This window comes from Aulostomus chinensis, chromosome 20, assembly GCF_037954235.1.
Source record: "Aulostomus chinensis isolate RoL2024-O1b breed Wild chromosome 20, RoL_Achi_v1.0, whole genome shotgun sequence".
Classification (NCBI taxonomy): domain Eukaryota; kingdom Metazoa; phylum Chordata; class Actinopteri; order Syngnathiformes; family Aulostomidae; genus Aulostomus; species Aulostomus chinensis.
In genome coordinates, this window is record NC_141339.1 from 1,317,501 (window position 1) to 1,447,500 (window position 130,000).

At 47.1% G+C, this 130,000-nt stretch overlaps 10 protein-coding genes and 1 non-coding gene across 23 annotated transcripts in view; 7 read left to right on the top strand and 4 right to left on the bottom strand.

The window, feature by feature from the left end:
- Window positions 1–7,231, bottom strand: part of tmem214 (transmembrane protein 214) — a 13,060-nt gene extending 5,829 nt beyond the window's left edge. The window contains exons 1-9 of the mRNA XM_086190239.1: window positions 6,940–7,231; window positions 3,753–3,946; window positions 2,876–3,026; window positions 2,613–2,747; window positions 1,342–1,424; window positions 1,155–1,260; window positions 662–743; window positions 483–584; window positions 67–208 (exon numbers count right to left, since the gene is read on the bottom strand). Of these exons, the coding sequence (XP_086046365.1) occupies window positions 67–208; window positions 483–584; window positions 662–743; window positions 1,155–1,260; window positions 1,342–1,424; window positions 2,613–2,747; window positions 2,876–3,026; window positions 3,753–3,946; window positions 6,940–7,096 (1,152 nt within the window). The 5' untranslated portion in view covers window positions 7,097–7,231. The remainder of the gene's footprint in view (window positions 1–66; window positions 209–482; window positions 585–661; window positions 744–1,154; window positions 1,261–1,341; window positions 1,425–2,612; window positions 2,748–2,875; window positions 3,027–3,752; window positions 3,947–6,939) is intronic.
- A 7,717-nt stretch (window positions 7,232–14,948) lies between these two features.
- LOC147242158 (C-type isolectin Sp-CL4-like) lies at window positions 14,949–20,189 on the top strand. Of its 3 annotated transcripts, none has more exons than XM_086189963.1 (6): window positions 14,949–15,053; window positions 16,899–17,007; window positions 17,080–17,213; window positions 17,853–17,981; window positions 18,091–18,202; window positions 20,009–20,189. In XM_086189963.1, the coding sequence occupies exons 2-6, from the start codon at window positions 16,938–16,940 to the stop codon at window positions 20,074–20,076; spliced, it is 513 nt and encodes a 170-aa protein (XP_086046089.1). In that variant the 5' UTR covers window positions 14,949–15,053; window positions 16,899–16,937; the 3' UTR covers window positions 20,077–20,189. The 3 variants fall into 3 exon arrangements, with proteins under 3 accessions (XP_086046089.1, XP_086046088.1, XP_086046087.1); XM_086189962.1 differs by lacking the exon at window positions 14,949–15,053 and adding an exon at window positions 15,105–15,238; XM_086189961.1 differs by lacking the exon at window positions 14,949–15,053 and adding an exon at window positions 16,732–16,759 and having other exon boundaries at window positions 20,009–20,188.
- Window positions 20,190–33,005: 12,816 nt separating this feature from the next.
- Window positions 33,006–37,084, bottom strand: LOC147242159 (uncharacterized). Of its 2 annotated transcripts, XM_086189389.1 has the most exons (6): window positions 36,980–37,083; window positions 36,749–36,889; window positions 36,558–36,638; window positions 36,338–36,468; window positions 36,001–36,250; window positions 33,006–35,822 (listed from the first exon to the last, which is right to left on the bottom strand). In XM_086189389.1, the coding sequence occupies exons 1-6, from the start codon at window positions 37,061–37,063 to the stop codon at window positions 34,560–34,562; spliced, it is 1,950 nt and encodes a 649-aa protein (XP_086045515.1). In that variant the 5' UTR covers window positions 37,064–37,083; the 3' UTR covers window positions 33,006–34,559. The 2 variants fall into 2 exon arrangements, with proteins under 2 accessions (XP_086045515.1, XP_086045514.1); XM_086189388.1 differs by having other exon boundaries at window positions 36,749–37,084.
- Window positions 37,085–47,992: 10,908 nt separating this feature from the next.
- LOC147242160 (tudor domain-containing 6-like) lies at window positions 47,993–73,721 on the top strand. Of its 7 annotated transcripts, none has more exons than XM_086188693.1 (23): window positions 47,993–48,494; window positions 52,643–58,473; window positions 58,612–58,691; window positions 59,370–59,450; window positions 59,963–60,017; window positions 61,276–61,355; window positions 61,447–61,522; window positions 61,727–61,797; window positions 61,886–61,937; window positions 62,068–62,147; window positions 64,641–64,689; window positions 65,134–65,207; window positions 65,362–65,416; window positions 65,684–65,766; window positions 65,908–65,979; window positions 66,076–66,130; window positions 67,430–67,509; window positions 67,617–67,671; window positions 72,031–72,077; window positions 72,150–72,213; window positions 72,338–72,405; window positions 72,691–72,742; window positions 73,309–73,721. In XM_086188693.1, exons 2-23 carry the CDS (start codon window positions 52,716–52,718, stop codon window positions 73,398–73,400), a joined length of 7,179 nt encoding a protein of 2,392 aa, XP_086044819.1. In that variant the 5' UTR covers window positions 47,993–48,494; window positions 52,643–52,715; the 3' UTR covers window positions 73,401–73,721. The 7 variants fall into 7 exon arrangements, with proteins under 7 accessions (XP_086044819.1, XP_086044817.1, XP_086044820.1 ...); XM_086188691.1 differs by having other exon boundaries at window positions 61,730–61,797; window positions 61,886–61,982; XM_086188694.1 differs by having other exon boundaries at window positions 61,730–61,797.
- Window positions 73,722–73,790: 69 nt separating this feature from the next.
- pla2g7 (phospholipase A2, group VII (platelet-activating factor acetylhydrolase, plasma)) lies at window positions 73,791–81,667 on the bottom strand. The gene is made up of 11 exons (XM_086188696.1): window positions 81,169–81,667; window positions 80,662–80,789; window positions 80,415–80,565; window positions 78,021–78,114; window positions 77,861–77,929; window positions 76,597–76,741; window positions 76,260–76,373; window positions 75,561–75,652; window positions 75,244–75,414; window positions 75,012–75,160; window positions 73,791–74,921 (listed from the first exon to the last, which is right to left on the bottom strand). Exons 1-11 carry the CDS (start codon window positions 81,230–81,232, stop codon window positions 74,821–74,823), a joined length of 1,278 nt encoding a protein of 425 aa, XP_086044822.1. The 5' UTR covers window positions 81,233–81,667; the 3' UTR covers window positions 73,791–74,820.
- A 1,767-nt stretch (window positions 81,668–83,434) lies between these two features.
- ints9 (integrator complex subunit 9) lies at window positions 83,435–89,846 on the top strand. Its single transcript, XM_086190221.1, has 17 exons — window positions 83,435–83,543; window positions 83,825–83,952; window positions 84,065–84,125; window positions 84,865–84,927; window positions 85,354–85,493; window positions 85,620–85,706; window positions 85,927–86,047; window positions 86,297–86,431; window positions 87,253–87,364; window positions 87,444–87,624; window positions 88,003–88,063; window positions 88,222–88,393; window positions 88,477–88,601; window positions 88,796–88,963; window positions 89,109–89,207; window positions 89,282–89,419; window positions 89,542–89,846. The coding sequence occupies exons 1-17, from the start codon at window positions 83,535–83,537 to the stop codon at window positions 89,716–89,718; spliced, it is 1,977 nt and encodes a 658-aa protein (XP_086046347.1). The 5' UTR covers window positions 83,435–83,534; the 3' UTR covers window positions 89,719–89,846.
- Window positions 89,847–90,163: 317 nt separating this feature from the next.
- Window positions 90,164–92,749, bottom strand: glrx5 (glutaredoxin 5 homolog (S. cerevisiae)). The gene is made up of 2 exons (XM_086190225.1): window positions 92,337–92,749; window positions 90,164–91,246 (listed from the first exon to the last, which is right to left on the bottom strand). The coding sequence occupies exons 1-2, from the start codon at window positions 92,623–92,625 to the stop codon at window positions 91,074–91,076; spliced, it is 462 nt and encodes a 153-aa protein (XP_086046351.1). The 5' UTR covers window positions 92,626–92,749; the 3' UTR covers window positions 90,164–91,073.
- Window positions 91,978–94,220, top strand: prkrip1 (PRKR interacting protein 1). The gene is made up of 2 exons (XM_086190224.1): window positions 91,978–92,989; window positions 93,138–94,220. Exon 2 carries the CDS (start codon window positions 93,464–93,466, stop codon window positions 94,031–94,033), a length of 570 nt encoding a protein of 189 aa, XP_086046350.1. The 5' UTR covers window positions 91,978–92,989; window positions 93,138–93,463; the 3' UTR covers window positions 94,034–94,220.
- Window positions 94,221–94,295: 75 nt separating this feature from the next.
- LOC147242165 (small Cajal body-specific RNA 13) lies at window positions 94,296–94,567 on the top strand. Its single transcript, XR_015110775.1, has one exon.
- clmnb (calmin b) lies at window positions 94,307–108,621 on the top strand. Of its 3 annotated transcripts, XR_015110699.1 has the most exons (11): window positions 94,307–96,789; window positions 96,939–97,096; window positions 97,475–97,570; window positions 97,664–97,747; window positions 97,826–97,918; window positions 103,367–103,593; window positions 103,692–103,885; window positions 104,018–104,103; window positions 104,751–105,985; window positions 107,946–108,109; window positions 108,479–108,619. XR_015110699.1 is itself a non-coding variant. In XM_086190220.1 (10 exons), exons 1-10 carry the CDS (start codon window positions 96,726–96,728, stop codon window positions 108,606–108,608), a joined length of 2,271 nt encoding a protein of 756 aa, XP_086046346.1. In that variant the 5' UTR covers window positions 94,307–96,725; the 3' UTR covers window positions 108,609–108,621. The 3 variants fall into 3 exon arrangements, 2 of the variants coding, with proteins under 2 accessions (XP_086046346.1, XP_086046345.1); XM_086190220.1 differs by lacking the exon at window positions 107,946–108,109 and having other exon boundaries at window positions 97,035–97,096; window positions 108,479–108,621; XM_086190219.1 differs by lacking the exon at window positions 107,946–108,109 and having other exon boundaries at window positions 94,309–96,789; window positions 108,479–108,621.
- A 363-nt stretch (window positions 108,622–108,984) lies between these two features.
- On the top strand, window positions 108,985–119,009 carry LOC147242167 (alpha-1-antitrypsin homolog). 2 transcript variants are annotated; one of them, XM_086190223.1, is made up of 5 exons: window positions 108,985–109,122; window positions 117,034–117,643; window positions 117,928–118,198; window positions 118,342–118,489; window positions 118,568–119,009. In XM_086190223.1, the coding sequence occupies exons 2-5, from the start codon at window positions 117,043–117,045 to the stop codon at window positions 118,757–118,759; spliced, it is 1,212 nt and encodes a 403-aa protein (XP_086046349.1). In that variant the 5' UTR covers window positions 108,985–109,122; window positions 117,034–117,042; the 3' UTR covers window positions 118,760–119,009. The 2 variants fall into 2 exon arrangements, with proteins under 2 accessions (XP_086046349.1, XP_086046348.1); XM_086190222.1 differs by lacking the exon at window positions 108,985–109,122 and adding an exon at window positions 115,869–116,020.
- The last annotated feature ends 10,991 nt before the right edge of the window (window positions 119,010–130,000 follow it).

Here is a 130,000-nt window from a genome sequence, read left to right on the forward strand (position 1 = left end):
GGTAATGCCACGGGGGTTCCTGCCATAGGCTAACAGATTGAGGTTCGCGGCGGGTGCAGGTTGTACCTCTCTCTTCATGTCGTCTGGACAGTGCGGCGTGGCCCGGGACAGGAACGATGGCAGGTATGTGTGTAATGTGCACTCAGGTTTGGCTCCAAATGCCAGGGCTTTGAGTCGAGGGTACAGACGCCTCAGCTGCTCCTGCAGACTGCGCCGGAACACACGCGCGCACACACACACACACGCATTAGCATGGGAAGCTGAGAGAAAACACACTGACAGTAGGGGTGGGACAAAATATTATGACTGCAATATATTGTAATACGTCTTCTCTTGTGTTAGAGTATTAATACACCATGCCAAATATCAATATATGACATTGTTTTCATATTCTTTAAAACAACACCACTATGCAGGACACAGATTGTTACTTTGAAGATGGGGCCCAAGCTAGCGGGAGCGTTAGCATGAGTCGCAATTACCTGGAGGACAGGGCATTCTTAGGCATGAAGGCAAAATCCAGCAAAGGAAAGAACTCTTTAGGGCCCATGATGCCAAATCCCTTCGTCAAGTTAGCATGAAGTCTGGGAGAAGAAAGCGAACAGACATTATTCAGGATAGAGAGAACCAGAATCATCAGGGTGATGATGGACACACTTACAGCAGAAGTCTCTCCAGATAGGCGATGGCATAAGAAGACAAGGACTTGACTCCGAGCACAGGGAGCATGATGCCCAGCCACACTGCAACACACAAAGACCTCCTGTCAGCTGCAGACCTCAGTCAGACTCCTCAACTTTGCTTCTGAGCTCAGATCTGCCGTTACCCGTGAAAAATGGCATCTGCCTCGCGAGCACATGAAAACAACCATCCTGCCCCTCTGCTCACGGTTACACTGTCACAGTCACTTAGGCCTCTGTGGCCTTACTGGCTGTGTCAGAATAAAGGAAGTCGGTGCCCACCTCTCCATACACCAGGCACACACTCGCCCTGCCAGCAGCTCTGATTTGCAATGTTGCGCCACTGACCTTTGACCCATGATTTTTGTTTCGACATATTAGGAAAGTTGGAGCATGGGGACACAGCACGAGTGAGGCTGGCTGTCTCATGTGTGTATGTGTGTGTGTGTGTGTGTGTGTGTGTGTGTGTGTCACCTCTGAGTCCTTGGCTGAGGTCATAGAATCCAGCTTGACCCAGAGCCCACATGATAGTCAAACACTTGACTGGACGATTCTGAACCGACCGCAACAACTCCAAGTACTAGAGAGGAAGGACCGACCAGCTGTTACCACATGTTTTGGGTCTTGGCATGTTGACAGACAGACAGACAGACACACCCACCTCTGGCAGGTTCTGAGTGGCTATTCTGGGTTTGTCCTGGAGGACTGCTTGAATACAAATTCGGTACCCATGAAGTGGCTCTCCTGGAACCCAGAGGACAAAGTTGTTAGATGCAAACATGAAACAATCACATAAATTAATCTTGATTGCCACATCTGTCCAATTGTCCACAGCTGATGTCTTTATGATGGATCTAACGATCATCAGCCAAACTTCTACTATTTTCTGCATCCAACTGGAAATCTGAATATTGGATTGTTGGTCAGACAAAACAGGACACTTCGCAGGACTTTTAGGGAATCTTCATTTTATAGTACATGTGACTAAATGACAAAATAATCTGCAGGTTAATGGATGATGAAAGTGAACATTTATTTTTTTAAGACTTTGTGTTTGTCTGCTCAGGATGTCGGTGTGTCCAGCAGTAATCAAGTAAAAGTACAAGCAGTTAAAGTTTGGGGACAAGTTGATGTCATGACTTGATGGGGCTGTCACTCCCATCCTCAAATCCCAACCCATTCAGAATTGAGTTCCAGATCTCACTCCTCACCCATCAATGCACCCATGGAAACGCCCCCTCCTACCTCAAAGACCTCCCTGCCCCCAAAACCAGCACTCACACCCTCCGCTCTTCAAATGCCAACTTCCTCCAAGAACCCAAATGGAAATTAATAACCGTGGGGAAGCGGGCCTTCTCCTCCGCTGCCCCCAGACTATGGAACGCCCTCCCTGACCACCTCAGAGCACCACAACCTGCACCGACCTTCAAAGAACAACTGAAAACACATCTATTTACAAAAGCTTTCAGCGAACCCTTCCACCGTTTCCATGCATCCATAACGCTTTTGACCACTTCTACGAATTCCGACTACGATTTGATTAACGAGTGACTGCACCTTTGCCACCGCCATTGTGTTTGTTTTTTTTCATGTGTTGTGCATTATTGATGCATTGTTTTTCTTATTGTTGTTTTTATAGCACTTTGAGATTTCTCTGAGATGTAAAGTGCACTTACAAATAAAATGTATTATTATTAGTAGCAGTATTATTATTATTATGCTAATGCTTCCCACCCACTACCATTTATTGTGCTAAGCTAACTATCAGTTGGCCAGTCTCTGAAGGTCTCCATCTGGGACCGTGGGATAAAAATGTCCTTCTAAAGTCAACTGACTGTATCGTTTGAAACAGCTGATTGCCTGAGGAAGCAGCAGTGAAGACAGAACAACATGGATGATGTCCAGAGCGCCGCCAGTGTGTCCTGCTGCTACCTGACTGTCTGTCCAGCTCCCTGAGCATCGTGTACACACAGTGGTTGAAGAAATCTGGCAGGATGTCACTGCAGCGTGTAATCAGGCCTTTAATGACGCCCCTCAGTTCCTTCCCTGTGAGGCAGTATGGGAAGTCTGGAGGGACAAAACACAGGGGATACGAACACAATTATATCAGCAACAATAGCGCTCAAATGAGCAACTGCAGATACATACGTTATTTTCTACATATCAAAGATTGGATAAATGTCAGTTGGCCAGACCATGAGTGTAGCTGCTGAGGGTGGGCTCAGTCTCCGGCACCATCAGGTTGATGTTGAGGTACCCTGCCAGGTCTTTGACCCACACTGATGGGTTTTCTGGGAAAAGAGTCTGACTGTGAGCCAACTGCTGTTTCAGGTCCCCGATATCCAGCTGAAGACAGAACAAGCCAGAGGACACGTCAAACCTCCACGCAAACACACAGGGTCATTATGCTGAGACGAGGCTGTGGTCCAGCATGTGATCGCTGGCTCGGAGGACGCCACAGGCCAGGACGGCCTCTTTATAGCAACACGCCGCCCCCAGAGCCTCACTCTCATTCGTCAGACCACTCCTCTCAAAGGCCAACCAAGTTTTGTTTTTCTTTTTCCAAACAGAAATTTCTAGAGAAACACAAGGCAAGGGAGAGCTAAAAATATCAGCAGCATGACACCGTTTGTCTTCATTTAAACAGCTCGAGACGAGAAAACCTTATGTTTTTTCCCATTTTGATACTGGGACTCCAACAAAGTAAAGTCACATGGTTCACCGCCATGCCATGGGTGTTACCCATTCAAACCTGATGTATTTGGAATGTTTTTAGTAGTCGTATTAGTAAGTTTTAGTAAAAGACAGTCAGAGTTTATCATTAAGTGCGTGTGAATCTGGCGACAGCCGTGAGGAAGCTGGAGCTGCTGCTCACGTTCCAACTTCATTTCCTGTTGGGAACAACTGTTTGCTTGACCATGTTCCGGCAGTGTTCCTGTATTTCTAGGGCAAGCTGAGCCATCAGGTGACCACATCAGACGAGCTCATGTCAGTCTGGAAATTAATATCGCACACAATAGATCCTCTTTGACTATGCTATGGTTGAGCAAGAGCAACATCCTCACTACTCACAGCTTTGAGGGCTTCCTCCAGGGTCTTATGAGCGCTCGGGGTCAGCTGGCTGCTGGAGGACGACTTCTTGGTGGTTTTACTTGATGACGACTTCTTGTTTTGAGAGTCAGCTGCTGGCGGAACCTGCTCCTTGTTCTGTTTCTTCCCCATCTTCTCAAAGCCCTCATACAGGTTGTCGGACATCTTCAGGGGTGCTGAAGGAGACAGAGCCATGGTCACTGGACACACCTCTGTTCAAAGAGGGCCGCCTGTTCTGTGTCTGCTCACTCACTTCCTCATCTGGCCTCCCTTTACCCTGAAAATCAACTTAATTCATGAAACCAAGGCCCATCCCGCCCCTTCTGCCTTCTGGTCCACCCTCCCTCTATGGCTTGCATAACTGACTATTATCAAACAATAAAATATTCATGCAGCACAAAGTCCAGTCAGTAAAGGCTTAAGCAGCAACAACATTCCTAGAACTCCCCAGAGGGGAACCTGTTAAGACCCTCAGTCTACATCCAGTTCAGCCAAGTCAAACCACACTTGACATGGTTTCCAGAGGCCACGACCACCATCGGAGCTCTCAGGTTGCCATGACTGGATGTTTTAGGCCCTTAAGCTCATCTCAACTGCCTCTCAAACCTTGAAGCCTAAACCATGTAGCCCACATACAAGTAGAGCACTGAGCTCTAATATGATCCTGGGACTCCACTCAGACCCGCCCACACTCTTGAGTCACTGCTGACAGAGGTCACAGGTCACCAGTTATTGGTTGCTTATTCAGCTTGTCATGTTGCTGAGAACCTCTTATCTATATAAGGTGGTATTGGGGATTTAGGCCTTCAGCGTCTTGATGAAAAGATGGTGTCTAATGCTTCAACAGTGAGCGCCAACTTCCCTGTTCACGGCAACTAGCCGGGCTGACTCTTCACTTCCTTCCAGTCATCTGCTGAACATGCAGCTGTCAATCAATCCTAATGAATCATCAGAAACTGAAGAATAAGGAAAGCTGAGAATATTGTGATGTAACCAGGTGGTCGTTTCTATTCATACACACCATGACAGAAGAAGACATCCGTCATCGTGAGGTACAGAAGCACCACCACACCGCTCGTCACAGGAAAGACTGGGGGACTCGCTAGCTGCAGCTGGACGTACTAACTGAATACTCAATTCTACAACATCCGCTATTTGCCCTGATGGTTAAACATAAATCATCTCTGTGCTTTTAAAGTGATATTTAAACCAAAAACTGCATTTTGGCTCACCGATAGGTGTCTGGAGCTCATCAAGATGCTGCCCCCAAACATTTCTTTGCGACTTCAGAGTCCAGAACTAGACACCCATGTTTAAAGGTCATCAATTAGCATCCCTGTCAGTGTCGGCATACGCACATCAGAGCTCGTGGTGCCACTGACATGGAAGTGAAGGCGGATCTTTGAGAGAGACTATAGGAATGTTCAGTCTCTTGGGGGGGGTGTAATTTGAGGAGGTACCTTGTGAAGTCCCCATGCTGTCCCTCTACCAGGGTGGACCAGAATGGATTCTCACACCAGCATATTGAGAGCTGGTGGGATTCTTCACATACACCACCCAACGACACACTGCTACAGCTGCAGCCGGCGTGAATGTAGCACTCCAGCCTGGAGGTTAATGCTTGACCACTGCTGGACAGCAGAGACGATCACAGCGCAGGCAGGACTTTGCTGTGATCAACACCCTCATCGGACCAGTATTAAACAAGAGGGGGTCAGCTGTCTTATATACCACCTTCTCGATGACCAGATGAAGTCATACCTACACAACAAAGATGGAGCTCTTAAGTTATTTATCAGAAGCTCAGAGAAACACTCCTGGGCTACATGTGGACTCTGAGTGTGTGGTCACCGACAAATATTTCATCTGGTCTTTTAAATCAGCAGAAATACGCTGAAGCCCTCCCCAACCTCCCCTGGTAAGACTTTGGCCGGCCTGATTTACTGATAAAACCAGCGCATAAACAAATTGCAGAAATCTTCCAGCCCTGTAATGTTGTTATCTATGCTGCCGTATGGGGGGAGGAGGGCGGGTCCAGCAGATCAGCTCTTTACTGAATATTAAGTTCATCTTCCACATGGCTGGTCTGCTCCTGTGAAAACAGGCTTTCCAGGACCAGATTCACCAACGAGTACACTTCCTCTGTACTCCTAAGTCCACCAGGCCAGACCTGAGAGCAGGTGTGGGAGGTGACGGAATGTCAGGGGATTAATCTCTCAAACAACTGAAGTGAATGGAGACCAACTTTGTAAAAACCATTACCGACAATGTGTTTGTAGCCTCCCAGCCATGACGCCATGTTTCAGCAGGGCTAAGAACATGGTGTTGTGGATGTTTCTCTGGGCAACTTGGCCTGCCAGGGCAGCTGTACCCATCTGGTCTGCCTGCTCCCAATGCATCCCAGGACTGCTAGAGAGCCACAGCTGCACAGCTGCTGGTTTGTCAATTGAGTGAAACCTCAGAAAATTGAATGAAGATGCAGATCCCTGCAATGGAGAAACTAGAGTTGAACAGCATTTCTTTCATTAAAGAATTACAGAGGTACAAGGACCACCTCTCAGGACAGGTTAAACAGCATTACTACCCCCAGAGTGGCTGTCAGGGTAATGTGACATCTGCCTGGGGAGGACCTGCTCCTGGTGGGTGATGCTAACAGGATCAGTGGGGTCCGTAGCTGCAGAACCACGAATGACTGATGCATTCTACTGTACAACGGCAGCATTGACAGCCTAGAAAAAGACGTAAAGGTCACTAAGCCTCAACACATGCTCCTCAGTGATGACGTAGCCTTTGTTGACACACGGCGGCTAACAAGCTAACCCCGGATGCTACTGAAGCAGCAGCTCTTGTTAGCTGATTCAAACTGGACCCCCGACCCGGCGGAGTAGGTGGACATTAGCTACTGGCAGGCAAGTTTAATGAAACTAATGTAGAAAATCTATATTTCAACGTAAATGCGAAGTGGGAAGTACTGAGCGGTGCTAAGCTAGCTAGCTTGCCGGCTAACTAGCTAGACCAAGTGACAGGAAGGAGCCATATTCGTTGGTAACCGACCACCAGAAGCTTCAGCCAGTGTGAGCTGGTTTTCAACCCAGGGAGGAGCTCAAGTTCCGGCTAAGAGTGAGCTAACAGGAAGCTAACAGTGAGCTATCGGGCCGCGTTCACTCACGTCTGGACGGCTGGTTGGCTTCACCCAGCGCCTTCCTTCCTCCTCCGCCGGCGCCCAGCTTCTTGTCAGCCGCGGCTCTACCTCCTCCGGAGCTGTTACTCTTCTTCCCCTTCTTCACCACCTCCCATTTGCCGGCAGAACCATGATTTGAGGCCATGTCTGTGGTCTGTGCGGGGTGTTAGTCGTCTCTTGCGGGATCCTTCCTCCTCCCACTGCCGCTCGATGAATGAAGCACCGGGGCTTTCAGATCATTCAACCGTAGACGTGCCACGTCCTCCGGTGCGCCTCCGACGCCGTGACGTCAGAGTGCACCAGGAGGGACGAGTCCGCTCGTGTGCGCGTCCACGATGATGTGTGAGATAAGTGAGTCCTCCGAGAGTTTGATGGATCAACACGAATCAGGAGAACTGGCTCTAACCAGTCCTCCTGTCAATGAGGTGGAGGTCTGTGTTTGAGGCTCCTGCAGGGGTCAAGCCCTGAGGGGGTCCCAGGGCCGTCCTCCTGGGTCACTGTGCTCAGGCTTGAGCTTCGTCTCTCTCCCGTGAACCCAGGTTCTGATGGCCACACTCACCAGATGTGTGTGTGATGTTTGCTGGAGTATGAACTGGTTTGTATTTACAGCTGTGCTCTCACCTTTATGTACCCTTGGCCATTGTTCAGAGAATCTGAATGATAAAACAAAACGTGTCTCTGGTGGTTGGCGGTTTGGTGAAGCCAGTAATGATCAAACAACTTTTTGCTCTTTTTAAACCATAATGACAACAGAAACTGTCCCATTGATGCTGGTCTAAAGTTCAGCGACCCCAGCTCTTCAACCGTGCGTGGACGGTTTCGCTGTCATGGCAGCTTCAGGTCCTCTGTGGGATTTGTGGATGAGGCTCTATGGTCTCAGGTAGTAAAGCTGCCCGGTCTTAGCAAAAAGCCTCCAGATCCTGTGATTCTTGGGTTGCCTTGCATGAACTGCATGTCTGGGGTCTCCCCTGAGCAGCTCAGGTCAGGAGGGTGAGATGGCCGCTCCAGAACCTTCACTTTAATGCAGCCAATGACAGGTGGACTTGGCCTTGTGTTTTGGATCGTTGTCACGTCGGAACGTCCCGTGCGCAGCTTCTGGGCTGATGAGTGCAAATTTTTCTGCAAATTTGTGGATTTTCCTTTGCATCCCAAACAATTTTCCTGGCGGTTGTGGCTGACACTTTGATAATAAGTGGCTTTGCCCAACCACCAACCACGAGAGGAAAAGGTTTTCTCTTAATTTAATTTAATGTCATGCTGCTCAGTTGTACCGCACTTTAATTGGCCCTCGGGGATAAATAAAGTCATCTGAATCTGAATCTGAATCTTATCATTCGTATTCTCTGAAAAATCCATCCCTCCATCCATCCATCCCTCCATCCATCCATCATCCATCCTTCCATCCCTCCATGTTCCCCCTCTCCTCCTGTTGAGGGTGGTGGGGGTGGAGCCTATCCCAGCAGCCTTCCCCCTGGACAGGTCACCAGTCCATGGCAGGGCCAACACATAGAGACAGACAACCATTGGCTCTCCCAGCCACGCCTACGGTCAATTTAGAGTCTGGATTAACCTGGTCCCTCTTGATGTCTTTGGACTGTGGAGGAAGCTGGAGTACCAGAGAGAACCCAGCAGGAACAGGGAGAACATGGAGACTCACCCAGAAAGACCCTGTGCTGCAGCCGGGGCTCCACCCACAACCTTCTTGCTGGGGGCCACGGTGAGGACCACTGTTTCACCCACAACCTTCTTGGTGGGGTCCACGGTGAGGACCACTGCTCCACCCACAACCTTCTTGCTGGGGGACCACAGGGAGGACCACTGCTCCACCGGGCTGGCCTTTCTCTGAAAAATGGCCAAGAAATCACAAATTCTACCAGGGTATGTAAACACAACGGTACAATGAGATCATAAAAAGACAACAATGCTGCAAGAACATGGCAAATAAAAAAACTTAGCCAAAGTGTAACCCACAACAGGTTACAGAGTTCACTGTGAAAGTGTAATTCCCGGCCTAGCCAGCAGGTGGCGTACGTCCTCAGCATGTTTTAACTGGAAATGAGACGTTATTCGAGCGCGCGACACCTTGCTGAGCCCTCGGGAAGAGGAACTCTGAGAGAGGCGTACGATCCTGAGTAGAGCCGTGAGAGAAGGAGTGCAGCTGAGCTGATCCTTTCCGTTCTGAAAAAAACTGTTCTTTAAAAAAAAACAATCGGAGTTCTGATATTTGATGTTTTATTATATATGGAGACAAAATCAGGTTGTTTCATGTGTTTGAAAATGTTTTTAAAAACTAAATGTTCATGTTAAAAGGTGTGTTGCTTCAGCTCCGCTGCTGGCTCAGTCAGCCACTGTCAGTTGTAGCAGCTGGTAGTTCACCTCCTTAGGGGGCCCTTTTTCAGTTTTGAGGTACCAATTAATCCACTGACGGAGCACTTGCATTGTGCATTGGTCAGCTATGATTGACTTGGTGAAATTATCAAAGGTTATATTTTAAATACAGTTAAAAAAACATGATTGATGGATTGATTTTTCAGTGGCGCTCACCTGTCCTCTGAGGTGTGATGTGTATCTGCTCATGTGCACCGTGATGAGAGCGGAGTATTCACGTCCTTGACTGCTGCTTGTGCTTGATTTGACAGTTGAATGCAGAGAAAGGGATGAGATTTTGACTGAATGAGAGAGTAGGAACTGATAGATGGTAGTTCAATAACCAGTTTTGAGAGACAAACATTCACACGCTGTTCTGAAATCATTTGTGTTGTTGTTTTTATTTATTTCTTTATTTCATATTTGCAACTTTACACTGAGGGAATATAAATGTTGATCATTTTTGTCTTGTCAAATACATGTATATTTCCAAACTACTTTGTGTTGTCTCCTGTCTGCTGACCTTCCATAATTCTGGGCTCTGTAGTCCCGATCCAAAACGAATGACTTTGGTCCCGTAAACTGAGTTAGTTGTCAAACACTCGAACTCAGAGGGAAAAAAACGGTTAAAAAGGTTTTTGTTTATCCATTTTTCCAGTGCTTTAGAACTTTATTTCACTGCAGGAGTACAGATGATGTCAGGTTCTCGTATGGTTACCATGGCAACAAAGGAAGCGGAGGACTTCCTATTGCGTTCTCTCCATCTGCCTGGTTGTCAATCACCATAAACCACACCCACAGTGGAATTTAAATTCTCTGCAACAGAAACAGCAGTTAAACTGTTTCCCTCCATTGACACAGACATCAATAATCTAGTGGGTTTGTAGGAGAACGTTTGGAACCTTGGTTCTCTGATTCATGAGTGGAACCTCGACACCTCTGACTTGGCGTTTGAGGATTCAATGCAGACAAAAACAACGAACCTCTCTCAAATGAAAGCATCGTTCATCTGTTCACTCGTTTCACTCCATTTCGTGCCACACCTGCGGTTCCATCGTCAGTCACGTTTCCCCACACAGACCCGCGTGCTGCCAGGAGGAGGATCAAGCTGATAAAAACACCAACCTGCGTGGGTGGTGCGTCCCACAGGAGCAGAGCCTCGGGGAGCTCAGCCCCCTGCTGGAGGCGCAGAAAGGGTTAATATCATCTAACTAATGAGAGATACAGATTGTGATGCTGAGACAAGGGGCAAAGAACCCCCCCCCCCCCCCGAGAAAGGACTTGGGTCACAAATTGGAATGCTGGTGCACGTGCGTGAGGCCACTTTGAACTCCAAACTTTCTCAAGTTGTGGGTGGCGCAGGCCCGCATTCCCGCAGGACGTTTACCGCACACCACCTTTCACTAGCCTCCGCCTGGTTACACTTCTTCCGTGTGTCCGTCCTCGCACTTCAGCCTGGTCGGAGGACGTCTGCTGGAGGCGAGGGTGAGACACCCCTGCCGCGGCTGCCTGACACCACCCTGCGGCGCTGAGGGCTGACGCGCCACATCGACCTGCTCGGCGCTGCCCGCCGTCCAGGTGGCCTCACTCTTTTTCGGTTGCATCCTTGACGAACTGCGTCTGGTGGTGGGTTCTTTGGTCATTGGACACATGAGCTGCAGGTGCATTAAGCCACCACTAGGGGGCGAAAAAGACACACTGAACTGAGACAAAACCCCGGTATGAGGCGGCTGCTGCCCTTTGCTGTAATGTAACGCTGTCCATCACACAGGTGTCAGTGGGCGGAGCTAATGCGCCATCCACGCGCACACTGTGCAGGTAGCAGATACACAACCTGATGTTCCTTTTTATCGCTGTCAAAACACGACAAATAGTTCTCATTCGAAAGGAAGCTGGGGTTGTGGAGTGGACAGCTCATGCATGTTGTAGAGGACATACATGTTGTAGAGGACATGCATGTTGTAGAGGACATCCGTGTCTTAGAGGACATGCATGTTGTAGAGGACATACATGTTGTAGAGGACATCCGTGTCTTAGAGGACATCCATGTCTTAGAGGACATGCATGTTGTAGAGGACATCCATGTCTTAGAGGACATGCATGTTGTAGAGGACATACATGTTGTAGAGGACATCCATGTCTTAGAGGACATGCATGTTGTAGAGGACATACATGTCTTAGAGGACATCCGTGTCTTAGAGGACATGCATGTTGTAGAGGACATACATGTTGTAGAGGACATGCATGTTGTAGAGGACATCCGTGTCTTAGAGGACATCCGTGTCTTAGAGGACATGCATGTTGTAGAGGACATCCATGTCTTAGAGGACATGCATGTTGTAGAGGACATCCATGTCTTAGAGGACATGCATGTTGTAGAAGACATCCATGTTGGTCCTTCAGACTTTAAAGGTCAGAATGAATCCGCTGGACTGACAGTCGTCCAGGTTTTACTGAGACATTGTTTAATGATGTCCAGGCAAGTTTGATCTTTTGGATTGAAACGTCCTCCCTTCATCTCCTGCGAGGCTGCTGGACAACGACGTGAGGTAAGAATGAGCAGGTGGATTGTAGAGTCAAGGCCACACAAAGTTTTTGACATCACGGCGACCTTGACCTTTGACCTTCAAGAGTTTATCAGTTTATCCGCGAATCCAAGTCAAGCTAAACGTGAAGAAACTCGCTGGAGGAGCTCACGAGAGTGGAGGCATTTCCCTGCATGTGCAGCGCTCAGCACAGCCGCGACCTCGCCGAGGGCTGTCCTGCTCTTCTCTGTCCTGGCAGACGAGTTCTGATGAGAGCTGAACTTTGGACACATTGATTGATCAACAAAGTTTGGAGTCAGCGGTAATGTGTCTTCTATTGTAAGCTAAATGAGGGTGTGATTATCCCAGAATTTAGTTTGCAAAGAATAAAAGTTTGTTTGCAACATAGAAACCTTTGCTTGCAGGGAGTGAGAGCCTCAAAGCCTGTCGTGATTTAACTGGCATTTCACTCGGCTGAAGTTACTGACGATGTTTGTTGCTGCTCGGTGGTGAACCCCGGAGACGGTCCCTGCTCTCTGGTCTCAGCCGGCTGCATGGGGGCAGAGCTACCCCCCAGGCTGGTGGATGCTGTCTCTATGAAAATGAAATTCTAAAATGTTTATTTGCAGGAAAGTAAAATAGGCTGGACTCCCACTGAGGACTGATGTTCTGACCAATGAAAGGCCTTCGCTGTGTTACTGCGGTGGGAGAGACGCATCGTTTGTTTTAAAGCACTGTTTTTGGTTATCAGTTATGACCCTGGAAGTTCTAATTTACCGGAATCTTCCCAACTTTACTGAAGTGCAGGTGAGGAGAGAAGCCAGCAGCCACAGGCGGACAAATTTGGTGTATTTAGACAATTAGAACATCTCATTTTGTTTAACAAAACTTTCAGGTACTCACACTTTTATTTTACTTTCTATTGAAAATATGATTGCAGAGAATAAAGTTTTGCGTAGGAATTTATATTGTGATTGCAACTTGCAAGTTTTGTTCTCAAATCTATGTGTTGTTTGCAGTGTTGAAAGAATTTCTCGTACGAGCATTTTTTTGAGAGCCGCTCTGGCTGCTTGGTGGGGACATCTGATCAGCATGGGAACGGGATGTTTGTCTCCCAACCCAACAGCTCCACCCATCCTCATGGCCTCAAGAGACTCTCCTCACAGAATACACTCATCTAGTAAAACTAGTCAAACACCTCAGTTAGATTACAAAATACTGAGTGATGAAATGACTTGCGAGCGTATTTACGAGGTGCACAGAGAGCAGCCCAGCTGTGACTGTGAGCTGCGAGCAGATACTGATTCAACTCACTCTGATTATTTTGGCTTGACCTTAAACCACGAGATGACACAGACGAATATGAACTCTTGTGCAGCTTTCCTGAACTACTTTCCCTTCAGATTCAGAAACCAATCAATAATGGAATCAATAATGGAATGACAGAGGGAAAAAATATATTTTAATTATGTTTCATATTTCATACAAAAGCCTTTGTTGATGATAGCAGCTTCAAGACGCCTCCTGTATGGAGAAACTAGTTGCTTGCACTGCTCAGGGGGCTTTTGGCCCGTTCTTCCACACGAACAGTCCTCCAGCCTTGAAGGTTCCGTGGGCCTCTTCTAGGAACTTGGATCTTTAGTTCTTCCATAGATTTTTCCACATAAAGTTTCTGATCTATTGAAATTTGTTGTGTTTGCAGATGATCCAAATATGGTGTGTTCCGGGGAGGACTTGCTCCTGGAGGTGGTCAAAAATGAAATGCAGGGATGAAAACATTGGTTTTATATAAACAAGCTGTCATGAAACTTGAACAAACCAAAGTTCATGATATTTGGAAATCATAAATGAAGCACAGAAGTGAAGGTGGAAACTGAAAATGTTGAAGTTGAAAGGGTTTATGACATGAAGGTTCTGGGTGTCTTAATAGACGCCAAGCTCTGCTGGAAGCCTCGTGAACAAATATTGGTGCTCCAAGACCGCTAGAAGCATTGGAATATTGTCTAAACCAGAGACATCCTGAACCAGAACACATTACACACTCTGTACTGTGCACTTCTTGTTCCGTATCTATCTTGTTGTGTTGAGGTCTGGGGGAACACTGATAAAAGCACCTGACATGCTGGGTCTCGAGACCGTACGGTACCAAGATCTTGTTTTTAAAGCCTTGAAATTCATGAACTTGGTGAAATTCAAAACTGCCCAATTTATGCTCAAAGCCTGTAATAATCTATTACCAGGAAATATTCAAAAGAGGTTCATGGACAGAGGAGGTAGTTATGATTTAAGAGGGGAACGAAATCCAAAGCACCCTTCTACTAGCCTGAGAGGCAGGTGTGTCTCCGTCTGTGGGGTACCCCTCTGGAACGGCCGACATGTGGAAACCCAAAAAAACCAACAACACGAATGAATTCAAATGCAGCCACAAGCGCTCGCCCATGGACGTACGCCGGGCTTGAAAGATGAAACTGTGCAGAAGATGTGATTTCTTTTGTTATCCATGGTAATTTATCAATGCGAGGTTTGCGAGAAAATTGATATGTTAAGATAAAATGTGAAAATGCATTTTGAGAAAAAGGATGTGGAAAATGTATGTTGGAAAAGACATGTAGGCACACACTCACACACACACACTCACACATACACACTCACACATACACACTCACACAAGTTGTTTAAAGATGATTTAAATTGTAAAGAAGGGGCAGGACGAGATCAACTCTGGCCTCCTCCTGCCCCTTCTCCCAGGTATCCATGGTACTTGGTACTAAGGTGGTATCCTTTTGTTTAGAGTCTTTTAGTTTATTTTCATGTTTTTATATGTTTTGATTGTTTGAGATGAATAAAAATCAAATGGAATCAAATCAAATTTACGCTTCCTTTCAGCACTTTCCTGCCTGTTCTACCTTTTTCAGCTCCAGCTTTTAAGTTAGTTTTAACATTTCTACCATTTCATCACTGACTTTGCTTTTTTTTTGGAGCGAAAAGCATTCACTTTGTATTTTCTGTGGGAACTGGTTTTCCTAGTTCCCACACCATTGGTGGAAAACTACTGAGTACAAAGGGCTGAGGCTCCCCAGAGACCAGCAAAGGTCCTGCTGGCACCAGAGTGATACGTGAGAACATGACCTGCCGTGAACTGCTGGCTTGTTATGTGCTAACAGCCTGAAGGACAATGCTGTTTAAATATTTGACAGCGGCATGGCCCAGGTAAAACAAATAGAATGTACTTTCTTACTTGAACATCTTTTTTTTACTATGGGTTCCAGTTTGTATGAAACACTTTATATTTTATTTCCAATATCCTGATGCTGATTTAGTGCCATCAAAAGCGGGATATTTGACACGGTATTGTTTATGATTCCTTTGACCACAGTTGGGGCAGATTGGCAAAGGTAAGATAGTAAACCCTCTGTGCTCCTTTCCAAAGAGCGTTTTAATCTCCAGGAAGTTCCATAACGTGGCCTTGGACCGGCTGATCGAGATCATTGGGACCCACCTACTCTTCATTTCTGTCCTGATCCTGGTTCCCAAATGGGTCCACTTGGCAAACGCAGACGTGCTCAACTTCATCCACTTTCACAGGAAGATCAAAGCGGCTCAAGAACAGTACAATGTTCCTGAAATTGCACTTGCTGTTATCATAAAGCTGTCAATCATGCTTTGAGTGAGACGAGGTAGAATACAATAACAGTAAGAGTACAACGGTACTCATGTACTTTTTTTCTTGAAGAGAACACTTGAGAGGTGGAAAACCACAAATTGTCCTGAAGTCAAACCTGGGCATTCGTCACGGTGCGTTACAGCCGTTGAACTCACCTGAAAACACCCCACATGTTGTGTGCTGTTAAACTCAAAAGAGGTTACAAAGATGGCGCGTGCTGAAGTCACCCTGGACGGGGGCGACGAGGGTCGGCCGGACATTCAAGGTATTGTTTTTTGGCCTTGAAGCGGTAGTCTGGAATACTTGAGTGACGTTTTTATTGGTGGCACCAAGATGTCACTGCAGCTGAGTTTTTGGACCTCATCTCTTGAGTTCATTCTGAAACCAAACAGTGAACTGCATGATGTCACTGACCTGAGTGGGGTCAGACAATGGAGGATAAACTGGTCATAGTTTGTTCCCCACAGCCGATAGGTTTCCAGACTAGTGGGATGTTTCAGGATGATTTGGTGATGGAGGTTCAAGCTTGGCCTGCCTGCCTGCTTGGGGGTGTTGTTGCTGGGGATGATGCGTGCTGACCGGCTGTCATCAGAAGCTCAGAGCGGCAGTAGCATGCTAACAGCCTCCGCTGACCGTAGCTCCTGCCATGGTAACTACAGTGATGCTGAGGTTGCCAGCAGTTCGAATGTTGAACAGTTAAACATGAGATGGTGGAGATGTGAGCTTGTGGGGATTTCTTGGTGATTCGTGGACATGGGGCTGTTCTTGATGGGGTTTTGACTGCAGGCAGCATGCTGGGCCTCACCACCCGGCAGCTGTCTGTTCCTGGCCGGCCATCACTGGTTATCGAGAGTTACCTTACATGGGTGAATCATACTGAAGTCTGCTGCTGGTTGATGCCTCTGTGGTGCACAAACATGAGATGTCAGAGCTCCTAAGAGCTATTCTTTGCCATTCAGTTCCAGCCTTATTAATGCAGGATTCAAGCTGCCAAGTTCAAATTCAAACATACGTCATTCTAATTCAGTTCCTGGTGGCAAACTTTTCAGCCCATATTGTACTTTTATCATGTGACTCCCTGTCAGACAAATCTGGCATGAACACTGCAGAGCCCTGGGGTGAATTTCTCCACCCAAACACAATGTTCTCATTTGAAAATCTACTTGGAAAGTCATCAGCCGTGAGTACTTAAATTGGTTAAAAAGATCAGGCTGGCAGAGGTGTAGGGAGGAGTGAGACCAGCACACCTGTGGTGAGTCCATGGGCTTTGAGAGCGTTTCAGTTGAAAATCTTTATGTCCAACATCAGAAAACTAGCGGAGAGTAGAAATCTATCATTACTTGTTGTCGTTGTACTGTTGCTAACCCAGATGGACTGTGTGATGTTCCCAGGCCAAATTCCAAGTGAGGAGAGTCAGTTAGTCCTGAACCATGCGTCCTGTGGTGGTAACAGCCATGGTCCTCCTGGAGCTGCTGGTCTACATGCCGGGTCCAGCAACTGGTAAGACACGAACACTCTGAAACCATTTATAAAGAAAGTAATAATTCAGAAACCTGTCTGTCTCTGTTACAGGGAATTATTGGGTTGAGGTTATTAACCTGTGCTGGCGTGTCCCCTTCGTATCTTGTGGTGGTGATTGGCGCAAGCTGGATGACAAACGCTGCATGAAACTGTTCAGGGAGATGTTGACATTCGATGAAGCAGAGGTGTGTCCACCTTATTGAACTTTATTCCTGCAAATCCGGTATGTTAGGATCTTGGAAAGCTGCATATGAAAGATACTCATGCTTCCGTAGTTACCGAATGTCAGTGAAAAGAAATTGGTGATTCATAATAAACTAGAATCCAATAACCTTCTGGCATCAGCAATTCTCTATATCCATCCATTATCCATCCATCATCCATCCCTCCCTCCATCCCTCCATCCATCCCTCCATGTTCTCCTTCCCCCTGGACAGGTCACCAGTCCATGGCAGGGCCAACACATAGAGACAGACAACCATTGGCTCTCCCAGCCACGCCTACGGTCAATTTAGAGTCTGGATTAACCTGGTCCCTCTTGATGTCTTTGGACTGTGGAGGAAGCTGGAGTACCAGAGAGAACCCAGCAGGAACAGGGAGAACATGGAGACTCACCCAGAAAGACCCCGTGCTGCAGCCGGGGCTCCACCCACAACCTTCTTGCTGGGGGCGGCAGTGTTATACACAAATTAAAAATGTACATCAGACATAACATAGATGGAAATCCACTAAACGATGGTCCTTAAAATTGTTGTTCTTGTAGAACGCAAACAGGCCTACGCATGAGCATTGACTGTACCCTCTTTCATCTCTGTTCCCATCAGAGCGCCTGCCAAATGGAAGGCGGTACTTTGGCATCAATTAAGAGCGAAGCACAGCAAGACCAAGTGCTTTGCATGGGGATTGAGGACCAGGGTATGAGCCAGTACTGGATTGGTGCCAGGAGACAAGCGGTAAGCACCAAATATCTCAACACAGTAAGACAGCGCAGCAGATTACCACACGTACCAATGAGAGATGCCCAAAGTTGACAGACACCAAACTGACAGCTTTCTCTTGCAGGGGGGATTTCACTGGACTGATGGAAGTGGATTAATGACGTTTCAAAAATGGAGCCACGGCCAGCCAGACAACTGGGGAGACAGGGAGGACTGTGTGATGATCAACACTGACCGTAAGTGGCCATAAAAACTGCAGACATTGACTGCGCACAAACAAATACATCATTTCAAGTCTTAAGGAGAGTCACTGAATAAAAACTGCAAGAATGGAATAAACATTTGTTGCGCAGGATCACATTCAAAGCTGACATAAAGACACAGTGTGAACAACTTTGCTGGGCTCATCTTTCACTTAATGGCATTCATGTGGTCAGGTGTTGTTTTCTGTTGATGCTCGCTAATGGTAGAAGCTACTTGGGGGAGTAAAATTGTTGGCACATTTGATTATTTCCTCCAAATTTAGGGGGCTGGTCTGACACTTAAGTATTCAATTTTAATGGATATCTGACAAGGTTGACAAGGGGAAAAAAATTCCTTTGGAAATTTTAAATAGGACTGCTAATCCTGGTGGTCCAGTCCTACTTAGCGTCATGCTTCAGGCATCAAATAAACAAAACCCCCAAATTGTCATAAGCATGCTAATGCTAACTTGCTATAATGCTAAGTTTCAGGGTGTGGGGTCGTGACTCAGGTGTCCTACTTCAACACTGTTTATCAAAAGTCTTGATTTGGAACTTTAAAGTGGTGATTTGTGAGGTTATTTTGCCTCAAGTGATCCCTGACTGAAGGCCGCGGTGCAGCTCCAGCAGCTCAATGACCTCAGTGACGAAGCACTTTTCATGAGTCACACACACAATAGCAGGCCCATAAAATAAATGTCCAGGTTCAATTCCCAGATGCTGCAGGATAAATCTTGATGGGGAACTGGATGAAGCCGCACTGGCCTTGCCTCCATTACCACTACCAAGGTGCCCTTGAGCAAGGCCTTTTTCCCCAACTGATCCAGTGGCCAGCAGGTCGGGCTGTGTCTGTCCTGGTGGCTTCCAGCTGTGAGCGTGTAATCAGGGCACTGATCTGTAAAAACTGACCATTGCTCCCAGTCAACATAAGAGAATCAAGTCCAGTTTCTCTGGCCTGAATGTTTGCCATCCTCGTGCCTCTCGCTGAGTACACAGAGTTGATTCTAACAGTTCTCATGAGCCAGTCAGTTTTTAAAAAGGTACAAGTTAACAATCATGTTGTTGGAACAGTGAATCAGCTCACAGTGGTTTGTAAGGCTGTGCACTGGAACACGCGTTTGTGAGTGCTGCTCTCAAAGCCTACAGAACGAACTCTGCAGTCAGTAAGCTGCTAACTAGTTACACCTGTAGAAGGAGATGCAGTCCCACAACTCCACCCTAAACACTGTCATACTCATTTGATGAATCATGAGGTTGACATGGGTGCAACTAAGGGAACCCTTCATCACTTTATTACATCTTAGTATGGATCTCAATGCTTTACTTCATCCAGATCTGTCCTGTAGTTCTTCAGATATCCTGCTAACAAAAAAAAACAAAAAAAAATCAAAGACCCAGCGGGCGGCGTGGCTCAGGGGTAGAGTGGTCGTCTAGCAACCAAAGGGCCGCTGGTTCGATCCTGGACCCCGGTGACCATGTCCAAGTGTCCTTGAGCAAGATACTGGACCCATACTTGCTCCTGATGAGCAGGTTGGTGCCTTGCATGGCAGCTCCACCATCAGAGTGTGAACGGGTGAATGAGGCGACGCTGTAAAGAGCTTGGAGTGCCGCTAAGGTAGAGAAGCGCTCTATAAAACTGAGTCCATTCACCGTTCCACTGGTGATCACATGTTTGCAGGGGTAAAAACAAGGTTGGCATCATTGATGTTGACATGGAGGAATGATAACGTGTGATTTCAGATGGAATTTGATCTCTCCCTCATAATAACATGGAGTTTTTTCTCTCGTACGGTTTTTCAGACTGGGGCCGCTGGAACGACTTGACGTGTACAGATAAGAGGCGTTTCATATGTCAGAAAGCCGCCTGAGTGTGATGTTTGCTTCACGGAGAGTCCAGGAGCTGCTGGACTGGACCGGTCTGCTTCTCTGCTAACACTTTCAATTGACCTAAATAAACGTGCAGCATCAGAAAAGATGTTCCTGTTCCCTGAGTCACTGGTTTTTATTCAGACTATGATGATAGTCTCAGAGGACCCACTGGCCCGGCTGCACCAGCGTCACCATTTCCAGGCAAACTCATGACTACAGGTGGAAAACTGTAAGCATCCTTTGAATAAAACTACGGATTAATTATCTAGGAAACTACATTCTCATCCTAATGACTTAAATACTCATACAGAAGTTGTACAAACACAGTATTTCTCAACTATTTCTGAAAGAGAAAACTCAGTGATGCCCCATATGCAGAAATCATGGGGGGGACAGGAGGTTCTGAACCGCCCCTCTCCTGGAAAAACCAGAATTCCCCCACCCAATATTCCAATTCGTGTAACCATATAAGGTTAAAAGAAATGTAGTTATATTTATAAAAATAAAAAAAGGAAGAAAATAAATGTGTTTTAATAGTCCAAATATTTGGGTTCCACCATTCTTCCTGCTCTCAGTGGTTTGGTCCAGCAAACCCTGCACAGTCAAACATGAGCAGCGCGTGTTTGGAGAGTGAGAGTCGTGTCCCTGAGAGACCTTTGGTGGTCACCTGTAGCCCTCTGAAGGTAAGTGCTCGGCAAAAGCAAAAACCAAGGATGACCATGCTCCGTTATTTCCTTTATTTCCATCCTCCTTGCATTTGCTCCTTTGACCCTAATTTGCATCATAACTTACTGAATTTTTGACAGCTTCTCAAGACATTTTTATTGTTAGAAATAACAGATTTGAAACTACAAGTTGGAACACTTGGCTGAACTCAAGAGGAGATCTGTAATCACCAAAAAATTGTTTAAGTTGGTAAAATAAATGTTTGCTAGGTTTATTGCTCCAGCTGGTGCTCCTGACCAGGGCACTGGCACAAGATCTGGGCTGCTAACTGCCCCGTCGAGGACTGGTAAAAGGCAGCGCCCTGTACAATGTATATGTGAGGATGAAGAACTTCTCCTGGCAGCAGCATGTCTATGATTGAGTGAAAACAACCTATACAACTACTGAATGTATTCTTTATCTTATCACTGTGACACATGACTGCCATGATGTCATGACTGATTCTTCCTGTGTCGCCTGTGATGAAGCCGTCGTGTGGACGCACTGTTGGGGCACAGAGGCGTCCTCTTAGTGTGGGAACTCTGGGAGCGCTTATGAGGAGAAATACACCCAACCAGGAAAGCCTCTAAAAATCGAAATGATCGTAGTTCTATTTCAAAAGACCTAGAATGTAACAAGTTTGAGAATTCAGAGAATAAAAGTACAAATTTGATTTATTTATTTACTTTTATTCAGGAATATTGACGATACACACAGTGGAGTACCACAGACAATAGCTCAACCAGCAATGCTCCATTCTTTTTCTTCACCAACAGCAACAACAAAAAAGACAATAATGACACACACACACACACACACACACACACACACACACACAAAAGGCACACACATGTTGACTTGTCCCACCCATGAGGTCAACTCTCACAACACAGCAATAATAGTTCCCTTTTCATGGGTGGTGTGGCTCAGGGGGAGAGTGGCCGTCTGGCAACCGAAGGGTTGCTGGTTCGATCCTGGACCCCGGTGACCATGTCCAAGTGTCCTTGAGCAAGACACTGGACCCATAATTGCTCCTGATGAGCAGGTTGGCGCCTTGCATGGCAGCTCCACCATCAGTGAGTGAACGGGTGAATGAGACGACGCTGTAAAGAGTTTGGAGTGCTGCTAAGGTAGAGAAGCGCTCTATAAAACTGAGTCCATTCACCGTTCATACATCAGTTTCACAACGACTAGTGACATCACAAAAATAGTCAGGGACTCACTATTACGGCACATCCGTAATAAACAATCATAAACTGGCCCTTACAGTTCACATCCAAAACTATGAAAACCGTTGGAAAAACAGGGGGGCGCTAGTGAGCAGACAATGGAGTAGGTTGTGTGGAGGGTGAGCTCTGCAGAAAAACAGATTTAAGTGATTTTTTTGACGCCTCATACCAAGAAAGTAATACAGAAAGTCGTCTAAACTTCCCCGTAACCTTTTTGATTTGTTTTCGTCCCGTCCTTGTATACAAATGGCGAATAATCTACGCAAATACCAGTACAGGCGGAAGCCCGCTGCCACTTGCGAAACGGACCGCACAGCTAGCAAGGACAGCCGAAGCTAACTGAAGGAGCCAAAACAGACACGACGGACATGAAAGCTGAGCTGCTGTCCCCGCTTAAGAAGGACATCGCTGATATTTTCCAGACGGAGCTGAAAACGGTGCTGGCTGTGGAGTTTGATGTGATTAAGTCAGAGTTGCAGACGGTTAAAAAAGGAATTGCCAACAACACCGCGGCGCTGCGCTCCCAGTTGGACACAGTCAAGGCCAAGATGTCGGACATGGAGCGCGGCCTCTCCGCCTGCTCCGACGATATAACATCCCTGCAAAACACTGTAAGCAGACTCGAGAGAAATGTGGAGAGCCTGCAGGAGAAATGTGTGGACATGGCAGGTAGGCTGAGGAGGTCCAATATTCGTGTACTGAATGTGGCAGAAGAACCTGGCTCATGCCCTCCGGCCTCCGTCTCAAAGCTGATCAAAGAGACGTTGAAAATAGATCAGGAAGTGCTGATCGACAGGTCACACAGATCTCTCCAACCCAAGCGACCGGACGGTAAACCCCGACCCACAATAGCTAAGCTACATTACTACCAAGACTGCGTTGACGTCCTTCGCCGGGCACGAGAGGCTGGCCGTCCACAACACCACGGAATGAACGTCTCCATATCTCCAGACCACCCACCAAGCGTCGCCCGCGCTAGATCGGCTTTCAGCGACGTCAGGAAACTGCTGCGGGGACGGGAGAACGTCCGCTACGGAATCCTCCGTCCAGCCGGGCTCCGGATGACACACAACGGGACTGAGAAACAGTTTCAAGATGCATCTGTGGCCATGGCTTACGGGAGGCTCACATTCTCGGAGGACCAACAGGCATTCCTTAAGAACAACAAAACTTTTATTACACTGCGAAAGCAACTGCCTTTGGACTGAGGTATTTAAGTTATTCTCCTCTGTCGTTTCCTCATGACTGTATTTGGTGAGTAAATGAAGAATATAGTCTATCGACATGAGCATGTCAAAATTGGCCGGGGAGTCTAGTATGAGAAGGTTTATGTTTTTGCTGATAAGCGCAGTGGAAAACTCTGTTTTATTTGCCATAATCGTTTGACCAAAGTTCCTTTTTTTCTCACTCTTTTTCTTCTTCCTTAAAATTGATTAGACAAACAGGCATGACTCACGGTTAAAGGGGCGCCATTTTTGTCTTTTATGCATTTATTTAGTTCTTTATTAATATCACTAACTAAATTTGAGTAAAAGCAGAGCAACTGCCAAACTAGTGTTTCCTCTCACAAACACTTGAATGCGTGGATATTTTTGCGAGGGGTTCAGTAGTCACCGTGTTCTACACCGTGTTGGTGACTGGGGATGGGAAGATGCTGCACCAAACATTTATTTTTTGTTTTTCCCTTTTTCTGCGCTGTTTCTATATGCTCTGATTGAGGGGCTCTTCTCTGTATGTATACAACAAACCATGTTCATCATATATCATTGTATCTTTAAAGACATGCTCTTTATAACAGAATATGGTTAAACCACACTTGGATGCGAATAGTCTAAACAGTTGTCAGGTCACCTTTATGAGTTGGAATGTAAAGTCTTTAAATCATCCAGTGAAGCGTAAACGGGTGTTTTCGCACTTAAACCAACTTAATGTGGGAATTGCCTTCCTTCAGGAAACCCACTTAACGACTTTTGATCATTCTAGAATAAGGAGAGGTTGGCTTGGTCAATTCTATCACTCCAATTTCCACTCCAAATCCAGAGGAGCTGCAGTTCTTATTAACAAAAATGTCCCATTCACCATGTCACTGGTTGAGGCGGACTCTGCGGGCCGCTACAAAAGAGTGGTTGGCAGACTAAATAACACTCCTGTCATTCTGGCAAATGTATATGCACCAAACTGGGATGACGATCCATTTTTTACAAACCTTTTTTCACGATTTCCCAATATAGATACACATCGTCTCATAATAGGTGGGGATGTGAACTGTGTGTTGTCACCGTCTCTAGATCGCAGCTCACCGAAATCCATGGCCCCACCTAAAACAGCACTGACAATTCAAAGGTTTCTTAGCACATATAACATGGCAGACGCTTGGCGTTTCCGGAACCCTACAGGTAGAAGTTATTCTTTCTACTCAGCAGTTCATAAGACGTACTCGCGCATAGACTATTTTTTTGTGAACAGTGAAATACTCCCATTAATCAAGGAATGTGAATATCAGGCAATAGTTATATCTGACCATGCCCCGCTATTGATGACTTTGTGTATACCAACTACATACAATGGATATCGTCCATGGCGTCTTAATACACTACTCCTCTCGGACGTAGAATTTGTCAAATTTATTTCAACCGAAATAACTGAATATTTAGTGCGTAACCAAACTCCAGGGATGTCTTCCTCAATAATTTGGGAATCATTGAAAGCATATCTTAGAGGGCAAATCATATCGTATAGCGCTCAAGTCAAAAAAGTCCAGAACGAACGCCTTAAAAAACGTACCCAAGATATTTTAAAACTTGATGAAACACTGGCTCACTCTCCACTACCTGAAGTATTTAAAAAACGAATAACTCTTCAAACTGAATTTAATCTCTTATCTACTAAACATGCTGAAAACCTTATAAATAAATCAAAACATAATATATATGAACATGGGGAAAAGACTGGGAAAATTTTGGCTCACCAGCTACGACAGCAGAATGCAGATCGATCTATAGTTGCAGTAAACAACGAGACGGGCATTAAAACCACAGATCCCTTAGAGATCAGTAAGTGTTTTCAAATGTATTATTCAAAACTTCATACTTCAGAGTCAGGTAATGATAAATCCTTGTTTGACTCTTTCTTTAGTAACCTTAACACTCCCATGATTGATGAGGAAACTGCTAAGGATTTAGAGGATCCATTTTCAAAAGAGGAATTTATTACAGCAACTAAATCCATGCAGAATGGAAAAGCTCCGGGACCAGACGGATATCCGAGTGAATTCTTTAAAAAATGTGCGAACGAACTTGCCCCTGTCCTACTTGCAGTCTATGAAGAATCGCGAACCACCGGCTCACTACCTGCAACAATGAGACAAGCGGTTATATCATTGATTCCTAAAAAAGACAAAGACCCACTGGAGTGCAGTTCATTTCGTCCCATTTCTTTATTAAATGTTGACAGTAAATTGCTTGCTAAGATGTTAGCCCGCCGTTTAGAAAGAGTTATACCCTCAATAGTTGCTGATGATCAGACTGGATTTGTTAAAAATCGGCACTCCTTTTTTAATGTACGGAGGTTATTCAACATACTTTACGAAACTGCTCCTCCCAACATTCCGGAGGTACTTTTGTCGCTTGATGCTGAAAAGGCGTTGGACCGAGTGGAGTGGGATTACCTCTTCTACACTCTTAAAATATTTGGATTTGGTACAAGGATTATATCACAGATTCAGGTTCTCTACTCCTTCCCTCTAGCAGCAATTGGAACAAATAATAACTTATCCACCTTCTTTCCACTGTGTCGCGGTACGAGACAGGGTTGCCCCCTGTCTCCTCTTCTATTTGCCTTGGCAGTTGAACCGCTGGCAATTGCATTTCGGAATGATATTTCAATTAAAGGTATACAGAGGGGAGACTCTGAGCATAAAGTATCTCTTTATGCCGATGACATGCTCCTTTATCTAACTGAACCAGTCAGCAGCCTGCCACAAGTACTTACTCTACTAGATGAATTTGGGAAAATATCAGGTTATAAGATAAACACTCAAAAAAGTGAACTCATGCCCATTAATCCTGCAGCTAAACATATCGTGTTCGACTCATTGCCCTTTAGAGTAAGTAAAAATCAATTTAAATACTTAGGAATTTGGATCACTCATGACTTTAAACATCTTTACAGAGCTAATTTCTCCCCACTAATAGATTGTCTGAAACAAGATCTGGAACGTTGGAACATGCTACCTTTGTCATTGGGAGGCAGAGTTAACACCATTAAAATGAATGTACTACCTCGATTTTTATACCTGTTCCAATGCATACCTATTTTCCTGACAAAAACTTGTTTTATGCTCGTAGATAAATTAATATCCTCATTCATTTGGAATAGGAAAAATCCACGAATACGTAAGACCATTCTACAGAGGAATGGTGAGCACGGAGGACTATCCTTGCCTAACTTTCAACATTATTATTGGGCAGCTAATATACGGGTTATGTTGTATTGGCTTAACCCAAGAGATTGTGACCCAAAATGGCTACAACTGGAGGACCTTGCATGTGGACCCATATCTTTAAGATCTTTACTATGTTCCAATCTTCCATTGCCCTATCCTGTATCCAAATTTCCTAAGAACCCAGTGATTAAACAATCATTAAAGATTTGGGCACAGTTCAGACGGACCTTCTCACTCAATAACTTACCAATTAATGCCCCTATTGCAAAAAATGGTATGTTTACACCCTCTCTGATTGATGGTTCTTTCAATATTTGGACTAAGAATGGATTAGTTTTACTTAAAGATTTATATGTTGATGGTCATTTTGCTTCATTTGAACAGCTGAAATTAAAGTTTAAACTACCTAACTCTCAATTCTTCAGGTACTTGCAGCTTCGCAGCTTTGTTTCCTCACACTCAGCTCACTTCCCATCATTACCACCCACCTCTCTCCTGAACTCCGTTCTAGAACTTCATTCCTCCGCTAAAAAGATTATTGGCAGAATATACACCCTATTCAATTCTTATAATTCAGAACCTCTGTCACATTTAAAGAGACAATGGGAAGAAGAACTAGGCACAGAACTTACAGAGGACATGTGGGAAGCTGTATTAGACAAAATACACTCATCTTCAATATGTTTAAGACATAAAGTAACACAATTTAAAATTGTACATCGATTGCATTGGTCCAAGACAAGACTGGCCAAATTTACGCCAAATATTGACCCTAACTGTGACCGCTGTGGAATAACACCAGCAACCATATCACATATGTTTTGGCTCTGTCCAAAACTAATAGATTTTTGGCAAGCTATATTTAAATTATTTTCGGATATTTTGGGAATATCTATCGAACCTCTGGCCACAATAGCCATATTTGGCACTATACCCCAAGACTTGCGCCTTAACAAAAGTAGCAAAATATGATAGCCTTTGCCACACAGCTGGCAAGGAGACTTATACGCCTTAAATGGAAAGACAAACTGCCACCAACCTTTAGACTCTGGATCAGGGATCTTCTTCATCATTTGGCTTTAGAAAAAATCCGTTACACTACAAGAGGCTGTGTCTCTGACTTCTATATCACCTGGCAACCAGTTCTGGATCATAGAGAGAAGATAGACGCCACAGATATATAAATACAAACTCTGCTACCCCCTAACAATTTGTTCTTTTCTTTTCTTGAATGTTAATAAATAATGTTATTTATTATCTTACCTTTTTTTTCATTTATTTTTTGTTTGCTTATTTTCTTCGTAAATGTATTCATTTGCTATGTATTTTTTGCCTTTGAACTCCTTTATTCCTTTTTCTCTCTTCCTTTTATTGCCAAAAAACAAAAAAAGTGTATTTGTGGATATCAAACTGAGCTTGAATCTGTGTAAAAGACATGAATGAGGTTTCTGAGGAGAGGTCACCAATGGTTCTGATGCCAGAGATCAAGAACCTTGCTATTGAAGCCTGGGGGAAACGCCTTCTTCCCCATTATAGGAGTCAAAGACGATGAGAACCTTTCCTCCCTTATAAGCCACCATCTCTCTCCATGCCTTCACAGTATAAAACTGGATCATTTCTGAGGTGTTGTGATCCAACTCTGGGTTTACCACACGGTTAAAGTCTCCACCTAAAATGGTGATAGGAGTTGACAAGGACGATGTATCGGATGTGAGTTTAGAATAAAACGTGCTCATAAATATTTGGTGCATCAACGCAGCCTCTCATCATGGACCCTCCATACAAAGTCCCCTGAATCAACACGCAGCGCCCCTCCACAGCTTGGACCCATTTTTCAAAATTAATAGGGATGTTTCTATGTATTAGTATTGCGACTCCTCTCCTGCTAAATTCGGCCCACCCGTTCTCTTAAAGGGATCTCCTGCAGCAAAGCGATATCTGCCTCGTCCTTTTTGAGCCATGTTCAAATTTTCTTACGCTTGACAGCACAATTTACCCCTTTAACATTAATGGAAACCATCTCAGTTGAACTCATGACCTTATATGACAATTACAAAAATAAAAAAATAAGTAAGTAGGCTTCTTAGTCTTCTGATTATATGCAGGTTCAGAGGCGTTTGTGATCAGGTCCTTAATAAACCAGGTCTTGCTTTCAAACAGAGATAATAATACACACTTCCTGATATTACAAAATGGGCTTCACTCACTATTTGGTGTGATCTTTATTGTTTTCGTACTCTTTTTGTACGTTTGTGGATACCGACTCTCAACCTCAGTAAACCTGTGCAAGCCACTCAACAAAAACAATCAAATCTAAAAGTCAACTTCAGTGACAACATGATGATTTCATTCAAATTGTCTATGGTCAAAGATAACAACGCTCTCATGCATTCTGGTGGTTACAATCAAGTCGTGAAAATCTTATGGCATCAATATCAATGTCTACAAGAGGACCAGCAAAGCAGATGTCCCCATGTCCACGACTACGTGTGGACACGTGATCACGATACTTGACTGTGACCGACCAGACTTGAGACCAGCACACCTGTGGTGAGTCCATGGGCTTTGAGAGCGTTTCAGTTGAAAATCTTTATGTCCAACATCAGAAAACTAGCGGAGAGTAGAAATCTATCATGACTTGTTGTCGTTGTACTGTTGCTAACCCAGATGGACTGTGTGATGTTCCCAGGCCAAATTCCAAGTGAGGAGAGTCAGTTAGTCCTGAACCATGCGTCCTGTGGTGGTAACAGCCATGGTCCTCCTGGAGCTGCTGGTCTACATGCCGGGTCCAGCAACTGGTAAGACACAAACACTCTGAAACCATTTATAAAGAAAGTAATAATTCAGAAACCTGTCTGTCTTTGTTACAGGGAATTATTGGACTGAGGTCACTAACTTGTGCTGGAGTGTCCCCTTCGTATCCTGCGGTGGTGATTGGCGCAGGATGGATGACAAACGCTGTATCAAAGTGTTCACGGAGCTGTTGACATTTGATGAAGCAGAGGTGACACACACACACACACACACACACACGTCAATTTATTTCTCACCACTTTTCAATTTAACCTCTTAAAATAATCGCCAGTCATTTTTTTCAAGTTTTTCAGCAAACACAAAAAAAACTGGAGACAAAATAAAATAGGGAGTTGATTTAGGCAAAAAAAAAAAAGATCAAAAAGTAAATCTGAGAAGTAGTTCTTACTTCTGGCATCAGCAGTTCATCCAAGTCATGGATGGAAATCCACTAAACGATGGTGCTTAAAATTGTTGTTCTTGTAGAACGCAAACAGGCCTACGCATGAGCATTGACTGTCGACCATCTTTCCTCTCTGTTCCCATCAGAGCGCCTGCCAAATGGAAGGCGGTACTTTGGCATCAATTAAGAGCGAAGCACAGCAAAATCAAGTGCTTTGCATGGGGATTGAGGACCAGGGTATGAGCCAGTACTGGGTTGGTGCCAGGAGACTAGGGGTAAGCACCAAACATCTCAACACAGTAAGACAGCGCAGCAGATTACCACACGTACCAATGAGAGATGCCCAAAGTTGACCGACACCAAACTGACAGCTTTCTCTTGCAGGGGGGATTTCACTGGACTGATGGAAGTGGATTAATGACGTTTCAAAAATGGACCTTTGGCCAGCCGTACTACTGGGGAGACAGCGACCAGTGTATGATGGTCAACACTGACTGTAAGTGGCCATAAAGAAATGGGAGACATTAACTGTGCATAAACTAAGCAAGAAGGGATAACTATTGTGCGGTCAGACCAACACATCTCAAATTTGTGCAGTCAATGTGAAGAGATGACTTGAACGAGGAGAATGAGTGTCCGAAAAAAACAAAGTTCCACAGTGTTGGTACATAGGCTGGTCCTTTGCCAAACAAGGGGCATTTATGCAGTTCCCACTTTGGTTTTTGTGTTTTCTGTTGATGCCTGTTGTCGGTAGAAGCTACTTGGGGGCGTAAAATTGTCTACACATTCGATAATTTCCTCCAAAGCCTTCAAGACCCTGTTAGTAAAAATATGACAATGATTCAAAAAAAAGAAAAGAAAATAAAGAAAACTGCAAATCTTTGCAGAGCTGGTCTGACACTGTAGAGCTGCATTTTAAGTAATACCCAACGATGTTTACAAGCAGGGCCGTTTCTGAACATTTTGGGGCCCTAAGCCACATCTTCCAGTGCCCCCCCAACCCAAACCATCATCATTAAAATATTCCTGAATGAAAATGAATGTCTAGCCATACTTAATTATCATTAAAGATTTAAATGAACAAATAAAGCACAATATGAAAACTGTCACAACCAGGCTTGGGCGCAGGGTTCAGGTGTTTCAATCAAAGCTTTAATGAAAGTTTCCAGGCAACTCCAAGTTCAAGGAACAGAATAAAGACGATGATCCTTCCTTATAGGATCCCCCCCCCCCCATTGGAAGAGGCGTGGCTATGAAAAATATCATAAATAAAAATCACTAAAAGATCTCTCCCTCATAATAACATGGAGTTTTTTCTCTCATATGGTTTTTCAGACTGGGGCCGCTGGAACGACCTGCCATGTACACATAAAAGGCGTTTCATATGTCAGAAAGCCGCCTGAGTGTGATGTTTGCTTCACGGAGAGTCCAGGAGCTGCTGGACTGGACCGGTCTGCTTCTCTGCTAACACTTTCAATTGACCTAAATAAACGTGCAGCATCAGAAAAGATGTTCCTGTTCCCTGAGTCACTGGTTTTTATTCAGACTATGATGATAGTCTCAGAGGACCCACTGGCCCGGCTGCACCAGCGTCACCATTTCCAGGCAAACTCATGTGAGGGAGGTTAACAAACTTAAAACAAGGATGAACCAGGAAAACCAGGCCACGAGTGGTGGGAGAAGCCAGTGGACCCTCATGCAGAAACGGCTAATGAGGCATGCAGGAAGAGGATTTATCCTTTAACCTGACGAGCAGAAAAGCAACAAAGGGACACAACATGAAGGCAGGCAAGGAGCGTTTCTGTTTTGACTTTGACAAACATTGAGAACATGTAAATACCACAGATGTTGGTACATGTGAACACATGAAAAGATCAACTATAAGGATTGAAATCCTTTTTAGTTTACATGCCTTCACAACACGTTTCACTGCTCAAAGGCAATGATGGCCATAATCAAAACTAGGACCCATCCATCCATCATCCATCCATCCATCATCCATCCATCCATCCATCCCTCCATCTTCTCCCTCTTCTCCTGTTCAGGGTGGTGGGGTGGAGCCTATCCCAGCAGCCTTCCCCCTGGACAGGTCACCAGTCCATGGCAGGGCCAACACATAGAGACAGACAACCATTGGCTCTCCCAGCCACGCCTACGGTCAATTTAGAGTCTGGATTAACCTGGTCCCTCTTGATGTCTTTGGACTGTGGAGGAAGCTGGAGTACCAGAGAGAACCCAGCAGGAACAGGGAGAACATGGAGACTCACCCAGAAAGACCCCGTGCTCCAGCCGGGGCTCCACCCACAACCTTCTTGATGGGGGCCACAGGGAGGACCACTACTCCACCGGGCTGCAAAAACTAGGATCCAATTATAGTATTGTTTGTATGCATATTATATTACTTTTAATAATTATATAATCCATTAAGTGTCAATTCACAACAACTTGGCCAGCTCTGAAAAGAAAATGCTGGCTTAGCAGAGATGACATCAGACATCTCAAATTTGGCAGGTTGCTGTTTTCATTGGTGTAAACTATTCATTATTTGTTGTCATTTGCAATTATTTCAGTACCACAACGATGCAGTTGTAACATAACTGACAGCATATTGATGGCTTACATTGACAACAGAACTTTCAGTAGAACACACAGCCCCAATCAAACAAATCGTAAAACAGGTTTTAGGATTTGGTTGGATTCTAAGTTGACCGTAGGCGTGGCTGGGAGAGCCAATGGTTGTCTGTCTCTATGTGTTGGCCCTGCCATGGACTGGTGACCTGTCCAGGTGGAAGGCTGCTGGGATAGGCTCCACCCCCACCACCCTCAACAGGAGAACATGGATGGATGATGGATGGATGGATGGATGGATGGATGGATGATGGATGGATGGACTTTAGCTGGTTTTAGGCTCCAGATGAACCAGTTTTAAGTAAAGCACACCTGATAACATCCTAAATCACTAGTTCTCAAATGGGGGTATGCGTACCCCTGGAGGTATGTGGAGGTACTCCAGGGGGTAAGTGAAGCTTTACAAAAATATATATATTAAAAAAGCAGTAATCCTAATATAATTAAGTCTTGAGAAATAATTATATTATAAATGTTCGATAAAATACAAATGTATGTTCATACACTGAATTTTATATTCAGTATTCAATTTTAATATCCTTAAAAATACAGACTCTCCCCAAACCAACCTAGTTTGACCCATTGATCCAGCATCACTCGTCATAACCCGCCGTTGCCATGACAACGCACTGTCAAGATGAATATGTGGCTAAAGCGCAGCGATGGTGCTGAAAATACTGAAAAAAGTTAAAAAGAAGGCGAAACCAGAGCTGACGAAGTACCGAAAGTAGGCACCGAAGGCACTGTGGGTTTTTTGCGGGTAGAAATTAGCCAACACTGGCAAATCATTGCTATGAGTGGTTTAACTTTCATAAATCAGACACTGATGACACAGCACTGTACCTCGTTATTTTCGACCAAAAATGTTTTGCGCGTGTCAGGGGTACTTGACTCAAACTATTTCAAAGGGGGTTCATCACTGACTAAAGTTTAAGAACCACTGTCCTAAATAACTGGCTGTTGGTACCATGAGTGTAATTTTTCTTTCGTACATCCATGGTTACATACCGCCCACCTTACTGCACTGGTGTAATTAATTCATGCCTGGGCTGTGTGTGTGGGTCAACAAAAAGCCCAAGGGTGTGGCTTTGGTCTCAACATTGGTAAGTCATGACAACATGGACCATGCAGGGGGGCATGAAAAACCTGCACCAGTAAATGCACCGTCACTATGCAGAAACAAATGTTCAACCAGAAGGAGAGCAGCATCAACATGGCAACATGTTGTTCCTTTAAGAGGCGAAGCCTTCGCACTGAAGTTCAGAGGAAAACACACCATTAAGCGCAATGCAGATTATTTTGTTGCTGAATTCATACAAAATAAACAAGAGGAAACATTCTTAGTAATGGCAGTTTTTAATGGGTCCATGTCTGTTGCGTTTGTTTGTAATGGATGTTGTAACGGGTAAAAGAAAACGTATTATTTTGTCGGCCTGTTTTCTGACTTGAACTCGTTTAGCTTGTTGCCCACGGTTTAGTAAAGGAGGAGCAGACTTAAACTCTCAGGATCAACAACTCCCAAAACAAACACTTAATTGAAATAATTTACAGTTCCGTAATTCTGTGTAATTTTTAATGGCAAAAACATCCAATAACTTCACATTTACATAATGAAATGCCATCGAGATCAGGCTTAAGTCTGCTCGTTTGGATAAAATAAGTTTGTGGCCTGTTGTCTACGTTCCTGAGGTTGTTGTGTTTCGACTTCTGCCGCTAGCGCCAGTTCTCTGTCTGATACCTGACTTTCGGCGGTATTCTATCCAGTTTTAAGGTACAATTGTAACCCGAGTTATTGCTCTCAGTTGGTTTTAACAATTTCTTTGGCATCACTGGAAACCTGGTTTTGAATTATCTTAGCTTTGACTGCTTCCTAGCTTCAGTTGACTGCATGTGAAAACCCAACAGATGTCAGCTTATAGCAGAACACTGGCACATTGACAAGTGAGGACTGTGATTTACTCAGAGTGGCGATTAAAACATCCAACAGCTCTCAAATGAGTTCAGAAAGACCTGCTTCTATCCAGCTACAGGAGTGTGGCCTCTGGCATGTCCAAACAGATCGTCTCACTCTCCACACACCCTCCAGGACAGAGCTGCATGGGATCCCACTGGCCTACAACCACCCTGTGATTGGCAGTCATCCTCCGGCTCAACACCCAGGAAAAGCAAACCTCAAGAAACATTGCCTTATAATATAGGAATCATCAGATAACCAGAATTCTTGATCCAACAGTACAGTCCCCCCGACCCCAGCCCCCCTACCCATCTCAGGCTGGGTCATCAGCGCCTGACAATAAGGGCCGCTATGGCCACAGGGATCAGGGTCAGCCCCAGACAGATCCCGGCTGTTTTCCAGAGAGACCCCTTCTTCACTTCTGGCACTGCAGTGTCCTCCAGAGGTTCAGGGGCTGTTGGAACAGGTTCTGCCCCCTCTCTGGAGGTTGGATGTCTCCTCCCATGGTCCAACGACTGCTGCATCCTCTCAATGTCCAGGTTGTCCTCCCTGACTTCATCTTGATGAATCCCCACCTGTGTGTGAAGCTCCACCTGGTGGGTCTCTGCCACCTCAAGAGCAGTTTCACACCTGTTCCTGACCTCCTCACGGAGGCGGATCTCTTGCAGCTCTTGTTCCAGGACAGCGTTTTTCCGCCTCTCCACCTGGAGGTCAGTGGCCAGTTTCCCCACACAGGCCTCGAGCGTCACCCTCAGGTTCTCCGTCTCCCTGCGAAGAGAACGCTCCTTCATAGCAGCGTCTTCTCGCACAGCCTCGATCTCTTTAGCCATCTTGAGACGGAGGATTTCCATGTCCGTCTTTAGGGAGAGGGCCTGGAGCCTGTCCTCCCTGGTTCTGTCCGTGGTGGACCTCAACCCCAGCTTTTTACGGATCCATTGGAGGTTCTTCAGCTTCACCGTCCTGTTTTCATTTTCCTCATAGAGGTCTCCAACCAGGTTTTTGGGCGGTGAATGCTGAGAGTCTTCATCACTGTCTTCATTGCTTGTCTCAACATCGTCCTCATCAATGGTGTTTTTACTGGTCTCCTCATTGTCTTCATCATCATCTTCGTCATTGTCTTCATTATTGTCCTCATCACTGTCTTCATCACTGACCTCATAGCTGGTCTCATCACTGGTCTCATCATCATCTTCATCTTCATAATTGACCTCATCACTTTCTTCATTATTGACCTCATCACTTTCTTCATTGTTGTCCTCATCACTGTCTTCATCACTGACCTCATAGCTGGTCTCATCACTGGTTTCATCATCATCTTCATCTTCATAATTGACCTCATCACTTTCTTCATCGTTGTCCTCATCGCTGGTCTCATCATCATCTTCATCTTCATAATTGACCTCATCACGTTCTTCATCGCTGTCTTCATCGCTGTCTTCGTCACTGAGTTCATAGCTGGACTCATTGCTGGTCTCAGTCTCATCGTTGTCTTCAAACTGAGGACTGCCAGCAACAAAAGGATGGGCCGGGATCAGTGGCCATGACAGCCTCTCCTCAGGGTCTCCGGTCAACAGACCTCTCAGGAAACTCTGTAAAGGAGACGTCACATGGTCACGGTGAGCAGAACGATACACTTTTGTTTGTCTTAAAAAGCAGCAGTAAGCTTCTTTTGGCTGTTAAAGGTAGCTTGTGTTTGAGAACGCTAACACAGTAGCTAGCTAGCTAGTTAGCAGCTGAGGACGCAGTATACGAATGTAGCTGTTGTACCTTGCAGCTGGGGCTCATGTTGTTGGGCCACTCAACCGAGCCTTCCAGGATGAGCTGCATCAGTTGGGGTCTGGATTCCGAATAGAAGGGAAGCTCCCCAGTGTGGAGCTCAAACAGGGTGCAGCCCAGAGCCCAGAGATCAGCAGTGTGATCATAGGGCTCCCCCCTTATCCGCTCAGGGGACATGAAGGCTAGCGTTCCCTTCTGAGACGTCAGCTTCAAGGTGGGCTTCCTCAAGACGCTGGCAAACCTGAGACAGAACGGCATCACATATAAACACACTTGGAGATGATGACGCTCACAGCCATGTTTTCCTTCAACATCTAAATCTTCTTACCCAAAGTCACACAGTTTGACCACGCCATCGTCCCCCAGCACAGTGTTGGCCGTCTTCACGTCCCGATGAATAATGTGACGTGAGTGCAAGTAGTGGAACGCTGAGAGCAGCTGGCAGGCAAACTTCTGGACCTTGGAAGAGGGAGAAAAATGCAAATGTTGATGGGGTGAAGTCTCAGTGAGTGTCATGTCCGGCGTTACTGTGTGTAATGAAGGAGTACCTGGTGCTCTGGGAAGGTCCCACGATCATGAAGAGCCTGGAGCAGGTTGGAGCCTCCAGCGTACTCCATCACAAAAACAAGCTGTTGACACAGTGGAGAGATTTGGTCACACAATGAGACGATGGTGCAGTGGATCAAGGATCCACCTGAGAGCAGGAGGCATTCAGAGGGAAGATTCATCGCTGTCTTACCCATTTTTTCATTTGAAAACTGCTCAACAACGTTACGATGTTGGGATGGTGGATTTTTCTCATGATTGTCACTTCCCTGTAGAGAATTTGGATCTCCTGATCTGAGCGACCATCTTTCTCGATAAACTTCAGAGCCACAATCTGAGGGACACATGAGAGCAGATGCTGACACATGGAAACTAAGTCAATGACAACAGTCCGTCTGATCCTATCCCAGCTGAAGCTACTCACTCTGCCAGTTTCCGTTTCCTTGGCCCTGAAAACTTGGCCGAATGTGCCCTCTCCCAGCTTAACCAGTTCCTGATAGGGAACCATTCTGAGTTGCTGGTAGACTGGTAGACTGGTTTCTGTTTGCAGAGAGTAGGAAACGTGTTCCTTTACACTCCGGTGTCCTTGAATCTGTCATCCTAGGACCACTGGCTGCTGTCAGTGATGGTGTCTCTGATGTTGTCATCTTGACTGAATGCTGTGATCTGCTTCTGTCATCTCCACTGACATCAGAACTCTGGCCCTACGCCAGCGTGCGCCCTCCCTCCACGTTCACCTTCACGTGGATCGAGAAGGAAGTGAGTGTGAGAACATGTAGTCCTCCGTGTCCAGGCCCTCAGAAACATTTCCTCCAGAAACTGCAAAGTGACAGTGAAGCTGCAAAGAGCTGAAAAAAGTGAAAGATGGAGAAAAAAATAATGAATCCTTGAACGGGTAGAACAGACAGGAGAGGGCGGAGTGGAACCTGACAGCCAATGAGGCTCTGAGATCAGATCTGAAAACTCCCCTGATTCTGATTTCATGAGTCAATAACAGCAGGACACAAGTGACCAATAAGGCTCATGGAGTTCCTGCAGCTGAGGGGGTTCAGCCTGCCAGTGATGATGATGATGATGATGATGATGATGATGATGATGATGATGAAGGTGCACACCAGCATCCTTCATCATCACCATCTGGTACGCTGTGGCCTCTCCCAAAGACAAACGGAGGGTAGAGGGGGGTCGACCAGAACCCCAGGTCACAGGAACCCTGTCATCATCAACATACTCGGGGGGAGGGAACTTTATCAGCCACTATAATTACACATTCCTGTGCAACTGTTGAGTTTCAGAGATTATTCTCGGTTGGTCTTGTCTGGATGGTGTCTGGATGCTCCAACGAACCAGCACAGATTCCTTCTGCTGTGAAAAATAACCTGAGAGCACCAGAGTTGCTCTTCAACAGATCAGCCTGTAGATGATGCTGTCAGCCTGCCTGTTGACCACCACTCTGCTAGTGAGCGAATGCAGGGGAGAGTGGAGCTCCACTCCCAGAACCAGAAGGCAAGGCAAGGCAAGGCAATTTTATTTGTAGAGCCCGTTTTCACCACCAGTTTGTCTCCAGGCTTCATGGCATCATAACAACATCCTCTGCCCTCAGAGCCTCACATCGACTGAGGAGAAACTCCATAGAAAACCTTTAACAGGGAAAAATCTGAGAAACCTCAGGGTGAGGAGGGGAGGAGGATCCCTCACCAGGAGGGACAGACGTGCAGGAGATGTTGGTACAGACAAGAAAACAGTTTACAATGCAGAATGTGGGAAACACGGAAATGTTAATAACAGCTGAAGAAGGAAGCTTCTGGAAGGGGAGGCAGGGAGAGCAAGCCAGCTTGATGGGGGACTGGATTGTAGACTGGTTCATGGAAGGGGAGGCAGGGAGAGCAAGCCAGCTTGATGGGGGACTGGATGGTAGACTGGTTCATGGGAGGGGAGGCAGGGAGAGCAAGCCAGCTTGATGGGGGACTGGATTGTATACTGGTTCATGGAAGGGGAGCGCAGGGAGAGCAAGCCAGCTTGATGGGGGACTGGATGGTAGACTGGTTCATGGGAGGGGAGGCAGGGAGAGCAAGCCAGCTTGATGGGGGACTGGATGGCAGACTGGTTCATGGGAGGGGAGCGCAGGCCGATGTAACAGTAGGGAATAAGAGGGGGGGGGGGTGATGCAGGTGGCGGTTGGGGCTCTGGTGGATCTGTGGAAACACAGAGAGACTGCGAGACACCAAGGCCAAACTACAAAGTGCAACAAGTAATGGTAGTTCCAAAAATGTGAGAGGGAGAGGACAGGAGGGCTCCATGTAACCTGATGTGTCCCCCAGCAGTCTAAGCCTGTAGCAGCATAGCTATCAATGGTTCAGAGCTACCTGAACCAGTCCTAACTGAAGGCTCTGTCATAAAGGAAAGTCTTAAGCCTGGACTTAAACGTAGTCAGAGTGTCTGCCTCTCTGACCCATGGAGAGATGCTGGTTCCACAGTAGAGGAACCGGTACCTGAAGGCTCTACCTCCCAGTCTGTTTTAGAGATACTGGGAGTCACTAAAAGACCTGCATTCTGGGAGCGGAGTGCTCTGGTGGGACGGTAGGGACTAATGAGCTCTTTCAAATAGGATGGAGCTTTATCATTGAGAGCCTTATAAGTCAGCAGAAGGATTTTGAAGTGGATTCTAGATCCTACAGGAAGGAGAGAAGCTAAAGTGGGAGAGATGTGTTCTCTCTTCTTAACTCCCATCAAAACCCTCGCTGCAGCGTTCTGGACCAGCTGGAGACTCTTTAGAGAGTTGTTGGGACATCCTGACAGGAGAGAGTTGCAGTGGTCCAGCCTAGAAGTGATAAATGCATGCACCAGTTTCTCAGCATCACTCTGGGAAAGGATATTCCTAATCTTAGCGATACTTCGCAGATGGAAGAAGGCGGTCCTAGTCACATGGTTTATGTGGGAGCTGAAGGAAAGGTCCTGGTCAAAAATGACCCCAAGGTTCCTTGCAGTTGTCCTCAGGGTCAGGGTGATGCCATCTAGAGTAGAGATCCGATTACAGATTTGCAGAAGAGTCCCAATGTTTAAGAACAAGCCACCCAAGGGGCTGGCGTCTGTCATCGGTGCCAGCTTTGTCCTGGCTCGAGAGCAGGTCCACGCCCTTCACCTGGAGGCCCAGGTAGAGGAGGAGAGCCAGTGAGAGGAGGAGCGGAGAGTTGAGGTGGTAGGAACGCAGAGAGGCCTGGTGGACGTGATGGGTCTGGCTGAGGGGGTCTGCCAACAGAATACCTGCAGAGCTTCAATGATTTCACTTCAAATATTTGTCTTTTATTTTTGTATTTAGTGAAATGAAAGTTTTTCTGTGGGAAGATATCCTTTGTTACACTACCTGGCCAAAAATAAATAAATAAATAAATAAAAGGTCACACACTCCAATATTTTGTTGGACCGCCTTTAGCTTGGATGACAGCAGGCGTTCGCTGTGGTGTTGTTTCCATGAGCTTCTGCAATGTCACAAGATTTATTTCCATCCAGTGTTGCATTAATTTCTCACCAGGATCTTGAATTGATGATGGCAGAGTCTGACCTTCGCCAGCACATCCCAAAGATTTTCAACGGGGTTCAGGTCTGGTCTCTGTGGGGGCCCATCCCTGTGTGACAATGATGCCTCGTGCTCCCTGAACCACTCTTTCACAGTTTGAGCCCAATGAACCCTGGCATTGTCACCTTGGAATACGCCCGTGCCATCACGGAAGAACAAATCCATTGATGGAATCACCTGCTCACTCAGTATCTCAGGTTGTCAGCTGACCTCATTCTTTGAGTCATACTGTTTCTGATCCTGGACCTGGCCAGCTGCAGCAGCCCCAGACCGTGGCACTGCCCCCACAGGCTTGTCCAGTAGGCACTAGGCACGATGGGTGCATCGCTTCATCTGCCTCTCTTCCTACCCTGATGCCCCCATGACTCTGGAACAGGGTAAATCTGGACTCATCAGACCCCATGACCTTCCATTGCTCCAGAGTCCAATCTTTATGCTCTCTAGCAAAGTGAAGCCTTTTTTCCGGTTAGCGTCACTGATTCGTGGTTTTCTCAAGGCTACACGGCTGTTCATTCCCAGTCCCTTGAGTTCCCTTCCCATTGTGGAAATCCTCTTACTTTCACTATCAAACAGAGCCCTGAGTTCTGCTGCTGCTTGTCTTCGATTTGATTTCACCAAACGTTTAAGTGATTGCCAATCACGATCAATGGGGATTTTTTCTAGGAAGACGATGGGTCCCCACGATCCTCCCGGTCTGTAATCATGCGTTGGACAGTTCTTCCCCATATTTTAGTTTCTGCAGTCTCCTTAGATGTTTCCTCTGCTTGACGCTGCCAATGATTTGACCCTCCTCAAACAGACTAGCATCTTCTCCACGACCACGGGATGTGTCCTTCAACATGGTTGTTTAAGAAATGAGAAGCAACTCATTGCACCAGTTGGGGTTCAATAACTTGTTGCCAGCTGAAAGATACCCGCAAATGCAGGAATCATCCAATAGGAGGCTCGCACCTCTTTGCCAGGTTAAATCCAGGTGGCAACATTGTTTTTGGCCAGGCAGTGAATAATCAAACCTGTCATGCTAACTGGGTGATCCCTGACTGAGGGACCTAGGATGATGATGATGATGATGATGATGATGATGATGATTACATGAAACAGGTGCGGTGTGTCACAACATAATCAACGAATAACTGAATCATTATCAAATAAACTAAACTCAGCCTCTGATATTTTTGTGAATAAAAATAAAAAATGTTGTATTTGTAGCAGTGACACAGCATTCGATCATAACAATTCACAAAGTCTACCAGCAAAAATGAAACATAATCCTAAATATATTTTCATGAGTGTAATCAGCTGACACTAGGAATTGTTGTGATTCACTGGAACAGCGTCTGGAGCTCTTTCTGTCCTGGACACTGGGAGCAGCTACGGGAGCCCTGACAGGACAAACCAAATGCAACAGTGATCCTGCTTGTTCTCTCACCTCTTCTTTCATTCTTTTTGCCCTGTTACTGGCTGTAAGTTATTTAAGCTCCGGACAATGATGAATGTGTGTCACAAACATTGTACGTGTTCTGTCTTGTTTTACTGTAAAACAAGAAATACAGGGTCATGAATGTCATGAGCTGTCCCTCAGCAAAATCGAACAAATGACATCACAATTGGGCCAGCAGGCACAAATAATCGTGTTGGTAATTTTGAGGAGAATCAGGGTGAAACCTGCTGCCTTTCCATTCACTGGTCCGTGGAGCTCATCTCAACCACGGCCGACAGCCCAGAGCTGCTCAGTTATTGAACTGAACCTTTATTGTCATCGCACATCTGAACAACGACATTCAAGAGCAACACATGACAACCAGCTGCTCCACACAGAAGCAGCAAAGCTGAATGAATAAATGAGCAGCAGGATAAAGACAGGGAAGGACACAAGTCCCATGATTAGGAGTTCAGCAGTTTTATGGCACTTGGGTAGAAACTGTTTCTAAGCCTGAATGGACCTGCAGCACCTCCCAGAGGGCAGCAGGTAAACAGGGAGCTTCCTGGGTGACAGCAGTCCTGGGTCCTGTGCTTTGCCCAGTGCAGGCATCTGGATCAGTACATGAGGGTCAGTGAGGGTGGCAGTGTCTGTCTACTGTCCTGTACTGACCTCCTAACTGGCTCCAGAGCCTTTGTGTCAGCCACGCTGCAGCTATTAAACCACACATAGAGACAGACACCACTCACACTCACAGTCATAAAACATCGGAAAGGAGGAGGTTATGTTCCTCAAGTGCAGGGTTTGGGAGCATAATTTGATCTTAGAGACATTACGCAACTGAACAAGCTGGTCAATATGCAGTTGAAAGCTGAGGTCTGAATGTAAAATTATACCTCAGGCTTCCGGCTGTGGGCTGGATGTGATCAGTGTTCCTGGGGAAGGAGGAATTTTGGCAGGCTACATTCCTTGGGTTGGGGGAAGTTTTGGGGCATCCAACATGTTGTGCCATCTGGTCAAATGGAGCAGCCAGGCTTCAGGGGTCCCAGTGTGATTGTTGCATGTGTATATGTACGCACACTACCAGTCAAAAGTGTGGCCACACCTCCTCATTTAATGTTTTTTTCTTTATTTTCATGACTGTTTACACTGTAGGTTCTCACTGAAGGCATCAAGACTATGAATGATCACATCTGGAATTAAGTAGTAAACAAAAATGTGAAATAACTCGATCATGTTCTATGTTCTAGAGTCTTCTAAACAGCCTCCCTCTGACTCCTGCTCTGCTCACTCTTGGCGTTCTCTCCTTGAGCTTCAAGAGGTCATCACCTGAAACGGTTCTCCAACAGTTTTGAAGGAGTTCCAGAGGTGCTGAGCACTTGTTAGTCCTTTGGCCTTCGCTCTGTGGTCCCTCTCATCCCAAACATCTGGACTGGGTTCAGGTCAGGTGACTGGAGGCCAGGTCACCTGGGCCGCCCTCCATCTCTCTCCTTCTTGGTCAAGTAGCCCTCACACAGCCTGGAGGTGTGTTTGGGTCATCGTCCTGCTGAAACATCAATGACGGTCCAACTAACGCAGACAGGATGGGATGGCGTGTTGCTGCAGGACGCTGTGGCAGCCATGTTGGTTCAGTGGGCCTTCAGTTTGAATAAATCCCCCCAATTTCCCCAGTAACCCCCCCCCCCACACCATGATAACTCCTCCTCCATGCTTCACGGTGGGAACCATGCATGTGGAGACCTTCTCTCCACCTTTTCTGCATCCCACAAAGACACGGCGGTGGAACCAAAAATCTCAAATGTGGACTCATCAGACCAAAGCCCAGATGTCCTCTGGTCTCATGTCCACTCCTTGTGGTTCTGGTCCAAACAAACCTCCTCTGCTGGTTGCTTCTCCTTGGTTGTGGTTTCCTAGCAGCTGTTGGACCATAAAGGCCTGATTGGCGCCGTCTCCTCTGAACAATTGGTGCAGAGACGTGTCTGCTACTAGAACTCTGAGGCATTTATCTGGACTCTAGTCTGAGTTGCTGTTTACTCAGGGTATGAAATTAAGAAAATACTTTGAGGGCAAATTTGGCCCCCATGGTGGCAAAAGTGGGGGCAGTTTAAAAACGATTTGGGGCCATGGAAACAATTGTAGTTAAACCAGTTACCCGAGTCAGTCACGGCCCCATGGATGATGTAACAATAATGTTCCAATACCTCAGACTAATGTTACGCTCACTAGGCAGCTGCATGCTACCAGACGAGATCAGACCCGAGCAAATCAGGCTGACGCTTCGTCGCCTTGGGCCAGTTGAGTTTCCAGTTCCAAATCATTGCTGGTAGAGTCCATCTCTTTGCGATGTGTGTGCGGCAACTTTGGGAGGATCTGGTGGAGGAACTAAGACTGGCTCACTCTGGTGGGTGGTTTAACTGGCTTAACCAAGTAGCCGCCCATGACGTATCACAGCATGGCAGCTTCAGGTAGGACATCCAGTGAGGAGCATTGTCTGTGTGTCAGAGGCAGTGGCACGCATGATAGTGTTCACGTAATTAACACAGCCTTTTTAATAAATGGGGCAATTTTGGCTAAATTGAGAGCCAAATGGCACTGTAGCCCACACTGATTTCGGACACTGTGTGTGTGTGTGTGTGTGTGTGTGTGTGTGTGTGTGTGTGTGTGTGTGTGTGTGTGTGTGTGTGTGTGTGTGTGCGCGTGCAGCAGTGTTTGGCAGAAGTGGCATTACTAATGTCCGTCAACTGAATTTCTCAGTTGTCATTGTTCTGGTAGCTTAATTGTTGTTTCTCTGTTGAAAAGCTTTTCTGAATTTCCAGCATTTTTGAGCAGTTGAAGGCGGGGCCACGGGTTCTGTGGCGGTACAGAACGCCTCTGACTTTGATCTTAGAGGTCTCATTTTCATCAGAGTTCTGTCTTTAATCTCTGACTGTCTCACTTTGATCATATTTTATTCTCTTTGTAGTCTTTGTTGTCTTTATAGTCTCCTTCATTGATGTCAGAATAATATTCTGAATCATCATCATGACACAATTTGGAGAAGGTATATATGTCAACAGTACAACTCACCATTTAATACATCCAAACTTGTTCTTGCCTGATCAATAATAAAACCAAGAAGCCCACTTCCAGCCTTGTGTTTGAACAACATTCCTGACACCAGAGAAAGATGGCTCCAAGGAGGAGGAAGGCAGCAAAGCGCCGGGAGGCCAAGTGGAGAGCAAAGATGGAGGCAAAGCCAAAAGAGCCAGTGAGGGTCCGGTACTCTGATGTGTTGAAAAAGGAATGTGACGACTTGATGGCCAAGGTGAAGATGGAGAACAGGGAAATGGACGCCGAGTGGCAGGCTAAGAACATCGTGTGGAAGGCAGAGTTAGAAGAAGCAAAATCCTTCATGAACATCCTTAAGGCCCGGTGGAAGAGTGAGGAGCAGGACAAGAAAGCAGAGTGGAATAAGACAGAGCAGGTCCTGAAGGACACTTGGCAGGAAGTGAGCATCTCTGATGCAAAACAGCGGGATGAGGACAAAGAGCGTGAGAAAGAAGAAAGGGTCCTGGAGGCCCAGGAGGCCCAGGAGGTCCTGGAGGTCCTGGATACAGAGCAGCAGGCAAAGGAGAAAGATGATACACAGGCGGAGGAGGTCCCAGAGGCTCACCTGCCAGCAGAAGAGGAAGAGAGTGAGGAGGAGGTGGTGGTCTTGGACAAGGAGCAACAGACAAAAGAGGAAGATGATACACAGGCGGAGGAGGTCCCAGAGGCCCACCTGCCAGCAGAAGAGGAAGGGAGTGAGGAGGAGGTGGTGGTCTTGGACAAGGAGCTTCTGGCTGAGGAGGAGCCCACGGAGTTAGGGGGAATTGTGAGGGAGGAGCTTCAGGAGGCAGCAAAGGCCCAAGAGGCAGTGGGACAAGCCAGGACAACCAAACGCAGGAAGGAGAGACATCAGCAGAAGAAAGGGAAGCATGGACGTTTCGTCAAGTGGTTTTTATCTCTTATTTCTCAGGACAAGACAGCAGAGTGTAATGAGACAGAGCAGGTCCTGAAGGACGCTTGGCAGGAAGGGAGCATCTCTGATGCAAAACAACAGGATGAGGACAAAGAGTGTGATAAAGAAGAAAGGGTCCTGGAGGCCCAGGAGGTCCTGGATACAGAGCAGCAGGCACAGGAGAAAGATGATACACAGGCGGAGGAGGTCCCAGAGGCCCACCTGCCAGCAGAAGTGGAAGGGAGTGAGGAGGAGGTGGTGGTCTTGGACAAGGAGCTTCTGGCTGAGGAGGAGCCCAAGGAGTTAGGGGGGATTGTGAGGGAAGAGCTTCAGGAGGCAGCAAAGGCCCAAGAGGCAGTGGGACAAGCCAGGACAACCAAACGCAGGAAGGAGAGACATCAGCAGAAGAAAGGGAAGCATGGACGTTTCGTCGAGTGGTTTTTATCTCTAATTTGTCTGTCAGCATTCAATCTTTAAATTAAACTTGTTTTTCCAATAAATTGTATTATTGTTGTTCACTCTCAGCTGCATGTGGTGTGTGCTTTTCTTTTTTTTTTTGGTATCTAAAACATCCCATGCCTCTGGCAGAAAAAGGTGTCTTTCGGCTGTATGAGCAGTAGACACATCAGCAAAGAATGCAGAAAACGGATTTCCTGTGCAGAATGTGGTGTCAAACATCCAACCATCCTTCACATTCCTCCAAAGGAAAAGGAGAAGAACTTCAACTGGTGATTTCTGAGGCTGGTGACTGGGATGAACTCCTCCTCAGCAGCAGAGGAGACTCTTGGTCTTCCTCTCCTGGGCCGTCCTCATGTGAGCCGGTTTCATCGTAGCACTTTATGGTTGTTGCGACTGCACTCAGGGACGCGTTCAAAGTTTTTCCAGTTTCCTGGACTGACTGTCCTTCAGGTCTTAGAGCACTGATGGACGGTGGTTCCTCTTTACTGAGCTGATGGTTCCTGCCATGACATGAATTCAAGCAGTGGTCAAACAGAGCTGTCAGCTGTGGAGCAGCCTGACTCCTGCTCAGCTCAACTGATGGTCCAGATGGTACAGTTATTTAACAATTCTTTCATTGCCACATAATTCCACATATCCTGCTTCATATAGGTGATGTCCTCAGTCCGGATCTACAATGTAGAAAGAAGTAAAAATAAAAAAAAAATCATTGAAAGAAGTGTGTCCAACCTTTGACTCGTAGTGTATATGTACGTATTAAAATAAAATCGGACCTAAAACTGAACCTTGGACTACACCCCAGGCAGCCATAGCTCCTGATGGCTGGTGACTGCTATGGCAACTGTATAGTCACGATCTCAAAGGCAGGAATAAAATCAGTAAAGTGCAGCGCCCCTGACGCCAATCCAGGTCTTGAGGCTATTAATTAAAAGAAGCTGTGCTCTGCTGTGTCAAAGGCTGCGCTTCAGGGTGAAGCTGCTTTCAGCTTCTGTGGTCCACACCTGTGGAACAAACTCCCTGAACCTCTGAGGGGGGCACAAACTGTCAGCTCATTTAACTCAGGGCTGAAAACACTGCTGTTTACTGCAGCCTTCTTATAGTATTGATTTGGGATTGATCTGGGTGATTTGGTATTGATGGATTGAATTGATTTTAAATGATTTTTGAATGTTTTAATTCATGTTTTTGATTTTAAACTGATTCTAACTTTCAATTTCTCATTCCCTCTGTAAAGCACTATGAATTGCCCTGTGTCGGAATGGTGCTATACAAATAAATTTGCCTTGCCTTCAGTCTAAAGAAATCCTTTAAAGGATAAAGAGTTGCTCTCTCACTTATCGGCAGCTATCAGAATGTCATCTGTCACCTCCAGGTCTGCAGCTTTCACGCTGTGTTGCACTCTAAAGCATTTTGTGATGACATTTTCAAGATTGATACTCCTGGTAACAGAGTCAACAATTACTAGAATATTGGGGGTGGAGAGAAGGTGCATGTCTCCTGCCTGTGTTGGGCCCAGTGCCACTGGCTGATTGATCGGATTGGAAAAGGGGAAAGATTCATTTACTGTATTTTTGGTGACCATTGTATCCAGTGGAAAAATAACAGTCTTGAATTGCTTTTGCTGTGTCAAGTGCATTACTTCTTGCTACGTCTGATATTTACATTGAAATAACGAGATATAACATCTGCCAGAACATTTTCACTTGGAGTAGCTGCAGAGGACAAAAAAATGAAATCAGTTTATCTCTTCAGACATGAGGGAACATTCAAAAACAGCGTTTGTGACTCACTTGAAAACTGCCACATCCAGCTGCTCACAGCGACTGATTTCAAACCAAGACACTCAATCATTCTGAGACAGATTTGGCCAATGGTGCATCTGTTTTTGTGGTTTACTGCCATGCCCCATTTTTAAGCATAGGTTTGGAATTTATCATGTGTTTTTTGCAATCAAGCTGATTGTAACATGCATTCATATTGCATATGTGAGATTTCAGTGTAAATGAATCCTCCTGAAACAAAAGTAAAGTCTTGCTGACATTGAACAAGACAGTTTTACCTTAAAAAAAAAAAACAACAACACATTGTGTAGTTTTATACAGAAACGTTTATTTATTGTGAAATAACGTGAGACGAAGTTTAATTTGTGGTTCCATGTCTGGAGGAAGAACACCAAAAGTTCCGGGGCCAAAGTTGTGGTTGGTGGTGCTGGCGCGTGCTTCAGGGTGAGCTAGCGTTAGCCACTAGCTAACCGAGCATCGCTTGGTGTGTGTGCCTTTTGATGTTTTAGTGACAGTAACGTAGTTTTGACGGCGGTTATATGGTAATTAGTCTCGGCGGTGTATATCGGAACAACAATACCGAAACTGGACCAGCTTTAGCTGAGTAAACCCGAAGAAGTCAGCAGCTAACAGAACATTAGCAGGCGCGGTGGTGTGGATGTAGCAGGCTCCAGCTAATCCAGCGTCACACCCTGGACTCGGCAGCATCGCTGAGGAAAACAGGTGAGTCATTGCCTGGAAAGCAAATTAATGCCACCATGGCCACAGGTCATCGAAGGTAAGTTAAACTGAATGTCACCTGCCTCTTAATGATGTCATGTTGCGGGGTGTTGAAGTAAATCAACATTGTTCACTGTTGCACATTAGCATTTAGCTGTTAGCATGAACCGAGCTGAACTCTCGGAATGTGCAAGTTCAGCAACCTGGTGTCAGGGTTGAGAATTTGTCTGAGACGAGGATCAATGAGTTCTGTCACGAATGTCGGAGCTTGTGTGGAGCTTCGCAACCTCAACGGTTCAACAAATTTTCTTTATTAAAAAGACGAGCGTTAACTAAAAATCTCAACTGCGTGGTGGAAGTGTCGTTCGGCTGCTTGGTGCTCGCCGGTAGTCAGGACGCAGCATGCTGTCAGCCAGATGCAGATCTTGGTCGTTTTACTGCACCACAGTTACTCGCATCTCTTCTTCTATAAAATTACCAGAGTTTCGTACACAGAGCATCGGTGGTTATCAGATTTCAGCCAAATTGGTGGTTCAATGTCAGCTCCCTGGGAAGCTGTTGGTAGGAAAGAACGCGACCCTGCGTCTCCAGCTTGTGGTCTGAATGTATCAATTCTTTAAATGTGGTTATGCAATAGTTTTTTCCCCTCACAACTCTGGAATTATTTTTTTTAAACGCTTGTGTTTTTGTTGTTGTTGTTTTTTTAACCTGTAATATTTATGAACCCTATCTAGCTGTAAAAAGATGGACGATAGGTGAATTTTCCCTGAAGCTGGTGTGGCATCTTAATGGTTATAAAATAGTTTTGGTTTGCTGTGGCAGTCATGAGTTGAACCAGCCTCAAGACTGCGCTTGATGTCCTGAAGAAAATGTTCCAGCGTGCATGAATTTATGCAGCATTTGGCTGATAAAGTAGAGCAGCGTCTAAGAATTTAATGATACCACAGTCTCACGGAGCGGTAACACCTCAGTAACAAGTGGCTGCCAGGATATTAATCGTGGTATTGAATAAAGGCATTTATTAAACAAAAATGTGACATTGAACATCAAAAAAATGTGCAACAAACAAAAGTACCACAGGCGTGTTCTAAACTAAACACTGGTTTACCAATGAAAATGATCTGATCATGAGTTCAGGAAGGACGTCTCAGCTACATCACCAGACAGTGGCAGACTTTCCTCCGGGACAGTTGGCTATAAAACTAGCAGTTCAGTTAATGGCTTGAAGTTGATAAATATCTGTTTGGCTTTATGTGAGTCTCTGATCATCTTTTTGTAGTTTTTATTGTAGCTTAACATTGTTAACATTGTTAAATGTTATGCAATATATGGATGTAGCCACTTCAGATTTCCTGACCCGGCCAAAAGCCAGCCGGCTGCCTGCCGCTTTCCAGCCACCAGGAGTCGACCCCCCGTTGATGGCGTGATTAAATTTCACTGTAAACACGGCTATTCCTTCAATTGCAGGGTGTCACATTTGATGGCGCTTCACCCACTAAAAGACAAATAGTAATCAGAGGGTCAAAGTTGTCCGGTCCTCGTGTAACCTGTGAGAGACGTGAAGATACGGCCCACTTGCACGGTGGTCAAGTTGCCAGTTGTTGACTCATGTAAGCTACAGGGGTCCATGACGTGACATGGCTTTGATTTAGAAACAGTTTCATTGTCCTACTGAGGCCTCACCGTTCCAGTCATTCATGATGCAACTATTCCTAATGTCCTTCAACATCGTACAGCTTGAAACATCGGAGGATCAGAGGCGCTGCGGCCTGGGTGGGGGGTGGTACAACACATTCCTCCTGCAGCACCTTCATGAGCATCTCACCGGTTTATTATTGTCGTCACCTTGTGGGCTGCGAATGTGGGGGGGATCAGCGGTGTGACAGCGAATGCGTCCCGATCCACAGAGCCACCTCATCAGCTGATGTCTGTGGTTCAAGTGGAAACACACACTGCTGATTGCGTTAATGTTGTGAATAATTACAACACCTGATCGTGAGGAAAGCCCTGAGAGAAACATAGTTGTGGCTGCAACCAACACCTGTGGCTGGTCGCTCTCTTTGGCTTCAAATGTATGATTGTGCTTCTTGCTGATGGCTTTAGTGGTAAAAATGTCAGTGAGAGACATGAGTGGATGTTTTCATTCACGTGATCCAAAGCGTTGTTTGATATAATAGATATATTTAGACATACAGTCGTCCTCAAACTTATACATACCCTTGCTAATTCTTGTGATTTTTTCATTTAGTGATGAAATAAATGCATGTTTTCAAATTTGTGTTTCAGCTTTATGTGACCAACAATTGAAAGAATGAAAACAACATAAAATGTCCAAAAAAATACCATGTTCAGAATTATTCATACCCTCGTCCATTGTCTTTATTTAATAGTCAATGGCATAGCCTTTGTTCTTGATGACTGCTTCCAGACGATTCTTGTTCGTGTCCACAAGCTTCTTGCACGTCTCCTGGGGGTTGTTGGCCCACTCTTCCTTGGCGAGTGCCTCAAGCTGGGTCAGGTTGGTTGGTTTCCTCGCCATCACTCTGGTCTTCAAGTGATGCCACAAATTCTCAATGGGATTGAGGTCAGGACTTTGACTTGGCCATTCCAGGACATTGATGTCATTGTCCTTGAACCATTTCTTCACTACCTTGGCAGTGTGTTTAGGATCATTGTCTTGCTGGTACATCCAGTTTTGGCCAAGCTGGAGTTTCACAGCAGATTCCTTGACATGTTCATCAAGTATCCTGATGTAATCCTCCTTTCTCATGGTACCTTGGACCTTGACGAGATTCCCTGTGCCACTGGAAGAGAAACATCCCCATAGCATCGTGCTTCCACCACCATACTTTACAGTGAGCAGTGTTCTTTGGTCTATAGCTTCTCCTTCCTTCCTCCAGACATACTGAGTGTCCATGTGGCCAAATAACTCCAGCTTTGTCTCATCAGACCACAGGATGGTTGACCAAAAGCTGGGCTCTTGCTTCAGATGACCTCTACAAAAGGCCAGGTGAGCTACCAGATGTTTTTTCCTGAGCAGCGGCGTCTTCTGAGGTTTACGTCCATGGAGACCTCCTCTGTGCAAAACTCGCTCAATGGTGGACCGCGACACCTTTGTCCCTGTCTGCTCAAGTCTTTGAATTAGGGCCTTGGTTGTGGTCCGGGGGTTGGTGTTGATCTCTTGGCAGATTTTCCTGGCAAGTTTGGGGGACACCTTACGCTTTCGGCCAAGCCCACTGAGGTTTTTGACAGTGTTGAAGCTCTTGTGCCTGTTGTTGATGCTCTGGACGATTGAGACAGGGACACCATCCTGGTTGGAAATGGCCTTGTAACCCTTTCCTTCACTGTGGGTACGAATAATACGCTGACGTAGGTCCTCACTGAGCTCCTTCTTCTTTACCATGATGACCAGACATGGACAATGACCTGAACACTTTCCCACTATTTATACTCTTCTGGAAAGATGTCTTTTTTGGCTTTAGCATTTGGCCAATAATGTTAAATAAAAGGTTCTATTCCATTGTGACATCTTGAAGGAATTACTGGACAAAAATTACCACATTTGGCACATGTTTGTTGAAATATTGTCAGGGGAACTCCATCAATAAAATACCCCAGAAATATATATTTTTTAAAATTTTATATTGTCATTCTTTCAATTGTTGGTCACATAAAGCTGATACACAAATTTGAAAACATGCATTTATTTCATCACTAAATGAAAAAAATCACAAGAATTAGCAAGGGTATGAATAATTTTGAGGACGACTGTATATCTATATCTATATATCATTTCTGCTGTATATCTGTTAATTATACATATTGTTTTTCTATTCTAATTTCATCACTAGATATGTATTCAGGTCTCAATTGTAACCTCTATGGAGACGTTAGCGATTAAAAAGCCACATAATAAATCACAAAAAGTTAAAAAAAAAAAACTTTAATGATTATATCTGCTGATTAATATGTTGTGAGTCTCCCTGCTGTCCCATATATCCCGTATGTACTGTATCTGTTTGACTACAGGTGAGATCCACCCATCACTAATTACATAGGTCACTTTATCGTTTTTGTTGTTGCTCAGAATCAGAATGGATTCAGTAGTGTTATGTTTCATGTGTGATTGTGTCTGTGCTCATGTTTTCCAGATTGCATCCAGTGCTTTTATATCTGTGTTGAAGAGGCACATCATGGGTAGTTTGATCTGATAAAACATCCAAAATGTCATCAATCATTGGGCTTCCAACACGAGGATCCAGTGTAAGAATTCTCATTACCAGGGTCCACCTGCATCCTCTTGGTGTGCTCGTCGAGTTCTGGGGGAAATTTAGCCTGGAGAGGACAGCAGATTTTCAGTCCCTGGCCAAAGATATTCAGTCTCCTGCAAACTTTTTTAAAGAGTTTGAAGGAAATTGTGGTGACCAGTGCTTGGCTAAGGTAGATGGTACGTGGTACAGGTCCCGCATAGTCTCAAGAAATGGCTCAAAATACACTGTGTTCCTCATTGACAAAGGGATGACCTACAGCACCACCATAGATATGCTGGCATGGGGAAACAAGGAGCACTTTCACCTGCAACCTGAAGTGGAATTTTGTCTACTAGCCAATGTGTTACCACTCCCCCCTGAGAACAGATGGTCTCCAGTAGGTCTCACATTTCTGAAATCTCTCCAAGGACAATCTGTGAAAGCACATGTGCAAGATGTTCTAGTGCCCCACAGAACGTTTGTTTTGGACATCCCATGCATATCCAAGCAAATGTATGAGATGGGAATTGCAAAGAAGCTGGATCCAGACGTGTTCCGGGACTTTGTACTCATGTCACTGCAGTCCCAGAGGGACCCTGAAGCTTCTTTCGCCACTCAGCAAATTTCCCTACAAGCAGGTGAGCGACTGCGCAAACAAGAGGTGTACATGTACCCAGAGTTGCTATCCGGAACTGTGGAGACGGTGGTAGTCACAGAAGTGACGAATCCACAGCGAATTTTTTGCCAGTTAAAGGTTTTCTCGCAGGAGTTGAAAAAGCTTTCTGAGCAAATTACACAGTGCTGTAGGGACAGAGTGGCCAATTGCATTGTAGGACCTGAAATGATTGGGTTTCCATGTGCTGCCAGAGGAAGTGATGGCAGGTGGTACCGCTCCGTTCTGCAACAGGTATTCCCAACTAACAATGTGGTGGAAGTACTGAATGTAGATTATGGAACAAAGCAGTTTGTTCAAGTGGACAATGTTCGACCACTGGCGAGAGAGTTCTTTAGGATGCCTGTTGTGACTTACAACTGCTCCCTTCACGGAGTTATTGACAAGGGGGTTGGATGGACAAGCACCCAGATTGACTATCTAAGGACCCTTCTCCTGCACAAGACAGTGATTGCCAAGTTTGAGTACCAGAGCATCTCTGAGGGTGTTTACTATGTTACAATCTATGGGAATGAAAACACCAACATCAACAACCTGTTTGTTTCTAAGGAGAACTGCATGCAGAAGCCTGAAAAAACACTTGGAGATTATGCTATTCAAAGCACTTCATACAGTTACCAGCATCTTCCCCAGCTGAAAGATCACCAAAGGAGGTTGATACCTACTGGAAAGGCTGTAGAAGATAAAGACGCAGCGGAATATGCAAAGAAGTTTCCAGTTGAGAAGCTCCTCCACAACTCCTCGCATGAAGCATTTGTACAGCATGTATCCAACCCATCAGAGTTTTGGATCCAAACACGAAACTATTCAGAGGAGTTTGATCAACTCATGGACGATATCTACCATCTTTACAAAGACTCGGGGAACAAAGATTTATTAAAAAATCCAGCTGTTGGACTGTACTGTGCTGCCAAAGCAGATGATGGGAACTTCTATAGAGCATTTGTGTCTGAAGTCAGGGGAACACAAATGAAGGTGTTCTTTGTGGATTATGGAGACACTAAAGTGGTTGATGTGAGCAACATCAGGACTCTTCCTGAAAGGTTCAAAAAGCTACCATGGCTTGCTCTGAAATGCACCCTTGTAGGTGTCAGGCCGAAAGATCAAAGATGGAATTGTGATGCCAATGATTTTTTCCTTAAAGCCGTCAAAGACAAAGTGCTTGATGTACATGTGATGGCAAAATATGACGCATCCTATGGCGTACAACTGACCGATCCTGAGGCGCATGGAGAAAGAGATCTCGGTCAGCTGATGTGTAGTTACGGCTTTGCTGAATGTGATGAGACACCAACACAACCCAAAGCCCCAAAGACACTGAAACCTGCCATTATCCCAGCCGTACCACATTCAAATTATGGATCCTCGGGTATATACAGCAACAGCCAGATGGCTCTCTGGTCCACTAACCCAGTTGGCCCTGGCGCGGCTGAAAGAGCAATTGGTTCATTCAAGGAGACTATGTTTCCCACTGGAAGTATCCTGGATGTCAGGGTGTCCTACATTGAAAGCCCAAATGACTTTTGGTGTCAGCTTGTCCAAAACTCAGGGCAGTTGAAGTTGCTCATGCATGACATACAAGCATATTATGCAGGAAGTGAATTTCAACCTCTAGGAGAAAAAGCTTGTGTTGCTTGCCACCCGGATAATAAAATGTGGTACAGAGCCCTTATCATTCACAAACACGAAACACCTCATGTAGATGCCCTTTTTGTTGACTATGGCCAGACAGAGAAAGTCTCCCTCTACGACCTGAGGAGGATCTGCCCAGAATTCCTCACTGTGCACGGTCAAGCTTTTCGATGCAGTTTGTTGAACCCCATTGACCCCACGTCTGCTATAAATGATTGGAATGAAGAAGCAACGGCAAAGTTCCACAACTTTATTAAAACTGCTGCATCCAACTACGTAATCTTGAAGTGCACCATATATGCTGTCATGTACAGTGAGCATAAGATTGTTTTCAATATTGTGGATCTTGAAACTCCCTTTGAGAGTATCTGCACCAGTTTGGTCAGTCTTATGAAGAGTGCGCCTCCCAAGAAAGCCTCTGGGTCTTTCTGTCTGGACACATACTACTACTCAATGCACAATGTGAAAACGGGGACAGAGGAGCAGGTGACAGTGACATGCGTGAACAGTGTCAGTCAATTCTACTGCCAGTTGGAGAGGAACAATGATGTGATAAAGGATCTCATGAAGAAAGTGAACAATCTGTGTGATCAACTTAAGAATGCAAAGCTTCCAACAGTCTTTGGAACTTTGTGCTTCGCAAAGTACACTGATGGACAGTGGTACAGGGGACAGATCAAGGCAGCTAAGCCGTCAATCCTGGTTTTCTTTGTGGATTATGGTGACACTATTGAGGTGGATAAATCTGATTTGCTTCCTGTTCCCAGAGAGGCAAGTGACATCATGTCTGTACCCGCACAAGCCATTTTGTGCCGTCTCTCCGATGTCCCTGGAAATGTTCCTTGCGAGGTGAATCGCTGGTTTGAAACGAGAGCAACAGAATGCAAATTCCGAGCACTCATAGTGGCCAGAGAGCCTGATGGGAACCTGCTGGTTGAGCTGTACCACGGAAACATTCAAATCAACTCAAAGATCAAAAAAATGTCTAAGATAGACAGGCAGACTGAAGTTAACTGCCAGAGTCTGAAAGCAGTTGAGTCTTCAGCAAATCATGCACAAAAGCCAGCAAAACTTGCCCCAAAACAAGTCACAGAAATACCAGATCCCAGTCAAATCATCAAGAGAAGTCATTTTCTTGGCCCAAAACCAGAATGGCGAAACAGAGAAGAGACAAAACCTGCTGACATAAACAAACCACAGGCAGCACCAAAGCCTTTTTGTGACAATGGTCACAGGAAGGTCAAAGCTACTTCATTAGCACTGTACAAACCTCCACATCAAAGGCAGCCACTCGGCAGGACACCAGGTCGCATAGGAAATGGATGTGAGCCTGTACGTGCTGATGTCAAACTAAGAACAGAGACTGTTTCTCCACACACTAAACGGCCCAAGTCCAAATCACCTGGGATAGGATCGCAGAAAGAAAGCAGTGTGGCTCCACAAACCAAAATTGAAAAACTACCCAAACTAGCAGACCTGCCCTCAAAACCTATCAAACCAGGTATGGAGGCGAATGTTTATTTTTCCCACTGTAACAGCCCATTTAGTTTTTACGTGCAACTTGAGAGAGAGGAGGGTGAAATAATCTCTCTTTTGGACAAGCTCAATGGTGTCCAGTCAACCCCTCCAATCAACGTCAAGCACGTGGAACCAGGTGACCTTGTTCAAGCAGAGTTTGCCGATGACTCCTCGTGGTATCGAGCAGTTGTACGAGAAGTGCACAGCAACACAACAGCTCTTGTTGAATTTCTCGATTTTGGAAATACAGCAAAGGTTCAGATTTCTAAGATGGGCGTACTCCGTGAATCGTTCTTGCAACTGCCCTTGTATTGCACACACTGCATGCTGAGTGATGTTGCAGCTCTTGAAACAGAAGAAATGCTTGATGCGGAGGTGGTTTCAGCTTTCAAGAGTGACATTGGTGGAAATGGAGACAAGATACTCAAATGCAAGTTCATCAGGCAGGTGGGATCTGTGTGGGAAGTCAGTCTTGAGGATAATGGCGTGAGGGTCAAATGTTCAGTACCTGTGAGCTGTCCAACTCTTGAAATCAACCCAGAAAACTGTGAAGCAGTGATGGAAAACCCTACTGAGAACTCTGAAAAAACACCTTTGGATGTCTGTTTTCTGTCCCAAGAGTTTCAGGAGGGAGAACAGCTGGAGGTGTACGTCACAACTGTTAATGATGATCAGAGCTTTTGGTGCCAGTCTGCAGACTCTGAAGAACTGGATTTGATTACATTGAGAGTGTCAGAGGCTGGTGATGCAGCAGAACATAAACATGTTGACATGGCCTCCCTCTCCCCTGGCAGCCCATGCATTGCTGTCTTTGCTGAGGATCAGCTCTGGTACCGTGCAGAAATCATCAACAAAGACGGCGACGAGCTGTCAGTTTTGTTTGTGGACTATGGGAACAAGTCTCAAGTTAAAGAGACAGATGTGAGGGAAATCACCTGTGACCTGTTGGCGACACCTCGACAGGCATTTTTGTGTGCACTGGAAGGTTTTGATGGTTTCCATGGATCTTGGGAAAGTGGTGCAGGAGAAAGGTTTTCTGCACTTACAGCAGACAAATTATTACAATTAACTGTCAAAAATACAAAAAGCCAAGGCGGAAAGGTGAAATGTTTTGTCCAGCTGGAATTGCAAGGCCAGGTAATAAACAAGGCCCTGAAAAGCTGGTGGAGGAACTCCAGACAAGAAACCAACCCTGACACTGCATCATGTCAGACACCGCCGTCATGTGATTCAACAGTGATTGGGAGTGAGCTGCCAGAGGAGCAACCACCAGAGTATTCGCAAATTCATGACATCGAAGATCCTGTTTTCTGTGTTAACAGTGAAGGTCACAGTGGAGATGAGGGGCCTGACAAGTGGAATGACCATCACCCAGTAGATGAGGCCTTTAGATCAGCAGGTCATCTAGAGACCATAGAGAGCTCTGAAGATGCTCTTCATGCTGAGTCTTGTGCAAAGTTCCTGCCAGAATACGGGGATCAGGATCCGTCAGAATGCAGCACGATTACTCGACCTGAAATACTCCAAACAACAGCGACCCTGAGGGAACGTGTGACTGGTGAAGGGGTGAAAAAAGACCCCATAATGATTTCTCAAACTAATAAACCTTTGTTGCGATGTGATAGTGGCATAGAAGACCCCATTTTATCTCCGATATCTAACAAAGACGATCAGGGTGTTTGGACCTTGGGGCAAAATAATGATGACAACGTGTTGGAAATGAGCAAATGCTCTGATGGTGAGGAAACTTCAGGAATGGCACAAAGTCCAGTTGAATTCCGCTCTCCAGCAGAAAAGATCCTTCTGGAGGCGGTGGATGAGTCGGCTGTGACAACAACTGGCTTGGAGCCTCAGTGTGAAGAGGTGAATAGTCACCAGGGAGGCAGCTGTGGAACCATGATTTATTCAGGTAAGCTGCACATTCACTTTTCCTGGTTTCTGATTAGCAGATAATATAAAGTGTAATGTAGGTGCTGTTTATTTGGTATGTATCGATGTTAAAAATTGATTGTGAATCAAAGGTTTTGTTTCTGTGTTGTCTTTCCAGACTCAAATGAAGAAAAGAATGATGACAAAGTTGCTGCTGCAAGGCCTAACTCTGTTAGAAGTGTGACATCTGTGAAAATGGCAAGTTTTTTATTTGTGCATCTAACTTTTTATGTACAGGGTGGGTCGATCTTGACAGCAGGACTGAACAAGAGTCAGTCTTACCTGATTTAGGGGCTGTGCCCAGAATATTATTGAAATTACTTATAATTTGAGAACTGTTAGTGTGTTCTTCCTCAACTAACCACAGTGCCATGAGGTGCTGAGCATTAACGCTGCACTGAGTGTTAGGCTCAGGTGTTTTTTTTTGTTTTTTGTTTGTCTTGGGAAAGGTAGGAAACTGCTCAACTTGGGTTATGATGCTGCAGGAGACCCTGTCACATGTGAGAGTCAAACAGGAGCTCTTGAAGCAAAAGGTTGTACTTGCTTAAATGTCTTCTTTCTCTCCATGATCACATGAATCCACACAAACTGGCATGTCCTCTTTTCCTGTGTGGTTCAGCTTTTATTTCATCCGAGTACATCTAAAGCACGTACTCTACTTTCACTCAGAGGTATTCCATATCATAGCCAACGAAGCACAAAGGCTTAAAAGCACGGGGCCTCCGTTGGGCCTTCTGCATTTACAAGAGAGTGACAGTTGTCTTCAGATGGGAAGAAACACTTTGTTGGACATGGCCCATAAAATGTCTGTGAAATATTTGATGGATGAATGGACTCAGTGACATGTAACTGGGGTGTCGTCTTCTCCGTTCACAGGTCCCCAGTGATGCTGTTATTTTCAGGAAGTACATCGATCTGCATGCGACGGTTCCTGAGATTTCTGAAGACTCTATGCTGGTACGTGAGTTTGTTTGAACATGTAAAAACACCACGTGGAATTAAACCAAACAAACTGAGAACCCAACTCATTTTACTTGGAGAGGTTTGGATGGAGAAAAGCCTCACGGTTCAAGTACGTCGGCCATGGATGCCTCATGCAGGTGGAGGCTTCTTTGCTGTTTTGTCTCTGTTGCAGGCTGCTACCTGTTGTCTTAAGAGTTGTTTTAAGCTGGATTCTCAGTGTATTTCAAGATACATGCCTGGACGGTTGTGTGCTCATCTTAGGAGTTTAAAAACAAAATAGTCGAGCAAAAATGTAGATGTGTCACTTGGCTCTTGCTGTCCGTGGTGCTGCACCTATGGACGATTATGGAATCGCTCCGGCAAATATTCCAACAGATTTCAGCCATTTTTGATAAGCTGCACAAAGCAATTTTGTTTGGTATTTTAGTCATTGGGAACACTGAGAAATGTGCTACAGTACTTGGAAAAATGTGTCCTCTTTATTCCTGGGTTTTTTCATCTTTTAGGGTCCAAGTGAATCGGTGCTGCCCCCCTGTGTGCTACCTGTGCAGCAGTTGCTTGGTGAAGGATTTTTATTCTAATAAAACAACCCTCATGCACAATATTAAGTCTTCTAAAAACTATGAGATGATCTCACTGAGGTTGTAATCTGCCTTTGGCATCCTGACCTGGTCGGCCAGATAGAAATGCTGCGTACATCTAAGAAACAGCCCGTAGAAATGTGTGAACCAGTCGCCATCTTTTGAGAGTTTTGGGGCCGTGGTTTAACTCAAGTCAGGTTTATTAGTGTGTCACCAAACCCCAACCAAAGTTCTCTCCTGACTCTTTCCAAGTAGAGCAGGTCCAGCACCTCCCTCCTTCAATGAACCTCCACCCAACAATTCTCCATCAGCAGCACAGCCTGCAACAGCAGCCACCAGAACCTTCCTTTGCCAGGCAGGAAGGTGGAGCAGATCCAGGATCAGTGGGGACGGACGTCTGCAGTATCAGGAACCTTGCAGCATAGCCCAGATAAAACTAGCAGTTCAACAGTGTCATCTTACCTCTATCAGTGGTTGGCCTCCATAATTTGTGAGTTGGGTTGTGAGCTGGAGGCTAAGTGGGGGTTGTGGGTGCAGGACGCTGTTTTTTTTTTTTTTTTTTTGTAAATTTTTAATAGCACAGCATCTGCTAAAGAGGTTGGCTCCTGTTCCCAGTTCTTCAAATCATTGCTTCCAGCTGGCTTATAATGTGATGTCAACTGTTTCTCTTCCCTGGAAGCTGTTGCTTCTGCACTTGTTCCTTTCTTCTCTTTTGGCATCTTCTAAAAAAGAATCCTCCTTTATTCTCCCAAGCAAAGACAAACATCAAGTGCAAATCCAAATTGATCTGGATTCATCTTCCCACTGTGTCACCCCGAGTGATTTTAGTCACTCAGAAACACTTTTCTCATTAGTTGCTTTATTTGAGTCAAATACCTTTTTGGTATGCTGGAGAGTTCCTTTTATACACAAATCAATTTGACTGAAACAGCAAGAATTTTGCACGGACACAAGCGCCGACCCTTGTCAGCTCACCAATGTACTCTTCAGAGGTGGCACACTCCTACGATGTCCAATGTTTAGTTGATCTGATTGGCCCATCGCGACTGTGACAGCATTCATCCCAGCAACTTGGGCCTCCCTTGTCAACTGTTTTCTATGGGCTGCTATGAGCTGTGTGCCGACATCCTCTTGGACTCGTGCCACATTCTGTCTGGCCAGCCAGGTTAGCAGCATCCTGTAATTCTTGGGAACCCAAGTGTCTGTATCTTGATGATGGATTGTGGTTGTGATGACAGAAGCTCCCCCAGAGCAGAATGCCGAAGCTGAAGATGACGTCTCAGTGGAGCTGGTCACTCACGTGAGCTCTGTAGTCAAGGTAATGTTGAGGTCTGCAACTTGGACCTGTTTCTCCTGTTGCAGTCGAGAACAAAAGAAGTCGGGGTTATTAATCATCTGCTCTGTTATAGAATGACTTGGAGACTGAAGATGAGACTTCAGCGGAGGATCCACATTCAGCTTTGTTGCCTTCTCTGATGAGTTGTGGTAATGCTAAATTTTACCTTGCCTCTATATGTCCATGCTCCCCACATCTAGAGTGCACATGCTGTTTAGATAAGCATGGAGACTCTTGGACCCAATAGTTGGGGAGGAGTTTAAAGCACAAAGGTTGTATCTTTGTGGCCTTTTGTTTTTTTCATGATTACTGAACACTGAAGTTGTGTATACAGTTTTGTATCTTTGTTTCAGCAGCCGAGCCAGCTGACCCTGACCCAGCACCCAGTGGGGGACCCACTTGTGCAGGTGTCTGTGCTGACGAGGTAACTTTATTCAGTGCTCTCAACCTGAACTCCACCTGCGGAGAGGCTCCTGTCTGACACATGCATCTGGTCCTTTGTTTGTGTTCAGGCTCATGTTGTTGAAGAACTGACCTGCTCTGGTGAAGACGTCCATTTTTCAGGTGTCTGCACAGGTGTCACAGTACTAGATGCTGACCAGCATGATGGTCCGTGAAACACTTTTCAGTCTCAAACGGTGATTGCCAGTTATTATATGGTATGTTGTTAAAGATGTTGGCCTTTTTATTGTAGATCTCTATCGTGATGGCGAGGAAATGACACATACAAGGTGTGATGTCACCAGTGGGACTTCAGAGGAACCAAGCATCACAGTGAGTCGCTGTGTATCAGCACCTGCTCTGTTTTCCTTGCGTTTCTGTGTTTGTGTTGTAGTTGAAGCTCAGGGTGGAAAAACTCTCACACAAATCTCTGGCCTCTCCCTGCTGCCTTGCTCCTAGTAGAGCAGGTGTAGAACCTCCCTCCTAGTAGAGCAGGAGTGGAACCTCCCTCCTAGTAAAGCAGGTGTAGAACCTCCCTCCTAGTAGAGCAGGAGTGGAACCTCCCTCCTAGTAAAGCGGGGGTAGAACCTCCCTCCTTGCAGAGCAGGTGTAGAACCTCCTTCCTAGTAGAGCAGGTGTAGAATCTCCCTCCTAGTAGAGCAAGTGTAGAACCTCCCTCCTAGTAGAGCAGGAGTAGAACCTCCCTCCTAGTAGAGCAGGAGTAGAACCTCCCTCCTAGTAGAGCAGGTGTAGAACCTCCCTCCTAGTAGAGCAGGTGTAGAACCTCCCTCCTAGTAGAGCAGGTGTAGAATCTCCCTCCTAGTAGAGCAGGAGTAGAACCTCCCTCCCTAGTAGAGCAGGTGTAGAATCTCCCTCCTAGTAGAGCAGGAGTAGAACCTCCCTCCTAGTTGAGCAGGTGTAGAACCTCCCTCCTAGTAGAGCAGGAGTAGAACCTCCCTCCTAGTTGAGCAGGAGTAGAACCTCCCTCCCTAGTAGAGCAGGAGTAGAACCTCCCTCCCTAGTAGAGCAGGTGTAGAACCTCCCTCCTAGTAGAGCAGGAGTAGAACCTCCCTCCTAGTTGAGCAGGAGTAGAACCTCCCTCCCTAGTAGAGCAGGTGTAGAACCTCCCTCCCTAGTAGAGCAGGAGTAGAACCTCCCTCCTAGTAGAGCAGGTGTAGAACCTCCCTCCTAGTAGAGCAGGTGTAGAACCTCCCTCCCTAGTAGAGCAGGAGTAGAACCTCCCTCCCTAGTAGAGCAGGAGTAGAACCTCCCTCCTAGTTGAGCAGGTGTAGAACCTCCCTCCCTAGTAGAGCAGGAGTAGAACCTCCCTCCTAGTAGAGCAAGTGTAGAACCTCCCTCCTAGTAGAGCAGGTGTAGAACCTCCCTCCTAGTAGAGCAGGTGTAGAATCTCCCTCCTAGTAGAGCAGGAGTAGAACCTCCCTCCCTAGTAGAGCAGGTGTAGAATCTCCCTCCTAGTAGAGCAGGAGTAGAACCTCCCTCCTGGTAGAGCAGGTGTAGAACCTCCCTCCTAGTTGAGCAGGTGTAGAACCTCCCTCCTAGTAGAGCAGGAGTAGAACCTCCCTCCTAGTTGAGCAGGTGTAGAACCTCCCTCCTAGTAGAGCAGGTGTAGAACCTCCCTCCTAGTAGAGCAGGTGTAGAACCTCCCTCCTAGTTGAGCAGGTGTAGAACCTCCCTCCCTAGTAGAGCAGGTGTAGAACCTCCCTCCCTAGTAGAGCAGGTGTAGAACCTCCCTCCCTAATAGAGCAGGAGTAGAACCTCCCTCCCTAGTAGAGCAGGTGTAGAACCTCCCTCCCTAGTAGAGCAGGAGTAGAACCTCCCTCCTAGTAGAGCAGGTGTAGAACCTCCCTCCTAGTAGAGCAGGTGTAGAACCTCCCTCCCTAGTAGAGCAGGAGTAGAACCTCCCTCCCTAGTAGAGCAGGAGTAGAACCTCCCTCCTAGTTGAGCAGGTGTAGAACCTCCCTCCCTAGTAGAGCAGGAGTAGAACCTCCCTCCTAGTTGAGCAGGTGTAGAACCTCCCTCCTAGTAGAGCAGGTGTAGAACCTCCCTCCCTAGTAGAGCAGGTGTAGAATCTCCCTCCTAGTAGAGCAGGTGTAGAACCTCCCTCCTAGTTGAGCAGGTGTAGAACCTCCCTCCTAGTTGAGCAGGTGTAGAACCTCCCTCCCTAGTAGAGCAGGTGTAGAACCTCCCTCCTAGTTGAGCAGGTGTAGAACCATGGACATCTGCTTTGACTTGCTGGAAGGAGAGAGAGAGACGAAGGACAGGGACAGAGACAAAGATGGAGAAGAGACAGAAAAGAGAGGGACAGAGAGAGAGAGAGAGAAAGAAGGGAGGGGGAGAGAGAGATGACGGGGACGGGGGGAATGTGAACAAGACGGAGGGAGAAAGACTGCTGATGTTATTGCTAGTACTGCTTGTACTAGTACCACAAGTGGTAGTGAGGGTGTCAGAATTCAAGTCAGTAACATACAGCTATGAGACCTGAGGGAGGGCAGAAGGAGAGAGAGGAGCCCAATGCATCATGGGAGATCCCCATCAGCCCTGGCCTATAGCAGCACAGCTAGGGGGCGGAGCTAACCTGAGCCTTCATCTGAGAGTTTTGAGTCTCCTCTTAAACGTAGAGACGGGTCTGAGTCCTGGGCTGAGACCGAGCTGGGCGACCTGCTGGGTTTACTGGTGTAATCATGTTCAGTTTTGTTGACACAGGTTTTAATCTAACGACATGTTTCTCATGGAGATTGTGGTGTTGAACTTTAACATATCATGTGGAGGTGTTTCTAATATTTCCTGGGTTTTGCCATCTTGTAGGGTGAATTGGTGCTGCCCTCCTGTGTGCCTCCTGTGCAGCATTTGCTTGGTGAGAGATTCTTTCTTGTGGTAACTCCACATTCATGGACTGTATTCATGGGACTCACGTCTGTGTCCTAACACTGAGCTGGTCGGGACAGAGGCCGTTCTCTGAGGATTTTTTTTGTCACAAGTAAATGGAAACAATTACATAAAAATAAAACAACAACTCTGCTTTGTGGAACCATTTCATAGTCTTGGCGTGACACGTGAATGACATGCAGCAGTCATGTACTGGTGAGCTCCAGCAACAAGGACTAAAGAAACCTCCGCTTTACTCCTTGAGTTTGTATCAAAACATATGAGACTGTTCACTCGTGAAGATGATCGAGGCATTAATCTTCAGCTCTGTGTTGCAAAGGGATTCGCTCGTCTAGTCGAGTGTATTAGTCTATGGTTTGATTCCCTACAGAGGGACGATGGGAGTGATTGTGACTGATGATTGTGTTAACAGATGCTCCCACAGACAGGGAAGCTGAAGCTGACGCCTCGCAGGAGGTCATCACACATGTCAGCGCCACAGTCAAGGTAATCTTGAGGTCTGCCTCTCAAGTCCTTTGTGGAGGGTAAATCTTTTTTTTTAATGTTTACAGTGCAGATGAAACAAATAAGAAACTTGTGTCTGACAGTTTAGGTGTGTTTTAGTCAAGGATCGGGTCTTTGACAGTCTCTTGTGTTACAGAATGATTCGATGACTGAAGATGACACCTCAGGTTATCTTGAAGATGCACGTTCAGGTTTGTTGGTATAAATACCTCTCAGGTGTACCCCCAGATTTTTGCTTTACATCTATATGCAGATGATATAGTTTCAGATAAACACAGAGCAAATTAAATGTGTACGCCATGTTGGACCCAGTGGTTCGGGAAATAATTTGAAGTGTAAAATGAGTTTCTTCGCAGCTTGTAGAATCAACTTGGGAGCAATGAAACTCTTACCAGTCCTCATCAAGATTTAGTTTTTATTTAGTTTGTTGTTAAAAGATTTGGCCTTTTGTCTTGTAGATCCCACAGAGCTACGCGATGATGGGGAAATGACTGGGACGAGAAGTGATGTCGCCGGCGTGACAGAGGAAGTTGTCGTCATGGTGAGTTTCCACATGTGTGGTATTTGCCTCTTGACTGTTTGCAGACTGAGTTTTGTGTTGCAGTCGCTGCTTGTGGTAAAACACTCACCTGCTTTAAGTTCAAGATGAATGTATGTGTCCACTTTTTGTTTATTTTTTCAGGTTCCTGAGGGTTGTGGTGATGCTGATGTCAGAGTCCACCTTCACACGAATGTCTCTGAAGAATCAGATGATGTAAAACAAATTTTTATCATCGTATGAAGCAGCACTACACAGAAGTGTGTTGTCAGATGTTTTAGTTGTTAAATGGCACAACTCCTTGAATCGTAGGACCCAACTGAGTCTGCGCTGATTTGTCATGAACTTCCTCATGAACAGTTCATTGGTAAGTCATTTTTAAGAGGCAGTTTACACCTGACATTAACCTGAGTCACCTGATCACATTACACCTGGTGTAAGCATCAATGGCCACACTGAGATCTGATCGATGACATCGACTCAGCTCAGACTCCTGCTTTTTACATCAGGAGTGTTTTCCACCGGCACGATCAGCTGCTCTGCATGACCGGTACTGATACAAGATCCTTTCTAGACATCAGTGTCATGGATGACTTCGGTGTTAGCAGGACAACACATAAGTTGCTCTGCTGCCTCACATTGCCTCTGCCACAATGAGGTATTTTTGTTAATTATTTTTAAACACTTCTGGGAAGTTTGTGTCCGTAAATGTTGCTGGAGGACCACGTTGTCACGCGACAAGGAAAAAGAAAAGTAGAGCAGCCACGACAAGTAGAGACCTGAATAAGATGGTCGGTATAATCAATCAATCATGAGTTCACACGGATTTGGTCTTTAATCGCTCTTAGGAGAGAATTGTGAGAATTTCCCAGATTAACCAAATCTGGTGTTGCTCGCTCAAACAGCTCCATCTCACTCATAACGTACAAGAAATATATGGAGAAAGTACCACTAAGTTCTTGAAGGAGGCCTGATGTCTTACCTATCACACACACTTTGATTTGGCAGAACACTTCAATGCCATCATGGACGACTGTGGACACGGCAGCCGGTCACATGGCACTCGTTCATTGGCCAGGGGTTTGAGTTTTTGAGGTGACGTGACAATGTAGGAGGAATGAAACATCTCAGTGGGCTCAAGATGCTGATTTATAGGAACTTGAAAGACAAAATACACTTTTGTGTGAAGCATTGCTTCAAAGGGGTTAGCGATGAGGATGAAGGCTGGCATGCTGTGGTAAACTCTGGATTTTATATGTGACAGTCTGTGCTTGTGTTGTTGTCCAGGAGAGACGCGCTCTCCCACTCGGCCATGTTTCCGTCCACATAGTTGTTGCATGTGGATCGAAGGCTCATATGCATCTCCACTGATGTTCCACATGGTCACAGTGCATCTGTGACCATCTCCAGAGGTGGTTTTGTATCCTCGGTGTGTCTCAGGTGCATGAACACCTTTACTTCCATGTGATCTTGTCCTGTCCAACTGGATCCAATCACCCAGAACACTGTGGACCCACTGTACAATATACACTCCCAGCACATACAGTAGAATGAGTTACAACGGTAACATATCAAAGTTGACGAGCTGTCATGTACATTATTGATGAGGAGGACGGCGGGTTCCTGCTGCAGGGTTTGGAGATGATATGTGTGTGTTTCTTGTCAGCAGCTCCCTCAGCACACCAGATAGAAATGAGAGAAGTTTCTCCACGAGAAGAAGCAGCCGGCACTTCCCCACATGAGAAGGTAGGGAGAACCTGAGTTTGATTCCATGTTGAGGGTTCATGAGCTTCATCAGGAATTGTGACTTTTTTTGTGTGTGACCGAGCTCCTTTGTTGGTCTTCTGGTCTAGAATATCACGATGGCCGAGGAGGAGATGCTGCCTCACCATGGAGACAAACTTCCTGGTTGGTTGTCCCGATTTTCATTCCTTGTGGGGTCTAGTTGAGCCCGTTCAGGTCGCCATGCACCAATGTCGAAATTTTTGGCCAACAAATATTTTAAACAACAATTTAACAGATAACTGAGACTGATTTACTTTTATGTTTTGTTTTCGGTATTTATTCCCCCTTTTTGTGTCCAGGAAAAGATCTGTAAGCAAAATAAGTGAACTGTTTTAAGTCATTCAGCCCTTTATTACACTGTCTGAGAATGAAAACAAATTCAATTATTGAAATCTATCAGAGGAAATTTAAAAGGCTTCCTAACTCTTTTCCAAGTGAAAGAGGTTTGTGTTTGAAAGATAACTTCTTCAAAAGCCCTTTAGCCTGGGGTAGAACAGAGATGCGTCATGGTTTTTGAGTATTTAAATATTTAAAAGTAACAATTATTTGACAATTTGTGACTTGTCTTGATGTCTTGTTTTTGGTGTTGCCAGCACTGCAGCATAGGTGAAGCGTTTGTGATACATTCAGTCTTGCTGTGATTTCCCGAGTGTAGAACAAACAACTCAGTCAGACGAGGAAGGACAGAATCAGTCCCCAGCGCACAAATTAATGAGACACAACAGGTCATTGTGATTAGGAGTGAATGATATTGGATTTATTGCCACTGTCCAGTATGCTGATATAGTGCAACTGGTTGGGCCAGTGCTGACGTAGCTGTTTGTCAGGTCTGAATTAACAAATCATGATGCATACACTCTTATCTTGATTACTGACCAGCAGAAGAAGACAAAATATGATGCACAAAATAATGGTGGTGCGATGCAGGTCATGCAGAACATGTCGTGTTCATTTCATGACTACTTTTCAACAAAAATGTTTAAGATTGCTGTTAAAAAAACAGACTTGATGATGATGATGATGGTCCCCCTGACATAATCAGTCATTTTGTTCTGTTATACAAGTCACAGTCCACATTGGACTAGGGCAGCGGGGCTCTGAGGTAGAGCGGCCATCTAGCAACTGAATCCATGGTGACCATGTCCAAGTACCCTTGAGCAAGATACTGAACACCTACTTGCCCCTGATGATGGCGATCCGTCCGGGGTGAACCCCACGTCTCGCCCAATACTAGCTGGGATAGGCTCCAGTCCCCCCCAGTCCAGACTGGACTTCCTTGTTTCTACGTCAGAGTCCGTAAGGCTGTGAACACACTTAGAGATCTGTTGGTGTCCGATGGGAACGTCTGCGCTCTCTGCTGAGTTAGTGAAGCTTCTACAATTCATTTTCACACAGGTTTTTACTGCAAGTAAGAAGAAGATGCAAACTTCGAATGCTTTGAAATCCGGGTGGTGGTCTTTGTGACACCAAGATGGCCGGCCCAGAAGTTGTCATGAGCCAAAGAAAGCACAGATAGGCAAAATGGTTTGGGCGCTACCACTTGGTGTGTCATGGCCCACTCACTGTCAGTAGCTTTATGTAGGGACCACTCCCGCATGAGCAGTCATTTCTCTACATACCAGGCTACTTCCGTGCTCTTGGCAGACTCCAGAGAAACCGCAGCTTCAAAACACTTTGAAAGTGTGACATCCTCTTTTTGGGCAGTGATGGGATTTTCATGAGTCATGGAAAGGTTACTCTTCTCAACTGGAGTAGACACAGACTGCAAAGATGTGGACTCAAACAGCCCTGGAAAAGGGGTGTCTGAAAGATAAATCTACTTTTGTTTACAGGCCGGGTTTCTGTACACAAAATTCTCTGACAGTATGTTGGGGTGAAAAGGCACTGGATGTTTTAAGACTTCACACGAATGCCCTGCACTAAAATGGTAGAATCCATCAGGGGACAGTAGACAGCACCAGTGACTGTGCAGAGCCAGTGTCCATCAGAACACAGGCTGGATGTGGATCTGACCCATCTCCCAGTAGAGAGATTGACCCGTTCAGTGTGTATGGCATGAAACTGGTGTCACCTGATCTTATTGCGGATGCAGTGTTCGACATGGGCCCAAGTGTTTGAACCAGCGCCATCTCTTTCTTCGAGGTTTTGAAGATTTCCTGCTTGCGTTTCAGCAAAAAACAATTTGTTTGAAGGTGGCCTATTTGTTGACAGTGGTTGTTGCGAGTTTCACGCTCAGAGTTGGAAGCAGAAGAAGACGTGGTCGCAGGTGCTGTAGGCTTACTGGCTGGGTTATAAGGAGGAAGAGCTCCACCAGCAGAACGAGCGACCCCAGAGTTTCGCTTATGTGTCAGAATGAACTGATGAGCAAGTACCGTGGCTTCTGCCAACATTCCTGGCTTGCGCTCATTAGTCAAGTAACCAAGCGTTCAGGCAAGCAGTTTTTCAGCTCCTCAATCAGGATCTACTCAGATAGTTTGAAAAGTATTCACTTTGCTGGATTCACACCAATGCTGAAACTTGCTTCTCTTGCCAAAATTTGACCATAGTTGTGCCAGGCACTTTCTTGGCGGTATGCTGCAAGGACCGACTCGTAAGTATGCAGCACAGCTGCTTTGACCTTCTCGTATGAGTTGCTGTCTTTGACAGACATTGCTCCTAGATCTTTCTGGGCCTTTCCAGTGAGTTTTCTTTGCCAAACAAGGGCCCATACATTTGCAGGCCGATTGTGGGACTTCACAATGTCCTCCAAGGTGTTGAAGTAAGCCTCAACTTCCACCTCCGAGGCACCAAGACAAGATTTTTAGCCACATTAAACTCACTTTTGCAATGAGTATGAGAGTCAGCAGCATGCTTGGCTGCCAACTCCTACTCCAACTTTTTCACCTGAATTTCCTTCTCAACTGATGAGTGAGCTTCTTGTCTCGATCCTCAATCTGCAAGCGAGCCATTTGCAAATCAAACTGGGGCGGAGACTCTGAAGTTCTAATCTTGATAAATTCTACTTTCACCTCTGGGTGCACATGCACCTCCTTCTCCACTTTCTCCTCCTCTAGCTTGGAAGGATAATGAGAGCCACCCCTCCAGAAGCACTCACGTACTTCTGCTCGACTAGTATGGGTATCAACGCAGCCCTGAGCTGGGCCAAAGTATTGGATTTAGACAGTGCAGCAGCAATATCTATCGATTCCTGTTTTTTTTTTTTGCATGTGTCTATCTGCTGTGCCACAGAGAGATTGAAAAGGAGTGCTTCAATGTCAGATGCCTCCATTTTGTCTGTCTGTCGGCCTGCCAGTCCCCTCCACGATACCACAACTACAGCAAAACTTTGACCAGCTAGTACTATGTGTAGCCTGTGCCAACCAATTAACCAAGTCTGGTGCAAAAAAAAAAAAAAAAATGGATCAAGGCTCCCGGACGAGCCCCCATTTAATGTTACGACGCCCCCTTGAGACCGGAGGACTAGAATAATGGAACATTAAATCAACAGTCTGGCAACTGAGGACACACGCACACAAAGCCCTGTTTAAGGTGTGAGCTACTTTTATTTTACACCTTGCAAGAAAGATACGGGTCAACACAGGGGGAACAAGAGGCCAAACAAAGGCACTAAAGATGAACAAAAAAAATGAACCCCCACCACCACGTGGCAGGTGTGCCACCCCTAAACTAAACCAAGAGCTGGTCAACAAAGGTAAGTACAGTAAGGTAAGTCAGTAGTGTAAAGAAGGTAAGTATCAACATAACTGGTAACTGTGGTAAGTATAAACTGATAACTAGAACTAAAACTGGAAGCTTCTGAACACAAACAAACAATACAAACCAAACACAAACCTCCCAGTTGCCTGGCCCTACCACAGCACAGGCTGAAGAGCCAGAGCACAACCACAGGAGGGTTCAAATAGAAGAAGCTACGAGTGCTGATGAGCTGCTGGTTAATTGATGGTGGTGAGGGTTGATGTGGAACAGGTGAGCTCAACAGAAAATAAACGATAGATGGAGAACAGCACAGGGAGCCAGAACAAGTAGACAGAACCCAAAACACATTCAAGACATGGGCCTACACAACAGTCACACAGAACACATACCACTGACGCCGGGCTTGCCTGCTCAGCTCATGCAGTGGCTGATGTCATCTCACTGAGTTCTGCTCCCTCGTGCTGGCAAGCATTCGGTCAAGGGAATGGGAGCCCTCTGCTATTTTTATTGGTTTGTTAAATTAGCAGATTTTGGCAGTTTTCCTGAAACCAGTCATTCGTTTATTAAACCGGTATTGGTAACCTATTGATAACGCACTGCTGATATTGTGCATCCCTAGTCATTGTGCGGATGCCGCCTCATTTGCTTATGCCCGTCAACCACGTGCACATCAGCTGATGGCAACGTGGATGCACCCCCAGTTTCACCCCCCATCTGTGATCATATTGCTTCTGCATGAGTCATGGTCAACTCAAGGTGATGTACCGTGTCTCTTGGTGTTCACAGCGCCGGCGTCTGAGCTGCAAACTTACACAGCCGTCAGTCCAGAAAGGGTAACTGCCATCATTCAGCACTGTCGCAGCCTGACGTTGACCTCACAGCACTCAACGCTCTTTCTTGTTTAGAGAAACCTGGTTGAGGAAGTGACCCGTCTAGTCAAGGACCTGCATTTGTCAGAAAGCTGCCAAGGTAAACGCCACCATGTGCTGGCCGTTCACACTCGGCAGTGTTCATAAAGGGTTTGACTGCACACATGATCGAAACCTCTAACTGATGACGGGCTGCTGGGTTCTTTTGCTGCTTGTTCCTCCAGAGCACGCGAGTGACGCTGGAGGAGAAGATGAGGAGCTGCTGGTGAATTCTCCTCCAGAACCAAACAAGGTAACTGTTAATCAGGTCAAATACTGGACGCTTGTTCTCATATTTAAAAGCTCTAGACCGGCCTGGAGACAATCAAGGATCTGGTGTCTGTCGGTGGTTTGTCAGAGAAACGCAGTGAGAGCTTCTGACAGACAGGGTGCCGACATCGAGCGGCCTGCCGCAGTGCCTGGCAGGCCCCGGTTTGCAGAACAGTGACAAAGAGAAATCCTGATATTTAACACGTTTGGCTCACGCTCAGAGTGATGACTTCTTAAAACAGCCAACTGTGTCCTGATGATTTTCCAGGATTTCAGCAAGGATGCACTGGTGGACCAAACGCCGTCTGATGACAGTTTTGGTGAGTCACACCTCGTAGCTGATTTGGTTCAAGCGATAGTCAACTCTTTGTTTAGGTACCATACAACCCTTCTGAACTGGAAACAGGGAGGTGCTGATGGGAGGCTGCAGACATCAGTCATGGTTCATGTCATTTTCAAGTTAAAGGCTAATTGGAAGCGTTTCCATCAACTGGTTTAGTGGGATTAACGAGGCTGAGCCAGACAACGAATGAGTCGCGGCCTGGCAGGCCCAGGTATGCAAGGCTTCTGTGAGACATTTTCATCTCAGCTCATGTTCGACCATCACCACTGAGTTCCAGATGGCTCGAATGCCCTGTACTGCTGGCTTCCATCAAGAACAAATACTACAAACACTGGAAAACCAGGAGGGAAATCTCTGGTGCTGCTGCCATTTTGGATTGAAACACTGGTGGACGTTTTAGGGGGCGCCATGTTAACACTGGCAGTGAGCCGATATTTGGACCATCACTGGTTAACCTCAGAAAGAAGATTGTATCACTTGTATGCAGTATATTTACGTTGTAGCAAAATTCAAGGCTGACCTGGACATGTTTGTCCTTTCCAGAGGCTCAGCTGCTGAAGATTACTCACCTCTCCCTGGTGGTCAGAGGTGCCTCAGGGATGGATCCTCCTGCTGAGACCAAGCCAGAGGAGTAGAACGGCCCTCTTACAGCGGTGGCAGCAGGACCTCCTGGCCAGACAGGTCATCTTTATTTCTTTGACTTCATAGCTGCATTGATTGTTCCTCAACGCCCAGCTGGTTAAAATCCGAGTTTGTTGTCCAGTTATTTGTGCTTGAGCGCTGTTGTTCAATGCGATGTGTTCTGACAAACTGCCATGTGATCCTTTGGAAAGTTTGACTTCTTTGTTGATTAGAGGACTGTGTGAGACACTTTTTTCTGTTTTCTGTTTTGGAGTTTGGCGTGTGCTTGAAGCCAGATTTATGTTGGCAGGATTAAACTGTTGCAGTTAAATGAAGTTATCGTTTCTTTCCGTCCTTCCTCCATTACTGATCGACCCAAAGTACAAACCCGTCCATACGTATACAAACCAGATTTATTGGATGTGTACACATTCAGGTATTTCAGACAGTCTGTGTATAAAAATGTTACATTGCATTGACCAGGATGAACAGAACTGTGAGTGAAGGCACATTGCTTCTTCATACATGTGGGGAGCTCTTGGTCTCAGATGTCTGTATCCTCTAAGTGCCTCTGAGTTACTGGTGTAATTGCATGATTCTACATTTAGTTATTAAGTAGACTGAAGTACAGGAGGCTTTTATCCACATTCCTGTGTCGACTCGTCATCACACAGCAGTCAGAGAAGCTTGTCGCTTGGCAGGTCATGTCAGACATAGAATAGCGGTATTTCAACACTACAGAGAATGGAGTCATCGGGGGCACCACTTGTCACAGTGGAAAGCTGCTCGTAGGTGTGCAACATTCTGGCCTCATGAAACAATCATTGGTACACTGAGGTTGTCAAGAGAATCATGTCTACTGACGAGGTAGAGATTAACGCTGAGACCTGAATCATAAGGGAACGTGACAACAATGCTTGTTTCTGCTGAGTGAAGCAAAGTATTTTCTCAACAGAATTAATGTTCATTGAGGTGCGCAGCATTTAATAAATCCGTTTGTCATGTTAATGAAGGCCTGAAAAAGAAGGATCTTGAACAGAGAAGGTAACTGTCAACATGCTGAGACATGCTAACGTAACAGTGAGGTTGTCTCAACCGTCCCAGAGGATCTTAAGGATCTAGTAAACTGATGGGCTCTCTACCAACGTTTCTCGTGGAGAATTTTGAACTAAATTCCAAGTCTGCATGAACTGGTTTTTTTCTTCCCGTGGAGAAACATTCCGATACAACCTTAATTTCTATGGGTTCTCTCGTGTGGCAGTTGATCGTTCAGGTGTGGCACAAAAACACAAGATATACCAAACGTCCATCATCCACTTTCAAACACATTTGCATAAATTAGCCTGCAGTACCGTCTTCACATGTTCCATGAGTCTCTGAGGGACTGTTGAGGACGTCCCAGGTATTCCAGCAGTGTGAGAGGCACAGTGCGGCTCAGATTGCAGCCTGAAGAACCGTTACATTCGTTCCTGGAATGAGGTTTTCATCTTCCCCGTCAATCAGGTGGTCCCACCGGTTGAAGTCCTTCTCCAAACCTGCAGAATCACAGACAGCTTGAAGCCCAATTTCAGCAGAGCACAGCGGGTCTATTCAGGAGATGCCAGCACTTGTAATGCTCCTCCTACCAAGATGCTGCTGCAGGAAGGCTAACGTGGCCTTGTTGCAGAGGTCTATGGCCACTTCTGGGTCTATCTCTCCCTTCAGCTTCATCAGCTTGCCAATCCAGTTGCCCGTCAGGAAGGTGAAGTCGGGGAAACTCTGGTGGACTGCACCTCTGAGGGGATCACAAGAAACGATCTGTGTTCTGTCCCAATGGGGTAATTTTGTGTGTGTGTGTGTTCATTCTACTGGAGGTACCTGATGGTGATCATTTTCCTCTGGACGTCAGGACAGAACATCTTCTTCATGTGGCTGATGTTTGCCGCCCACTGAAACTTCTCAGAGTTGATGAAAAAGATGGGCTGTCTCACTCGAGGAAAGATCTCGTCCTCGAGGGGGAACATCCAGGCGTCCAGGGCTACGCCACACCTGTCAGCAAAGAGGAACACTACTCAGGTCCACATCTACGAGGAATATGTGGTTTTTAAATGTTATTAATTACTGGAACAAGCTCAGGTGAGGGGTTAGCTTTCATCCTGAGAACCTTTGTGCGACCTGAACCTTCCACCACGTACTTGAATTTAGGTTCTTTGCACAGCGCTTCGATCACCGTCGCCCCCCCAAAGGAATGTCCCATTACTGCTACTCTGTTCAGATCCATGGAGTTCTGTTGGGCAGGACAGGAGGGACACGTTCACTACCACAAGCTCCCGGGGAGTTGACCTTGCAGACTTGACCTCTGGCTGAATCTGTTCATCTGAGACCTGAGTGATCTGATCGCTAGGGGACTGTTCTGGTGAATCTCATGTCCCTGCGTCGTATGCAAATGAATCACTGTCGTCCACAACGGATTCTCTAATCCTGGATTTTAGTTCCATTCCAGCCCAGGACCAACACATCCCAGTTGCACCTGGTCTGCAATTGTGGATTTTAACTGGGGATGGCCATTTTAGCCGTTAGCACACGAGTCTGCCTGCCCGGCCCTTAACGAGCCCGGATTTTCTGACTCAGTGACGTGTTCCTGGAAGAATGAATTGAATGACACGTGTGGTCAACCTGAAAATATGAACCAGTTAAACTCTTATCTGCTGGACATTCCTAAGTAAACAGCTCATCATGAGTCGTCATGCAGACTTCACCACATCATCCATTTAAACTAATGAGGGGAAAGGTCGGGAAGCCATAATTGAGACGGATCATGGTGTCGAGACCTGGATCCTGACACTAAACCCTTCATCCATGTTCTGTAATAACCCTCAACATGAGAACGTCACCTCCAGCATCTTCCAGTCAAACTGTGTTTGTAGAACATTCTGCACTGGGATTCCAGAGTTGATGTCCGTCAGTCGCCCCAGAGCCAGAACGCATTCATCGGCTCGCTGTTTCACCTGGGAAGGACACGGAAGAGCGACCACGCGTACATATCAAACACTGGCAGGTGGGACACACAGACAGAAGAGACTCAAGGAAGCAGGATGCGTGTGTCACTGCTGCCTGTTGCCACACAGCTTCGGTTCACGTGTTGTGAAATCCTTCACATCACCAGCATCGCCTGTGAGTCACTGAGTTCAGCGCCCAGCTTTGATTTCACTTTGACGTAACACTTCATACTTGCTTATTTCTGACGGGGAACTCGTTCTCTCCCGGCTGCAGCGGCCTGTAGTACATCCACTCCTTGGCCAGCTTGTCAGGACACGAGGCCTTCTCCGCCTCCATCTTCTCCCGAAAAAAGAAGGTAGCCGAGGCGGACAGGTCCCTGCATGAAGAGGATAGAGTCATTCTCCAGATGTGGGGGTGAAGTACAGAACAGGTCACGTGCATGGGTCTGACTCTTGACCCACGTGGAAGCTTTTCCCTAAGTCAGGAACTTAAACCTGAAACGCTACAAGGAAATACTGTGAAATTACAAATACAAAGGGTTTGTTTTTGTGTGCTTCAGTGGCTCAAGTCTGATTTACAGGAAAAAATATCCACAAATATTAAGAAGGAACAGTTTTCTCTTAGATACGGTCTTGACTTGAGCTCCTACTGGCCTCGTCTGCAGGTCCTGTGGAGGCACCAGAATCAGCTGGTTTAACAGGGTGCCACAGTGGGGGAACCTGAGTTCTGATCAGTTTGGGCTCCAGTAGAAGCAACAGAAGACAAGCTAGCACTCATTGGTTTCATTATTTCAACGTGAGCTTGTTTATATGATGACTGACAAAATATTCTCCTGGAACATTTAAGAAGTCCTGGAGATGCCAGGAAAGAAGAGTTTTGCACGTGAGGATTCTACACTTGCTTGCAGTTTGATCGTTAATCTTGTATGAATCTGGCTTTTCTCCCGTTTATTAAAATAGTGCCCATCTCCATTCCACACACATACACACACACACCTGAGCAGCTAATCTGAAGGTTGTAACTCGCTATGGCAGCTCACTGCAGCTGGTAACCAACGCTGTGGCGGAGGAGAGCGTGTTGAAGGTCTGAGTGAGCTCAGGACGCAGCAGCGTTGGCGTCTTCAGCTACGAAGCAGCAGGTGAATTAGCTCAACTCTGCAGCTGTAACCTTTAACCTGCAGCTGAACTTTACAAGAGCGCCACTTGGATCCACACGGGTGACGACCATGTGTGTCCATTCACCTCCATACGGTCCTCTTTGCTCTAGACTGAATAGAAATGTGATGAGCTGGCGGTTCTATTGTCTGCACGCGCTTTTCATCAGACTGCCGCTTATCCATGGAGACCAACCTCTGGTATTGTTTCTCCAGGAAAACACAAATAGAGTTTCCTCCAACTGAAATGTTTGAGCTTTGATTCGTTGTGTTCTGAACGTGATGTGAGTGACGTCTGCTTGGACTGTGGCTCCCAGCTCCCGGCCTGAAGTAATCGATTACCTGTGTTCCACTGAAGCCACGATGAAGCCCCGAGAGGCCAGCTCTGCACAGATGGCTGAGTACAAAGTCCTGGCAAAGACAAAAGGAGACACACAGTGAGTGTGCGCGCGTGCCGTGTAAATACAAAGGCAGTACTAGAACTGTGTGTGGGGGGACACACCTGAAGGCTCCCAGGCCGTGGGAGAAGATCACGATGGGACATTTCCCATTCGACTGAAAGGGAGCATCCAGGAAGGCTGGAATCTTGAAGGAGCCTGAGGGGTGGAGACCAGCAGGGTTAGAGCATCCAGAAGGGTTTTCTAGCTTCACGCCTGCTGCTGGCGTTCGAACGCTCCACCGCCGTGTGAAATACACACGATTACTAGAATTCAGTCAGTTATTCCTACCACAGAGGCCATGATGGCGTTGGCCCTTGAGAACAATGCTGACATATAAACAACAAAAACACGCTGCCACGGAACAACTCAGGTGCTTCAGACCAAAGCTGCCTCGGTTCGTTCACACTTGATGACGCACTTTTCATACAAAGGTAAAACAAAGTGCTTCACATCAGAACCCAAACGCACACATTTCTATATATTTTATTATTTTATATTATATCTCATTCAAACACCATCACTGGTCAGGAAACGAACTGCAGAACAACACCTGACAAACGGGTAGAAAATAAGATGATCAATAAAAATAGATGAGAGCACAAAGTGTTCTCATAAATAGGATGACGTGTAAATGAGCAGGTGGGAACATAGAATAAGAACCAAAGATATGATGATAAAACGGTAAAAGCAAGTTTCTAAACACTCAATAAGATCAACTTCAGTTCAAAGCTAGACTGAAAAGCGAGGTTTCAGTTTGCTTCCAAATCTCTCCACTCCCTGCCGCCCCGGTCTCGGGCTGATCCACCGCCGTGGAGCGCAGTAAACCTGCTTGTTGTCAGACGGCCATCTTCAGCGCTCCGCCAGCAGCACTATTGGGTGTCGGGGGCGATTGCTGCTGAAGGACTCGTACTGAGGGAACAGAGATCCACGTCAGATCACTGCGCCCAGTCAAGAAAGTAGTTCCGGCTACTTTTGACAAAGGTCCGGGAAGGCTTGTGGCCCACTACCATTCACTGTGCTAAGCTAACTAGTGAGAGTCTCAGCGAATGCAGCACGGAGGAGGGAAGGTTCTCTGTCCCTTTAAATCAATAAACACTACGACTGAGTTCTGACCCAGGGCCCAGCCCGCCTCGGACCGGTGATGGAGTGACCTCGGCTGACATCATCACTTGTTCTCCAGTAACCAGCAGGGTTAGCGCTGCTGTGGCGCCGTCTGGCGGCTCTGGGACATTTTCTTACTTTTGGAGTTTGTCTTTGATTTTCATTTGAACATTGACGTTTTCTCAAGTTTGGTTCTGGATTGGCGGGAGGATAGTTGGGCTGATTAGATCGACTTCCATCCGACAGTGGGTGGGGACCAACCCCTATTTTAGAACACAGGAGAGAACCACCCTGCAGTCTAAGAACTCACTGATTTCTCTAAGAACAAATACTCGAGGGAACCAAGCGTTCCTGTAGCCGGATACTTAAAACCACACTTTACTACCAAAGTACTTTCTTATGATATTTCCCTCAAGTACCAAAGTACTTTATGATATTTCCCTCAAGTACCAAAGCACTTTCTTATGATATTTCCCTCAAGTACCAAAGTACTTTCTTATGATATTTCCCTCAAGTACCAAAGTACTTTCTTATGATATTTCCCTCAAGTACCAAAGTACTTTATGATATTTCCCTCAAGTACCAAAGCACTTTCTTATGATATTTCCCTCAAGTACCAAAGTACTTTATGATATTTCCCTCAAGTACCAAAGCACTTTCTTATGATATTTCCCTCAAGTACCAAAGTACTTTCTTATGATATTTCCCTCAAGTACCAAAGTACTTCCTTATGATATTTCCCTCAAGTACCAAAGTACTTCCTTATGATATTTCCCTCAAGTACCAAAGTACTTTATGATATTTCCCTCAAGTACCAAAGTACTTTCTTATGATATTTCCCTCAAGTACCAAAGTACTTTCTTATGATATTTCCCTCAAGTACCAAAGTACTTCCTTATGATATTTCCCTCAAGTACCAAAGTACTTTCTTATGATATTTCCCTCAAGTACCAAAGTACTTCCGTGAGTGTTTCTAAAAAGTTCTTTTAAAGGAGAACCGTGCCAGCCTCTTCAAGACCTCCTCTGCTGGACTCCAGTGGATGAACGAGGAGGAGAGACTGAAGCCCTTTAATTACACGCATCTGTCTGATTGGAGTTGGTAGATTTGTTCTGTTAATTCCTCCCCTCTGATTCTGTTTGATCTGCAGAGGCCAGTTCGACTCCTACAGAAGTTAATAGATTGATGTGAGTGAAGTGTAACCACGGTAACTGAGGCGCTCATGTGCTGTGCAATGGCAGAAACGAGCTTAGAGGATTTCAGAAACTCTCCTGAGTGACGTCCACCACCGACGAAAGGTTTGCCCCGAGGTCCATCATCCTACCCTGGTGTTCAAGTGCTGTGAGAGAGCATTTACCAAAGAGGTGGTTGAATATTCTTTCACTGAGGGTCCGGTTGATCTTCATGAAGTCAGCCAGACCATTAAAGTACTCTCTGCACGGAACCCAGTCGGGTTTCTCTGCTTGTTCGGTCTCCTGGCAGGGATAGTAGAGGCGGAAGAAGCTGCCCTGTTGGTTCAGTTCAACAGTCGGTTATTTACTGTTCCTCTAAGCCCAGACTCACTCACGGTCCGGCCCACTGTACCCGAGGATTTCCCTCCTCACCTGCACAGTGTGATCCATCATCAGGTCGGTGCATCCCACAGCGCTGGAGCCCTTGGCAGGAGGGATACCCAGGTTGTTACTGCAGGTGTTTCCCATGGCGAAGAAGCCCAGCTGGTACCTCCTCTGATCTGGGGAGTAAAGACATGGACACTTAGAACAAATTAGGTTTGGTTTAATAGCTCCTTCACATCCGAAGCATCAGAAACAAGGATAGAACAATGAGCACAAATACAACAGCATGGACAAAGAAAGACCAGCAAACTAACATTGAAGTTAAAAAAAAGAAAAACGTTATTTTGTTGGAGCGATGACCGGGATTGTGATGGTTAAAACTCAACTTCTTCACTATTCCAAAGGTTTTTAATGGCAGCAGACAGAGAGGCTGAAGTGTGGCCGAGCTCGAGCGACTTCATGTCGAATAGGAGCGTTGGTTGTTGTTCTCCAGGACGGCTCGGACTGCTGGTGACGGCAGTCTGAACGAGTTGAGGTGTAACTTTTCAAACCTACCTGTCCTCGTCCACCCGTAAATCTTCTTGACTAACAACTGGACAAATCCTCCATGAGAAAACATAAGAGCTCCGTCGTTACTCCAGCGGGCGAGCCTCCTTCAGCTGTAGCCACCAAAATGTACGGAAAACACACAGGAACGAGTGTTGTAAAAGGATTCGGACGGTGTGCCGGAGGTAAAGAGCTACACTGCCAGACAAAGCTGACGGTTGTGTAACATGACAACTTGTTTGCCGTCTCGACTTCTTGTAGCGGCTGGTGTGAGTCACCGTTTGACCGCTCGCTGTGCGATCAGGAAAGTGCTAGCTAGTTAGCCAGCTAGCTAGGTGGCTAGTTAGCCTATGGCACAGGAGCAGCTCGCGGAGGGTGGAGAGTCACTCGACTGTAAGACTACGTCATGTTTGTATCGGTCACATACACACAGAATCACCAGCGCACAGCATTGATCGTTACATTTTCAGTTTAGATAGCTTGACATTTTGCTACCAGGAAAATACGTCCAGGCATGCGTGCTGCGACGACTCTGATTGGCTAGCAGGTCATGTGACGACGACAATCGCTGTGACGAGAGGCCTCAGACAGTTGTGTTCCGGAGGGAAGCAGAAAAATGTGTCTGTTACTGGCTCCAATGAACTAAAATAACACACGGTCTTGCTGTGTCATGTACCTGCTTATTTGAGAATTTACCTTCAAGCAGAGGACCAAAAACTTTTGTATATACACGTATATACTTGTATACACCTATATGTACATACATGTATGTACATACATGTATGTACATATATGTGTATATATACACCCACACACAGAGTTTTGCACATACATATGAATGTAAAATACAGAGCAGATCATGGAACTCCTCGGTGCAGCGTTGTGACCTACGATGTGTTGGCTTTGTGATGCAGGTGGTAGAGCAGAGGTCACTCACCTGGGGATTGAAGTTCCTGTAGAGAGGAGAGAGGCTGTGGTGTTGAAGGTCTACATGCAGCAGGTGCTAAGATGAGGGAGCCCTCAGAGCAGCACTTCTCACTTTCTGGGAGTTTCATTTCAAATTCAAGGACCTTTATCAGTGTGTGAACAACACAGGATCAACATAAACGTGAATAAGAATGTGTTGAAAGATAAATGCGTAGAAATAAAGAGATCCTGGGTTCATGAGTAAGGCAACTGATGGTTATCTCTCTTGCTTTATCAGACGCGTGACTACTTTTGAGGGTCGAGTGTAAGGAGAAGATGCAACTGACTCGGATATAAACAGGTGGTGAGAGTTACTCCTGTGAGCTGCCTCAGACAAGGCTGACGAAGTAGGAAACTAAGGATGCCCTGGAGACACAACCCCTCCCACCACGCGTGTTGATGGCGTGGAGGCCTGATGAGATCAGAGCTGTTCTCTGACCTGAGAACTTCCAGGTGACAGTGAGGATCCTTCAGTCCAGCAGACAGCAGCTCCACTCCTGAATCCTCCAGCAGGTTCAGGCTCAGGTCCAGTTGTCTGAGACTGGAGGACTGAGAGCTGAGAACTGAAGACAGAACTGCACAGCTTCTCTTTGAGAGCTGACAGTCCACCAGCCTGAAGGAGAAATGGACACATTTGAAAACATGGTGTCAAGACTCAACTAATCAATGATGACATCTGTTCTCATGTTCTGGTTCATGATCAGGTGTTTCACAGCATCAAAGCCATACTTCAAGTATGCATAAATACGTATAATAAACGGACCAAGGGGCAGTGCTTGGGTCTCATCAGAGGAAAACAGAGAGGAGGAAATCCCTAAAGACGCTTGTCTCCCCTCTGTAGAGGCATTCTGTGTCAGGTGGTAAACGGCACAACTTTAATGAAAAACCTAAAGCTGCACTGTTCCATGGTTAAAAAAAATCAACCTAAAAGGCTTTTGTTGTCATCACATGGCCAGTCAGATAAAATCAGTGACACAAATGTGGCGAGCTGTTTCCTGTGATCATGTACTCAAGAAATTTCAATTAATGTCAATAAATTTCAATAAATGAATGCATCATTTTATTGTGTTTTGGAGAATGGCTAGCTTGTAAAAAGCCTCATGTTCTTTTTTGGTAAAGCAGAATATGAATTTATGACTTAAATGATTAGGTCAAGTTTATAAACGTGATAAAATAAATTATTTGTTCAATACAATCCATCTTCACACATCAGGCCCAGCAAGGTGCTTGCAGACGCGGGCTGCCGCCAGGAGGAGGACCGCGGTGGCACTCCTGCACGGTAGGTGGCGCTGTGTCCCCTCCATCTCCTCTTAGGAATCGCCAAACGGAAGAAGAAAACTGGCAGGATGATGTGTTAGCGAACACCCCCACCCCATAACCTAATTTATCAGCTATTGTTTGTGTTTAAGATGAAGTTGGTAAGTAAGCTGGTTGTTCCTACAATTAACGTGCAGGCAGTAAAGTTTCTGGGGACAGAAGCGTGTGTAGAGCCGTCCGTCACCGCTAACGATAGCTAGCTCTGTTAGCTTAGTCTGGACACTGATGGGACGTCTGTTAGCGGTGCAGTCTTCTCTGAGCAGTGAGGCTACATCGATCACATTGCATGTAACTCAGCAACTATGGAGTCCCCTGTCCACTCTGAGTCTGCGCCTTTGGTGGCTGACACCGTCTCTCACAGATGTCTCCGTGTCTCTGTCAGTATTGCCTGTCCGGTCATCCTACGCTGCCTTGCAATGTTCTCAAGTTTAAGTCCACCACGATCATGCTGGACTGTGGACTGGACACCACCTCTGTCCTCCACTTCTTACCGCTGCCGCTGGTGCACAGGTCAGTGACTGCGTTCATCACTCACTCACTCACTCACTCACTCACTCATTCATTCATTCATTCACTCACTCGCTCTGAATCATGGAGTTCTCTTTGTCGTTGTCCCCTGCAGTCCGAGGCTCTCCAAGCTTCCTGGCTGGGTCTCCAAAGACGGAACGTTAAATTTGGAAAAGGTTTGAGAAACATGTTCATATTCCCTCTGTGAGATCAGCCCACCCCGTATGTTCAGTGTTTCCAGGCATTTCATGACATCAGATGCTGTTGTTACTCTTCTTCTTCTTCTTCTTGGCTCTTCTTATGGCTGCCTCCGCTGACCTCTGACCTCCAGTGTTTTATAACGCCAGACGCCTCACGGTTTTGTAGCTGTTTCTTATGTCACACTTGTGTTTTTAGTGTAATTTGTTTTTTTTTTGCACAGTGAAAAAGTGTTTTGAGGGTTGTTGGTGCTTCTGTGTTATTGTCGGTATACCAGCTGCTGATTCCAGGTGACTTCTCCATGTGGGGTGAAAGCAGCCTCTGGAGGCTTCATTAACGGAGCTGTTTTATTATCTCTTGATGAGCTGGAATGTCTGTTTTTAGTTTGATTCCCATATTGAGTCCTGATCAGATTTTTATTGATTAAAAGAGCATTTTATCGGCTACTGTGAGCCCAGTGTCAGCACACAGTAGGTGTGGTTCGCATGCCTGCTTGTCTGCTCCTCTTCAGCAGCAGAGACGCATCATCAGTTTGCAGTGAGCAACAGTCACAAAAACACGCCAGCGCTGACAAAAGCAATTTAGAAGCTTGACGTCATGCAATGTTTATCAGCTGAGTCATGATGGCGGTACTCTCAGGATTCCAGCTCTCGATTCATTTCCCTGCAACACATCTCGTGATAAAAGACGACACAAACCAACTCTCTGTCTCTCCAGGAGCTGAAGGATTGTGCAGGAAGAGTGTTTGTGGACTCACAGCCGGAGTTCTGTCTCCCTGAGGTAGTAACGCACACTGTACCTTTTGAAAATGGCAGCATTTGGTTTGTGGCCATTAGAGCAGCGACAATAAATCCCATAGTCAATCAAAAGAAAGCGATTTGGCAATCACTCAGCTGTTAGAGTTTGACGATCCCAGACTCCAAAATATCAGGATTTTCTGCTTTCTTCATCATTAATGACATCAAATCTCGTGGTTCTGAGTGTCGGGTGGGCAGCACAGATGCTGATGAGCATTTCAAACCTCTGTGACCTTCTAAAGTCTCTAAGTCATTGATTCAACGTGAAAATACTCATCATTCTCAGCTGTTTTGGCTACGTCGGTCCTCTCATCACTGTTAGTGATGACAGATACTTCCACAATCTGTACTGAAAACATTATGAAGTCAGAATGGGTTGCTGAGAATGCCGGCATCACGTTCACCACAGAGAGAACTGCTGGATCTGTCCACCATCGATGTCGTCCTGATCTCCAACTACCACTGCATGATGGCGCTGCCCTACATCACGGAGCACACTGGCTTCACCGGGACGGTGTACGCCACAGAGCCCACCCTGCAGATCGGCAGGTGAGCAGACATGGGGACCACCCTTCCACCCCTTAGAGAAGGATCGCCATGACGTTTTAACTCTGTACGTCCCCTCTTGGTTGTGCCTGAACCTCGGACACAGATCCTCTTCCTCTCTGTCCTCAGGCTGCTGATGGAGGAGCTGGTGAACTTCATGGAGAGAGTTCCTAAAGCCCAATCTGCCACTTGCTGGAAGAATAAGGAAATACAAAGGTGCGCACGCTCTTCTAGACAGAATGAATGATAGGAGGGGCCAAGTACAAGTAGTCTGGCTTGTTTAGGACAACATCTGTCTTTGTAAAATCTAGAGATTATTTGATTCCGTCTGCGTTCTGCCTGTTGGTTCTGATTCACTTCCAACCGTGAAGTGCTGCTGTCTTTCTTGCTGTTCTTTGTGTTCAGTCTGATTGAATAAGTCAGTGTGTCATGTCAGGATGCTCCCGGGACCCCTGAAGGATGCCGGGGACGTGTGGACGTGGAAGCGATGCTACGGTATGCAGGAGGTCAACTCTGCCCTCAGTCGAGTGCAGCTTGTGGGTTATTCACAGAAAGTGGTAAGAACTTCTTCTGTCAGTGATGCAAGTCTTCCTTTCAACAGTGTCTCCACCCAGTTTGTTATGTAGAAAAGGATATTTGAAAAGAAGTCTGGAGAGAATTGGTGTAATTTTCTAAGAGATCATGAAACCTCACCATTAACAGAAAGAACTTGTTATTTTAATTTTCCCTGCCACGTGATGTCAGTGTTTATCTCAGATCAATGGTGTGTTGTTGGTTCAAGTAGCTGCGACTGTATTTTCCCGCAGGAGTTGTTTGGAGCTGTTCAGATCTCCCCGTTAAGCTCTGGTTACTCGCTCGGGAGCTCCAACTGGATCATCCAGTCTCATCACGAGAAAGTGTCGTATGTGTCAGGCTCGTCCCTCCTCACCACGCACCCTCAGGTAGGCTTCCCGGTGGGACTCTGAGCTGCTGGCTCGTGTTTGGGCTTCCACGCTGTTGAGTTTCTGGAGGAAATGGAGTCTCCAGCACACAGACTTCCAGAGTGGCTGATGTTGTTTGAGTGTTCCATGATGTTACGCCAGTCTGATGTCCTGAATGGTCTACATAGTGCAGGAGGTCCCCCACTTTCTCCCTTCAAGGACCAAAGCTGGAACTTCATGTGGGGCTGTGGGCCAGAACCAAACACAGGGTGCTGTTCAAATGCTCTTCATCTGTCCCCCACTGTCTTCACCGCTCCGTCCTTCCCCTTGAGCCCCACGAGTGTCCTGTGCTGTCACTTGATCTTAAAAAAGATGAAACATTCTACATATTTTTACGTCACAAAATCAAACAGAATAAACAAGGATATCCAATTCATTTATTTATTTTTTTACATCTGCTGAGCCAAATTTGGCCCACGGACCCCATGTTGGACAGCCCATCATGCAGCGTACTCATTAGGGTCTCGTCTTTATCTGTGTGCTGAGGAGTTCCACAGAGACGCTCAGTAGGACGCTTGGCGTTCTCCAGCTGACGCTGACATCATACCTCAGACACGAGCAGCTGCTCTGCAGGAACATTGATGGTTTTAAGTGCAGGATCAATGACACATCTTTGATTTATTGGGTTTATGTGTAATGGGGGGGGGGGGCACAGTGTTCCAGTTTCTGTGTGCCTGATGACATCAGAAGTGTTTGGATGTGAAAACACTGACATGCTGGTGTTAAAAACTGTCTCTCAGTCTCTCCCGCTCTGCCACCTTTCTCATCCTCTCGTCCTCCAGCCGATGGACCAGAGCTCTCTGAAGAACAGCGATGTTCTGATCCTGACGGGCCTCACCCAGATGCCCACCGCCAACCCAGATGGCATGCTGGGAGAATTCTGCAGCAACCTGGGTGGGTTGACTCCAGCCCGTCAGCGAGGCTCGACCCTCATCGTGTTCTGAAAGTCTCCGTGTTTTCCGTGTTTCTGCAGCCATGACGATTCGCGCAGGCGGGAATGTGCTGGTGCCGTGCTACTCGTCAGGGGTGATCTACGACTTGCTGGAGTGCCTGTACCAGTTCATCGAGAGCGCCAACCTGGGGACCACGCCCTTCTACTTCATCTCACCTGTGGCCAACAGCTCCCTAGAGTTCTCCCAGATCTTTGCTGAATGGTGAGCAGCCGTTGAGAAAGGAAAATAACAGGTTTGATGGAGGATCAGACAAAAGGTTGAAACATGATGAGCAAATGTCACATGTCTTATGTGACTTTTATGGTTGTAACGGAGCACTTTCAGAAACATGCATCGTCGTTTCTGTGACCTGGTAACAGAGCAGCAGCGCCTGAACCACCAGCTGCTGGTCCTAACTCTGTCAACGCGCTCATCCTGTTTCTGCCATGTTTGTCTGACCAATTCTCTCCCAAAATGTGGCAAATAGATGATTTTTGGACTTGAGGTAATGTTTGGGAAATACAGAAAAAAATATCCGATTTTCAAATGGTTACGTGTGTTTTTCGGTATTTCCAGAATCCAAGTTTTCTGTCATTCCAGGCTTTGTCACAACAAGCAGTCAAAGGTGTATCTACCTGAGCCTCCATTCCCCCACGCCGAGGTGAGACCCGCACATCCTCGCCTCCTCTCTGTTCTCCAGAGATGCTGCACAGCAGGAAATCGGGAATTTGTTCTCAAACTGGCAGATGGCGATCATTTAGTAGGGTCGCCACGGTAACCGGATAGTCCATGTAGCAACATCATGTGTTCCTGTTTCAGCTGATCCAGACCAACAAGTTGAAGCACTACCCCAGCATCCACGGGGACTTCAGCAGCGAGTTCCGCCAGCCGTGTGTGGTGTTCACCGGCCACCCGTCTCTGCGCTTCGGAGACGTGGTTCACTTCATGGAGCTGTGGGGCAAATCCAGCCTCAACACCATCATCTTTACTGGTGAGGGGTGGAGCCTGTTAAACCCCACCTGAGGCCTGATGGGAAACTAAGCCATCCTGTTGTTGTGTTCTTCACCCCACCAGAACCAGACTTCTCCTATCTGGACGCTCTGGCTCCCTACCAGCCGCTGGCTATGAAGTGTGTTTACTGTCCCATCGACACGCGGCTCAACTTCCACCAGGTGTCAAAGCTGCTGAAGGAAGTCCAGGTACCATAACCCTTGACCTTGTAGTCTAAAGAAAGAACAAGCCTGATGCTCTCCTACTGTAATTTTGTAGTCACACTGTACCTGCAGGCGTGTGACCCCAGTGCTGCCCCGCTCTGGGGAAGCAGAATCAGCCTGACGCAGCACCTTCAGCCTATGAGGCTCACTGACGTTGACCCGTGTCTCCTCTCCTGCAGCCCCTCCATGTGGTGTGTCCAGAGCAGTACACGCAGCCGCCGCTGACCCAGTCCCACCGCTCAGATCTGATGCTGGAGCTGCAGCCCCCTCCCATGCCCTACAGGCGCTGCTCCGTACTCAACCTGCCCTTCAGACGCCGCTACGAACGGGTCTACATCCTGCCAGAGGTGAGGCGCCACAGCAGCTGGAAGTCTTTCAGGTGTGAAATAAATCAGGCCTGAAGGAAGCCGGCAGTGAGAATCAGAGACGGTGACACATGGTGCTGAGCGATATGGTGGAGAAATTAGCATCATGTGCCCTTTCTGTTGCTAGCTGGCCAACTCCCTGGTGCCCTCGGAACTCAAACCCGGCGTCTCCGTGGCAACCGTGTCGGCCGTGCTGCACTCCAAAGACAACAAACACACGCTTCAGGTGCGTCAGTACAGACATCCACAACACGAGGTCAGAAGCACCACAAACCAATCACTGACTGTCTTTGTTTCCAGTCGGTGCCTAAACCGCCTCCAGCACCTCCCAGCAAGAAGAGGAAGCGGGTGATGGAGGAACCCCCGGTGTTGCCGGCCCCTAAACCCCTGCTGAGTGGAGCTGTGCCCTTGGAGGCTTTCCTCACCACGCTGCAGAAGGTCAGCACCGCAGTTTGTGGTCTGAAGTGCCACTCCCAGGCTAAGATTCCCACTGTTTTCCTGCCTGACGGCTGCGTGAGGACGTCAGGAAAGGGCTGACGTGTGCGTGTCTCATCCTGCAGCACGGCATCACTGAGGTGAAAGTGGAGGAGACGGCGGACGGACACATTCTGCACCTGCAGGCAGAGGACACTCTGATCCAGCTGGAGGAGGACGGGACCCACATCGTCTGTGACAACAACGAGCCGCTGCGCACCACGCTGAGGGACCTGGTGCTGCGCTTCCTGCAGAAGCTCTGACCCCCGCCCCGCATCCTCACAGGTCTCCCACTATCAGCACCAACACTGTACATTTATAGCAGCTTTGCTCTGTTCTGTTTTGTAAAATAGTTTTATATTAAAAGACTTCAACGTATTTGGAAGTCTTTATTTGATCGTGACATCGATAGAGAAAACTGAACACATTTAAGTGGAAAAACAAACCAGGTGTGAATCTGAGTTTACGACCCTTCAACACGAGGTCTATCCTGACCTGTGAGAACACTGGGATCACCCTGGTAGGTTCTGTTCAGGACCGTTCAGGTGCTCACGTTGTTCTAGCACCCTCAGACATTTGCACCAAGGGTAAACGGTTCCCCCGTGTTTGCCTCTGGCAGTCAGCAGTGAGGCTCCAGCAGGGACCAGGGTTGGTGCCACAGCTGCTACAAGTGTGCATGGAAAGAGCAGACAAACACATCAGGCCAGATGTCTGTCAAAATATTTAATTGGTACAGGGTTCACATGCAGCTAAAATATACTTCATTCTAGAATATCTTACAGTGTACTACGTGACCATCGCTGCAGACCACAAACACAGATGACAAATGGCAGCGATTCTTAGGCTCAGTGAGAAAATAAAGAGAAATCAACACCTTCCCCCTCCACTGACAGACCTGCTGTCCATCAGGAGCTACCAGGGCGTATTTGTTACGTTTCAGCGGATTTTCACAATAAAACAGAGGGAGCACGTGTTGGGTGGTTCAGGGCAGAACCGGAACCTGTCAGACGCTGCTGTTGGGTCCTAACTGGCGGCGCGTGAGTGTAACATGGTTTGCAGAAGTCTCGCCAAACAAGATCGGCTTAATTTAATACATAACATTTTCACGCCAGGACTCTCCCTTCGAGGGCCAGGGGTGTGAGGACATCGAAGTGACTCAGCAATAAAACAAAGATGGAAAAGTGTTGCTGCGGCCTGGACCTGAGCGCAGGTGGCTGGGGGAGGGGCTAAAAACAGGAGCAGCTTTGGTGAACTGAAGCGTGGCTGCTAACATCAGGGAGACTTCAGTCGTTGCTCTCATGCTAACCCAGCCTGGAACCATGAACGCATCCGACCCAGAAATGTGGCTCCTAGTTTGAATGTTAATTTGGTAAAACGCTTGCGTGTCCTCGCCGTTCTGGTTTAGTTTGGTCAAGAGACGATGCGCTTTGCTAGCTGGTCGGCTTCATACCTTCGTCTAATGAGCGACTGCTACTGGACAGATCTGAGAGCGCAAATCTCCGCCCTCTTCAGTAAGCGTGTGGTGAGTTAGACGCAGCAGATCCAGGTCAGGGGGGGCGGTGGTCGGCTCCGCCCAGGTCTGTGGTGATCATCGTGTCCTCTGTTTCGTTTAAAAGTGTCACTTGGATTCTTTCTCAACGTCCAGCAGCGCCGAGTTGATGCCAAGCTTCTTCAGTTCCTCCACCAGATCTCCGTTCTGGTGCATCTGCAGCAGGATGTCGCACCCCCCCACGAACTCGCCGTTGAAGTAGACCTGAGGGATCGTCGGCCAGTTGGAGAAGTCCTTGACTCCTGAAAAGGGAAGAAGACGGGAATTAAAACCAGAACACTCCGCCTTTCTGGCTATAGTCTGATACCCGCACGCAGCCCTTCCAGGACTGTTCCAGCACTTTCCATGGAACTGAATCCACGTGTGAATGAGAACCAGAATAGATTTCCCTGTAAATCCGGTTCTCTTTCCCACCTAAATATCCAGGAAGAAGAGTTGGGAGGACCGATGAGAACAGGATCGTTACTGCGCGTGTGAACAGGGAAAGTAAGACGTGGGTCCACCGTTTCAGTTGAGCTCATCCTTGTTCTAAAATAGCGACCACCAGCTGTTCTCCAGGATGTGGTCCGTGGTCGAGGGCCAGAAATACTATCAGCTATGAGCTGTGGCCAATTCTTCAAAGGGGCGGAGCTAATGTGCCGCAGACACACACCTGAGATCATCACACCAAAATTCAGGTGAAGCACTTCAGCAGGAAGCACAGGTGTGTGCAGCTCCGCCTCCTGCCCTGTAGTGTCTTTTCACAGATGGTTGATTGACAGATACAAGAGGTGAACAGTGGACGAGGAGGACTTAAAACACCCGTCAGGCTTTGCTTCCCTTGTGTAAGAATAAACAACCTCAGTGTGCCAGAACAAATGTGAGTGAGCGCCAGAAACCTGGACACACACACACACACACACACCCTCACCGGTCCAGCATCAGTCACATTCATCCGGGAGGAACTTCAACAGTTACCGAGCCCCAGCGACCTGTTTACCGAGCTGACGATGACTCACATGCTGACGTCACGAGTGTCCGCTGACTACATGTCATAACAGTCCTGATGCAACGATACAAAACATTTCCTTCTTCCTCCGCGCGTCTTGCTTCTACCGGCACGGCGACACCACTGCTGGAAGCCCCGGCTCTTCCCTTCTAACGGCCCGCCGCGGAGCCGCACCCTGAGCGCCTGCAAGCCGCTGATAAACTCGCAGGGACGATAAGTCGCATTCGGGGGAGTCCCGGTCCCCGCAGAAGTAAAAATACATAAACTTCATATATTACGTGGTACTGTCAGAGCTCGAAAGCACTTGTGGCTAGCTCGGTACCAGTCGGTTTCCCGATGCTGACCTTGTCTGAGCTCCTGGTCCTCTAGCACGTTGTAGGCGGCGTAGTCGTCCACTCCGTGCATCCGGAGGATCTGGACCACCGCGTTACTGAAGCCGCACATGGGCTGCGCCGGCGTCCCCTTCATGAAGACCACCACTTTGTCCTTCTTCACCATGTCGCCAAGGTCCTTCTGGGGGCCCGCCGCCGCGCACAGGAGCCGGGCCGAGGCCGTCGTCCACGGACGTGCCGCGGCTCCCCGGGGCAGGAAGAACCGCAGTCCCCGGGCGGTGTAGCTGATGACGCTGGTCATGGTCTCAAGAGGGTTCTGGTCTAGAACGTCGAGGGAACCTCACGGGAAACGAACTGCTAAGTTTCAACTGTTTGACCGGAATCGACGAACACACGTAACGCCGGGAGGAAGGGGCGGGGCTTGGACGGCCATTGGACCGCCGCTCTAAACGAACTACCCTCTGATTGGCTGTCTGACGGAAAAGTCACGTTGTTTGCGTCAGTTACTCAAGAAAAGACCCTGTCCCCATTTATGGTATTATTTATATTTTGGTATTAGAAAACAAACAAACAAACAAAACAGGGCGTGGCCAGAGGAGACACTGCCTCTGTAAAGGCGTTGAGTTCTACTGGATAAAGATGTGAAATATCCAAGTGGAAGATGTGTAAGTGAAAAATAGAAACTGCCGAACAAAAATAGTGCTAAGGTTACAGAAGAAGTTCCAGCCAAAATTCATCTCAAGTAAAAGTATTTGATGTGGAGTAAACTTTATGTGTCACACTCAGAAGTGTCCACTCTCCATGTTTGTCCAGCCTGACTCAGACCTCTACTGGCAAGCCGTCAACGACCGCCACCTCTTTTCTTCAATTAACTTTTAACTGATGAGTTTGCAAATGTGGCGAGCATAAATACCGCCGAAGAGGATCGTAACACGTGAATACCGAAGTACAGTAGTGAGTAAAACTCCAAATATTCATGTTAATATCAATATTAGTATGAATAGTGACATTTAATGCTACAAAACAGCACAGTAGGTGGCGGGAATTTGCCTTGGCGCTCGACAACCACTATAAAAAAGGAAGGGAAGAAGAACACTTCCGGTGTGAACACACCGAAGAAGAAGACAAAGCTGTGAAAAATGGCGGCGCACGCAGAGAAGAACAACAAGGCGCCCAAAGTAGGAGCGAAGGAGGGTCAACCGTTAATAATCGCTAAAAGTGCGGCGGAGGAACAGCGGCTGAAGCTGGAGCGGCTGATGCGGAACCCGGAGAAACCTGCTCCCATCCCGGACCGGCAGAAGGAGTGGAACCCGCGGGCCCCGCCGGAGTTCGTCAGGGATGTGATGGGCTCCAGCGCCGGTGCAGGGAGCGGGGAGTTCCACGTTTATCGCCACCTACGACGCAGAGAGTACCAGAGACAAGACTTCCTGGACAAGTTGTCCGAGAAGCAGAAAAAAGAGCAGGAATATCTGGACAAAGTGGAGCAAAACAAACTAGAGGCGGAGGAGAGGACGACCAGGCGGCGGAGGAAGCGGGACAAGCTGAAGCAGAAGAAGCTGATGGCTAAGAAAGCTAAGCTAGAGGCTAAAAACAAGAAGGACGGTGACGCCGAGCATAGCTCAGCTAGCAGCGAGGAGGAGGAGGAGGAGGAGGAGAGGGAGGCCGATGATGACGCCGAGGCTCCCAGCTTCATCATGGGGCGGAAGTAGCTCGGGTCCCGGGCGGTGACTGGTTCTGATGGTCCTGGTCGGACCCAGCAGAGAAGGGACGTGTCCTCATGTTGTTGTTGTTGTTCCTGCTGCCTCTGTGCTGTTGAGGGCTTGAATGGTTTTGGACTGTTTGAATTGTTTGTATGCACCTTTATACATATCTTAATTAAAAAACCAAACTAGACTATTCGGAGCCACTGAAGTGTTTCAGTCGTGCAAACTCTCCTTTCTGCTCTTGTGACTGTGCGTGGTGATGTCAGTCCGTGCAGCCTCGTGACGTCTCCCCGTGCACAGACTGTTGCTCGAGGGTTCCACGAGGCTGCAGACAGCAACTCAAAGAATGACAAGGCGGGACTCCTGGAGGCTCAGGAGCTTCACGTGCGATGTTCCTTGGACACAATCCTGCTTTCCACGGTGGTGACGGCCTTCTGTAGACGTCACCGTTCTTGAAGCAGGTAGAGTGAAATCCGGCAGCCAGATATTGTCTGAAACAGGGGAAGCACTTCCTGTCAGACACTGTCAGCTGCCACACCTGACAAGCTTGAGTTAATGTTCTCAGCTCAGTACACAACCGTGAGCACTTAGAACCCCCTGAAACCGCAGCAGGAGGCTTCACCCGCCGCGCCGTTAAACACGAGTTCCCTGCTGTGGTTCTTGGTCCAGGCCGAGCTGCACTGCAGGGTTAGAACTACCATCTGACCACTGGAGCGTATTCAGCCTTGGATTTGATCACCTGTCAAACCATCTTACAGGCTCGAGGTCCAAGACAAATGACCCAACACATCACAACCAAAAAAGCACATGAAAGCGCGATAAAAGACTAGAAGAAATACAGAAACGCACAACCCAGTCATCTAAAAGGAACTTGAGCCCAGCCGGCCTTGTAGCAGCGTCTCCACAACGTGCAAGCACCGCCGCTGCCCGTGGGATTTATACTCAACCATTAACGACTGAAATGTAGAGTAAATCTAATTCCTGCTCAATTTTCTCATGAATTATTGGCAGAGGGTTTGATTGATACAATTGGACAGATAGGCTCCCTTCCTGGTCAAGTAGATGATGTCACGTGTCCAGGGAGGGGCCAGCAGGGCTGACTAGTTCTGACTCATGACGATGACCCTGATGTCCTGGTGGGACTGCGGCTGCTGCTGGTTTTCATTAATCCATTCATTTCCCAATAACTTCATGAATCATTTAGTCTGTGACTATCAGGAAGTGCCCATCGCTGTTTCCTCCAGTTCATCACATGAATGTGAACCAGCAGGATTTCTTGAGATGAAGGCTCTCAGGCTGAGTGAACGGCATGTCAGGATCTGTTCTGGCCCCAGCAGGGAGTCTGGGGTCTCCTGGTGGAGGGGGATGCCTGCGAGATGATCAAGAAGAACAGCGAGAGAGAGAAACCCTTGAGAACAGGGTGTGACGGGACAGAAGGGCAGAGGTCAGGCAGTGCTTGGATGAGTACGGTGCAGCAGGGGGTCAGAGGAGAGGCTGCGCCAGAGGGACGAGGCCTGGACGACCCTGACTCAGCCGCATCCTTGAAACTTCGACAGATTTACGCAACAAGGCCCCTGAAAGCTCTCGTTCACTCACCTGCCCAAAGTGAATCAAGCAGCATCAGCATATAAGCAGACCGGGAGTCCTCAGGAGAACCAGGGGGCAGAAAAATCCGCTTGTGTATGAGAACATATTTGTGTCAGAGCATTTTGTGACTGGGGTTCTCAGAGGTTCTCGTAAAATCATTGTAAATGTCATGAATCAAAGAAATAATTCCACTATGCTCCTGATAATGCAGTTTTTAAAGCTTCCTTCAGCAGAATGAAGGTACTTTTACACACATTATGGGTCCATCAAAGTTATTATTGGATAAAACTTGAGAAAGAGTAGATTTTTATCATCAGGAGCAGATTATTGTATCATTGTTATTAGAAGCTGTGTAGTTTTACTGTTGGTCTATCAGTTTTACTGGTTAACTTGATGGCATCAGGTGATAAACTCTCGACGGACGACGAGTCTGTAAAAACCTTTGAGTTGCAGAAACCTGTTTATCCGGGACGACGCGATAAATCAGCGCAGCATGAAGTCACAGCCAGAGCTGCTGGAGCGCGGTGGTAGCGGCCGCATGTCACTGACAGACGCAAGAACTTCAACCACTTCATTCATGTACTCGTGACAGCGGCTACAGGCAGAACGTTCAGGGACAGTTTGCACCCGCGCAGCTGCAAATATCAGCCTAATAACTTGGGTTCATGTTATCAGTTGGTACACAGCAAGTTGTATTTCCAGCTCCTTTTTTGGAAAATGTTTGTATATTAGCTAGAGAATTAGGAGTAGTGGAATATTTAGTGTTTCACATGATATCAAAATATGCAGTTGAAATGGTATCGTGAGGCTCTGTTCCTGCTCAGCCCTGCTGCCACGTTCTTTGGACATGGAAGATAAGATCCTAATCTGATTTGAGGGTTCTTGCTGAACCGCCTCCACGGATGGAGTCAGTGAGATTCATGATGAGGTTTCTGTGGGTGGTGCTGGACTTCACCAACACCTGGGCGGAGGCTGCGTGTTCAGACAGGACTCCGTCTCACCGTCTTCATCCTGAAAGTAAAAACCCTTGACGTGCCTCCCGGAGCCTTTTTACGCCTTCTTTTCTGTCTTGAATTGGGATGTGGAGAGTTGTGACAGCGGCTCAGTGAGAATGCAGGACACGGTCAGCTGGGATTCATCAGAGGTCAGAGATCAACATCGGCAGCAGCTTCAAGGTACAGTGACTAATCGTTCTTTGCTAACCTGACCAGGTGTGCTCACCAGTGAGTAAACCAGCAGAGCAGCTTAACAGCTGGTTACCTCATCCAACTTTGGGCTTGCAACTCGTCAGCAGGCTTCTAATCTTCTGTGGTCTGTCTGTTAGCATGTTCAAGTCTGCTGTGTGCTAAGCAGTGGAAACACACCACACCTCGCATGGAAAACTGCACTCTTCACTTCATGGAGTTCTCTGTCCCTTCAGACGAGAGGCAGGCGGTGCAGAAGAGAACCTTCACCAGGTGGATGAACGTGTTCCTGCAGCGAGTAAGACACAAACCCACCGGCTTTTACTGCATGTGGGTGTTTTCAAAGCAACACACCAGCTTTGGGGTAATAAAGTCCAAAGTTTCTCCTCTGTGCTGCAAGAGGGATCTGAGAGCCACACTAGTTAGCTTAGCACAATGAATGGTAGAGGATGGGAAGTGTTAGCATACCTCTGTAAAAAGTCATCAGATGGACATATCTTTAATACAGTCTTTGTATGAATATGATGAGGTTTGTTCATAACAATTTAAAATGAGGAGACACTGTGGTGTTAGAATTAGACACATAGTTAGCTAACACTTCCCACCCACTTCCAGTCATTGTGCTAAGCTAACTAGCCTGGGTCTGCGCTCCCCAATAGTGTTTTGTCTTTTCTAGTGTGACCCTCCAGTTCAGGTGCAAGACCTGTTCACAGACATCCAAGATGGCAGAATACTGATGGCGCTGCTGGAAGAGCTGTCTGGCTGCAAGCTAGTATGAGTCATTAATACAGTACAACTAGATAATAGATTATAGGACCCTGCACACGAATAATGATTTGAACTTTGTTGAAATGTCTCACGTTAGCTTTACCGGTTCAGGACGTCTCCTCACCGCATTTTCAGACTGAGCAACATTTCCACCGCTCTGGCATTCCTGGACGATCGCCATGTGAGTGTGTTTGCTAGTAAGTTAGCACAGTGACTTTGTTTCGCTAACAAATGCATTGAAGTCTGTCATGTCTCTCAGGTGAAGCTGCTGGGCATTGATGCCTCGAGTATTGCTGATGGCGTCCCTGCGATTGTTCTTAACCTTGTTTGGAACATCATCCTGTATTTCCAGGTCTGTCCGTCATGCTCATATCTTGATGTTTAACCTCATTTCTTAACCACGTGTTTGTCCTTGAGCAGGTAAATTAAAATTAAGTAAAAAAAAAAATTGTCACTATAATTATTCTAGTTTTTATTTGGAGGAAGAACAGAAGTGCTTTGAATAACCTTCCATCGTCGTCTTCCGCTTATTCCTTACTAGTCAGGGTCGCGGGGGGGTGGAGCCTATCCCAGCATCTACGGGCGAGAGGCGGGATTCACCCTGAACAGGTCCCCAGTCCATCACAGGGCCAACACACAGAGACAAACAACCATTCACACCTACGGTCAATTTAGAGTCTGGATTAACCTGGTCCCCTCTTGATGTCTTTGGACTGTGGAGGAAGCTGGAGTACCAGAGAGAACCCAGCAGGAACAGGGAGAACATGGAGAACATGGAGACTCACCCAGAAAGATCCCGTGCCCGAGCCGGGACTCGAACCCAGAACCTTCTTGCTGTGAGGCCACAGTGCTGACCACTGCACCACCATGCAGCCCCTTTGAATAACCTTTTTAATGACAAATTAAATACTAAGCATATGTCAATTTGTCTGATGGCTTAATATTATGAATAATAAAAATAACTTTATAAAGAAAACAATGGAAGGTCAATAGTGTAAAAGACCAAACAAAAACAACACAAGCAGTCTTAGAAGAGAAGAGAAGAGAACTCAACTCTCTGCTCAGCATTGTCAAAGGTGTTTTAATTCACCATTTAAATATCTTGGTTGTCATCACTACCAACAAAGCAGAAAACATCATTTAATGACACAGGTTTTCAGGGTCGGGGCTTTGCAGACTCCCTTGCTGGTGACCTCAAATGCAGACCCCTCGTCCGTGGCCACACACTGGTCATCCGTGCCGGTACAGGGCTGGACTTGCTGCCCCACCTTCTCCTTGGGGTTCAGCTCCATATCAACCTGGATGATGACCCTGTCCCCTGGTGCTGCTCCATCAGGTGGGTCATGGACCTCCCTCTTGTCTGATGAGCCAGAATACAGAATCATGTCCTGGGAGACCAGGTCTTTCCTCATGAGGGCTTGGGGTTGCAGGCGGTAACTGGCCAGGCGGTTCTGCATCTGCTCCTGTGGTACTTGATCAGAGCAGCTTCTCCCTCGTCGAACTTCCCCACATAAAACTAGTTTGTATCTGGATCTGTCTCTGTTGAGACAGTGCGTCCCACATGCAGAACGAGATGAGACACGTCTACCTCCAACCCTGGGGCCTGCGTCAGGGCTGCCAGCTTCTCAGACTCCCCCTTTCCTCAGTCAAGCATTTTCAGATGCTGGCCCCGATGGTGGCTGTCTCTTTTAGCACCTGGACTTCATGCTTAAGGATGATCTGGTCCACCTTGGCGGCCTGCTGCACCAGGCTCAGTAAGCATTGGAGTACAACTAACCTGCTTGCTGCAGACAGTTCTTTGAAAGTTTCATTCCTAATGAAACTTTCAATAATATAATAATATAATATATAATAATATAATATTTCCAGCTCCATTGCTGACTACTTTAAAAAATTTTTAAGGTACATTGTTTAATGGTGTTGTAATTATACTATTTTAGTTATTAAAATGCAGTGTAAAATGCAGAGAAGATGACAACCTATAGGAGACTGAGAATCCATCAAGGAACAAAGGAACAAAGAGAGAGGCCAGCAGCAACAGTGCACTGCAACCGCAGGTTGCAGTGCACTGTTGCTGCTGGCAACCCTAACCAACCAACTCTAGCCAACCCTAACCTCAGCCAACCCTAACCCAAAGCAGACCCTAAGCAGAAAGGATGGAGGGAAAGAGAGATTGAGCAGTTGTTGTAGAGGAGGTGCCAACTCCAAAAGCAGTGGAGGAAGGCAAGCCAGAAAGAGAGAGAGGGCCTCAAGCCACTGTAGGGGGAGGTGAAGAAGAGCCTTTCCAACTTGCGGAGGGCAGAGTGTAATCGCCAATATGGGTCAAGGCAAGGCAAGGCAATTTTATTTGTAGAGCCCGTTTTCCCCACCAGTTTGTCTCCAGGCTTCATGGCATCATAACAACATCCTCTGTCCTCAGACCCTCACATCGACTGAGGAAAAACTCCATAGAAAACCTTGAACAGGGAAAAATCTGAGAAACCTCAGGGTGAGGAGGGGAGGAGGATCCCTCACCCAGGACGGACAGACGTGCAGTAGATGTTGGTACAGACAAGAAAACAGTTTACGATGCAGAATGTGAGAACCACGGAAATGTTAATAACAGCTGAAGAAGGAAGCTTCTGGAAGGGGAGGCAGGGAGCGCAAGCCAGTTTGATGGGGGACTGGATGGCAGACTGGTTCATGGAAGGGGAGGCAGGGAGAGCAAGCCAGCTTGATGGGGGACTGGATGGTAGACTGGTTCATGGAAGGGGAGGCAGGGAGAGCATGCCAGCCAGTGAAGGAAGGAGAGTGAAAGAAACAACTTTTTCAAGAACCCCTTCAAGCATGCAAAGGAACTGCTGGAAGACAAGAGGAGTGGGAAACTGGAGATCAATAAGGCAGAGCTGGAGAAGCATATAAGGGAGCAGTCCAGCATTCCAGAAAAATCCACGTCGCTGGGATCTCCGGGTTTTGTTCCTTGCCCAGCCCCTCCAGTCATCCCATACAACACTGCTCTCCTCAGACTCAGTGGTGTTGCAGAAGTGGTCGGGGAGGCAAGAGCAGCCTCAGCCCCTGGTCCCAACAGCATACTGTACAAAATGTACATGTACTGCTCAGGAGTCCCTTGAATCCTGTGGAGCCTCCTTAAAGTAGCCTGGAGAAAGAACAACATTGTTTTGGAGTGGCAGAGAGCTGTGACAGTCCTCATTCTGAAGGAGCAGAACTCCACCACCATTGGCCAATTCAGGAGCATCGCACAATTGAATGTGGAAGGGAAAATCTTCTTCTCCATAATAGCCAAGAGATGACCAGCTACCTTACAAGTAAAAACTATATTGACACCAGCTGCCAGAAGGCTGGTGTTCCTGGATTCCCAGGGTGTGCAGAACACTCAGCAATGATCTGGGAGCAAATCCAGAGGGCAAGGAGAGAGAAGAGAGACCTGCATGTTGTGTGGCTGGACCTCATCAACGAAAACGGGTCTGTCCTGCACCAACTGATCAACTTTGCCTTGGATTTCTTCCACATCCCAGACTACATGAAAGACATGGTGGCCAAGTACAAGAGGATCGATGAGCTCGTAGACTGGGCGAGGATGAAGATCAAGCTGTCCAAGTCACAAAGCCTGTCTCTCAAGAAAGGGGTCAGACACAATCACACCACCTTCACCATAGGGGGAGAGGAGATCCCATTGCACTCCTATCTGCTGCCTTGGGCAATCCTACAAAGCAGAGCTCTCTGACAAGCAGGTGGGAGAGGAAGTGAGAAATTAGCTTGCAGATGGCCTGAACAGGCTCCATCAGAGCCAGCTCCCTAGCCAGTACAAAGTATGGTAATATCAGCACATACTCTACCATTGGGTGATGTGGCCACTGAAGCTTAGCTTTCCTCTGTGGCAAGCAAGCTGGATGGGTTGGCAAACTCCTTCATTGGGGCTGCCAAAATGCTTCTCTGACATGGGCCTCTTCTGACGTAACACACTCCAGCTGCTGCTACACTCCATAGGCCTGGGTTACAAACAGGAAGCTGGGATGGTTTTGTAGCTGAGAGTCTTCAGACCACCTGGTAAGGGCAGTAGACATCCAAGTATGAACAGGAAGCAGGGGGAGAGCAGATGAGGAGGTAGACTAGAGAATCAGCAGACTGAAGCATCACAAGGTGGTCGGCAAAGTTCAGCTGGACTGCACAGATCTTGGCTGGACAGAGACCCGCCTTTTCTGGTCAAAGGCCTCCAAGCAGGATAGGAAAACCATGGTGATGACCAAAGTGACCAGGACTGAGCAGGAACGCTACACCATCAAAGCAGTATCCCAGAACTGGCAGGGAGGGTGGTCAGAATGGGAAGGCATCATGGAAAGCCCAATGGCATGGCCCAACCTGTGGAAGACCCCTCTGGCCAGGATCAGCTTCCTGCTCCGTGCAACTAACAACACCTTACCCTGTCCCCAAAACCTCCACCTGTAGTTTGGCACTCAAGAGACCTGCCCCCTCCACAACACCATCAATGCCAGCCTCTAGCACATCCTGTCTGACTGCAAGATGGCACTGGTGCAAGCATGCTACAGATGGTGACACACTGCCAACTTGAAGAAGCTACCAGAGGTGGTGGAGGTATGTCAATGGTATGCAAACAGTCAGCCAGCTGCACCAGCAAGACAAACCATCCAGTTTGAAAGGGCTGGCGAGAACATCCATGCCCACTCCTTGAATATGAAAAAGCTTCTCTTGCCAGGCAGCGATTAGAGCATGAAGACAGACATTGGGAGGAAGCTACAGTTTCCAAGGAAAATCGCAGAAATATCACTATGGCCAGACCTGGCTAGTCAAGTCAAGTCAATTTTATTTATATAGTGCCAAATCCCCCCCCAAAATAAAAAAAATTATCTCATGACACTTTACAAGTAGAGCAGGTCTAGTACCACACTCCTTCAATGAATTTACAGCCAACCCAACTGACTGGCTTGTAAGATGGTCCACTTGGTGGAGCTTACTGTTTCATGGGAGGAGGGTCTGAGGCAGTGCACAAGAGGAAATAGGCAAAATATGCAGACCTGGCAGCAGAGTGCAGGGTGGCGGGCTGGAAAGCCATCAGATACCCTATGGAGGTGGGGTGCGGAGGCTTTGTTGGCTCCTTGACCTTTCACCTGCTCTGAGACCTGGGTTGAACAGGAGCTGGGCATTGGAGAGCAATGAAGGACCTGGCAGAGGAGGCTGAGAAAGGCAGCTTCTGGTTTTACCAGAATAAGAGAAGGATAGGAGTTGGGGGCCGAGCAACACTTAAGGCGTCAGTGGGGTTGGCAGGGAGAAGTCCCTGCCATCGCTCTGCCACCGGTCGATGTCCTTGGGTTAAAGGAAGGGGAGAATCCCTGGGTTCCTAGCACTTCTGTCTCTACCTGCCTGGTTGTGTTACCGTCCCGCAGGTATTGTGTCTCCATCCTGTCATCTTAGTGGCAATCTGAGTCTGACCAGCTACCACCAATCATCAGCAGAGCTTGTCCTCTGGGGCACTTGCTGCTGTTTTGTTTCCAAAAACAGCCTTGAGCTAAGGAGGCTAAGAGCCTCCTAGCTTTTGTCTCTGCAAGGAAGGACTGTGGTTTAAATTGGATCTGGTCTTGCAACTGTGTTTAACACTGTGAGTAAAAGTCAATTTTTTTGGAAACTCCTGCCCAAGTGTATCCAAAGAACCCGTTTGTTCTTTCCTTGGTTGTCATTCCCAGGTGTCATTAACAAAATCAAACCTCTTTCCACTTGCAACCTTTTGTAGCCGTAGTGTATTTATATGAATGTTTGACACACTAAAGCTTGAACTCTAACACAGGTAAAAGAGGTGATGGGGGGCCTCCAGAGGCATTTGTCTGCCAGCCTCTCCTCCTTATTAGTGAGCAGTGACCCCTCCTCCAGTGACCTCTCACCCCAGCAACATGACATTGGCAGCTGCTCCAGCAACACCCTGCCAAGAAAAGGCAGAAAGGCTGCCGGGGAGCCAAAGTACCAGGGGAAAGTAATCAATACTCTCCTGCAGTGGGTCCAAAGATGCACATCAAGGTGAGTTTGATCCAATCACGTCCACAGTGGTAGTAGTCTGAGGGACGCCCTGAGCCCTGAGTGGGACGCAACTCTGAGCTTTGTTTGTATGTTGTCAGGTTTGGAGTAGAAGTGCATGACTTTGGGAAGAGCTGGCGGAGCGGACTGGCTTTCCTGGCTCTGATTAAGTCCATTAATCCAGCTTTGGTTGACCTGAAGGAGAGTCTGTCAACAGAGCCAAAAGAAAACACCCGCCAGGCTTTCATGATAGCTCACCACAGTCTGGACATACCACCTTTACTAGAGCCTGAAGGTAAACATGGAACATGGAGGACAAAAATGACTGGCAGGAGTGTGTGGGATGTTCATTTATAGGGAAATATGCAACAGCAGGAAGGTCTCTACGGTAACAGATGACTATGCTAATGAGACTTTCTGTCCACAGATGTGACGTGCACCTCCCCTGATGAGCAGTCTATCATTACCTACGTGTCCATGTTCACAGGACACTACGCAGGCATAGATCAGGAGGTCGGTGTGGCTTGTTTGATGCATTATACGGGAATATTGAGGCTTTGTAGGAAATTTAACGATTAGCTCTCCAGCAGTTTGATGGTGTTAGCGTGAGACGGGCGTTTTTATGGTGAAGGCCTTCAAAGTTGATTTGTTTGCTCAAACGGAAATTCTTTTGATCGACAGTCCAGAGACGAGGTAGCTGACATTGGCAGGTGTCACTGAGAAGAATAGCTAGGAGATGTGGACTGACTCCAGATCTGGTCCAGCAGCCAGCTATGCACATGTAAACAGTAGAAACTGCTAACCTGCCTCCACAATATATATTTTTAACATATAATATAATTAATTTTCTGCACAGACCCCAGGAGGCTGAGAGGTGGTGACCAGTCAGTAACAGAGTTAAGTCCTCATCTCTCTGAACAGATTCTGCACAGAAATGTAGTTATTTGACAAGATTTTGAGTGTGGAACCATTCTGCTGCTGATAGTCGGACTAATTCTGACCATGAGTGATGAGACGCGTCGGACTGAACCGATCTTTGAAGGAGACTAATTCTGGCTACACTGAAGTACATTGAACAAATAGGCTGGTTAGGTTGGATGAATAATTCCACTGTAACTGAGTGGCACTGTGTAACCACCTGTCTACATCTCGCACTACAGGAACAAATGAAAGATTTTGAGGTCAACATTCCTGAGATACCAAATTTTGGGTCACTTGAATCAGTCAGCTTTGGAGAGACCATTGCTGAGGACCCAGCTGCCCAAGGTTTGCTGCAATGCCTGGCGAAGAGCAGCGAGCAGGAACTCTGGAAACGTTGGGCCAGAAGATCCTCAGGAGGCTCCCGTACCACCTCGAAAGGCAGACATCTCTTACAGCCACCCAGTCCTCTGGATGCAGGCAGTGTCAGTCCAGAGATCCGGTCATGGATGGAGGGAGGCCCAGCGGGTCAAAGCAGCAGCAAACCCCATGGAGACAAGAGCTCTTTCTCCTTGAGCTCTGAGGAGGGAATCTATACCTTGTCAGTGCTGGACTCTGAAGAGGAGGACGCTGACGGCTACATCCTGGATCTGAGCAGAGAAGTTTTTACTCCCTACAGCCATCTGAGGAGACAAGTAGCCAGGGTGGAGGAGGAAACAGCAGAAGAACTGATCCTGAATGGGCAGCTGGAACAGTCCAAACATCTGGGCTGGTCTGATGGATCAGATCGTAGTGCACATCCACATCGGGATGGTTCCCTCGCTCATGTAGATGAGTTTCAAAAACTGGAGGTTGATTGGGACCAAAATAAAAGCAGCATCAGAAAGGAGGAGGAAGAAGAGGAGAAAGAGGAGGAGGAGGAAGAGGAGGAGGAGGGAGTCGTTACAGGACACGTGGGCAATTGCAGTGGAGAAGAGACCAGGAAAGATGAGAAAGAAAACCGTCTGGTGGTGGAAAATGATGAAACTCTATCACTGGCTATAAAAAGATGGAAGACAGAAGAGGTGAGTGAGGAGAGAGAACAGAGGGAAAGAGTAGTGGACAAAGATGAGGAGGAGGAGGAGGAGGAAGAAGATGTGTTGACCCTGAAGATAGGTCAGAATAGACGCGTGAGGACAGAGAGAGATGAAGAGGATGATGTAAAAGAGAGAAATCAAATGATCCTGATGGAAACTGGGATAATTGAGCAGCGAGAGTGTGGGGTCAGACGCAGGCGTGCAGGAAAAGAAAGAGCTGCCAGACTGCCAGATCTGATGGAGGATGATAAAGATGAAGGGGAGGAGGAGACTGATGAAGAGCAGAATTCATTTGCTTATCAGACGAATAAAACGACTGATGAGAAAGAAATGGAGGGTTGTGAACCAACAACAGACGACTCTGATGGAGGCCCTCGTAGTGATGACGGCACGTCCTCCAGGTAGGTTGGTAGCTTTTACTACAAATATGAAAATACTGCAAATTGGCTGTTCGTTCTGTTTATAAAATGCACGCAATGCAGTTTGCACTGACCTCTAGGGGAGCTCTCACCGCAGCCAGAGCCTCTGTCAGCAGGTAAACGACCCACCAAAGCAACGTGTTCTTCCTCCGCCATGTTACCCCCCCCACGCACCAGGGTGGGAAAAATTGGTTGCATATTTTTTGCGTAATCCTGTACAACAGACAAGAGAAACTAAAGCTTTGTAGAGGGGAACTGACTTAAATGTGACTCAGAAGCAGAGAGGAGCGAGCTGGTGACATGTTGCTGATGATCAGTCAGTTGCTACATTGTTCCTCCGCTGCTGGAAACCTGGATGTTTCTTCTCTAAACACCTGGAGGCTGACAGAAGCTTCAGAAACTCTCCCTAATGGCTCCTCAGCATCTCAGTCTGAAAAGCACCTCGTAAATCTGCAGGAAGTTCTTGGCAACCGAGAGAATTCTGAAGTCACTGAGAATCTCAGCATGGCTGCTGCTGCTGGCGTTCCTCCTTGTACTCATGCCAGCATTTCAGAAGTATTCAGCAGTACTTTTAGAGAGGTATTACCATGATCCTGATGTTCTCAATGTTCCTTCACTTCTTCCTTAAACTATGTTCTTGTGGACTCTTTGGTTGTCTCTCCTGTTTAGGGGGCGTTGCTTCACGCGCCGCCACCCGAGATGATCAATAATCGTCATCATTGTGTGAGAGTCGCTGACAACGAGCTGAACTAGGCTGTATATCATTCTTTGACTCATGTTAAATCAGTGACACTTTTATTTTGAAACTTTTATTTGAATGTCTCTGCAGTCTAATGACGTCACAGGAAGTTTTAGTGTCATTCAGGAGAACGCCGATGGTTTGAGACAGCCAGCCTTGTTCTTGGCGCTGGTTAAATGTTGAGGGGATGTTGTGGGATTTGTCAAATGAAAAGGTTCATACTGGAGCTGAGACACAGCTCGAACAGCTTCATCCACTCAGCTCGACACTCTCCCGCTCACGTCCTCCTGCTGTTAAAAGACTACGTACGTTCTTCCACTTGGAGAATTCTCGCCGTGTAGGAGTCCGAATAGAATAGAATAGAATAGAATGCCTTTATTGTCATTATTCCAGGTACAATGAGATGCAACGCTGCTCCTTAGGATGTGCACATATAAATAGAAAAATATACATCGACACATATTTACACTACTATACCTACTATAGGACTAATACTGACACAACTGTACATAGATTCTGCAAAGACATGAGGACATGTACTTATACATATAAGATGTATACATAGGCTGTACAACTGTAAACAGGCTTGTGCAAGTCCCCCTGTGGGTACATGTGGAATGAATCCAGCGCAGGAGGCGCTGAGACCAAACCTGCTATTCCAAAGCTTACAGTTTATACGTTTTTAAAACTTTTAATCACCAATAACTTGGATCAAACACACAAGACCAAGATCAAGACTCGATGAAATCCAAACTCTTCACGCTGAAGGCAGAAATCTCTCAAACAAAAGAACAAGATGACAGTAGAAGCTCAAAGTCTTGTGAGCATCAGTCGAGTCTGCGCTCCCGGAGGATCCTCTCGCTTAAAAACCCCAACAACGTCAACCTGAAATCAGACGGGATCCTCGACATCCCAGTGTTTAGCATGACGGACTTACAGCTCCTCAGAAACCAGCTGGCAGAAAATATGAGAGCAGTAATAATGAAGGGAATTGTAGCAAGCCAGTGATTGTATTAGTTCTTTCCTACATAGTGGCAACAAAGTGCTTAACTGAAAAATAGATAAATGGAGTGAACAAAAAGATTAAGATGCATAACTGCAAAAAAAAAAGTCCATGACAAAGTGAGAGCTCATTTAGAATTGATTGCACAGTTTAGACTTTGAATGTCTCCTGGAAGTTCATTCCAACTGTCCTGAATGCAGCACGCAAGGTGATGCGGCGTCTTTCTGGAAGGTTCATGGAATGGAAGTCATTTGTCAGTGACACTGGCAGAGATCTGAGGACTGGTGGGATCCGCTCAGCTCTCTGGTCCTGCACTGGTTGAATCTCCTGGAAATGAGAGCATGAACGAGCCTTTCTAGATCAGGTGAGGACACGGATCCTCTGCTTCTCCACCTAACCTCAGAGTCACAGTCTTCTAACTTAGTTTTAGGCCTCAAACAAAGGACTCCTCCTGATGTGCAGCCAGACGTCTGCCCATGGTTCTGAGGACAGTAACCTCAGTCACGTGAGGACTTCTAGAAACACAGAGCAGCAAACAGGACCTGTCAGTCTGTCGGCGTCATGAATGAGCTCCTGAGCTGGAGTTCCAGCAGCTGGAACACCTCCGTGAAGGTCCTGGGGAGGCCACGCTCCCTCAGTCACTAGCATGTGTAGGATGATGATTTTATTGAGTGCTGGGTGAAGGGTTCATGCACGCAGTCACACTACACATGACCTCTGCTTCGTCCAACAGTGATGGAGCTGCTCGGTCCGGTGACGTCGCCCCGCCGGAGCTGCAGACGCTCCTGGTCCTTTGGCTGCTGCTCTACTGCTGCCTCCTCCTGCCACAAATGAACCTTAAGTGCCCTTCTGATGCGTCTTAACCCAGTTTCAGTGAATGAGCCAGCAGAGGCACCCAGGCCTGCTTTGACTCTTCATCTGTGCCACCAAAATGTCCCTCAAGACAAAATTGAACAATTATGTTTGGTTTTCTCAGGCAAAACGAATGATTTCTCTCACAGGTTCCAGATGAACTCATGTCACTCAGATGCTCACCTGCCTGGGTCAGCACTAACGCGGTCGTGAGGTTTTACAGAGTGAAGCTCAAATTTGTTTGATTTTGCTTCTGGTAAACTGCAGTAAGCCTAAGTGGCCACGCGGTGGCAGTGCAGCCTCAAGGCAGCAGCTGTCTCGCCTGACATGCTGCATCATGTTGACTGCTGGGAGTCCCGCAGGACCTGCTGTTTCATTAGAGGCTGTATTGACACGGGGAGATTAAGCTGGTCATATTTAATGAGCACTCTGACATTTGGGATTCTCACTGTCACTCGGCTCCTCCTGTCTACTGTTTCGTAGGTTTCATCTCAGCCACTCTGATAGTCCCGTCTCATTAAGGAGGTGAGCTCTTTCATTACATCTTTATGAATATGAGATATACAGCAAATATTCAGGCAGTGCCATAAACCTCTCACACAGTGGAAAACTGTATTTATAGACCCGGCAGACATGTTTTCCACACTGCCTTTGTAAGATGTCCTGCTGCGTACACGCTGGATTTAAGCATGCATCGGTTGCATAAGTGTTCAAAATCCATGTTGACTTTATTAAATGAGTATGTCTTGTCCTCGCTGTCCACCAAAATACACACACACACACACACACACACACACACACACACACATTTCATTGGTGGGGACTTTCTAAGAAACATGCCGCCATTGTTTGCTTGGAGCTCAGCCCGTGGGTCAAAAGCTCAGCCTGAGAGATCGATACGCTTTCAGCACCACCCCCGCACTGAGCAGCAAGAACAGCACTTCCCCAAAGCAGGAGTTTGGCCTCCTCATGTGGGATCAACCTGCGGCGTCTCCTGAATCAGGCTGAGAAATGTGAGAGAGGAAGTAGTGAGGTGTGTAGTTTCACCAGGCGCTGGGCACTGGGAAGGAAAGTAGAGCTCAAGCCTTCAACCCGGCCTTGGCCTTTGATACCAGCAGTGACCTGCTCACCAGAACCACTGCTGGGCCTGCGGTCCATTAGCAGTAACAGCTCAGCATCCTGCTGGAGCGCAGACTCGGGGTGGTGATGCTGGAGAAGCTAGAGCAGCTGTCAGGGCAGAGGTCAGGAACTGAATCTGTGAAAGTTAAAGCAGTAATTTGGGCTCATGCTGAGGTGCAAGTGTGGAGTGGAGGAGCTGCAGATGAGGAGCCCTCTGATGCTTCCTGTAGGCTCGGTGACTGACTTGTACTGCAGGCCCTGATTTACACCATCCCAAGTCCCCATAAGACACCGCTGCACTGCAAGTGCACGTTTCATTTTGTAGGAAACAATACACAGATAAAGTGTGTGACTGACAGCACGCACAAACATGGTGGAGGCAGCAGTGTTCAAACGAGGGTCACTTGTGTTTAATGGTGGCGACCAGCAGCCGGCGAGGGAGGAAGAAGAGGAGGAGAGACGTAACGACTGTGAAGAAGAGCGAAGGAGAAGAAGACGAATGCTGATCTCACTGTCTTTAGTTTGGTTAAAGGCCACAATCAGCGGACGGACAGAGAGGAGCCACTCTTACTTCAACTTAAGATAAAAATAGAGAAGAGAGAATAAATGGAATGTGATCAGATGGCGCACGACTCCTGTGCACCAGTGGGATGGGCAGTAGGTTGGTTTTTTTCCTTGTTCCTGCGTCAGACCAACAATGTTAACACAAGTGGTCGACGTGTCCTCCTCGCTGCAGTGACAGCAGCCATGTGGGCCAACCAGCAGCTTCCTTTGCACAGACGCAGGCAGCAAAGTGGCGTTGAGGTTTGGTAAATCACAATGTGCTAAATTCTCCTGGTAGTTTCACTCTCAGGTAAAATTGCCCCTTGTTGCACATCACCAAGGCGAGCGGTGCTCACTGCCACCTGCATTTGGAGGACACGGTCCCCCACCAGCACAGGATCTGTTTGTGTTCTTCCTTGAAGTGAAATCAAGTTTGCAGGTTTTTGTCAATCAGGCCTGATTTGTGCCCTGATGAGTCACAACCTTGTACCTGACGGACAAACACTGCCTGCACAGAGAGAATTATACGACTGTGGGAAAAGCCTGGTGTTGCTGGTCATCGTCATTGCTGCTGACATTGTGGAGAGGATTTTTGATTTTCCTACATTTACGTGAGGCGTGTGGAGCCTCTGACAATTCAGATTTATTTTCATATTTCGTCTCAAATCAGATGCCTTTATGAATGACACAAAAATCTGGGGGCGGCCCGGTGGAGCAGTGGTCCTCCCTGTGGCCCCCCAGCAAGAAGGTTGTGGGTGGAGCCCTGGCTGCAGCACGGGGTCTTTCTGGGTGAGTCTCCATGTTCTCCCTGTTCCTGCTGGGTTCTCTCTGGTACTCCAGCTTCCTCCACAGTCCAAAGACATCAAGAGGGACCAGGTTAATCCAGACTCTAAATTGACCGTAGGCGTGGCTGGGAGAGCCAATGGTTGTCTGTCTCTATGTGTTGGACCTGCCATGGACTGGTGACCTGTCCAGGGGGAAGGCTGCTGGGATAGGCTCCACCCCCACCACCCTCAACAGGAGAAGAGGGAGAACATGGAGGGATGGATGGATTGATGGATGGATGGATGGATGGATGGATGGATGATGGATGGGTGGATTGATTGTTGGATGGATGGAGGGATGATGGACAAAAGTCACGTTAATCATTCATGTATAAATGTGCTCACAGACCTTTGGTGCCTCCAAAGCTCAATGTCTGAAATCATGTTTATGTGTGAACCACTGGAGGAGATGCTGCTGCTGAGCTGCAGGACCTGCAGGACCTGCAGGACCCGGAGGACCTGCAGGACCTGCAGGTTTGTCGGAGCCCAAATGGCTCCTGACTTGTTCTGACTTGTTGCATCTCTATTTGAACTTGGAAGTCTGAGAATCAAAGTGCATGAATGAGCCGAAAATGGTGCTTCACGGCTCAGCGACCTGAAGCTCAGCTGGTTTAGAGTCCGACTGCTTGAAACAGGAGGAGTGAGCAGTGGGAACCTACCTGCTCGCTCTGGGTGCTTCTGGCTTGTTGCACGAACATTTTACATTCCTAAATTTCTTTTTGAGCTGATTGGAAAAGCAATGATTGTTTAGCATGTGGAGAGTTTTAGAGAGGCGAGTATTAAATGGGTGAGTTCATCCAAATTTCAGTTAATGCCATTAAATCGTCTCACCTCCCCGGTGCTATCAAGCCAAAGAGTTCTGATTTTACATTCTCAAGTTTCTAGAGATCTGTAATTTTGCAGTGCAGTTAAAGTAACAGAAGTTTCATTTGGTGCTTGCAGCATTTTAATTGCCTCTGACTTTAAATTAAAAGTTTACAACATTATGTTTCTTTTGCGCCTGGAGTCAAATCTGTCCAAATTGAGGTCAGTCAGACGCCACCAGAACACCGTGACAAACGCAGCTGAAGAGGGAAGAAGAGTCCTGGACAGACGTGTGAGGGAGAGAGAGAGCGGCCCCTCAGACGTGGTGGGCTCACTGGAAGCAGCGCTGTTGCAATGTTGGGTGAAGCCTCGGCAGTGGCTCACTCCAAAGGTTAGCATGTAGCGTGTGTACAGTCTGTCCTCTGTGGAGGCTGTGCTCATGTACATTGATCCATGTCAGGGATGCCCTGGCGGCTGCTTCCATGCAGTCACTTGTTCTCTGTTGTTCAGTTGCATGACAAATGAAGGCGAGTGGATCTCAGTCAGCAATAATTCCTGCTCTCTGTCGTTCAGTGAGCAGAGGCCTGCAGCCGCGCTCCCACAAGCTGTAAGGAGGCAGCTCAGAGCAAACCATGAACTCTCTGACTGCTGTTTTCACTGAAACACAGTTCTGTTTCCCCAAGTTCCAAGAGAGGGAACGGTGCAGTTTAGAGAGCCTCCTGAAGGGAGATTCCTCACTGTAGCGGCAGAGGATGGTGACAACAGGAACAATAGTCAGAAAGCACTGGTGCACACGTCTGCTCCAGGAGCGAATTCCACTTCTCCTGCTCTTTCTTCTTCTTCGCTCGGCCGTACCGTAGCAGCGTTTCAGTGAAAACATTTGATCAGAGCGTCATGGCAACAATCCCAGGTGTGTTGCGTGCGGCACCCAGGCTGATGTTGCACTGATGTTTCAGAGAAAAGGTTTGGTGTCATTTTTAAAGAACCTTGAACTTGATCATGTTCATGATGCTCCCCTGCGGTTTGAATGTTCACTCAGACAAGTCGGTCCTCACAGCGAAGGAGGGATGGAGGGAGCTGAGCTTCCAACCAGAACCTCTCTGCTGCTCTGCTACTGAGCTGGTACTTGTACTTTTACTCTGAAGTATTGCATGTGACAGCAGATGTTAAACTACTGTCAAAAACACAGTTTTCAAGAAAAGAAAGACAAGAAAAAGAAAAATTTTCCTCATAACATCTGCCAGGAACTCAAGATCTCAAGATGATTGGTTCACAGGCCGAGCTACAGGGATCCTGGGGGGGACTGGGAGTTCGCCCTTCCGTTTGCGGTTTTGTGGGTTTGGCGAAGGCCAACAATCGAGCTCCTCAGGAGAAACAGGAGGAGGTGCAGTGTGGGGGGAGGGGGGTCCTACTTAGGCCCATCCCGTCTCTCTACGCCATGGAAGTCAGTAGTCTTAGTCTAGTTGTGGGGGGGTTGTACTTTGGTTGGCTGGGGATTGCATAATTGCTTTTGATGATGACATGATCCTGATGACATCATCAATCTGTGACCTTCAGGTCTCACTGGACTCAGGGCTGGGATGACGATCAGCACCTCCAAATCTGAGGTGGTGGTTCTCAGCAGGAAAACGTGGATCATCCACCTCGGGTAGGAGACGAGTCCTGGCCCCGGGCGGGGGAGTCAAGGTCTCTCAGGATCTCGGGTGAGGGACTACGGACCACGGGGTGGCTGGAAGATCATGTGTTTGCTCTCGTCAGGAGAGCTGAGCCAGAGGACAAAGTCTTCCTTCAGTCTTGGTCCTCCTCTCACCTGCAGACATGACATCTGGGTCAGGACCAGAGAGCAGGATCATAAACACATGCAGCTGAAGCGGGATTCCTCAGGAGGGGGCCGGCGTCCCTCTGAGGGAGGAGGCGAGGACCTCAGTCGTCTGTCAGGGACTGGGACTGCAGCCGCGGCTCCTCAGAGACAAACCAGTTCAGCAGGAGTGTGGAGGAAGAGACGTTCAGTCAGATTTAAAGCTTTAGAGAACACGAAAGTGACAGACTTGATATTTGCTGCCGGCCGAATTTGTGAACGTTAGAGAACGCTTGGGGCTGATTTGGATGGATTTAAAATCAGAGTTTTAAAGTTTATATGGTTGCTGCAGCGCCACCATCAGGACGATTGGCCCTCAAAGCTGTTTGCATAGGATGAGTTTGCTTTCTTTTCATGTGAGCTTTGATTTCTTTGGAGGGAATGATGAAGGCTGCCAGGCAAAATCTAGCAGGGTCATCATCTCTCTGTGTATATTCTTGATACAATATCCCCCCCCCCCCCCGCCACCCCAGAACTATTGATCCTGCAGATATCCGACTCTCCTTTTATCTGTCCCTCCTCTGCCACCATCATACAAGCTGGCCTTGCATCATATTCTGCTTTATATTTTTCATCCTCCGTGTTATAACATTTCCTACAAAGGCAGTTACATTTTCCTCCAAGTGGTGAGGAGGCAGTTGGCCTTTTTTGTTTTACTTGCAATTTTCCAAACATTACAGGATGATTTATAGTTTATTTCTCCTTTTTTCACATAATGATGAAAATGAATGACATTTAAATGGTGGTAATTCATCCCTGTGACTGAATCTCTGCTATTCTTGCTGACATAAAGCATTCTTCTTCCATTACAAATGCATTTTCTCTTTGGTCTCCCTTCTCACTCTGAAACCCATTTCCCTCTGTAACGTCTCCAAATTGTCTTATGCACTTATCGGAAATTGCTTTGCAAGAAAATCGAGGCTTAGATGCCAAATACAAAGAAAACGCTCATTAAATTTGTGGCACATTTTCACACTGCAGTGGGGTTTAGAAACTAGTTTATTTTTCTTTTAGCATTCGACATCCTTGTGGAGACGTCACTGATATTTGGACCATCGAGGGGGGGGGTGAATGTTCGACAAACACGAGCTTCACTGCAGAGAGTCAGCATATTTGTGGAGACGCAGTCAGCTGACGGCTGGAAGCTTCCCGTGTGTGAGCAGGTAGGGGGTGAAGCACCAAGAATGAACAGCCATTTTCAGGAAGCTGGCAGTGTCTGACCTGCTGGACGCAGTGATGACACGATCAAACACCTATGACTTTATGAGACGCAAACCTTGGCCACGTCCACACTGACACCTTCTCGTACTGGACTGATGCTGACAGCGCTTGAAAGAGATGACGAGGTCATAGTTGGTGAAAAGATAATGGGCGCCAGCCTTCGTTATCAGTGATTACGTCAACACGATTAGCAGTTAAACTGTTCCAGACGCCCCCAGACGGAACTCTGTATCCACTGTTGTGGAGGAAGTGCTCAGTGAGGGGTCTCGTGCTCTGTGTCTTCAGAGCAAGGATGGAGGGAGATTTGTTCTGGTGCTAAAACACTTGAATGGACTGAAGTTGTTTCTGCTTTGACATGAATCCGCTTTGGGAGCAGATGTTTTCTGAGCAGTGACACAGCAATAATCGATTTTGGCCACTGGGGGGCAGCATAACAAACTGTAAACACAACACTCATCGCTACAAGGTAGCCAAAGGGAAACTGCTCTGTCCAGAGGTGAAGAAAATTTGCAAGATGCAAGTAATTAACTTTATTTATATTTCTCATTCTGAAGGTTACAGTTCTTTTTAATCTTCTCACCCCGAGTGAAGTCATTGCATCCACGTGCAGCGTGTCAGTGTGACAGAATTACAACCTGAATCGAGTTCAGTGTGTTCATTAAGGTATCGAACCACGTGGGATGTTACAAAGTAACTGTGCCCTTTTATGTTTGTCATGGAGCCAAATGGACGATGCTGCGTCGCTACCAGGAGCTCAGTGAATTTATTCCTTTTACATTTCTAGTGTGAATATCAGCGCAGTGACCCACAGGTCAACTTCTGTATGCTGACAGTGGTGCGACTCCCAGTGTGACTCTGATGACTGTGATGCAATTAGCAGACCAGTTGGTCTTTCTCCATGCTGCTGTTACATCAGGGGCGATACTGTATCTCAGCACAGGACAGAATAGGAGGCTGGTTAATGGTTGACCGGCCTGGTCAGCTGACGCTCAGAGCTCCTGCATAAAACGGCAGCGTTTCTGGCCGTCCGTCTGCAGCAAAGAGGACATTAAAGGTAAGCGAGGTGATTTATTGCAACAGCCGAACTTTTAATGTATTGAATCAATAACTCCTGTTTATTGGCAGAAATCTGCTGTGAAGAGAAATGGTGACAAAAATGTATTGATAAGTTGTTAGATGCTCTTAAGGAAATCATACCTTCACTGTGTCCACGCAGAGAAAATACCTCAGAACTTGAGCCGCGGGGAGGGCGAGGGAGACAGCATTTGAAGCAACAAATGAGTAATTTTTTAAAAAAATGCAATTTTTGGCTGCAACACTGCCGAATAAGGTTTGGTGGAAATCAACTGCATAGCTTTTACGTAACCCTGCTCCCGGCAAGGTGGAGCAGTGGTCCTCACTGTGGCCCCCCAGCAAGAAGGTTGTGGGTGGAGCAGTGGTCCTCACTGTGGCCCCCAGCAAGAAGGTTGTGGGTGGAGCAGTGGTCCTCCCTGTGGCCCCCATCAAGAAGGTTGTGGGTGGAGCCCCGGCTGCAGCACGGGGTCTTTCTGGGTGAGTCTCCATGTTCTCCCTGTTCCTGCTGGGTTCTCTCTGGTACTCCAGCTTCCTCCACAGTCCAAAGACATCAAGAGGGACCAGGTTAATCCAGACTCTAAATTGACCGTAGGCGTGGCTGGGAGAGCCAATGGTTGTCTGTCTCTATGTGTTGGCCCTGCCATGGACTGGTGACCTGTCCAGGGGGAAGGCTGCTGGGATAGGCTCCACCCCCACCACCCTGAACAGGAGGAGAGGGGGAACATGGAGGGATGGAGGGAGGGATGGATGGATGGATGGATGGATGGAGGGATGATGGATGCATGGATGATGGATGGCTGGATGGATGGATGGATGGATGGATGGGTGGATGCTCTCAGACAAAGACACACCACTGCTGCCACCAGACCACTTACCTGAGTAGTTTCACTTTCTCTGACCACAGGTCCTTCGTGGTAGAAGTACATGTGTGTATTCGTGCTACTCTGAGCCCCTGTGGGGAAGCCAGTCTAACCTCTGATGTTCCCTTGACAGGCTACAGAGATGCATGGGATCTTTGCTAGTTGTGCACTAGCCCTGCTGCTGGCTGTAGCCGCGGCGGACCACCACGGCGCTGAACACACTCATATGGGTGAAATGAGCTGCCACAAGCTGTCTCCTCCCAATGCTGACTTTGGCTTTGCCCTCTACAAACGGCTGAACACCAACACTGCTGCTGGAAAGAACATCTTCTACTCACCACTGGGCATCTCCACCGCGCTGTCCATGCTGTCCACAGGGGCACGTGGTGAAACCCTCCGTCAGCTCTTCTCCACCCTGGGCTACACCGACGATCAGACTCAGATCAATGAAGTGTACGAGCATCTCTTCCACATGCTCGGGCACAGCCAGGGGGAGCAGCAGTTGGATATCGGCAACGCAGTAGCCGTGCGCGCCGGCTTCACTCCTGTGCAGAAGTTCGTGGATGATGTGAAGAAATACTACTCTGGTGAGGTCTTTAACGTCGACTTCACCAAACCCGATGAAGCTGCAGCTGAGATTAACGCGTACATCGCCAGAAAAACTCAGAACAAGATCAAAGACCAGGTGAAGGACTTGGACTCTTCAATGGCCATGGTGCTGATCAACTTCGTCTACTTCAGAGGTAGGAAACTGGAAACCTTTAACCCAGCACACTGTGCAGGTGTCCAGGAGACTGCTCCACAACACAACCAGTCATTCAGGTTATTGTTACCCAGTTGAAACTGTCAATCAGAGTCAGAAACAGCCACCAGGCTCTACTTCCTCTCTGTAAGTCTAATTCAAGAGTTTGTAGATCCTACTGTGTGTTGGAACTGTGAATGAGGCCCATCGTACCTATGAATGTTCGAGTGCTCATGATGTCACGTCTGCTGAGTTGGTCTCTGTTGCCTTCGCTGTCTCCTGCAGGTCAGTGGAAGAGACCCTTCAATAGCAGCCTGACCAAGAAGGAGGAGTTCCAGGTGGACGAGGCCACCAAGGTGGAGGTGGACATGATGAGGAGGATGGGTCGCTACGACACCTACTACGACGCTGACAACCACACCACCGTCATCATGCTGCCCTACAAGAGCAACACCTCCATGATGATCGTGCTGCCCGACGAGGGCAAGATGAGCGAGGTGGAGGGGTTCATCAACAAGGACTACATCAAGCACTGGCACGACTCGCTATACAGGCAGTAAGAAAGAGCTGGATGGATATGAACGACAGCTTAGACTCACATCTTGGTGCATGTCGGGCAGAAAGTTGAATATTTGATCCGATTGACACGTCAATGATCAATACAGGTGAGTGTTCTGCAGTGACTCTGCTGTTTCTCAGGTCTGTGGAACTCTACCTGCCCAAGTTTTCCATCTCGGCCGACGCCTCCCTGGACAGCATGCTGAAAGAGATGGGAATTACCAGTGCTTTTGATGAAACGGCTGATTTCTCAGGGTTATCTGAGGAGATAAAACTCATGGTGTCGAAGGTAATGTGGTGACTTTGCATGTGTGTTACGGGGGTTTCAAGTGTAGGACTCTTTGCTAGCTCCTAGCTTCCTCTGCAGGTGTCCCACCAGGCTGTGCTGAGCGTGGACGAGACCGGAACGGAGGCTGCAGCCGTCACCACACTCGAGGTCATGCCCATGAGTATGCCTCTGGTCATGAAACTCAACAGACCCTTCTTGACCTTCATCCTGGAGGACTCCACCCGCAGCATCCTCTTCATGGGCAAAATCAACAACCCCACAGCCATGTGAAGGCACAGTGTTCAGTCGTGACACTGCAGTAGGTTTTAGTAGCTCCTTTTTTACCTCATGCAAGTCGATAGCAGTAAAGTGAACCTAGCCTGGTGTCCAGTTGTCTCTCTCTAGTGTCCAGCTGACTGTTGTGTATGATAAGGTTAGTAAAAACATTAGTACATTTATACATCACTCTAAGCATCTGTTCACGCAAACGTATGCTGTAGCAACATGCTTCAAATTTGAATAAAGACTTACCTTGACAAAATGCTGTACTGTTTTATTTTAATCCTTCAACAAATACACAACACAGTGTTGACAACATGTAACACCAGCAGAATGAGGCTGCAGCTACCAGGTCCTCATAATCACCGTCACGCAGAGCCCAAAAAGTCTGAATCCTGTGTGAGGGAAGAAGAGCAACAACTGTGCGAATAGTTTAATGAGTCCTCGGATGCAGTGTGTGACGTCTACACTAGAATGATGTCACAAGCGATTAATAATACTTTACATTACATATTTATAGGCGGCCCGGTGGAGCAGTGGTCCTCACTGTGGCCCCCCAGCAAGAAGGTTGTGGGTGGAGCCCCGGCTGCAGCACGGGGTCTTTCTGGGTGAGTCTCCATGTTCTCCCTGTTCCTGCTGGGTTCTCTCTGGTACTCCAGCTTCCTCCACAGTCCAAAGACATCAAGAGGGACCAGGTTAATCCAGACTCTAAATTGACCGTAGGCGTGGCTGGGAGAGCCAATGGTTGTCTGTCTCTATGTGTTGGCCCTGCCATGGACTGGTGACCTGTCCAGGGGGGAGGCTGCTGGGATAGGCTCCACCCCCACCACCCTGAACAGGAGGAGAGGGAGAACATGGATGGAGGGATGATGGATGGAGGGATGGATGGAGGGATGGATGGATGGAGGGATGGATGGAGGGATGGATGGATGGATGGATGATGGATGGAGGGATGATGGATGGATGGGTGTGTGGCATGAGGAAGGTGGAAGGAATTAATGCTAACAACGCCACCTGGGGATTTTCACCCCAGGGTATAGTTAGGGTTAGGGACAAAGACTAGATGGATATTAAAGGCAGTCGCAAGTTCAAAATACCATGGGCGAGAGACATTTTTATGAGACTATATGTATATAAAAAAACAAGTTTATTTCACTGATAATCAATAAAATACATTCATTGACATTGGCTGAGTAATACCTAAACTGGGGCCAAAAAGAAGAGGATGAACAGGGCTGGGGGTTTACCATGGCGGCCCAAACTCAAATCACACACACACACACACACACACACACACACACACACACACACACACACGAGGGGCCTGAGAAGAAGAAAAAGACCACCACCAGGGATTTAGGTCGCCGCCTTGGCCCACAGCACCTGTCCACAAAGAAAGAGCAGAAAATTGTAAAACAGGCCTCAAATGAACACAGCACACACACACACACACACACACACACACACACACACACACACACACACACACACACACACACACCAAAGCAATATATTTCAAGTAATAGAGGACAACACATCAATCCAAATAAACACAAAAAACAAAAGTAAATAAACTTACACAAAATTCACAAAGTTAATACAAAATAAATCCTGTTCCTGTCAACATAAACAACTAATAAACCAAACAAAGTTCCTGGGGCTGCAACGAGCCCCAACACCAGCTCCACAGGAGTCTGCAGCAAGTCCACTTTTCCAGTCCGCCAAAACAGCAGTGGGTCCATAGGACGACCTTAATAATTAGGGGGGCCTCACCGGTCTGGGATTACAGAGCGCCGGAAAACATAATCACATGGGACCGTCACATGACATAATAAAAGGGCTCTTAGTGGGGCAACCCAAGATAGCATGTGCCGTTATGGCTTACACACCAAGTACGCTTCCAATGCCAGCGCACCCCAAGGCACACCAGCTCTGCCGCGCCAGGCCCAGCCACTACCGAGCAGACAGGAAGAGGAAGAGGGGTGCGCCTGGTGGAACCAGACCCCTATATAGAGGTGCGCTCCCCATCCATAGGTGCGCGAACAAAAGACAGCGCGCCACTGTGAGGAGGAGTGAACCGTACACTGGTCACGGATGGATTATACATTTATATGTATGTATGAGCTGTTCATCAAGAGAAGTAAGATCACCCACGGGCACCGCTGACCAAAGTCCTACATACACGTGTGCAGAGGAGATCTTCTTTTGTGGCCTTGCTAGCAGATATGTTACACGTTATAAGTGAATGGTGGAGGCTGCCGCCTGAGCACCACTGTGAACCGCATCTTCTCCATGTCATCAGAACAATGGACCGTACCGGGCCTCCTCTCTGCTGGTCTCTGCTGGTTGTGGGTCAACTCCAGCGCTGGATCATATGTTTTAAGTATTTTGTGTCGTGCGTGTCTTGTGTCCTCCTCTGCTGTGGCAGCTGTGTACTTTTTCCTCTATGACACAAACGCATGATAACCATCCTTCTCTCCAAGAAGTCAGAGGGGAATCAGATAGATTTCATCCTCCTCCTGCCTGGCTTGAGTGTGAGGCAGATGGAGTGACTGTGGTCGTGTGTGCAGGGAGGGGGGCGTCTGTTTGGCTGAGTCCTGGTCTGGAGTCCCTCCTCATACTGAGACACGCACAGACCTGTCTGGCGTGAATCATGAGGCTGGACTGACAGATGTCCATCACGCACGCACACACACACACGCACGCACGCACGCACGCACACACGCACGCACGCACGCACGCACGCACGCGCATGCACGCACGCACGCACGCACGCACGCACACACACGCACCTCGGGGAGGAGAGACTGTGTTGAAGAGTGCGACCTCCTCCTCTTGGATGGCGAGCTGCTGTCCTTCACTTTGGTCTGACGAATATTCAGTTGTAGTTTGATAAACCAGCCCCCCCCATTCCCCCCCCTTGATGTTGTGTTTACAGCAAATGCAGATTAATTCTTGTGATGGTGTTTACATGTTGAGTCAATGCAAAGACACATTCATGTAAATTTGAACCATGTGACGCATGTAAAATGACACAGATGACGCCTGAAGTTTGGTGACGAAGTTTTGAAAAAGTCAGCCGCCCCTCAGTTCTCCTGCTGGCAGGCCCGTCTGAGTCAAGCGCGCAGGCGGTCGTTTAGAACATCACTTCTCGCTCTGCCAGCTCTGCTGATAAAGAGATTTGGGAATGAAAGAACAGATCTATGACGAGGGACAGACTTGTCGGATGGTTAATTTGTCTTCCAGTGTGACACATTTGTTCCTGTCCCTCAGCTGCAGCTCGGGGGTCCGGCGTCGTTCATCATGGAACTGATACACAAAGCAACTTTCCTTTTGTCTGTTTGGTATAAAAGTCCCAGAGCCTCAGCAGCGCGGCACTGTATGGAAGGAGCAACATCTTACAACTCCCAATTAGAGGCCTAAAAGAGGAGTTCCTGGTGTCACAGACGAGGGAGGCACTCCTATACAGAGAGTCGAGGGATCCAAAGGTGGCAGCTGCAGGAATCGAGGTCAGGACGGGCAGGAAGTGGAAAGCAGGTGGGGCACTTGAAGTGGCTGAGTCTCGGCTGAGGCAGAGGGAGCTCGTGGGGAATGTGGCCAGAGGCCGTGCGGGTCTGGGCTACTTCCCCAGTGTTCAGGAGCACGAAGCCAAGGGCAAAGAGAGGCACCATCTCCTCCAGGAGGAGGTTCGAGCAGGCGTGGAAGAAGAGAGAGCAAGCAGGATGGTGTGGCTGAGGCAGCAAGGAGCATGGACAAAGGGGGAATCTGCAGAGCAGCAAAAGGTCCCCTGGGATAACATCCTGCGAGCAGACTACTACAAAGTCCATTTCCTGATCCAAGCTGTGTACAATGGCCTACCAAGCCCAGCAAATCTCCATGTCAGGGGTAAAATCAAGACTCCAGCCTGTGCATTGTGCTCTGGAAGAGGATCCCTCAAACCCATCCTCAGCTGCTGCCCAAAGGCACTTGCAGATGGCCGCTATTGCTGGTGGCATGACCAGGTGCTCAGAGCAGTTGCAGAGGTGGTAGTCTTGGCCATGGAGGAAGCCCAAGAGCGAAAGTGCGCGAAGTACCAGGAGTTGACAGAAGTGCAGGAGCAACGGCTGGACAACCCCCTGTGAGCCTTTCGAGGTGGGATGTCAAGGCTTTGCAGGGCGGTTGCTATGCAGGCTCTTAGCTAAGCTAGGGGCAGTGGGCCTGGCTAAGAAGAGGGCCATCAAATCAACCATAGACGCTGCAGAGAGAGCCACGAGGTGGCTCTGGCTAAAGAGGGAAGCCCCGTGGTCAACTGCTGCTGGGATGCAGGCCGGGAATTGATCCCTCCCGGTCGGGTCGCCTGGGCGAGGGTGTATGGGGTTCAAACAGACCCGAAACACCTGTTGACCCCAGGAAACATCACTGATGATGCATCCCAGCGCATCCACAGGATGTATTCAAGAAGAAAGTAAGAAACATTCCCCAGATACATCAGCATATCTGGGTCTAATCTTCCAGCTCAGAGCCTGACGGCGCCACTTGGCTGGTGGCTCATCGGTGCTATTTTCAGAACCATCTTCTACCTGAAGCAATTCAAAGAGGAAGGAGTTGCTTTATATTTGCTTTATATATCAGCGGTTCTGATTCTGGCTCACTGGCTTTGGAATTATGAGCTGATTATTCTACAGGCCTTGATGTAAAAACTGCCCAGCAGTTCCTCCCAGAGGAAGAGGAAATTCAAAATCAGATCCTGTCTTTGTCTGGCCTATTTTCTCCAGATATGACTGAGCTCAATTTGACATCAATATGAGATTTTCACCATTTGCAAATGCGTCTCCTGAGAAAACGCCCTTCTAAAGGGTCTGATCCTAATTCACAATCTGAAAATGTTCTTTCTTCCCCTCTCACTGCTGTGGTGATGTTAGCTTGAGATAACATAAGATCCAAAGGAGAACTCGGCTGAAAAATGAATCTGTGCAACGTTAGAAAAGTCTTGGAGATCAAATTGGTGCTGCAGCCGTGGCGTTTGTCTGAGCTCAGCTTCGCTTGACTTTCAGCTGCTATTTTCAAACCAGACCAGGAACTGAGTCTTGGATTGATTTATTCCTTTGCTCCCCGTTTCTCCGCCCACATTACAACAATCATGGCGCATTCCTGCAGTTATTTCTTACCTTTATCAGTATTTATTAGGTTTGCTCACGGAGATAAGCAGTAGGTGGCGCTAATTCTCCCTTCTACTGTCGTAGAAGGAGAGATCGCAGTTGTGGACGGTCAAACCTGCATATAAAGCCTAGTGGTACTGCAGTGGCGTGCTGTGACCCTCTCTGACATCACATGACTCAAATAAATCCCCATCTAGAATTTCAATGCGTTTACACCACATTCACCTCTATTTATCTTTTATTGATTCACCAACTTCTCCCCCGGGAATAAACACTTGATTCATTCATGTTCTCCGTGTTTCCACTCTGGTTGAAGGCACATAAACAGAGCTGGACGTAAACGCAGGTGTAACGTTCTTATTATCCAAGACCGTTCAGTGGCTTCTGGCTGAAGAACAGATATAATGGTGCAATGACTAGAACGAGTCCTGAGAGAACCTCCTACTCCAGCACCCAGAGGAGGCGCGTTCCGCAGTTTAGGGGTCTATCAACAACGTTCAGCCTTACCTTTACTTTTATGGGCCACTTAGGGAACATTTCAAATAAAAAGTAACTTCTGCCCAAATTTCTCCTGAATGAGGCTTCCTCTGGTGTTCTGTGGATCTGCTGCTGTTTAATCGTGCGTCCCTGCAGATGCGGAACGCAGCGCCGCTTTGGAGAACAACTCTGATTTCTCTGGCATGTCTGACACAGACGAGATCAAAGTCTCAAAGATGGAACTGGGGAACAGTTCCACTTAGGTTTGTGAGGAGAATCCCTGTCTGAGGAGCAACATGGAATGTGTCTGCTCCTCCGTGGGTGCAGTGTTTCGGAGACACCGGTGACATGCTCGCACAGGGGCGCAGAGATGAAATCAAAACAAATAAAGAGCTTTTATCTTGTGTGTTTTCCCTCTCCTTCCCTTTCAGCCATCACCCGGAACAGAGGCAGCAGCCCCTCCATCATCCACACTCTTCTGCTGCTGTCACAGCGGAGGACTCTTCTCAGAACTCATCCTGGAACTCATCATCCTCTCTGCGGTCGAGAGGACCAACGAGAGCCACCTCCCTGGAGCAGCAGCAGGAAATGTTCCTGCACTTGTGCATCTGTTAAGGGTTTCCCCTGCTTTTAGAACAGATCTCACAGCTCCAGCACTCACGGTCCTGTCTGGATGTCAGCACGTGCACGTTTGGCTGTCCTGAAAATGAAGAAAATCAAATCAGGATCCAATGGAAGCGTGTGAGACGGCGGCGGCGGCGGCCATGACGCCATGTTGATTAGGATCGCTTTGGTGAGACAGACACAAAAATTCTGCTGGTTTGTCACTTAGGATAGAGTAAGAAAGACTGACATCTAACTGTTTCATTTCATTGTCTATGTAGCAGCACGTGACATCAGAAGCCCCATCAGGCCACTGATCCTAGAGCAGGGCCAGACCTCGTTCTCTCACCAAGAATCAGGTTGATGTTGTGGCGCTAACAAACATGAAGGCGTTTCATTTCACTCTGCATCATCACAGTTACACTCTCCTGTTGTCTGTTTAGTGAAGACACACACACACACACACACGCACACGCATGGACAGACAGAGACAGGGTCGGGGAGAACACGCAGGTGAAAATACCTGAGTTTTTATACTCACCCAAGCTCAGCGTAGGAGCAGTGGCGAGGACGCTACATTAGCTCAGCTGCCAGTAGCAGCCACAGGAGCTCACCTGCTGCTGGTCCAATCAGAGCACAGAGCTGTAGCTCACCTGCTGTAGCCCCGCCCCCTCACAGGCAGCACAGGTCCAGTCACCACAGCTGTGCTGGACTGATCCTGGCAAGAAAGGAAACAATAAAAAAAGTAGAGAAGTCAGTAGACAGTCGAGTCTGCAGCAGGTAAACTTCATTATTTAATTACACTTTGATCTGTGACACGTTAGGCTCCTTATTCCTGATGATGCGACATTTCAGTTCTTGCGTCGCCCTCGTCAACTTCCTCTCTTTGGGCCGGCGCACATCCACACCTGAATGCCACAGCGCTTCACTCAAATCCTTCAACTACTTGCCACTGCATGGCTTGTCTGCATTTTATGTCTAAACTGGGAAACGTAACAAGAGAAATATTGTAGTACTGGTCAGCTCAGGTACTGAAGCGCTGTCACACGGGACCTGCGTGGGTTCGACTGTTCCCACCCTCCTGCCAGGGCCCTCACACAACTGGACCAGAGGACTTGTGTATTAACCACAAAAGAAGGATCAATCTGACGTCCCCTGCAACAGGTTGATGTTTCTTAGATGCCCTGTCATTCTAATCCTGTGGACAATGGAACCCGAGAAACAAAAACAACAGAACCTCCTGAGTCCAAACAGTTTCATCATCAGATGATCCAAAAGAGAAAGTACTTGTGACCTGGTGGTCGCCGGGCGCCAGGCGTCCTTCGGCCTGTCAACAGAAGAGTTGCTGCTGAGGTGTTTACACATTCAGTACACTTTGTCTGTCCTCTCATCAAACACACACACACACACACACACACACACACACACACACACACACACACACACACACACACACACACACACAGAATTCTGTGAAGGACAAAGGAGAAAATGTTGAGTGGGCAGCTCCGCAGAGGTGATGAAACCCTTAGGATCCGTCCAGTTTCGTGGTCTGAGCACAACTGTTTGTAGTTTTTGTTCTAGTTGACCATCACAGTCTAACGTGCTACTGACCAAACCTAAGTTTGGGTCTGCCGGGACAGTGATTGTGCCCTCTAGTGGTTGAATTGAAGGTCGCAGCCCCTCACCTCAACCTCCCTGGAGGGAAAACTACGGGATCTTTCTGACCACTGAGCTGTACTGAGTCCTGATAGCTTATCGCATCGTGGGTTTCCTGAAACAGGAACATGAACGCAGTGAGGACAGCGATGTCCCGCCATGGCCTCCGGGCGTTTGACGTCACCAGTTTGTAAACAGATGTCTTTAGGCAGATTTGTTGTGGAAGAAGTCAGCAGCCATATTGACTTCAGTGAAAAAGCATTGAATCCAGACTTGAGACTAAATATGTCGACGTCCACTCCTCCTGCTAACCCTGATCCAGGAGGGACTGAGAACCCAAGGTGCCAACAGCGCCCTCTGTTGGGATGCATTACTGCAGCAGTTCGGACTCACTGTCGTTCACATTAAGTTACTGATGAAATGCCACGTTTGACTGATTTTTTGGCGTTTATTTCCTCTCAGAACTCTGCAGACCAGATTGACATGATGATGTTGCCAAGGTCACCTCAGTCAAACCTGATGGATTAAAAAAAAGAGAAAAGAAACAAATTTTTCTGTATGTTGACGAATTGGAACCCCAAATTTAATCGGTTCAGTTCTCACTCCGATACTCTTCTACCAGTTGTGGTTGAAGTTAGTCTTGCAGTTTCGGTGTAATTCCACTCTCAGAGAAACAAAGACTAGCTCAGTGGTGGAGGAACAAGCAGCGAACTACAATGTGAAGGTGCTGGTTTGCCCATTCTGGGGCACTGTAGAAGCAACATGGCTGACTCTACGGAAGGAGACCTGGGCTGCGTCCGAACTGCCAAGTACCAACCTACGTCCTCCTGCTATGTCCTACCGCTACGTCCTCCTCCTACAACCTAAACACGGCGGCACCATTCCGACACCCTAGAAGATTGGTGGTGAAGCACGACCTCTGCTGGCAGAGCACAGATACAGCAAATAGGTAGAGAGCACCAACGAAAGCCCCACCTGCTGGCCTGACTGTGGTACTGCACCCCACTCTGAACGCACCTTTCACTCATTCTCTATTATTAAGCACATTGACGCACCTGTAAAGGTGTGTTCACGTGGCGTTGTGTTTGGTGTGAACGCACCTTTAGTCATCAACAACGACTATCAATGTTGGTGCTGCATCAGAATGGGAGGCTGTTGGTGGCGCAAACTTGGCTTGCAGGTCCACAAGTTTTAGGGGACAAAGAAGAAGTCCGCGGTGCATTGTGGGCCATAGGTTGCTCCGTAGGATGCACCTGAACCGACCTACAATGTGGGCGTGTTTAGGCTGGAATTTAGGTTGCGAAGTAGGTCGCTACTCACGCCAGTTGTGGTTTGGGACAGCCTCCGACCTGCTCTGAGACCTACCATCAGACCTGCTTGGCTATTCGGACGCAGCCCTGCTCATTCTGAGCTGAAGAATCTAAAGTCTTCCTGTGACTCCATGAACTCTAATGATCCATTTCTATCAGTGCTTGGCTGGTCGGTGTATGCACACATCCTCCAGTCTCAGGAACACTCTGACTCCATGTCAACAGGTTCACACACGCCCACCTCCAGGGACTCAATCTTAAGTGTCTGATAGATTTGTTATCAAGCATTTCCATCATTTGAGTTACTCTGAGTTACAAAGCAGCAGTGCAGCACCCAGCCACCCCCACCTCGCTCTGGAAAACTTCACAAATGCAACATCGCTCCTGAGCATCGGCACAAAGACGCGTTCATTAGTGTTACTCCCGCTCTTCGTCTGAAAATCTCTCAGATCTTGTTGCTTTGCTTTTTATTCCTGATCCTGGAAGATCAAATGCGCAGTTCGCATGGAAATCAAGACATGATGTGACAAACCCTGAAGTGGGCATCTATAATGCATACGCCATCAAGCTGAGCGTGCGCCAGTCCTCACGACACGCATCTCAGTCTGCCGCCGTCATGTGACTCGTCCTGTGGCATGTGACGGTAGGAGGAACAGCATCTGACTGACGGAGAAAATGAAGTGATGAGGAAACCTGTCTTCTCCAATTTATACATAACACTGTGAACGTTGCGCCGTTCAACACGTGCCTGACATGCAGAGGAGATCTCGCCGCAATCCAAAGGAGCGACCGTTTCAGATATTCTGTTTGTTCATAGAACAGCTGTCATGCGGCGATCACACCCACGGCCTCCCCGCATTTATGGTGGATAACTTTACTATGTTTTTTCTTATTTCATGAGTTTCCTGGGAAGCTGGCGGGATGTTCATGCGTCCACATGTCCGATCGTAGGGGTGGCAGCCGTCAGCCAACTCAAGCAACCTCTGATTTCAACGTGACTTAAATATGTGATCATCTTTTGACAGAACAACGCCTGAGAAGCTGCTTTGGTTCCTCTCCAATCATCTTTGCAAACCTGTAGTGTAGTTTAATTTGATGAATAGCCTGGGGGGGGGGCTTCCTCTCATAGCTGGCAGTCCGATTAACAACTGCACACATGAGGATGGAGCTGGAGGCGTGACTGCAGGAGGACAAATCTTTTGGGTGAAAGAAATGAATTGAACCACACTGAGATGATCCGTTCTCAGACGTTAAGTCAAGCAGCAACCATGCAGCGCGCTGACCGATTGTATTCCCCAAGCTAACGGCTAAGGCAGGGGGTTAGCATGGTTCGCACAGACGCACACCCTCAAGCCTCCCGATGACGAGGGGATTGCGACTCCAGCTGGCTACCTCTCTGACCTCCAGTGAGACCGCCTCAGTTCCTTCCACTGCGAGCCTTCCACGGCGCCTGGTCAAGAGCAACACTGAATTGTTCCAAACACTAAAAGGGTTACAAACCAATGTTTATCACCGACATTCAGCATTCAGCTTAGAACCTCTGGGGGGTTGGAAGAGCAGTTAGAAGTCAGTCCTGATTGGTTGATAACTACTGACCCTCAGCGGCTGCAGACCAGGCTCCAGCTGCAGGGCTCCGCGTGTCTCAGCACACACACACTGCTCTCATGTAGGTTAGGATTAGAGGAACTGGTTTGCTGTGAACCTCGATGTCATCACACCTGGTTTCCTCTGCTGGTCATGACCATTACTGTGTCTCACACGTCCTCCTCCACTCAAGTGAAACCTTCTCAGCTGTTGCAGCGGGCGATCAGAATATACCCTCAAACTGAGACGGCCCAGGATATGCAGAACTCAAAAAACCTTTATTGAACCAAACAAACTTCCTGAAGTCAGGAAAGCAGGAGGCAGGCTAAAAACCCAAGGTTAGACGTGGACGGTGGCGAGAGGATCTGCCAGGGACCGGCCTGACGAGCCAAACACTAAAGACGCGAGCAGAACCAGTGAGAACCACCAGGATCCCGACTGATTAACCAACAAGACCCAGGTGAAGCTCTCAGGGAAGGCAG

Coding starts and splice junctions, on each gene's coding strand:
- LOC147242158 (XM_086189963.1), top strand. CDS start 16,938: ATGCGTCCTGTGGTGGTAACAGCCATGGTCCTCCTGGAGCTGCTGGTC. Junction 17,982..18,090: donor TTGGTGCCAGGAGACAAGCG/GTAAGCACCAAA, acceptor TTTCTCTTGCAG/GGGGGATTTCACTGGACTGA. Junction 18,203..20,008: donor TGTGATGATCAACACTGACC/GTAAGTGGCCAT, acceptor ACGGTTTTTCAG/ACTGGGGCCGCTGGAACGAC.
- LOC147242159 (XM_086189388.1), bottom strand. CDS start 37,063: ATGGTTCCCTATCAGGAACTGGTTAAGCTGGGAGAGGGCACATTCGGC. Junction 36,639..36,748: donor GTTTTCAAATGAAAAAATGG/GTAAGACAGCGA, acceptor CTGTGTCAACAG/CTTGTTTTTGTGATGGAGTA. Junction 36,469..36,557: donor GGACCTTCCCAGAGCACCAG/GTACTCCTTCAT, acceptor CCCTCTTCCAAG/GTCCAGAAGTTTGCCTGCCA.
- LOC147242160 (XM_086188689.1), top strand. CDS start 52,716: ATGTCATCAATCATTGGGCTTCCAACACGAGGATCCAGTGTAAGAATT. Junction 66,131..67,429: donor TCCTCATGAACAGTTCATTG/GTAAGTCATTTT, acceptor GTTTCTTGTCAG/CAGCTCCCTCAGCACACCAG. Junction 72,214..72,337: donor TTTGTCAGAAAGCTGCCAAG/GTAAACGCCACC, acceptor TTGTTCCTCCAG/AGCACGCGAGTGACGCTGGA.
- pla2g7 (XM_086188696.1), bottom strand. CDS start 81,232: ATGTTTTCTCATGGAGGATTTGTCCAGTTGTTAGTCAAGAAGATTTAC. Junction 80,566..80,661: donor TGATGGATCACACTGTGCAG/GTGAGGAGGGAA, acceptor CTGAACCAACAG/GGCAGCTTCTTCCGCCTCTA. Junction 74,922..75,011: donor CTTCCTGCAGCAGCATCTTG/GTAGGAGGAGCA, acceptor GTGATTCTGCAG/GTTTGGAGAAGGACTTCAAC.
- ints9 (XM_086190221.1), top strand. Junction 87,365..87,443: donor AGAATTCTGCAGCAACCTGG/GTGGGTTGACTC, acceptor GTGTTTCTGCAG/CCATGACGATTCGCGCAGGC. Junction 89,208..89,281: donor ACAACAAACACACGCTTCAG/GTGCGTCAGTAC, acceptor CTTTGTTTCCAG/TCGGTGCCTAAACCGCCTCC.
- glrx5 (XM_086190225.1), bottom strand. CDS start 92,625: ATGACCAGCGTCATCAGCTACACCGCCCGGGGACTGCGGTTCTTCCTG. Junction 91,247..92,336: donor GGACCAGGAGCTCAGACAAG/GTCAGCATCGGG, acceptor TTCCCTTTTCAG/GAGTCAAGGACTTCTCCAAC.
- prkrip1 (XM_086190224.1), top strand. CDS start 93,464: ATGGCGGCGCACGCAGAGAAGAACAACAAGGCGCCCAAAGTAGGAGCG.
- clmnb (XM_086190219.1), top strand. CDS start 96,726: ATGCAGGACACGGTCAGCTGGGATTCATCAGAGGTCAGAGATCAACAT. Junction 97,748..97,825: donor CATTCCTGGACGATCGCCAT/GTGAGTGTGTTT, acceptor CATGTCTCTCAG/GTGAAGCTGCTGGGCATTGA. Junction 97,919..103,366: donor ACATCATCCTGTATTTCCAG/GTCTGTCCGTCA, acceptor ACTCTAACACAG/GTAAAAGAGGTGATGGGGGG.
- LOC147242167 (XM_086190223.1), top strand. CDS start 117,043: ATGCATGGGATCTTTGCTAGTTGTGCACTAGCCCTGCTGCTGGCTGTA. Junction 117,644..117,927: donor CAACTTCGTCTACTTCAGAG/GTAGGAAACTGG, acceptor TGTCTCCTGCAG/GTCAGTGGAAGAGACCCTTC. Junction 118,199..118,341: donor CACGACTCGCTATACAGGCA/GTAAGAAAGAGC, acceptor GCTGTTTCTCAG/GTCTGTGGAACTCTACCTGC.